The 142,210-nt window shown below is 37.4% G+C and overlaps 11 protein-coding genes, 1 long non-coding RNA gene and 1 pseudogene across 16 annotated transcripts; 3 read left to right on the forward strand and 10 right to left on the reverse strand.

Annotated features, from left to right (window-relative positions):
* Nucleotides 1-8,896: 8,896 nt before the first annotated feature.
* On the reverse strand, nt 8,897-19,279 carry LOC131768516 (glycine receptor subunit alpha-2-like). 2 transcript variants are annotated; one of them, XM_059084239.2, is made up of 10 exons: nt 19,074-19,279; nt 15,020-15,178; nt 14,581-14,693; nt 13,682-13,749; nt 12,802-13,028; nt 12,480-12,562; nt 11,840-11,983; nt 11,199-11,336; nt 10,464-10,699; nt 8,897-9,424 (listed from the first exon to the last, which is right to left on the reverse strand). In XM_059084239.2, exons 2-10 carry the CDS (start codon nt 15,151-15,153, stop codon nt 9,164-9,166), a joined length of 1,404 nt encoding a protein of 467 aa, XP_058940222.1. In that variant the 5' UTR covers nt 15,154-15,178; nt 19,074-19,279; the 3' UTR covers nt 8,897-9,163. The 2 variants fall into 2 exon arrangements, with proteins under 2 accessions (XP_058940222.1, XP_058940223.1); XM_059084240.2 differs by lacking the exon at nt 19,074-19,279 and adding an exon at nt 15,681-15,780.
* Nucleotides 19,280-25,409: 6,130 nt separating this feature from the next.
* On the forward strand, nt 25,410-41,771 carry LOC131768522 (uncharacterized). Its single transcript, XM_059084247.2, has 17 exons — nt 25,410-25,706; nt 26,223-26,339; nt 27,632-27,701; nt 28,165-28,213; nt 29,287-29,343; nt 30,072-30,174; nt 30,849-30,915; nt 31,576-31,704; nt 32,183-32,275; nt 32,650-32,772; nt 33,007-33,062; nt 33,284-33,353; nt 33,598-33,996; nt 34,552-34,629; nt 35,410-35,508; nt 35,684-35,846; nt 36,882-41,771. Exons 1-17 carry the CDS (start codon nt 25,582-25,584, stop codon nt 41,201-41,203), a joined length of 6,120 nt encoding a protein of 2,039 aa, XP_058940230.2. The 5' UTR covers nt 25,410-25,581; the 3' UTR covers nt 41,204-41,771.
* Nucleotides 41,772-42,745: 974 nt separating this feature from the next.
* On the reverse strand, nt 42,746-49,099 carry LOC131768520 (carbonic anhydrase 1-like). Its single transcript, XM_059084243.2, has 8 exons — nt 48,757-49,099; nt 47,589-47,780; nt 45,598-45,716; nt 45,085-45,180; nt 44,685-44,750; nt 44,485-44,539; nt 43,959-44,065; nt 42,746-43,451 (listed from the first exon to the last, which is right to left on the reverse strand). Exons 1-8 carry the CDS (start codon nt 48,797-48,799, stop codon nt 43,140-43,142), a joined length of 990 nt encoding a protein of 329 aa, XP_058940226.1. The 5' UTR covers nt 48,800-49,099; the 3' UTR covers nt 42,746-43,139.
* Nucleotides 49,100-50,660: 1,561 nt separating this feature from the next.
* LOC131768501 (uncharacterized) lies at nt 50,661-61,630 on the reverse strand. 2 transcript variants are annotated; one of them, XM_059084227.2, is made up of 13 exons: nt 61,518-61,630; nt 60,856-60,917; nt 60,381-60,422; nt 59,985-60,278; nt 59,343-59,534; nt 58,269-58,460; nt 57,875-57,979; nt 56,164-56,280; nt 55,293-55,445; nt 54,561-54,941; nt 54,195-54,341; nt 53,553-53,687; nt 50,661-51,113 (listed from the first exon to the last, which is right to left on the reverse strand). In XM_059084227.2, the coding sequence occupies exons 2-13, from the start codon at nt 60,914-60,916 to the stop codon at nt 50,737-50,739; spliced, it is 2,196 nt and encodes a 731-aa protein (XP_058940210.2). In that variant the 5' UTR covers nt 60,917; nt 61,518-61,630; the 3' UTR covers nt 50,661-50,736. The 2 variants fall into 2 exon arrangements, with proteins under 2 accessions (XP_058940210.2, XP_058940211.2); XM_059084228.2 differs by lacking the exons at nt 55,293-55,445; nt 56,164-56,280.
* Nucleotides 61,631-63,303: 1,673 nt separating this feature from the next.
* Nucleotides 63,304-65,690, reverse strand: LOC131768490 (uncharacterized; annotated as a pseudogene).
* Nucleotides 65,691-66,454: 764 nt separating this feature from the next.
* LOC131768491 (uncharacterized) lies at nt 66,455-73,482 on the reverse strand. The gene is made up of 9 exons (XM_059084217.2): nt 73,037-73,482; nt 72,593-72,767; nt 69,998-70,059; nt 69,528-69,569; nt 69,131-69,424; nt 68,650-68,835; nt 67,789-67,980; nt 67,591-67,670; nt 66,455-66,661 (listed from the first exon to the last, which is right to left on the reverse strand). The coding sequence occupies exons 1-9, from the start codon at nt 73,443-73,445 to the stop codon at nt 66,455-66,457; spliced, it is 1,647 nt and encodes a 548-aa protein (XP_058940200.2). The 5' UTR covers nt 73,446-73,482.
* A 2,804-nt stretch (nt 73,483-76,286) lies between these two features.
* Nucleotides 76,287-80,679, reverse strand: LOC131768502 (OCIA domain-containing protein 1). Its single transcript, XM_059084229.2, is given in 10 exon segments — nt 76,287-76,466; nt 76,833-76,992; nt 77,451-77,485; nt 77,488-77,694; nt 78,160-78,203; nt 78,599-78,722; nt 78,893-78,937; nt 79,495-79,551; nt 80,443-80,512; nt 80,587-80,679. Coding segments are annotated over 10 exon segments (846 nt in total). The 5' UTR covers nt 80,647-80,679; the 3' UTR covers nt 76,287-76,422.
* Nucleotides 80,680-80,729: 50 nt separating this feature from the next.
* Nucleotides 80,730-84,778, forward strand: LOC131768503 (uncharacterized). Its single transcript, XM_066161747.1, has 8 exons — nt 80,730-80,896; nt 81,113-81,201; nt 81,670-81,721; nt 81,835-81,901; nt 82,547-82,624; nt 83,535-83,598; nt 84,142-84,210; nt 84,668-84,778. The coding sequence occupies exons 1-8, from the start codon at nt 80,842-80,844 to the stop codon at nt 84,776-84,778; spliced, it is 585 nt and encodes a 194-aa protein (XP_066017844.1). The 5' UTR covers nt 80,730-80,841.
* A 3,761-nt stretch (nt 84,779-88,539) lies between these two features.
* On the forward strand, nt 88,540-93,909 carry LOC131768492 (neuronal acetylcholine receptor subunit alpha-5). Of its 3 annotated transcripts, XM_066161307.1 has the most exons (6): nt 88,540-88,602; nt 90,407-90,555; nt 91,131-91,175; nt 91,560-91,669; nt 91,916-92,139; nt 92,333-93,909. In XM_066161307.1, exons 2-6 carry the CDS (start codon nt 90,451-90,453, stop codon nt 93,142-93,144), a joined length of 1,296 nt encoding a protein of 431 aa, XP_066017404.1. In that variant the 5' UTR covers nt 88,540-88,602; nt 90,407-90,450; the 3' UTR covers nt 93,145-93,909. The 3 variants fall into 3 exon arrangements, with proteins under 3 accessions (XP_066017404.1, XP_058940201.2, XP_066017405.1); XM_059084218.2 differs by lacking the exon at nt 88,540-88,602 and having other exon boundaries at nt 90,216-90,555; XM_066161308.1 differs by lacking the exons at nt 88,540-88,602; nt 90,407-90,555; nt 91,131-91,175 and having other exon boundaries at nt 91,496-91,605.
* Nucleotides 93,910-94,287: 378 nt separating this feature from the next.
* On the reverse strand, nt 94,288-95,803 carry LOC131768505 (uncharacterized). Its single transcript, XR_009338987.2, has 3 exons — nt 95,488-95,803; nt 94,640-94,811; nt 94,288-94,503 (listed from the first exon to the last, which is right to left on the reverse strand). It is a non-coding gene; the product is annotated as an uncharacterized lncRNA (long non-coding RNA).
* A 16,964-nt stretch (nt 95,804-112,767) lies between these two features.
* LOC131768495 (hyaluronan and proteoglycan link protein 4) lies at nt 112,768-115,330 on the reverse strand. Its single transcript, XM_066161514.1, has 4 exons — nt 115,008-115,330; nt 114,009-114,153; nt 113,553-113,724; nt 112,768-113,192 (listed from the first exon to the last, which is right to left on the reverse strand). Exons 1-4 carry the CDS (start codon nt 115,239-115,241, stop codon nt 113,054-113,056), a joined length of 690 nt encoding a protein of 229 aa, XP_066017611.1. The 5' UTR covers nt 115,242-115,330; the 3' UTR covers nt 112,768-113,053.
* A 720-nt stretch (nt 115,331-116,050) lies between these two features.
* On the reverse strand, nt 116,051-120,741 carry LOC131768504 (stabilin-2-like). The gene is made up of 4 exons (XM_066161397.1): nt 120,382-120,741; nt 119,424-119,568; nt 118,961-119,132; nt 116,051-118,674 (listed from the first exon to the last, which is right to left on the reverse strand). Exons 1-4 carry the CDS (start codon nt 120,721-120,723, stop codon nt 118,536-118,538), a joined length of 798 nt encoding a protein of 265 aa, XP_066017494.1. The 5' UTR covers nt 120,724-120,741; the 3' UTR covers nt 116,051-118,535.
* Nucleotides 120,742-131,366: 10,625 nt separating this feature from the next.
* LOC136278200 (stabilin-2-like) lies at nt 131,367-133,897 on the reverse strand. The gene is made up of 4 exons (XM_066161650.1): nt 133,460-133,897; nt 132,495-132,639; nt 132,037-132,208; nt 131,367-131,606 (listed from the first exon to the last, which is right to left on the reverse strand). Exons 1-4 carry the CDS (start codon nt 133,799-133,801, stop codon nt 131,468-131,470), a joined length of 798 nt encoding a protein of 265 aa, XP_066017747.1. The 5' UTR covers nt 133,802-133,897; the 3' UTR covers nt 131,367-131,467.
* Nucleotides 133,898-142,210: the final 8,313 nt, after the last annotated feature.

Genomic DNA, 142,210 nt, shown 5'->3' on the forward strand with positions numbered 1-142,210 from the left:
CGTTTAAGTAGTGCTGGGGACTCTTTGAGACCAATTTTCGCATTACAAAATATTTTAATGAATTTATGATCTGTATATTCTTTGTACAATTATCTCATCCTTGCTTAATTGAATTAAGACCGCCTCGCTTCTGTTTAATAATGTATTGTTTTTGTATTAAACATAAAACGATATGACCCCACAGTCACTGATAGTGAAGAATGCAATAAAGGCTTGTTTAACTCACAAAAGAAATTTCTTTTTGGAGACATTGGCATGCCGCGAGAAAGTTATCGAACTGTTACGCTTCTTTATACAAAGTAACATCAAAATAAAACTTAAGCTGCATTTAAAATTTTCACTCTCGAGGAAATGTTGGTAAAAAGAAAAAGAGAACCAGTCACGTCAGGATATTTATTAAGTAAATAATGCACATTTCTTTTCGAGACATTGCCATTTCCCTAACTTTGACTCCATTACTCCTCTTCGACTTTGAAAGAGTACTTTTTGATGAACAAGATGCTTTAGAAGATAAATATGGAACTGAGACATATATTGTTGACGTTACTTGTCTCATCCACAAGACAATAGACAAAGGAAACTTCTGGATCATTTGTAAATCAGTGAACCGCTACGCATCCATTCAAAAAGACTGATGCACGATTTCAAAACCACAAATAACTGTTTTTTTTATTCAGGAAAAAAATCAAGTTTTGAATAAATTATCGTACCCTTTCGAAGCGTTGAACATCCCTGTGGTCATAAGAAGAATTGTACATGATTGAATGAATTCGTATAACCCGTTCAATATGTGCTCATAAGTTTTTACTAAATACTAACGAGAAGAACAATTAAGATCAGTTGTGAACAATTATTCAACCAACCAATGCTGCAAAGGGTAATGATTTTCGTCGGGGGGTGGGGACTGTAAAGTCACAAAAATCAGCATAAAGGCAAGTATATTCAAAGTATATTCATGCACATCTATGACCTTTTGGCTCCATAGAATGTTCTTGGCTAAAAAACACAGGTTTATGAACAGTTCAGCACATTCAAAAGTGCCTCTTATATTATCGTGACCTGTTTTTAACTGATCCTCTCGTTATCATGTCTTGAAAAAGTGATTAGCATATAACGAACCAGTTATACGTCACTCCAATATAAATTAATGTATGGATAAATGAAGTTCGATCAATAAATCAATAAATTTGACTTTGGAAGTAAAATTTGCCACTTGCATTTTGAGAGTTTTCCCAGTATGGTAGTAAAGATTATAACTTGGAGTATTACAGATAAGTTGGCATTACTCATAGCTGTTAATTGCAAATCTAAACAAAGAAATGTCTACTTCTTTCCGACCTTTTTATTTAGTTTTGATTTTAACATATACTAAAGACAACCAAAGAATCAAGTTGCAAGTAATTAGAAACTGCAGGACGAGAATATTTTAATCAAAATGTTGACGGTTGGTAGGTTAGTACTTTTACCACAAGTGGATCACATTCAGATGCTTATCAAATCTTTCACAATTTTTGAACTAGCAGATCTTTGGTAAGATTAGTAACATGCATCCACGGTTAAATTTTTTTTCTTCTATTTTAGTACTACTCCGAACCTTGTGGTCATTCTTTTTATATGTATATAAAAAAGTGGATTAACTTCACTGCGTATGCATCAGATAGGTTCGTCTGCTAGCCTCCTCGTAAAGACCGAAAATTCTCCAAGCAGCATTATATTTGCTTCTTGACTAGTAGCACTTGTATGGATTGTAACAGTGTCTTGATATTGCTAAGTCATCGAAAGGAAGGATTTAAATATATGCCAGTTGCCATGATTTCTGTCCGATAAACTCTGAGCTGAAGCTCGACATCAGTCCTCTGTGTCTTGCTCTGTGCACTGGATGGGAAATTTGTCTGGAACGTAAATATATGTATTGTGGCTATTTAATCGAATATTATTGGTATATCAATAATCATTCAAAATCTGAGTTTACGCCAGCATTCGTGTTCAATTAAAGAACAACGTCTTTGATTTCTCCCTTTTAGGTTAAGTTTTTTATCGCTATGTGGTTGGGAACATTAATTAATGTATCCTTACATGAGGTGTCCACTTACGGAAGATTACTTTATTGGGGATTCACTGTATCAACGAACCGCAATAGTCTTTCTCGTTGAGAAAGAGGATCACTGAAATGATAGAAAACTGAAATAACTGTAAAAAGTGTTTACCTGTTAACAATTCTGTGATGTGAAGAGGGTCACTGCATTCTGTGCAAGGCACTGGGAACTTTTCTGAAATAAGAGAGTCATTAACTAAATTCTCTTAAAACGCCATTTTAATTTCTTCAGGCATGATCTTCTTTTGTGGCATACAAGTTTAAATTTAGATTATTAGATACTTTATAAACGAGGAATGAAGGCAGTTCAAAGCTCTAAGAGTGTTAAAGACATTTCAGTTCAAACCCCTTTGTCTATAATTCACATTAATGCATTAAGGAAACCTAAAACTGTCGACATGACACTTCAGTAAAGAAACTGGTTTCAGTGAGGGCTAAGGAATGATATTTTAGAAGCTGAAGTAGATTATAAGCTTCTGAAGGATTTCTGAGACAAAATGCATTTATCTCACCGTGTACTCGCACAAACAGCGCACTTAAAATGGTTTTCTCGGGTGAAACGAAAATGCAGTGCATTAGAATGCAAGAACGAAGCTGTTATTAGATCCTGCTTAACGGCCAAGAGTAGCAAATCTTTTACCGAAAAAAGTTCCTCCGTTACAAACTCATGCATTCAAATCAAAAGGCTAAAACTGATTCTTGTTGAAGACGTTGCTATTCCTCGTACATTAGAAAGCAAGGGCATAACAACTAATCAACTGTAAACTATAAATCTGTTATAACGAAATACGTGAAAGGATAATATGTATTTAGGTTCTATGCAAGCCTTAACTAGCCAAACTGCAACTATGAATTAACAAGGAAAAACCATTTACCTGTTAGAAATTCGTTCACGTAAGTGAGGTTCATTGGCCTTGTACAAAGCTCTGGGTAATTGTCTAGAAAAGACACGAGACACCGTAAATTATACAGTTCATAAGATAGGTGCGAGTTGTTATGATTTTCGTGATGTTTTTCTTTGATAGGGCGTCGGAAAAACGAAAAATAAAAACAAAAACATAACTTCCCAGCCACTACATAAACAAAAAAAAAATAATATTCATGTGATCGCGTCAAGCATAGTAACGTATTGGACTGAGAGATACTTCTTCCTGAATCGTAACACTGAGATCGCTGTCTACTGAAGTGAATGGCACAAGTTCTTTTATTTGTTTGCAAAATATACCTGTTTTGTCATCATTTTCCTGTGGCTTTCGACGTTTGGCGGTATATGTATATTTTTGCTTGAAAAAATGACAAACGAAGCAAGACCACTGAGTTATAAACTCCAAAACTTGACAAACAAGGACCAAGAAGGAATGAAAACACATCGTCTTTGGAAGGCCTTAAGCGAGATTTTAACTGATTGTCGTTGGTGGTGTCAGTTAGAAGTTGACAGTTTTGAATCAAGAGAAGTGAAAGGGTCATTTTATAGGACTTCTCGAAAAACTTACCCGAATGTTTTTGCTGCTGGCTTCCTTTGCACGAACAAAACCAATATCGTAATGTATTTTCCCTTTCTTAGAATATGTCCTTCCAAGAATCATTTTCCGCTTACGTAATTTCAACCAGTCAAGCAGGGGGGTGGGGGGGGGAGGGGGGAGTCAGCTGGACATATTATAGCATATTACAATAAACACCTTTCCATGAGCTCCTTCGGGTACTTGTATCATTTTGAATAATGGGGAATAAGGAAAATGGTGGAGTCCGCAGCCATCTCAAGGGCAATGGAACATTCACTCATATTTGAAATATTCCACTGGGAGATTTTTGGCTGGCATTTCACATGCTGATTATTAAAATTGTTGCTGTTGTAAAAGAGGGCATTTCCCTCAATTAAAAATTTTATAATGACCTAATTTGGAGGGAAGAGGATGCATACACCCGTTTTAAGAAAAACGAAAGGTTAAGGTCGTTTTGGGAACAGTAATACAGAATATCGCTCCAAAGAGACCGTTTATAGTGCATGAGAATTACAGAATATCACAAAACAAACAAGCAAGCAAAACGAAATTTAAAAAATTGAAGAAGAGATAAATACATTCTCTGAGGAAAAAAACCGTACTTTTTAGTACGGCAAACTTAATTTATCTTCAGAGTAAATTTTTAAAAATAGAATTAATTGTAGGAAGACCAATTGTGGGTAGAAGTGTCAAAAATGTTCTGATTTAGCAATACCATGGTTTTTATCAGCTAATGAGTTGTTCAGTTCTCATCATCACTTCACTGGGAAATGTGTTAGGTTTGTTAGGCGAAGTCAGATATTGAGTTCCATCTGGGATGTGAACGACAAACAGATTTGGGCTTCGAGAAGGGATTGCTTAGAATGCACACTAAATATCGTTAATTTTAAAGTACTGTTTCTGAATCGGTGTAGAATCTTTGATTTAGAGATAGAACGATATATTCTTTCAAAACATTGTTGTCAAAGAATCAAGTGACAGACGTGGAACATGAAGTCGTTTTGTTTCATTAACAACGATCGAACGTACACTGTCTCTTTGCATGCACAGTTGTAAATTAATTCTAATAGTGTGGGCAAATTAGAGCTGCTGGGCAGAAATTTTTTATCTGATCGATTCAGTTGAGGTAAATTTATTTAGAGCCAAAGTAATATTTAATGTTTGTATGCAATCGGGCAGCAAATAGCGTAAAATCCAGGATATTCTGTTGATTGTCAAACGGAAGCTCTAAGTTTTAAACAAACAACCCAGTATAAGATTGCATCAATGGAGTGCCTTTCGCGTCTTCCCCCATTTAAGAGTTATTGTGTTCAGTAAATATTTACTCTTATTTAGACAATTTGTCGGATGCGTTTCTCCTGCGATCGCATATAGAGACAAAAAATCATTTACGATATCTATTCGGAATGGTATATTTACACGCTTTCAAGAAACAAATGTCGAATATGTTGGGATAAAAGTGAACGTCAACAGCCCGCGTAAGTTCACGAAAACCTTGACCCACTGTATTCTACTCTATCTCACAATGTGAAGCTTTCCAAACACATCATTTAATGCAATTCGTGTAATGCCGATCATATACGCTACACGAGCCATCTACGCATTGAGGAGCACAAATACTCTGTGATTCAGTAAACACCTGAAAGAACACCGACAAGGGCTAAGTAATCATCTTTACAAAGAGTTGCCATACGAAGCTAGTTTGAGTCCCTTATTTATTAGATGCGATTTTGTTTATCAGGGAGACGACACAAACCTTGAACACTCAAACAGAATCCATTCCAGCAAAACGTTTCACTCTGATAACTATTCCATTCTTTTGTTCTCCACTTTTCAATGTTATGTTTCACACCTTTTTTCTTTATCTTTATTATCGTGCTCTATTTCTTTCGCACTGAGGCAAAATTAGTTTAGTAAATATTGCTTCGTTTTGCACGAGCGAACAAAGGCCATAGACGTAATTCCGAGAAATTATGCTTCAAGTTCTGTCTTTCCAAGAATAACTTTCCACCACATCCGGTCAGGAGGGGAACTCGTTTCATTAGCTTATCCCAACAGGTGAAATACATTCCCTCTGGCCTGATACATGTAATAGTCGTGAATAATGGCAACTGGAGCACGGTTAGCCGTCTAACTGGCCGAACAGAGCCAGGCTTATGAGCTTGTAACCTATCTCCGACAGATGCGATTATTGAGTTCGTCAGCGAAGTGAGAGAACAATTCCTGTCAGCGAGATCCAAAGCAATGGTAGAGAAAAAAATCGTTTTTCCCAAGAGCTTAAAGGCGGGAAAAGAAATAACTGAACTGACTACTGTAAAAAAAGCGACTCTTACATCCACCGAAAAATTTTCTAAAATGAAAATATTTACAAACATATTTCATCGCATCTAACAGAAAATTAAGGAGTTTAAATTGTTTTTATCTGATAAATGCTAAATATGATTTGTTTACACTTTGTGATAGCATTTGCGACAAGTAAGAGTTTAATGTTCCACTGACCCTGTAAGGTGTCTTTTATAGTTCCAACGGGAGAAAATTTTAAAATTGACAACTGAAGAACTGAATTCTTACCACTTGACTCGCCTGCCAAAAACAAGACGGCAAATTTCACAAAAAGCCTCGCTTAAATCGATCTGAGAAACCATGGACCGCTTTCTTCGATCCCTTCCCCTATCTAAACACAATAATTTCGGCCCACCCACGTAAAAGCGTTTCAGTTTGTGCTATTTCATAGTGTTTAAAGCTTTGTAAACTTTCAGGATGTCGACTGTTCCATTGATAAATACGCAGTTTTCGACCCGGTCATTCACCGACCTTCGTGTTCACAAAGTTGTCAATCATGTTATTATCGTTTTTGGAACGAAAGTTGTTTTTGTCTTCCAGTCTTTGTCAAACCAAAGAGTTGGCAGAGCTATTTATTTACATGCGTTTTGACTAAAAAAATATTTTCTATTCAGGCTTGCCGAACATGAGATTATTATAACCAACTCAGTGCTACGCACCTCGATTATTTATTTATGTTCGGCGCACCGTCGTAGAATAATTGTTACGTCGTCCGCGAAATTTGATGCAGTTATCAGGTACCAAAATTTCTGCACAAATCTAAGAGTTTTTTGCCTTAGTAATAATTATTTCGAATTCTTCATGTGGCTTTAAATAGAATAGGAGGTTTTAAAAGAGGTTAGTTCCTGAAGAAACTGTGGCGCTGCGTCGGTGGGGAGTATGACAAGGTAATTTGGTTTTATCAACCGAGTTGATAATGTGAATTGGCCCTTCGTCAGAGAAAAATGACGAAGGGCCAACGCTTTCAACGTCAGCTTATTCTTTACGGTGGCCAATTTTCTTTGTCAACTCATCTGATAAAACCAAATCATCTAGCTCTGTCTTGATTTGCTTCCAAATACCAGCATCCTACTATGCCAAACGAATACTCGGAAGACTATGGTTATTTTTACTTAACCGTATAAAAACATGGTCAAATATTTCCGGAAAATTTGAGTAGCTACTTAAGACCATAAATTTAGTCGGCAATCCTGATATTGGAATAAGAGGCTGGAATATACTTCCCGCTTTAAGAAATAGCTTATTTTCAGTTCTCTCTTTTTCAATTTTTAAGGCAGAGAGCTATGGCATTAGGAAATGCATAAGCCGATTAGTCTGAGACAGGGTTTAAACCTGATTGAACAAATCGAGTTAGGATGTTGTGCCATATTTACGGAAATGACAGTAGGTGGCTCTCACCGCGGGCCCATATTTATAATGGCACTCAGAGCAAATATCAGAGTTGGTCCAGCTTTCGGTCGGGCAAGCAAGATTTTAATGAAATAAGCACTGCTAGCTTTTTAATGAATCAACCAGCAGGAAAGAGGCCCTTTTTATAATACAAGAGGGGTATTGAGATTCGGAGGATTGAAAGAAAAGTAAACAAATCATTTCATTCTTTATAATTTTGTTCCTGGCTTTATCACGATGACAAAGATGTGAAATTTCTCTCTGAACTTCAGCTCTTTTGCAACTTTTTTGCTCTAAAGAATGAATATCGAAACTGTGGTAGATCAGTTCTCTTCTTCAGAAACCCAGTTGAAATTTATGTTAATCGTAGACAAACAAAATAGTGCTGTGTAAGTCGCATGAATCCTAGTTAACCAACGATTTCTTCAAAGAAAGTAGAGAGATATTTAAAAGGAGCATTTTCAACTCTTAAGAAACGCTTTGCGTAGAAAATAAGTTACAGTGGTGACTCGATATGATAACATGTCACTAGTAAGGCCATCATTTCCGTTAGCTGTCCCAGAATGCATTAGGGTGGCCAAATTGCATGTTAGCAGACTAAACATTTCATTATAAAAAATATCGAGATTAAAACACAATGTTTCGGCGACGAAATGTCACCATTATCGTTTCCCTTCTTTATAAAATATCACTGAACTTATAATAATTTACATTTGATAATGGTGACATGTCGGCGCCGAAACGTCATACTTTAATCTCGATACTTTTTATTATGAAATGTTTTTTCTAAATATTTTGTCACCAGAACAAACTAAACGAAAGACAAAATAATAATGATCATGATAATCACTAATAACAGTAATAATAATAATGATGACAATGATATTAACAATATTAATAAAAATGATAATGATGTTAAAATAATGAATAAGAAATAAACCAAAAGTTCATTTTTGGTTTTTTAAGGTAACATATAGCATGAAGTTGCTGACATTTAAATCGAACTAAAACGTGCAAAAGCTTTGTGTTCTGATCTAAATCGTTGTTCAGAAACTGAAAATCTCCTGAAGACAAACTTATACTCTAACCAATGCATGTTAAGTACACATATTGATAGCAGAGAAGTCGTATTGACTTAAAAATTGGCTCGCCAGTCTGAAGCCATTGATTAGTTTCCAAAACTTTTTAGCAACCAAGAAACTTGCGTCCAGAAAATCTTTGCCACAGTTTAGTAGATAACTGCTAATAGATTTTTTACCAAAAATGTGGACTCAAAATAAAATCCATTTATCATTGGAGTGAGGATTACGATAAGGAACATACAACATGGGCACAATCTCTAAAAAGAACACTAAGGGAAGGCTTTATGTTAGAAAGAGCTGGAAATCAGGAGTTTGTTACATCCAAGCTGCAGCTAGAGACAGTGTGATATACTGATACAAGTCTTAGCCTCGAAACGCAGCTTCTGCGCAGCCCAGAGAAACATAAACATGTTTCTGACTTCTGCCTTACAATATTATCTTAAAGGCAAAATGAAAAGGGTTCATGACATTTTGACATTACTGGCATTGTTACTATCGTCGTTTCTTTAATTTCATTGTTTATTAACTTACAAGAACCCGGGATATCCTTTAAAAACTACCTCATCGAAACCTCATCGGAAACGATCTTCACAGTGTTAGCAATAATAATATTGAATTACATGCTAGGCTGGCCTATATTTTGTATCAGGCAAGTTGATACTTTGATTTGTTTGAGGGCTGCTAACGACAATCTTTTCAAGCCAGCGTTTCTCATAGCCATTAGCTCACCCGCTAAGGAAACCATTTTTACTTTAAGCAAACTTTATGGTTAACGCCCAATATATGATATTTAACAGCACAAAAGAGAGAGGAAACCCTACGCGAGACCAATTATCCACTTGCGACACCAACTTCTCGATCTCCTTGTCTGTGTAGGGGCGATACTGCACGAGCCGTTTCTCGGTCATTCTTCTGCCATAAAAGCTAAATTTGTTTCGTCTTCTGGTCTTCGTATGTCCATTTGCCTCCAAATTTCCGTCCATAACGTCAACAAGGTCTTTCTTTTCTGGATCCTGCAAGTTAATGAATTATGATTTTGTTCATCAGAGTCGGGCCGGTTAGGGGATACTAGGGTCAATTTCTGCTGGATATGTCCTGCTGGCCTCTACAGCCCCCACCCCATTATAGTTTATTATGCGGCCAATTATATCAGTCACTCATGGGAAAATGTAACAACTTTTAAACCCCGAATCTACCCATTCTTAAATTCCTACCTACCAGAATTTTTTTCCCCCAAATCCCGAAAACGCACGACCCCATTTTAGCAAGTCTGTTTAAATTGCTACCCCATTGTAGTCAATCTAGTAGTGAAAATACAGAGTACAGCCAAGCTGTTCTCTATCTACACACTGAAATGTGTTATTATGCGCTCTGATACACGACTGACGCCACAAAATAGGGGCGAGATTTTTCAAGCCCGGAAAGTAAAGGCCTTAACAGACAAACAATCAGACGAAAAAAGGCTAAAACCAGGAAAAGTCAAAACAAGCTAAATAAGCTAAAAAGAAGCTGTTCACGAGGAGGAAAGCGAAAAGAGCTCGTGACGTATTAAATAATATTTTAACACGAACTATAATCCAGCTGTTGTTCATAGTAGAAAACAAATCGAATACATTTTGCTGTATGTTTGTTCAGGTTACAAAAGCCGTCGCTAAGGTGCAAGAACATTACTTACGGACTCGCCTACGATCTATATTTAACTCGGTTACGGCCTACATGTGTGCCAGTCTTTTTTATTCTTACCACATTTTTTATACCCTGTGTAAACAAGCACATGAATGAAATGCAAACTATTAGTTAAGATAGTGTTGCACCTTTCGGATCATGCCAGTATCTTAGCAACATTTTTTTATATCCTGTGTGAACAAGCACACGAATGAAATGAAAACTACTAGTTAAGATAATGGTGCATCTTTCGGATCATGCCAGTATCTTAGCAACTGCGCATCAACCCCTTCCTTAACCCAACATTACCCGAGCTTGTTATAAGTTGACTGTTGTTGGGTTAGGGAAGGGGAAGCTTCACATCTTTCCAAATACGAAATAGCTCACCTTTCCATCGTCTGACTCCGTCTGAACCACTGGAATCTTCATGCCTTTCTTGATTTTTTTGTTTATCTCAAAAGACACACAGGCATATTCCACCAGGGACGCAAACACGTAGAGGAAACACAGAATCAGAAACCATTCAATGGACTTAACGTATGACACTTTAGGGAGAGAGGCACGGGCGCTGTTGGTAAGCGTTGTCATGGTGAGGACTGTTGTAATCCCAAGAGCTATGCGCGCTGAAAAGGACGAAATGAAAATAAGTAAGTACATGCAATCGATCCATGTACGTTGGCTCGCGTCTTTTGTCTCGTAAACCGCCGACAAATAACGATATTCTAAGGGAAGAGGAACGGATAAACCAATGAAAAAAATAAGTGAACCGAATTACAGAGTTGAATTTAAGTTCTGAAAGTGTATAATCTACATGTACTCGGAGAGTTTCTTTTTTTTTTATTTACGACAGCAAAATTTAAATTTCATTTCACATTAGGTCAAAACACGGCGCGCTCGGTGAAGCAAAGATGCTAAGAGTCCCAGCTACTGTTCTCCAGCACTAATATGCTTTTAACCTTTATAATTTTTTGGATGGAAGGAAGGAAGGGTGGAACCTTCGATTCGACAGCATTGTTGTTAGTATTCACTACAAAGCAAAAACAATGATAAGGGAGAATGATAGAATTATGAGGATAATGATGGGATGTAATTTTTTTAAAACTTGAGATTTTATCCACTGACCTGGAGTCGAGTTGTGACTGATCCAGAAGGCGATCCAACTGAGCATAACAATCAGATACGCTGGAATGTAGGTCTGGATCAAGAAAAAGCCGATGCTGCGCTCGAACTGGAACCACACTATAAGTCGGGAATAGGCACCTAAAGATGTAATAAAGTTTAAGTTTAATTCATGGCCAGAACTCTTCCCCTTACAGTGGGTCGGTAGTAACAAGGAAGGAAGGGAGAGGGGAGGGGGCATTTGGCGGTAACGAACCACCTGGTCAGAACCAGGAGAGGGTCATGCTCACAATTAGGATTCTTCCGAAGGAACACCTTTCAAAAGCACTCTCAAAGTTATTTCAGGCTCCAGATATCTGGTTTTCTAAAACAATACTACTTTTATTAGCCGCGTTGCTTGAATTATTTCTTAGAGCATGAATAGGAACTAAATGGGTTCCCCTCATGAATGAGTTTTGCCTCGTAGTATTACTTTTGATTGTTCTACGAATTACAAGACGATGAAATCGTTTAGGAAAAGCTACCTTACATTAAGGCCCACATGATAGTTCAGTTCCCTTACGCACGCGATCCCTAAATCTTTAAGGAAAAAAGGTGTTGCTTTTTGGAAATGATATTGGTACGTGTTTTCTCATTAATCGTACCTGAGGTGAAGTTAGCAGTGGTAGAATTAGTCCAGTAATCCGTGAGAATGAACTGGGGTATTTCTAATTCATTCTGAACAGCAACTTCTTTGTTACCTTTCTCCTTTTTCCATTGAAACAATAGTTCAGTGTTTTCGTAACTGACTATTAATTAGAACACAATACAGATTATAAATATGACGGAGTAGCTGAGGCTTTATTGTTATGTCAGTTGTAAGGGGGCATACCTAGTGTTCAAGCATATTTGCTCGACTTAGTCAACTACCGAAGATTATCTATGGCACTAGCTGGAGAAAATAAGACTAAGTTTACACAGCAAGGAGCGAGGTGACTTAGGGCGACATGGTTAGTAAGTGATGTCACAAGTTATCCAGCGAGTCAGTCACAAAATAGGTGAGAAAATCAAGTTGCCAGGATATTGAAAACGTGTATCGAAATGCTGTGATGAAAGCTCGCTCTGATATGTATGAATAGCAGTAAACTACCGTACCCTAACGAAGACTTGTGATATGGCAATCAAGATGTCGAATTTTAATTGATACGGACCTCATGTCGTAAAACAAACGATGCAGCCTGATTATATTATCATATCCACGATAAATATACAATGTTTTGTACTACAATTAATAACATTACGTACAACTTTCAAACGCCAGCCTGCAAACTTGTTTGTCCAGTGGATAGTTGTGGAGACGCATAGGGCAGGATGCTGTCATCGACAATCTTCAGCGAAGTAATAAAAATATATGTAAGCCACTGTCCAGGGGATAGTCTCTTTGGCATCAAATAAATAATACAGGAATGCTTTAAAGTTTATTTTCTATGTTCTGATTGGCATTAGTAATTTTGTTGATTTGGTGTTACGAAACTTGATATAAAAGACTCTAAAATTCTTCATGGCCAGATAACGCGATTCGCCTTTCTAAAACTAGTTACTTATGTCTATCTGCGCGAATGCATACCTCATGCTATGAAAGACCTCTCCATCTGGCCACAGTCGAACCACTTCGTTTTCCTTGGTGAGATCGTGCTTGATCCCAGATTTCTCATTAACAAAATATATGTCAGGTATCCACATGTGCTGAACCATTTTGGCATTCAAGGCCAGCCTCTTTTTGTATCCCGTATTATTGTAAGCTAGTCTTTCGTCTTTCCAGTACATTCGCAGGAAGAAGCTCGTTCGAAATTCCTTTTAAGTATAAAGAGCGATATGATAGCATAGAACACTTTTTTCATAACTTAATGAACACATACCTAAGTGAAGAGGATGGAATAATGACATAAATGCTATAAACGCGAGACAAATTAAATATGTAAGATTTGTTTCTTGTTTGAAAAAGAGTCAATTTTGTCTTCGATAACCGGCGATGAAGTTCCTAAGAAACACGATGGTTATGGAAATGAAGAAGGAACTTGATTCAGTAGAGAGGCAAAGTATGAAATTGTCAAGTTAAAGAAATAAACTCTTTCTTAAGACCTCATTCCAAAATTTTCTTGAAAGCTGACATATCATTAAGCTCAAGGTATCTGGTGTTGAATGTTTTTTGAATGTTCTGGTTAAGAACAATTAAATGCCGCTCCAAGGATGTCCGCGCGAAGAATGTTTGGCCTCCATCTTGAGAATGGGAAAAAAGAATCAACATCACCTTCCTCCCAGTCGACGGAAAACTCTTGGGTTGGCCTCTCTCAGAGGATACTGAATACTGAATCCGGGCACAAACTTTGCAATTTACACGTACCGCGTTATGCATTTAGTTTGGCTGTGACATAGTTCTCACTTATTTTTTGTGGCTCGTGACTAGAACATAGGAAAAGTTGATGTAAGCCTCACTTCTGACTCACCATGTTTGCCTCACTTATGTATCCAATGTCTAAAACAAACATATCCGTAGAGACTGTGATTGGTTCTCCTACAATTATAATAAAACTGCTTGGTAAACATTCCATAACTAGCACTAAGGGTTTGGTGGAGGAGGGAAAACTGTTTCGAATTGGTGATACATCAATGAATTATTCAGTCTGTAAGAATGATTCTGAAGATTATTTCTGAAAATTTTTTTGAATCCCTTAGTTTTCTTAGAGCTAGCAATTTTCCGCATTGCCCTAAAGATAAGACTTCTAAACAAGAGACTTACTCTCATAATTACATAACGGGCATTTTGATTGAATTTCGTAAAAACAAAATAAAAGTTATCAAAACAGCCAATCAGAACGAAAAATGTCCGTAAAAGCCTATAAGAACACGAAGTAAAAACAAGCAAAATACTCAAAGCCTTGAAAGCGCCGTCGACCAATTCGTGAATGGTGTTAGTTTTGCATCTGATTGATTGAGAGAGTGGCACGAGTTTTCGGGAAAAAAACACAGAGAAAGGCAAAGCAAAACCAAATCAATCCCAGATTACTTTCGACGCTCAATTAATGATTGCTCTTAGCTTATCGCGGCTTGTGTTTCATAAAGCGACAAGGAAAGTTTTTATTCCACACATATGGGATAATGTAAAAGGCACAAGCTAATCTCCAAGATTGCATCAAAATAACCCCGGCCAGAATTTGAACCCGAAAATTTCGATGCGGAGTTCTTCAATCATACCGTGGAAACAACACGTCAACCACTACATATGTCATGCAATTTTGTTTAATGCTCGTACCTGTGAGACGTGTGGCTAGAGAGAGCATGTGTTGCACTCGGGGCCCTTCCGTTTTACGTCGTAATGATGCGACTATAGTCAATAGGTACTTACGGCCTATTTTGGGTCTCAGTCTGTTGTCAGATTTGTTCTGAATCTGATTCAATATCCGTGCCAAGATAATTTCAGCGTCATTAGTTTCCACGCTCTTCGTCGGCTCCGGAGGACTGCAAACGAATTAGAAAAAAAAGGATTAACATCTTTTTACTTACTCGATGCTTTAGAAATGATTTGATCCAACAGTATGTGGAAAGATTTGTCAAATTTGAACCAAGTATATGGTCCATCTCTCTATAGATTTCGCTTTTGCTTAATGGTAGAACCTTTCATAGGGCTAAATGCAAAGGTCTGGGGTTCATTTATTTGAAGAATCAATTTCTTTCCGTGCTCTACACTCTCAAAAAAAAAAATGAATGAATGAAATATTAATTCCGCTTTATTTTCATACCCGTCTAAACTTATGATTATGTAATGTAGTTAAATTACTTTTCACCTTGCAATGCTGTTGGTGGATATGGTTGCGTTCGCAAACGTCCCATTTCGACGCCCATCCTCACTTGCGCTAGAGAAACCAGCAGCTGAACATGCAATGAAGATTAAAACAAGTTTCCAAAGCTTCGCACGCATTTGCCGTCACAAACTCAGGAACAACCTAAAAAAATTACAATTGCTGTCATTAATGCAAGGCAGCGCTCTTGATTGCCACGCCTAGTGATCTCTCATACGAATGAATACATCAGGCCCTGTTTAACGTTTGACGCTTACCCGCTTAATTCATCTCAAGGATCAAAACAAACGAATCAATACAATCAAAGAGGAACAAAGCTAAACGATCGAAGCGATAGAAAACGATTGTGACTGTATCAAGTTGCCCTTCACTAGTCTTCGACCGACGCAGAAACAAATCTCAACTAACGAAAAATAATTAACCAAGCCAAAATATACAATGAAATGCAAGATAAAACCTTACATATGAAACCAAGGAAACACACAATATGAGATATGACCACAATTAAGAATAGCTTTACAAGAAGGCAAAACTTCATGAAACTAAGCAAAAAAGTAAAAGCAGGAATAGAAAAAATTACCTAATATTGTACTTAAAAAGACCTAGCACAGAAAAGCAAGTTCAGATTACTTATAAAACTGTTCACCTTCAGTATAAACATAGACTGAGCGCTGGGACATCGACAACAGCAGTGATAACACAGCTGCTGGCTAGAAATGGCCGCAAGCTACCAGGCTAGGTAATGGTGCTAGCGACCTAATTGAAGCCATCCCCAACACTCCTAAAAGATCAGAATAATATACCCAGATATTTGTTTTGCCTTTCAAGACAGCCTTTGGATTGGCGTTTGAGTGGAGGGATAAGTTTTTGATATTCATAGGTAAAACTGTTGGCTCACTGACTTACAAAGCGATTACAATAGGATAAAAAATTTACAGAGGTCTAGACAGATGTGAATGAGAAATTGATCTTCGCAGTAATGAACACTACTTATTCAAAATAAGACCTGAAAAAAATTCAGGCATGTGCGTGACCTCTGCGATACCAGTATAGTGCTCTACCAACTGAGCTAACTAGCCAACTGGTAGCTAGTCATTATGTTGGTTCCAAATAAACCCGTGAAGTGATGAAAAATAACTGTGATTATATGAAAATCATACGTTTGAACTGCAGATTAGTAAATTGAACATGAAAGCAATCTTCGTAATGGTAAAAACTTCTTAAGCAGTGGTGGTAATAAGGCCTGAAAAAGATTTAGGCCTTTACGGGATTTGAACCCACGACCTCTCCGATACCGGTGCCGCGACAGATGTCATAGACAACGAATAACTGCATAAGTTTTGCTATAAGGGAATAACATAGACATATGGAACACACGTAAACATAAGCCCGGAACTAAAGTATCTGCACCTCCACCCTCATTATGGCGTGATTAAGAGCGAAACAAAACAGTTTAACATTTGTCCATCGATTCTTCATTCTTCCGCTGAACGCGCTCCCCCAGCGGTACCTGTGATCTTTTATTTTTTCAAAGTCGTGACTTGATGACGATTTTTGCTGTTCCTATTTTCTCTTTAATTCGTGGACATTATTCTTATGTTCTCACTGTTGATATTACCTTAAGCCTTCTTCTTGGCTAACTCGACGTAGAATGCCAAGTAAAATTTCAACACCCATGGTTTCATCACAGCCTCAAATGATAGAGGTTTTTACATGTCAGGTTCAGTCTTTGTATTATTACTACAAAATACATCTTTGTTTTTGAACCAGAAAAAACGAAAGAACATTCCAGGCTTACCTATAACATTTAAACGGCTTCCGACACTTCTCTCCGATGGATCATTGTTTAATGATTCTTGTAGTTCGTATATGAAATTTTTTACAAATATGAATGATTCATTTGAAATTGACGAGTTTCATCTCAAAACAAAGGAGTTTTCCGGTAATAGTTTAGTTTTCTTGAAAGTCTTAAGTAATGAAAATATTTTTCAAAAGGTAAAAAATTGAAAAGTCAGTTATATTTTAAAACTCCTATTCGATTTTATTTCATTTTAAGGTTAGGAAACTCTAGGCATAATTTGTATCTTGAAATAACATCTTATACCTTTTCGAAAGCTTTCTTAGCGTTTGGTTTTCTTTGCATGACATACTCGCATCATCTTGTCAAACGCCTGCCTTGATAATTGGATTTTCCTAACCCAGTAGTCCACAATCTATCTGTTAGGCTAACCACAGGCAATGAGTAACTTAGAAAAAGTTGCTCTCTCCAACCAATTGCAATGACCCGTTTTGTGGGAAGCCGATAATATGGAAAATGCCAAATTTGCATTATCTCGAATTTTGTGCCTTTATCATCGGGATTATTCTTTAATTTTTATCGCAAACAAGGCCGAAGACGATGCAAGGAATCGTTAAAGAAAGTAATCGCGAACACTTTTATCACAAAGATTGCCTAGTAATGGTTTGCTGGTGAAAATCACTTCTATTTCTTTCTATTTTTTTAAGAACAACGAAGTCGCCGCGATTGTCAAACTGCATTTAAAACATGATGTTCTAGGGAGATAAACAATGTCAAAAAGGGATTATGAATGACATTGTGAATTAATGGTCAAGGAGAAGCTGTTATTGATACTTACAGTTTCGATTGTAAACAGAACTCTTGGAAGGTAGACTACCAAGCAGCTATATCGTTTTTATACTGCCTGCACTTGAGAAATGTTTAAATGCTGCGCCGGGGATTTTTACAGATGCCGCCGATCCTCTAGATGAAGAAGTCGTTTTAATTGAAAACCGAAAAAAAAAGCGCTTATTTTGTCTTTTACCACTAATCCATGTTTGACAAAGGGGAGACACACCATGCTGCGATATCTCTCTGAGTGGTATTATTTCTTTGTTGATGGCAAAATTTAAAACGGGTGCATTGAGATGAACGGATTTTCTGAGCGTACTCGGAAATTTTTCCAGTAAGATAATTTTTTAAAGCTTTGAAGGATTGTCTCAGAAGAAATCGAACCTCCTACGCCTTTTAAAGTTGCACGCGGTGGCTTTTCACTGATTACACATGTTTATCTAAGAAGTAAAAGATATGGAAGTAACGAATGCGTTTTAGTCATGGACAGATTTAAGATGTGGATCGCCTTTCAGAAGTTGGAATTTGTAAAACCTGTTTTGTGTGTTCTATTGTTTTTGTGACAGGCCAGTAAGAAGGAGGAAAACGTTGATATATTGTTTTTAGTTTTAAGAGGTTCAAATTTGGTGGCACGTTTTATACCCAGCAGTAAAATATAAACACAATTTTGGCCATGATTTATTTATGACAAACTCGCGTATGAAAACTTAGCTTTGGGAATTCAAAAGGATTACATTGGACGTGCTTCTAAATATAAATACCACATTTTATGCAATCATTGAAATGGTTCAATTTTGGAGTGTTCAATTGGTTCCGTGCATATTCTACTAATTTTAAATGTTGGAAGGAACGCGATTTCGTTTTTTAATAGAGATGCATTAGACAAATTCATTAGTCACTGCAATTTAGACCAGGTAACCGGCACGCAATTTCCATTATCTTGACGCAAGGTAGTCAACCATTTCGAGGACAAAAATACGCTTTTGGCTAAGAAATTGTAAGAGTTTGTTGAATCGCATTTCAAAATTAAATCTGGATGAGGGAAACACTGAATGAAATTTAGAAACTTTGAAACAATTTTCCTGAATTTTTGTTTATGCAGTTATGCTTGCCTAAACAAAAATTTGATTCGAAGGTGATACGTCGTGCGACTTATTATTAGAATTTGATTCATTCCTTACGCAGCCCAGAGTTTTGTTGAAGAAGGCTGTAGCTCACTGATAGTAGATTATGAAGCTACAGTGGTCACCGAAGTTTTCGTACACAACAGGTTCTCGTCGTATTATGCTAGATACCATATCAGCTATGTGTCGATTGAAGATTTTGTAAGGATGAGCCCTATTATTAGAAGACCAAGCTCAGGTGTACAAACTAATACTGAAATATAACACAGACTGAATAAATACCCACCTTCGAATTAAGGTCGAAAGATACGCAATTGTTTTGATTTACTTCTGACTGCGTTACGTTTGTCTAAACATTTCTTTGAAGGCCAAGTCAACTTCAAACGCACTGTATCTCAAATAAACTTCTTAGTGTTCACGGCTTATATTGAGGAAAATATTTCGCTGAGCGGTGCTTTCACTTTCCCCAATGCAACTCAAGACTTCACAGCAACTTTTGGTGCATCTTAAGTAATTGGAAATCTATTTTTTACACTCCAACCAAAGCAACGAATCATTTTACAGAATTTGCTTGGTTTGCCACAAAGCCTATTTAATGCTTTTAACACACACGGGTGCCCAACCAGCTGATAAGCAGAGAAATTCCTCAGGGTTAACGAGTGTGCGATAGGAAAACAATTTCTCCACACAAAGAACTACTCATTTCCAATTTTTTGTTGTTGAGAATAACCAAGATCAAAAACATTTTCAGATTGAAATGGCTGTTCTCATTCATACCTTCACCCAATATCTTATTATAATAAATGAGAGACATTAGATTTTGAACAGTTTGGAAATGAAATATTTATCCAATTTCCTTTTAAACGGATCTTCTTTGATGATTTTTGATATCTCATACGATTGAATGATTTATGATAAGGTCCACGATAAAACGTGACTTTCATTTGAGGTTAGTTATGTATATGTGGATTATTATCTTGGCTAAGAGATAAAGTCCATAAGAAAAAAAAGTAGAAACCACTAATATTTCTAAACCATGCGACGAGGTGTTACTTTCGGACTTTATACACTTTAAGTTTCATTTTTCAAGGTCTGCTAGTCCTGTTGGAAGAGTAATCTTATTTTGAATTTAGAAAGACCAGAAAAAAAAAAAAAAATGAGGGGTCAAATGGTGCTGATCGGTTAAATTTATCAACAGCTCGTAGTAAATTATCTTTCAGGGTTGAAATATAATCTCTGATAGATAGGCGTATCCATTTGAAACAAACACCATATTTTATGATAGGGCTTTTCAGACTCCGAGGCAAAATGTACTTATTTATTAATCATATTTGTTTCTTCTTGTGTCTCGCACATATTTTCATGTTTTTTCCTAATTTTGCCTGAGGGAAAAATATTGCTTGTTCACTCATTTAGATCTTTTTTGTCACACATTCATGATATTGAAACTATGTTCAAGATATTGGTAAAAAAAGGATTCCAATACATTTTAGATCTGTTTTTGAATTTGTGTAATCAGTACAGGGGAGCTTTTGAGACTAAACAACCTAAATCTATTTATATGCCATTTGTTATCCAAGAAGGTTCAAGAAGTCGTTAGGGCATATATTGCTATCTATGCAGAATCATCTTATGTTGTTAGATTATAAATGTTGCATGCTCTTGAAAATTCATCTAGACACTATCCAGTTTCCGAAGTGGTGCATTAAAAAAATAACATTCAAAGTTTTGTTCTTCCATTATATGTTTCTTGTTGCTAATAGCATTTTGTTAAGAGTTAATGTCAACATACACAAGCCTCGTAAGGACGAGACATTCGGCGACTGAGATAAATAACAATTCGAATGAAGCAATTATGGTTTTCACACAATCACCCACCTACTAAAAAAAAAAAATATATATATATATATATATATATATATATATATATATATATATATAATAATAACAATAAAGCAACAAACTGAATGCCACCTATGCGAATACGATCATGCGTCTGTCTACCCAGAAAACATTTGGCCTTCAGTACATGTGAATATTGATCTCTAGACGTATGCGTATTAATCATTATAGAGTTGATTGGAGTGCTTTCCATAAACATGCATATCAGTAAAGGGAAAGCTGTGGAATATTTCCTGTGGTGTGATTTTTCAACTTAATATTGGTTATGAACCCGTCCTCAGCGTGGTGAGTCTAAGTTCACAGCGAAGACCCACAAGATATGTGTAATAACACGTATGTCTACGTCAGTGATCTGAGCCATTCAAAACGTGCAAGAGCTATTTCTCAAATAATAAAATTTCCGCACTGGTGGTGAGGCCTAAGGTTTCTGGTTACAATTGCGCTTTGCGTCATATGATCGTTCAAGGAAATTTCTGTTTGCTTCTGTGTTTCTTACAATCCATGCATGAACACTGACTGAATTATTTATGGAGGTATGAGTGCATGACTGGAAGACTCAGACAAAGCAGATGATATTTGGTTTTTGTTTTTATGTGCAGCCTGAAAGAGAAAGAACTTTCTTAGGTCAACAAACACTAGGAGTCGTCTTTCCTGTCTCTCTATAAGAGGCAATCTTTTGAACTCGTACCGAGCTAAAATGAAATTGCCAAGGCGATCTCCGCCCTAACTGTTTTCAAATTTATCGAACTGTTGTGAGGAAATAGCTTCCGTTTGTTTGTACAAATAACGAACAAGGTCTTCTGAAGACATCTCAGATTAACTACTCCCCTATTTACGAGGAATCACCTATGCGATTGCAACTGACCAAGAAAAAAAGAAAAAAAAAATCATTTTCATAAACTCTGGAAAGTGCTGATTATTCGACTTCAGTAATTATATTGCAAACGATAATAATAGTAATAATGATAATAATTAAAAGAAATAATAATTATAGTAACAGTATTGTTGTACTGATTTAATTGGAACACAGTCTACATGAGCTCTTTGCCCATTTGAAGTACAACTGTTCGCCAACCTGTTATTGATTACATAAAGATCTGTCGAAAGATATTGACTATTTTTTCGCTCACTTTGAGAAAAGGGTAAACAAGGCAAATCCTCTCTAATATTATGTTGAAGTAAGTCACCAGTAAAAGGCGATGAACATCATTGTTCTTAATAAGAAATCTTTGCGTGGCGTCCTAATTGTTATGAAATGATCTGATGTCTTTTGCATCTGATATCTTTTGCACCAAACTCAGTTAACATGGAAAGTGACCACCTTCGCAGTGGTTGCTATATTTCGTTTTGCGACAATGTGCTGATGATAAGGATACAGTTAAGTCGAAAAAGGTGTCCATGATGGGCTTTTGGTTTATACCTCATTAACACCAAAGCCAAAAAACTTTTTAATGTTGCTTTGTTAAAAATAGTCTGAAATTGTTTTCTTCATTTAAGTTGCTTATGTTTGTCGACCTCAAAGTTATTACAATCCTGTGTAAATTTAGTTGTTCAGTTTTCTATCGCGGTTTTTTATCCTGTTAAACCTGGTTTAACTAACCATGTTTTGTTGGTGTAAATGACACACAAGTTCTAGTCTGGTTCTTGTATTGTTATTACTATGATATGTGTATTTCGATCAAGTCTTCTGATGTTTCTTTCTTAAGTTAATTAAGGATATCCTTAATCTAGCTTGGCGATTATGGTGAGTTTCAATCAGTAATTTTGTAAAAATAAAATTGTGCGGTAATTTCGTGATATTGCTGCGTCGTGTGAAAACTCCTCCTGATTGCGATCGAATGATTCACTTCCGTTGCGACAGAAGTTATTGCTGTATAATTTTGTAATTCATGTTTGAATGTTAAATTACTCAATTATAAATCGAGGTTATTATGATATGGAGATCTAAACATTCTGATGAGAATCTCGCATGTTTTGACTTCTCGTACAAGTTTATAAAAGTTCTATAGGTCGAGTGACAAACTGTGTACCTTCTTCTATGTCGCAATTTGTTTAAGCCGGCCTGTGGATAATGATATTCTGAAATTTTTGATAAAAATATATATTTGTTTGTATGAAGGATTGACCAAGTGTGATATTAATCAATTCGGTGTCAGAAAGGAAAAAAAAATTGGCGAACGATGGTGAAAAAAAAAACGTGAAAGAGAATGATTAAAGATGGCCCGTAACGATCTAACGAACAAAAAATGAATTTTAGAAAAGTATTTGCAAAAAATAGCAGTCTGACTGACATGCTCTTCGACACAAACATCATTTTCCTGAAACGATGAGCTATCCTTCCTAATAATGAAGATTATGGAAAAAAATTATAAAAATTTTTTGTAATCCAATCTCGCTTAATTACATCTTTGGTTGCTTGTAGATCATTTCTCTACGTTGGAAATAGGTTCGTGGGCTCTTGTATTTTAGCCTAATAACCCACTCAAAAGTTATTTATCCAAACGCAACGGATCAGCAAAGTAAACAGTGGATAGCAAAATATAGTGTGGTAAATCTTTGCGAACACTTCTTTACCTTGTATGACAATAACAGTCAAGTTCAATTTCTCTGTTCGCGGAGAGAAATGGCGTCGCTTTCTGTCACAATCTCTCAGCCTTCGATGATTTACCGAGGCTAGACTCGTTGTGATTTATATCTTAACCTCTGAAGGAAGAGCTGAGCAGGTGTCAAACGCTGGAGCGTAACAAACAGATCGCCGCACAGCAAGAGGGTACACAAATCAAGAAAAATATGACACAATCGCGCCATTGGTCGTGGTTCATAATTGCACACACTTCAATGATTATTACTTTTGGCATATGGCGCGGGAGAATGGCGATTTTCATTACTCTTTGAGGAGTGATTTGTGGGGTAAATTTATGCAGCCGCCATTGACTAAATTTTCTCTACTTATTGTGAATCACAATAGTGTTGTTTTGTGCTTTCTTTCATCAACGCAAAAACCGGCATGATAGCTTGACCTACGGACAACATAGACATGTTATTCTTCCTTAAGAGGAAAACACATTGCCATGATGTCGCCTGACTTAGGGTATTGAGAAAATCCTTTATTAAAGTGCCCCCAGAAAAAGAAACGTGAGGTCGAACAGCCACTGTTATAATTTTATTTTCCAGATTACTAGGAAACATGCATTCTGAGCATAGTGCCAGAAGGGAAAGTTTGCTACCTAATCTTGATCGCAAAGACTGAGTCGTGAGCAAGATATATTACTTAGTGAGTTGTGTTTGCATTAAGAGGGGGCAAGAGACAACAAAATCACACAAATGATCAAGCCACATGCAGGTCAACTGTCCGGTCGAATCAAAGTCTCCCAGTGCAAATGGTAAGATTGTAAACATCTTTTTTCTTTTTCCGATAAAGGAGCTAGCTTTAAACTCAGTCAGCAAAGGTGTAATAAAATGTATTGGAAAAAACCTATAAAAAGTTATGAAATTTAAACAAAAGCAAATGACAAATAACAAAAGCTCAAAAACTAAACTAATTACACTTTTGTAAAATTCCCTGAAAAAACAAGTTTCCACGCCAACCAAAATGTCGAGGTCAAGGTCTGCCAACATGATTGATCAGATTATGTGCATAGCACGTGAATGCAAAAGACGAATACCAAGGGGGAAGGAGAAAAATAGTCAAGTTGCAAGACACAATGGCTTTAAATTAGCTGAAATTGCGAGTATCGAACCATAGAGAGATTTTAAAGCATGGTTGACGCGACTTCTAAAATCTTTTTGATGTCAACAAAGTCTTGATCTCAATTTCGTCCCCAGGAACTCATGGGAGTCTCATTTTCCCGTCAAGAGACCTTGAGAAGGAGGTTGGGTTATCTAGGAATTTAGGAACTGAACAGTGGAAAGGACCTCAAGATTCTCTTAGAACATAATCCTTTGTAGCTTTTTTCGAAAGTTGTGCAATGATTGATTACAAGCCAATTAATCAATTACATACAGGCAGCTAGAGAAAACAGCGGGGGAGATTGATGAAGATAATTATGAATGGATTGACGATTGAATAAATAACTTAACTGTATAAATCTGCGAATCACTGGAATTAATACCATGGTTTCGTGCCTGCATTATCTCTGCTTTGATCCTGGCAATTATTTTTTTTTACTATCAAAGAGGCATCTTTGTGGTTGAATTATTCCAAAGATAATTTTGAAGTGATACCGGAACGTAATAATTTTCATGGGAAGGTAGTACCTTTCATAATATAGTGGATAGCGCTAAACGCTGATTCTGATTGGCTACTCAAACTTCGCAAATACTTTGCTTTTTACTTCCCTAATGCTCGCGGGACTTGCTCCCGAAAACGTTGTAATTGTCGCATGAATCATTTCTTTGTGCTGTATTATCTCACTGTTTTGGTTAGTAAAGAAACAATTTTTCGGCGGCTCGGTAAATATCCACCACCAGCCACCCCCACTTCGGTGAATAGTTGTTAAATAAATATCGTTCTCGAAGAATCTATAATATTTCAAAATTGAAATATATTTGTAAACTGTTATAAATATCGACACGAGGTAACATTTTTGTCATTTTCACTTACAAAGGGATTTTCCCAGGCACAGGTGTTAGGACACGAAATCAGCCAATCAGAGACTTACTTGATATTGGTCAGCGGTTCCAATGTTGCGATAAACAGTCCTCCCTTCTCGTGAGAAAATCACGATCGTGTAATGAAAATTGCGCTTGTAAATCGGCGAAATGACTCTAGTTTTGCATTGAAGACTAAAAAATTCATTAATATTTCCAGATACTATAGTATTTGGTAGTTTGTTTAGCGGTCATGAAAATAGCTCGTAGGGGTCCGTGTCCTGTTTGATTGTTATTGTCCAATGGCCGTTAGTAATGAATCAGCGAACAGCGACAAGGCTTCGCCGTCGCTGCTTTTATACGGCAAACAATTGTCTCCAGAATGGAAAGCGATTTCGACAACGGGTCAAAGGATATATTTTGTCAAGTAAGTATTCACATTGACTGATTTTAGAATTCTGTAGTTGGGCAGAACTTTCTGGAAGCGAAAAAATTAACGAGCTATTTCTAAAGAATCTAATCACACGACCAGGTATAATCACATTTTCCGATTTCTTATTTCAATTATATTTACAGCAATACTTAGTTTCTATAAGAATATTATAAGGCGTAGCGAATTTTTTTTTCTCTGAGCGACAGATAGTATACATTTGATCGGTTCCGTTGGGTATTTTTAAGTTTATACGCATGTATTCTTCGCTGATAATTCGTGCTCGAGATTTACATCACTACTTCGCTCCATGTAAATAGATCACTTGTACTCTTAAGTCTTAACTTAAGCGCCTGTGTTTATTGAATAGATACGACCCTTAGATACACCGAAATACTCTTCCATATCGATGTTTGTCCGCTTATTCACATCTACTTCAACACACAGGAGTGAAATTTATTATACATGCGTTGACAACAAATGGTTAATTTTGATTTGATTCCATTTTTACAGTCAGCGCACTCGATCATCGCACTGGTTTCCACCACCAGAATTTTGGACGAGTAAACTTGGCCTTCCCTACGGTTGGGAAGCGGCTCTGGATGACCACGACAGGAAATACTATATAAAGTACGTAACCAAAACGCGAGATGGTTAACTTAAACTTTTGTATCTTTGATTTAAACCACCCCGTTCGCATCATATTTGCGGGGAAACGACAGGTGTATTTATATTTGGGTAAACATTGCGAGACAGAGTTTATTGCATTTGCCGCGTGAACGAATATATAATAGTCTTTGTTATTTTGAACCGGTCTTCGCGTAGCTTTAAATCGCATTAACTTTTGAGCGATATGCAAGTGATTTTATATTGTGTCGCGGTAATTAATCCAATGTAATCTTTAAGGAAAATGCTAACATCGAATTATCTTGCACGAACAGTGGATTGGAACTCTGAGCCAAGTTCGAATCTCCGATCGATGCGATAATACATTAGATTATGTAAACTTCAGACACAGGCGCCAGATTTCATTTAGTTCTGATAAATATTGTTTGATGAGGCTACGAATTGTAAATGTAGTTATATTGCATTACTTTAAAGCGAGACTCATTCATCCGTGGAACACTGCCTCGGTTTCTAATATTAACAGAGACAATTATTGCTTTTGCGGTAAAACCGAAGTGAATTTTACTTGTCTCCTCTCTGTTTTGTTTTTCTTTTTTTTTGAAGAGGGGGGGAGGGCTAGGGGAATGGAAGCAGTATTATGAAGTGGGCTATACTGGCCTCATGATCAATGGGGAAGGGGAGGGTAGGTAATTATCAGAAATATGATAATGGCTAAGGTGAATTAAATTGACAGCAATAGCAGGCAGCAGCTTGTACTGCTTAGTAAAAAATCCACAAAAAAAAATTTTTTTTTCAAATTTGATAGCCTCTGACTCTTTTCAGATTATGCAGCTGTAGTAATTACGATGATAGTAATGGTAGTAAAAATGACAGCAATGAAATGAAATACAAAGGAAAAAAAAAAGGAAAGAACAAATTCCATTAAAACATGTGTTTATTGTTCATGGTGGTGTAAGAAAGGAGATGAACTTTGTCCATTTGTCTCATGATAGAGTCACTTTTCGATGTTGATTGCAATGTTTCAACTTATGAGGACCTTTAAGGACTTCTGAGGACCTATGACGGAACACCATCTAACAACAGGAATAATGACGAGCTTGAAATGCAACAGTAATAGCGTACCAACGTGCTACAAATAGCAACATGTAAACAATCAACCTCATCGTTTGGTGAAGACTAGCAGTATTGCAGTCAAAATGTTGCGATTAACATCGAAGAGTGACTCTATAGTGAGAACAACAAAGAAATTTCATCTCCTAACAAAATTTAACAAGTAATTTGTGTTTTTTTATCAGTCATGTGACAAGGGCAACAACTAGAGAAGACCCAAGATCAGAGGCTGATCAGGCAACTCATGTTAAGATGGTAAATATTTCTTCATGCTTAAATTTAATCTAAACACAGTGTAAGACCACTGTGTAATTGCACATGTAAGTGGGGGTGTGTTCATTTTGTTAAATTCAAAGGAGCAAGGATGATTGTCACTAAGGCAAATAACATCAAAATGTCTCATTTTCTATAATTACAATTGAACGTGGGTTGAATTTAAGATCTCCAAATTTTTTGAGTCCAGAGTTGCTCAAGAACATTTTAAAAGCAGGGAACCACAATGATCTTAAAATTAGATTCATGAATTTTTTGTAAATGTCTGATTTTATGTGATAAAAGACAAGCCCCATGATAATTACAGAATAATTTCACTCAAAACTTGCACCTTAGGTTTAATAATATCATGATGTGTCTTCAAGGGTAAACCTGAAGGGTCTAGGATGCTTATACTATATAATATGCAAGTGCAATTAAATATGTTATTTTGTGTTTTGATCAGACACTGCCTCAAGCTAGGAGAATTGAGCTTGTGAGAGATGCTAAAATAGGTACAATAAACTAATTCATGTTGCTATAACATTATAGTGAGGGATAATTTGCTATCATGTGTGATTTAATTTGATGGGGGGGGGGGGGGGGGGCAGTCAGAGGAATGTGCAAGTATCGAGTGAATTGAGTGCTTCCTCTGGGGCTGTTTTGTTAAGTTGTTCTTTAAATCTGGTTGGTGATTTTTGACTAGTTAATCCCCTGATTCCTTTCCTGAGTTAAGGCAGGGAGAAGGGAGTGGGGGGGGGGGGGGGGGCAGGGGGGTTGGGGTTAAGTTCCTAGGGTAGAAGCTCTTCAAAAAATGTGAGGGGTGCTTGTGGCCCAGAGGTAGGAGGTGCTCATTGACGCACGAGTGTTTTTTCAAGGAGATACAGTATATTGCAGGTAATTTAGTGTTTATGCTTGAAATGTCAGCTTTTTTACCCTTTTTACGTTTTCAACCCAGTTGTTAACACTAAATTACCTGCTATACTCTGATAATTAAGTGATTCAATTTAAATCATTAGTATTTTCTAGTTTGAATACATTATGTGCATTCTGGCCAATATTTTAGAAGTTAGATTAATCTAAAATGATTGTTGTGATATCTACAAGTCTTATAGAAACAATAGAACAGTACTCCGTTGGGTTATGGCAAGGGATATTTTTGTCAATCGTCAGTAATATTAATATCAAATATTTGTATTAAGACTAAGAGAAAACAGCCCTCAACCTACCAGTTATATTTGTCATCAAGGATGATTGAATTGTAGTACGTAATACAAGCTATTCACACATTGTAGCTGTTAAAAGTTTGAGTCACAGCAAAGAAACTGTTTTGCTTAACCCTTTAACTCCCAGAAGTGATTAACAAGTAACTTCTCCCTTTGGTATCTAAACATTATCCAGCAAAAAGGTCATGAGAATATTCAAACTTATCAGATTGAAGTTGTTATCTCGATCTGACACCAAACTCTTGTAACTTATTTACAAGGAAATGTTTAGCAGATGGAGGGGAGAATTGACAATCAGATCTTGGGAGTTAAAGGGTTAATTGCATGATCGTGAAGAAAACTATGTCTCTTTCATTCTTCAGGGTTTGGTTTTGTTGCTGGGAGTGAAAAGCCGGTCGTTATACGCTCCGTTATACCAAGTAAGTCATGTTTTCCTTATCGGTATGTAGCCACTTATTTCTTACTCTCGGAGTAGTCTGGGTAGAGAGGCATTGTAAGAGTGAGGTACTTTGTTCAGGAACACACCACGGAGACCCAGTCATTTCTTGTACCGGACCACTGCGTCTCATCTTTCTGTAGATGCTTAGCCAAGCTAATGCTTTTTAAGGTTCACTTGATAGCCTAAAGACTAAGTAGCGCAGATTGGTTAGTCACTGCGCGGGTATTTCCACGGTTGCCAATCTAAAATTATCAAGATTTAACCAAAACCTCTTTAAATGAATCCAGAACTAGAATGGTGCGATAGGTTTTAGTTATTTTGCCAAATTGTTCAACAGATCAGAAAATGCGGAGACTGGTAATGAAATGCACATATGCATGTTCCATCGCGATGTGAATGGTACTTGATGGACGCTTGCTTGGAATCTCCAATTTTTAACAGAGTGTACTCATATTCTGGTCAAAATATTCTTAAGCATTCTGTTAACCCTTTGAATCGCAATTTACTTCTCCTTACAATAATCAATTGTTAAGGTCACACAAATAAAGGAAATGATTACAAACTAGAGAAGTTCTTGATTGTTGAACAAATTCTCGTTGTCAGCACCTTAGGAAGTGTGTAGAGAAAAGTATGGAGAATATGCATATTGATGTTAGGGTATGAAAGGTTAATGCTTTAATGGCTGATTTTGATTTTCCATTCTTTTAGATGGCCCATCCCACGACAAGCTTTTTGCCAATGATCAGATTCTGAAGGTGAATGAGAAAGACGTCAGATCCGCTGCTCAAGCTGATGTTATCAGTCTTATAAAGTAAGCTATGCTAGCTTGTTTATGATGAGGAAGTGTTCTCAAACTTTTGTCTCGGAGGTGAAATAAAGTAATAGGAGAAACCACAGTTAAGTGATGGCTCGGTCTATTTGTTAGCTTGTGGTTATGGATTAACATTTTCTTTTATCGGGCAAAGCTCTGCACAACAGCAACAAGTTGCCTTGGTCGCCCTAGCATATTTGGGTTTTCACTGAACAGAAGAACTACGAGTATTTCGTAAAGTAGTGCATGTACTCCCACTTGATGCGAGACATGTCTATTTTCCGCCTTTCCCCTGAATAATTCGCAGATTTACCTGACGGTGTGTCAATACTTTATCACAATCCTATTTGGAGAGAGATGCTGTGAGAGTTGTCTTACGTACGTAATAGTAGAAAATGATGAAGTCAACAGGAGCTCGCTCTATAAGGCGTTTCGGCTTTTGTACCAGCGTTTACTTAATTTTCGCCTTTAGGCTCCCGTGTGTCCCGAAAATGAACCCCTTAAATGCGTATTGCAAGCAAACAGGATAAAATTAACAATGTTGGTGTTATTCCAAATTCCCGTTTTTGCATATTTTGCATTAAAAATTATAACATCGGCTGAAGATATAGTTTTACGCTGTAAAACTGAGAGTACTTGTAAGGTTTTGGTGTTTGCATATCTTGTTTGTGCAGAAGTGCGACTGATCGCATTGAAATCGAAGTGGTGGCGAGTGAAGATGTACAGGATACCAAAAACCAGGTTTGTACGAATGAAGTAAAGAGGTAAAGGTAGAGTCTGTACTCGAGCCAAGTTACCCATCCAGCTGGACTTTATTCCGGTTTCCGTAGCATGAAGCGATAAGGTGTATTACTACTCTACCTGGGATGAGATACTATTCAATCGCAAGGTTACCCGACTTACTCCCAGGTGTATTTCATCAGGCTTCCTGGCCAATTCACCGGTACCCATTTATACAACTGGGTGGGGGGAGGCTCCGTGAGGGAAGAGTATTTTGCCTAAGAACAGAGCACATTAACGCAGCCAGGTCTGGAGCCCAGACCTTTCGATCCAGAGTCCAGCACACAAACCATTAGGCCACAGTGTTTACTCGTTATTTCCTAGTGTCTCATCGTCAAAATTGGCCATCAAACCCATGTTTGAAGCTGAAAATGTCCGTGAACTCTATAGTTTGTGATGGAAATTAATTTTTAAACCTGTCTTCTTTAACTGCGCAGTTTATTTTTGTCAAAATTGGCCATCAAACCCATGTTTGAAGCTGAAAATATCCGTGAACTCTATAGTTTGTGATGCAAATTAATTTTTAGATCTGTCTTCTTTAACTGCGCAGTTTGTTTTTTAGCTATTCAAGGTAACGCGAAAGTCTCGCGAATTAATTTATAGCCTTCCTCTATTTCTCAGCACAATCAAAAGTCCTCACTCATGAGTCGAACTACAAGAGAACGCCGTCGGTCAATTCCAGTCTCCGTACGTTTTGCGGATGAGCCCGCGTTGGTGCAGGTCATTGGTCCGATGGAGCCAATTCGAAGGGTGAGTTAAATTCATTTAGTTAAAAAAATTTATTACATTTTTAAATTTCCGTTTCAAATTTCTTTAAATTTTCTTCTAAAATTATTGGCACAGTTACAATAATTTTTTTTCCTGTTGATGCACTTTGTAGGATTTATTGATGGCCTTGTCGACAATTTAGAAGTATTTAGGATGAAAGAGAAAACAAAATCGTTAAGTAACTAGTTACCTAAATTAACATAATTATGCTTCTTTTTCGAAGAGAAAATTAAAGAAGCCGTATGTTTAATTATGTGATCTGTGGTAAAGTTTCGCAATATTGTTGGATAAGAGTTTTAGGTACTGACAATTTTCTGAGCGATTGAGCCAATTGAGCCTGTAGAAAAAGTGACAGGTCATTGTTCATAGCCTGGGTGACTTGAGTTCATCGTCTCAAGCCCCACAAGTTTCTACTCGTGGTTTCCTTATTTTAGTCTCTTTTTTTTTTTTTTTTTGATAGTCTTCAGTGCCACTCATCCCGAATGTGCTGAAAGTCTTCTTAGAAAATGGCCAGACACGTTCCTTCCGTTACGACTCCGATACAACTGTCGAGGTGGGTCTTCACAGCAACTTGAGATAAGTTTTTACAACCTTCATTGGACTTGTAGCAACTTGAGATATATATTTTTTACAATCTCCATTGGACTCGCACAGCTATCTTCAGCTCTTAATGATCTTTAAGTGGAAGTCTACGTTCTTACTTTCTACCTCTCCGGTCTTGCACGTGTAAGTCGGTAATGTCTTTTGTGGAGTTATTGTATCTATGGTATCTCCTATATTCAGATTAGAAATACTCCCTCTCGTTTATGGGTGATCTGTATAGAAAACTCTTCGTCCTCCTAGCACGAAGTGTTATATGATCTTAGTCTTAAAAGGGGAAATTTCAGGCCTCAGTGGTTTTAAAGTTGTTTGTTTGTTCTCATGCAGGAAATATTTAGCTCATTTAGCTCAAAGCTCGATATAAAGTCAATGGAACACTTCAGTTTGATTCTCAGTGGCCCCAAGAAAGGACAAGTTTCGTACATACAAAACTACGAGAAGATCTCAGAGGTAATGAAAATTTTATTGAAGTGAATATTTTGCTTATAATTTCACTGCGTCAACAAGCCACGCGGACCAACTTTTTTCCGTGAAATTCGACAACTCACATAATTTTTAATGAATTTTTTTTTATATTTGGATCAAGTGCAAATGCATGAACGCGACATATAGCGTCTCATGAAACCTAGAATTTACTTCGTGTTGTAAATTTAATTTTGTTCTCTAACTATTTTCCTTCAACAGATTTATACTAATCGCAACTGCAGCAGTGTCAACTGCATATGCAAGCTTGTCATCGCGTGAGTACAGATTTGTACGTATATTCCATTTTCACTGACAAACCCAACTTTTCATATGCGAGTAATCTATCGAACGGGACGCGTTTTGTTTGGTTTTGCTTAATTTTTTTGTTTTCATAAGGTACTTTTGTGGATATGCACTTGCATGTAAGTACGTAACCAATGTACCCAGAGGGACAGAGCAGTAAGACTTATCGTGTGTGTAATTTTTTTTTTAACAGATTTGTTGCTAAAGATAACGACGAACTACTGTCAGAAGATCCAAACACCTTCGAATACCTTTATGCCCAGGTGAGCTATTTTGAGTTCAAGGCTTTTAATGATAAAGGAAGGGCAAAGACTTAATTTAATCTCAAAAGAACCTCGGAAAGCATACGACTTTTAATCTCTACCATTTCAATTGCATACGAAGATTTAATACTTTTAGCGTTTTAAGACTACGAAGAGTGAGACTGGTCCCAAAATGTTTCCACTGGGGCCATCTTGCAGGCCTTTGGGGCCGACTATGTAATGATTACCTGTATCGTACCCCTAGGTAAGCAACAGAGTTGTAGAGGGTTTCTACGGCTTGGATCTGAAATACGACATGGCCATAAAACTGGCGGCGCTGCAAATCCAACAGAAAGCAATGGAAGCTGCCGCAGGAAGACCGATGAAAATCTCCGTTCGTCAGGTGGAAAAAGAATTCGGTGGACTTGAGAAGTTTGTCGCGTCAGATTTGTTAAACAACATGAAGGAAAAAGAATTGCGAAAAACTCTTGATCAGCAGATCAAGCAGAACGAGACCCTTGCCTCACCAGGAGAGAGATATATGAGCTCGCTGCAGTGCAAATTGCATTATCTCAACCTCGCGGTTGAAATGTTTTCCTATGGCGGAAGATACTTTGATGCTAAGCTCCTTGATAACGAGAACGATGGACCCAGTCTAAAAAAGGTTTGTTGAAAGCTGTCGTTCAATTCAGGTTAAAAGCTAGAATGGTAATATGTGATAATGCAGTAATAGTTATCCTTTACAGTATGTGTACTATTCTATCGCTCTTGTAGGTACATTAAATGCTCGTAAGAGCGATAGAAACACGGCAACTTTCTGGTGCCTATTCGTCGCATCTGTTGCACGGTTGTATTTTACATTCCACCTCGTGTTGTATGTGTTGTAATAACAATCCCCAGTCTTTCTCAGGATGATTGCGTTTTCGATTTACTCAATAAAACGACGTGAAAGAAGGTCGTAAGATCGTTTAGTGAAAACCAAGATCCTAAAAGGAGAGATTGCTGTGCATGTTTTAGGTTTTGACGTGTTCACAACTTTGCGTTGCAAAGTCAGTGCATAGACAACAAGAGCTTTAATCGATATCAATTTTTTTGTCATTGACTTTGTCGACGCAGGATTTGTAGCTGAGGTAATGCTTTTTGTCGGTTGAAAATAATGTATAAGTTTGGGAGAATTTTTAACATACTTTAATCGATGTTCTCATGCTATTAATTTAAGGCCAAGAAGCAACATATCACCGTTCTGATCAACTTGAAGTATGGAGTAAGTCAAGTCCTCAGAGGAAAAGTAAATGTGGTAGGTAAATCGCCTTTTGTTCTTCCTTTTTTTGTGTGTGTTTATCTTTGTTTTGTTTTGATTTTTTTTTCTTTTTCCGGCCCCCTTTACTATATTTACTCAAATGAACGATCTAAAGCCTGGATGAAAATCGAAATTCAAAAAACGATATCATCCAATCAGAGCCCTGACAGCCGCCAACCGAGGTATTGGAATCCAAATTTTATTAGTTGCAAATTATGCACTTGAAAATGTAATTGTTTTTGTGATAACTGTCTGATAAAAACACTCAGCGATACTGCACGCCAAAACGTCTAATAAGTTATTTATTATCCAACTGCTCTTCTTTGATTCTGCTGAGTCTTTCTGCTCATTTCTCGTGAGGCGGGAAAAGCAAAGCGGATAGAGAAGCGAAGCTCGTAGCCAACTGGTTTCACAGGCTTCTTTACGGTAAAAAATAACCAACTATCTAAATTACCGTACCGCGATATTGCAGGATATTTGTACTCTAGACACGAGTTATTTGTACTCTACTTTGCGCAGTTGGATAATAAGTAAGAGTGTTCACTGCAAACAACACGGGAATTACGCAAAAGAATTAATAAAGGACTTCCAAGAGATGCGAACAATTTAAGTTTTTTTCTGAGCTTGTTCTGCCTAAGTATGGCCAACATATGTGAATAACTCTCCTTACAATCAACTTGACGACGATCACTAACATCACAACAATAGGTTCATCCGGTTGACGAAATTTCAGGTAAATAGTCGTGTAAAAATAACAAGACTGATCTACATTTACAGTTGTGTCAGCTGGCTGAACTTCAAGAGATAACAGGATTCTCAATTCGCCGTGAAGAAGACAACAAGCGGTTATTACAGATCAAGCTACAAGAGGGAAAGGTAATACTCTTTTTATATTATGCATACATTACATTAATTTGTCCGTCTTTCGTTTTCTGCGCGTATTTGTTGTGCGCGATTGATTCTGCGAGTCTGACTTAAATCAAGGCTTGTAATATTCGTCAAATTGTCCTACTTATTAACTTATTTGAGTAATTACTTTAATCCTTTTCAGAAATTACAACTGATCTGTACCACCTTGGACTGCTTGGATATGATTGCACTAATCACTGGTTACTACAAGGTGTATGTCGACAATACGAGTAACACACCGTTACCAGTAGAGAACGAAGAGACTTGGCCTTTCAGCTTCCGAAAGAGCTCCCCTCGTAAAGATGGTAGGTCTCGGAAAACTCCAGATCTATTTTATGAAATAAAGAAAACAACAAAGAAAATTATGCTAACGAGTAGGCAATCAAATGGTTAAGGCCTGTCTGCACTAGCGGACAAAACTAGAATTGTCTCGACCAAGTCAAGAAACAAATTTTTATCAGGACAAACATTTGTCTAGTCTTTTGTATCTGCATTGAAAATTTCAAAGCAGTCAAATTCCGTGAACAGCCGAAAATAACACGTTCGAGCGCCTGATATGTTCTTAGACCAGCTGGCATAGTTCGCTAATGGATTCAAACTCCAATTTACAGGACTCGTCCCAAGTCGTTTCAAAGTTGTAATATCAATTATATCAACGAGTTTCACAACAAAAGATAATTATCAAATTCGTTGGTAGTAGCTTTTACGACAAATGATCGACAAATTATACGCGGTTTTGTTTATTTAGTTGATTACGTCCAGTTTTACCCGGGACGAATTTTGTCGGCGGTGCGACATTTTACCTTAACAATGTAATAGCTTTTGCAGCATTAGTATCAGCATAAACAGGAGTAGAATCAGTAGCAGTCGACAACGAACGATATCTATTGTCTAGTTAGACTTAATGATGAACTTTATAGACCAGCGTTAAAATTTTGTTGACCTGTGCATTTTTCTAACAAAAAGCGAGCGACTTACAAGTGTAAAGTAAGAGTAAAAAATCTGTACTCGAGCCCAGTGACTCCCCCCCCCCCATCGATGGATGTGATACTAGTGTCCAGTATCTCATCAGGCATCCTTGACAACTCGCCGGTAACCATTTTTACCCCTGAACGGAGAAAGGCACTGTGAGAGTATAGTGATTTGCACAAGAACACGACACATCGACCACACCCAGAGTCCAAAGCACTAACCACTAGGCTGCTGCGTCCAGATTTATAAGTGTGGACTGACAGATATCTCAGTTTTTCTTCCCAATTCTTGAGCTGATGTCAAGAAAGGTTCATTTTATGTCAGTGTTGCTAATGAATTTCTTTTTTTTAATTCGATTTAATCTACAGCGCCAGACTACTACTCAAGACATCGAGTTGTCCCTGACGTGTGGTCTTATCCTTCCCGCTTTCAAATCTCAAGTGCCATCAAAAAACCACAACTAGAAAATTCTAAGCCTTTTACTGAGCACAAAGACGTTTTCATTGACTTTTCAAGCGCCCCGCCTAGATATAAAGTTAATGAAACTGCCATTTCAGAAGAATCCGAACCGGAGGACATTATGGTATCGGAGAGTACAAGTCAGCAACAAAACGGTGAAATAGACATTGACCATGGACAAGAATCACCCCAGCACGATGCTTTAAAAACGGAGAGTGTAAATAGTGGTGAAGAAGATCTCGTTGATATACACGAGGATGACAGTGCAGGTCTAGTTCTGTTTGATAAAGATCACGAACTCTTGGAACCCGCTTCTTCTATTTTGAAATGTGCGCCGGATGAGGAAAGTTTTGGTGCTCTAGTAACTGATGCAGGTAGCAAAGCCTTTGAAACCGTTTCAATAGATCGCAGTGATAGTTCCGACAAATTGCATCATAGTCAGATGAATAACTCTACTCACGATGAAAGATTGTTTATAGACGTTGAAGAGGGACATGAGGAGATTTCGTCTGACACTGAGGACGACAAAGCTGATGAAAATGAGCTAGGTCCTTACCTTGAGTTTAGTGAGCGCAGTCTTTGTCACACAGACATTAACCAAAACGTTCTTTGTGATTACTCCTCTACAAAAATTCCCTCGCTAGCAAACGACAGTAACATTGCAAGGTCTGCTTTTTCAGAGCCCGACCCTTCTATTGCTACAGATCCTCTACGTGACCGAAGGCAATCACCTTCAAAGGCCTTGGACTTCGACGAAAGTAAGTTCGACAATACAGGAATTGATGTGGTAGATTTCCATGACAAAAAAACCTATCAGGAGTCTGTTGAGCAAGGAAGTGCATTATCTTTACGACGGAAGGACTTGGGTAGTGATGAAAATGAACGTGGCGACGGTTACGAGAGGGAAGTACAATCTATAGAAAGCGTTCAGAGACTTGACGAGCTAGAATTGAAGACTGGTTTAAGTTTGAATAGCTACGAATTCGCAGCTGGTAACGAAGACGATCTATTGGATAGCATAGACAGTCATCATATCAGTTTGGATTTTTCTGAGGAAAGCGAGGCAGAAACAGTTTCAACAACGTCAGATGACGGTGAATCTCTGTGGTCCTTATTTCCACAATACTTTCGGCCGAGTGGTCACTTGATGCACCCGAGTAATAATAGTGTGGATTTCTCTTTGGCTGAAGAAGATCAGTATGAAGACGGTGAAAATTCTGAAACCGAACGAGGAGTAGCACTGCTGAGCGTCAAGGTGCTAAGTGCGAGAGATGAGAGTTCTCCGAACATCGGTTCAAGGGATAATGAAACTATCTTTCTCGATAACTGCGACGAATTGTCAACAGCCACTTCTGAGAGTCTCGAAGAAACCTATGAATTAAATGCCGAAATACACTCCGAAAGCGAAGAAGTTAGTGAGGACAGCGGTTATGTCAATTCCAAAGAGAACGGTAAGAGTAGCCGGGGAGAAATTCATAACAAAGTTGAGGAAACTTCGTCTTCTTCTCCAAATGATGCATTGTTGGTTGCTGAGACGAGGTATACGTTGGATTGCGACCAATACACTGAAGAACAATTTCTTGAGAATTTCAAGTCCACCGAAATGTTAAAAGGAAGCGAAGTTCCCAGCCACTTAAGTGATGCGTTGGTTAAACATACTATTGTGGGAAATGCAGAAATTCTCTCGAACGAAAGTTTCTCACCTAAGAACTTGGACGATAGGGGAACTTTTGTAGATAGGAGCTACTCTCCTTCCGACTGGATAATTCCATCCCCACCCACTCCAACGCCTGAGCTCCAGGATACTGATATTCCCATTGTTTTACCCCCTCCTCTTTCCACAACGCCAGACGGAAGTCGACTAGATGAGGAGCTGATGTGCTTAATTGTCCCTCTCCCTCCCACTTCGGTCGATATTTTGCCGAATATTTCGGGAATCAAGATTGTGTCTCCCCCACCTTTGGACTTTAGTGACAGCGAGTTGGAGCGTTTGATGGATGATTATGATGACGTAAAATTTCTTTCTCTAACTGATGACCACAAACTCGCCAAGACCAACGGTTTGGTGTCAATTGAAAACTACGATACTAATTTCACTGAGGACAAGAAGCTTCAGGTAAAAAAGGTCGCAGCTGATCTTCCAATGACTCAGAAAGAATCACCCGCCCTTTTGAGCAGAGAGGAAAGTATTTATAGTCCGGCAGAAAACCTTTCCAAATCAAATCAATCTCGCGCCAAGAACTTTCCTTCAACTTTCACGTCTCATATATTCGAGTCACATGTTTCACCTGATCCGCCCTCTGCCTGTGTCCCGTCGACCTTCCTTGATTTGAATACCGGATTAAAATGTGATAAAGATAGTCAAAAGCAGGACGATGTTCTCAACAAGGGCATCGTGAAAGGTTCGGAAAGTCTTGACATTTCCATGAGAAATGATAAAAGCATAAAAACGGAACTTGGGGCGAGCCCCGCTTCCGATCAAAGTACTCAGAAAATTATCGAGCAATGCAGAAGATTTCCCTCAAAGCAAAAGCCTCCGGTTCCTCCTAAACCTCGAATCTTCCGGTCCTGGTCAGTTTCGGGTGAAAAAACAGTCAGTTTACCCGAAAATCCAACTGACGGGAAAGCTACGTGCAAGTTACCAACCACTGGCGCTCGGTATCCAGGAAATGGACGTTTGGGATCCATAGCCAATTTATCTCCAGTTAAGAGTTCTAACATGCCAGAGGTAACGTCTACGAAAAACACTGATCATTCTTTACGCCAAGTGCTTCCGAGTTGTAACCAAACAATCATGGTGCATTCGCAACAGAAATCTTCTCCTCTAACATCAATCGGTCAAAAAGACGATCCAACCGGGACTGAGATCAACCTCCGGCGTGAAAAGCTTATTTCGAAGAAGAGTTTGTCATTTACTTTCACATCGCCATACGTGCCTGCACCGTACTCAACGTCACGGATGCAAAATTTAACTTTGACAACGTCTCCAACGGAGAGGCTGCATGGACTGACACGTTGCAAAGACAACAACAACTTTTGTGCGGGAAATTCTTCTGGAGCATCAGAAGGAAACTGTGTAAATGCAGTACACTTTCATGGGACGATTGTGAAGCCAGCATCGCCTCTACACAAATCTTGTAGAAATTCAAGACACCCTAGCAGAAATCTATCTGGAGATGACCCAGAAAGCACATTCTTAAAGCAAAGAAACGAAAGCTCAGACCAGCACCAAGCAGACCCTGAGCATCATGAAGAAAAGTGCAACAGTACGTTCAGCCCATCTCCTCTCCCTGATAGTCCCCCACCACCATTACCGAAGTCTTCTCCCCCTGCCACAATTCCCTCGTTCGATCTCGAAGATTTTGACAATGGCGAACCCTTAATCGAGACATTTTGCGATGACGCTCTGAACTATAGCGTTGAATCAAACGCCAGTCCGGATCTTACATCTCTCAATAAAGACTTGAAATTTAAGCTCTCTTCCGACTCAGTAGAAAAATCAAGGTCAGGCTACTTTGAGCGACGAGATGGTGATAGTGCGTTATCTGCATCTTTAACTTCATCTTCACTTTGTCGAGAACGACGTTCCCTGAGTGAAGATTGGTCTGCTCACAGTAATTCTTTCTTTTTAAACGGTCGAACGAAACGACGCAGCGTTGCTTTCGAGGAGAGTTCTCAATTGGATGACGATGTGGCCAAAGATTCCTCTCACAAATTGGAAGAATTTCAAATAAAAGCTTTTCGAGCGAAGAGTTACCATGTTTGCGAGGAAGGCCTCTCGAAGGTGAACTTTTTAATGAATAGGTTGGAGTTGTGTTTGAACAAAACTGCATTGAATGCACAAACGAACGGCGAAAACAGAAACTGGCTGTTGAACTTTCAAAATAATGCGAGATTCTTAGCATGCGATGTCAAGGTTATTTCATCGAGTATCAAACGTGGAAGCCCTCAAGTAGTGTCAGCCGTTAAAACATCTTTAGATTCTCTTGAAAAGGTGGTTGAGTCATGTGAGAATACTTACTCGATGCTAAACGATACATGCGATCGGAATGGCCGCCATATCGTTGCCATGGTCAAAGAAGTGGTGGAACAATACCGTGACATTTTGTGCACTGTCAAAGCTACCTCATTTCAACAACCCGATAACCCGGATGTAGAAGTTCTGGTCATAAAGACCAATGCTCTTACAACATTGATTGATTCAGTGATTCGAGCTCTGAGAAGGCATTAGTTCCAGGTTAATCAGTTTTTTAGGGCATCAAACATAATAAGGAGAAATTCCTTCTTTTACATAATAATTTTTATGAAATGGATTCGCCGTAATTGTATGAATAGCGGTGATAAAACGATTCCAGTGTCGATGTGCATGGCGATACTCTGTTACCAGACAACGCCATCGGTTGATAAGCATGATAATGCCGTTATACCAAGAAACGTTATCTTGTTTGGGCTGGTATTAAAGAGGGTAGGGTATGACGTTTATGGCGCATGGTAAAAAGCAAAGAATTCAGTACCCGCCGTCAGCTTTCAGCCGCTTTTATACGAAAGTTAAGCTACTTGTGTTAACTGTGAACACGAGATTTTATTTTTCTATGAATTCAATGCACAGATTTTAGCTAAGTAGTATGAGGGTACATTTATGCCGTTCGCCGTTACCGCAACGCCCATGCTTAAACTCGTCAACTCATTGAGTTGCAGCGAAACCCTTTTCAACAAAGCTGTATAGACTTTAATTTGAAGTTTTTTAGTGGTCTTTTTTTATTTATTATGAATTTTTTTCGATTGAAATAGACGCCCGAAACCGGTCTGTATATAATATGCATTTAAATGAAGGAATGAAAATGTATAAAGAATGAATTGATTCGATTGAAGCACAAGCTTGTGTTAGAGAAAAAAAACGTTTCCTGTTACTTTCGTAAAATCTTTGGATCCTACCTGAGCAATTGCCCTACCCCTCACATGACACAGCATTAACTCTAACTTGTATCAGCTGATTGTTGTTGGGCTAGAGGAAGCTAGGCACGCAGTTGCTCAGTTACTGACAATGATCCAAGACTTTCTGGAATAGTAGCCTGCGCTGCTGGTGGTCTGCGGTTTTGGAGGCAGAGAGAAAATAAATTCATTTGTCTCTTTGTTTCCAAAATCGCAGACCGCCAGCAATGCAGGCCATGCTATTGTGGTAAATTTGTTTTCTTCGGTAGAAGGACCCGGATCGGAACCGATCTACGAAGTGATTTAAGACAATGATCCCTTTTTACGCGATTGTGAGGGACGGCTATTTTAAGACATTTGGAATCGAGCGACTACCGTCAATTATGCCAGTTTCGTTGTTAGACGATGCCTCTTTGATTAGACTATCCCTCTTTAATTTTCATCCAATAGTGTTTATACTCGATACTAAACGAGAGGAAACTGCCGTTTCCAGTAGAAGCTTTATCAGAATCTTTATTCAGTCCTGGATATGGATCAGGAAAAGCAATATTTTGCTTCACCCGTCTGTTGACTTCCACGAACATCATAACCAAGTAATGAAAATGATTACTCGAGTACTGGATAAGCTTAAAGGAAAGTTTCCTTTGAAAAAGAGCTCAGCTAATGAAAATGCTGAGATTATTTCATCCTGACATATTCTAACGCGACCACTTTTCAGTGGCAATCAATCGCTTCTCCGTCCTCTTCAGCCTAGATTTTTATTTCAAATCTATTCAGTTTCATAAATGCCTTAGGATACTACCCTCTGGCGAAAGCTGTTTCATCGAAAAATTCTAGCCTGAGCTCGACCATACGATGGAAAGGCAACGAAGAATATCGAACAATAGTGCTGTTGTCTTAAAAAAATTGAACCATACCAAAAGGCAAATATATGGTGGAGCTTTCCTTTTCACAAACCAGTCACTAAGCTCGTATCATCTTTATTTGCATTATTAATAGTATTCTTTAGTTCACAGAGTCGGTTGGGACGGTTACTTTCAGCTACGTTCAGTTACTTTCTTAGTTACTAATAATGACCTTGAGACTGTCTAAACAAACATTTATTGTCATATATAAATGATAGGAATCTATCTGCATTGGATCTTCTGAATATCATGTAGTTTACAAGGTTATGTTTACAGCAAGTTTTGTTTCAATAGATAAATCCAGCTTTGCATGGACCACCAATGTCTTACCTAATGCGCCTCCAGGTCGACATGGTCGCCCATCGCTTCCAACTTGTAGATGTCCTCAAAGTAGCCCTTGTCTGTCCCATCTGGCCCATTATCGTCACAGTTATGATTCGCATTCTCATCTAAAATCTCATTTTCTTTGTCATCGTCGCAGTCCTTAGCGAGAATGTCATCATTTTCTTGGTGGTCTTCGATATTGTTATTGTTATTCATGACACAGAGCCTAACGGGTCGCCCATTCAATGGACAAAGGGGTCTGCAGTGACCAGCCATAAGTTCCCCACAACTGTTGCGAACATTACGAAACGCACTTAGCTGTCAGGAGCGACAAAAAAGATTAATTTTGCCTTTCCTTTAAACGTCTCTATGCTGGGCGGTTAATTAACAAGGTATCAAAAAATTCGTCATAACTTTATTTCGGTAGCAAACCCTATTGTGATAGCGGATACATTTTAGCAAGCTCATTGCATTGCCTTTATATCTGGCTGTAGACTGTCAAGTTCTTTTGTAGATTGGGTCCGTATCTGTTTCTTTTGCTCATTAGTTTGGTTGATCAAAACGTTTTACACCGGAATGTTTTGTTTACTCTGAGTAAAACAACTGACCCAAGCCCCGCGGCTCCATTTTTGTTTGAATGCTCATGCCAAGGCATTATTACTAGACCAAAGAACTTCCTGCCAATGAAATGGCATTAGATTGGATCACTATGAAAAACATCTTTAGAATGCTTTATTGAGCATTATCACCTGCTATTTTTTCACGACGTCCGTTCAGTGTCATGATAAATGAAATAAAAGCTCAGATAGAAAGCAATAAACTGACCTGTTTCTCGGATATTTTCATGATACTTTCTGATATTATCCATGTGACATTCTCACTCATTGGAGGAGTCGTGAGCGAGCCTTGATATGTCCAGTATGATGTCATATCTATCGGGAAGATAACCAGTGTGAAATCTGGTTGTAATGATCATTTTGGTATTCTAGAAATCGCTGATTGTAAAATCGATCAAAACAATCCTATTCAGTCACAACATTATGCCATCCCATAAAGTACATTGTGGAACGGGTTTAACTGTGTTTTTCCACTTTCAGTTAGAAGTAGAGATAATCTCTTGCCATAAATAACCAGCGACCTTTCGAGTTGCCCTTTTTTAGGTTGTTTCCGGTACACCTAATGACTCCAATTAAAACTAGCAGCAAACTTTGAAAAAGTAATATATGAATCATTTTAATGTATAGTTTATAGTAAAAATGAAATCAGTGAAGGATTAAAACTCTGATTTCTCATGAAGCTGCTAAGTATGACTCAGTTGACATAAAGATTTCATTTTGAAACTTGAGCAAACCTTTTATAAAGCAAGTTGGATCGATGGTAGATTTCACCTCCAATGAAAAGCAGCCCTGTAAATACAACAATATCGATGTGTGAGTTGTTAACAGGCAGAACAATGGACGATGAAACGATTCTTTGGCGAAGAACGCCAAGATGGGAGACCGAATGGTCCTCACTACCATTCCATTAAAAATCGAATACAAATCATGTTACCTTATTTTCCTCTCTAGAGAGCAATTTTATAACTGGCAGTAAGCCCTCATTGTCATCATCTGACACCTGCCATGGAATAATACCACATAGGGTTAACTCAGATCACTTCGTGCATCCTATATTTGCGCTTATAGCAAAGGATCAAGTCGTGTTTGTGATATTGATTGATTAAGGTTTTTGATAATGACAGACAAACTGAAAGGTGGACTTACACACAAAAGAACGGTAAGGTGATAGAACACAATTAGCATTAATTAGCATACGTACGAAACGGGAGACAGAGGAACAATGTGCACCCTCAACCAGAAGCTGATTGCAAGTTGGCGCAAGGTCTTTTGTCTCAAGCAGACTTGGATCGCACCTCAAATCTAACACTCGTCTCAACAAATCATAACCTTACCTGGTACAGAAGTCCTATGATACATAAGCCATTTTCTCCTCCCATAGCTTCACCAATATTTTTGTACAGCTTTTTGTTCCAATGGATGAGCTGAACCTGTTCACAATAGAGTGCCACGAAAGAGATGTTGTTAGTCCTGCCAGGTGGTAGACAAAGAAAAAACTGCGTCTCCCGGGAATAAATGAAGCTCAGACCTTCGGATTTCCTCGCACCGATGCTCTTTCACCGAGCCACAGTTTAGAAGAAAGAAAATATGGCGACTGGTGTAATTCTTATAAGTCTGCAAAACTATGACTTATCCTACCACCAAAACAAAAAGGGTCGGAGGCAAATAGTCAAATGAGGAGACAGCGGAGTCCGGTAGATATAGATACCTCTTAAAATCAAGTGCAAGTCCACAGAGAAAAAAAAAACGGCAGACGAAATGGAAAGCGAGGTAAATTTAAAAAACCCTTTCTCAGAATAATCAACACTAAGTAGAGATGCATCCTCTTTAATAGTGAAGTGTATTACCTCCAATGGATAATTTTGATCATTGATTGCGTGTTCCGATCCGGAGTTGTTGTCATGACCCCAGCGGAAGCGTATGATAGCCAATTGGTATGTGTCTGTCAATGGGCCTCCTGTTATAACTAAAGAAAGAGGGAAAAATGCTTCAACTTCCTCAAAACGTTACAGTAGCATAGCTGCTGCAAAATTAGTCACAACACTCGTATGGTACACCTTCAAAGTCTGACTGTGGTGGGAGAAGCTTTGGTATAGCGCGCATAGTTTGTGGCTGGGTCTTTTCCACCGGAAAAAAAAATTTATCATCTCGATAAAACTTTTTAAAGCAGGCTCACTGACTCTCGAGAAACTTTTACGAGAGAAAAATGAAGCAGACGAAGTATCCTAATATATGGAATAACGCAGCGGTTTTTCAATATTCAAGTTGTGGCTTTCCATCCAACAAATTTCTTCGTCAAGATCTAACGGCTCGGTTGGCTTTGTAAAGGAAAAAAAAATTTTTGATACAAGAGGAAAAAAAGTTAAGATGTTAACTTTCCTAACATACAACATTCAAGGTTGGAATCCAGACAATGTTAACACTGCCCCTCGAACTGTACCATTTACCTTTGCTTTAAGCTGCATAATTGTTTTGACTATTATTGATATCAGGGTGTTCTAACACAGTGGCAAATATAATGTTGATAATATGTAAAGGGCGGCCATCATGTGCCATGGTGGGGTAATACTGAGGAAACTCATTTCCGATTTGATATTGAATGCTATTGGTGCGAATCACACAGGGAGACGTCTTCAATAGCTTCATATTTTTCTTAGATTGCCAGATTGAAGTAAATTTATCTCTTTTCAATAACACCCTCGTAAGTTTTTCAATTTGAACTTGTAAAGAAGTCGGCATAAAAAACATTATTTCACACTTCAATTTTCTCATTTCCGAAAGATAGCAATTTTTAGGTTTTGAAACAGAGGCAGGCGTTGATTAGAGCAAAAGCAATTTTCAGGAGGAATTAAACGAACCAGAATTGCTTTATTTTTTCACAATATTTCATGAGAGGAGTTCTCGAATTTTCTCAGTGGAAACCGAGGTTACTTACGTGGTTCCTTGCTGTTATGTTTCCAATGTCAAAGCTGTTCAAAGGAAACTAGATCCTACGCATGCGCCCGTCAGATCACAATTAATCAACTCAATTAAGAGGGAGAGAGTTATTTATATTTTAAACGAACTTGATTTTTTGATTCACCGATTTAAAACTATATTTCAGTAAATTTTCTGAACTTCTTAACTAAGAAATAAGTCTAACCACTGACGCGTAGTAATAGCAATACAATCCTGGTCGTTTATGATTCAAAGAAACTTATTCAGTCCTATATATATATATATAAAATGTACCATAAGAAAAATTAAATTAAATGATAATGCATAAATAATTTTACTTATAATCAACACCATGCATACGGAATATATATCGGATTTGTTCTAGTTCTTCATTAAATCTAATATGTATTACTTCTCGAAGAATTACAGTGTTCTACTCAAAGCACTTTCATTCCTCTCGGAAAATGAGGGGGCAAGTTTTCAAGTGAACGGCTCAATTTGACATTACTGATGTTGAAGCTGTGTGATTGCCACAATAAGTTTATTCATTACTACAGGATAGAATAGACTTGGACTGACCTCGGGAAACATAACTTCTTGCAGGTCGCGTAAAAGAAATACAAAAATTATAGTGTCAAAATGAAAATAATAACGGCTATAAATAAACACTTAGATTTAGTTCAGTTCTCGTATATACATATGTAGATATATGTTTTATGCACTCCTCTGAGAACATGCAATTACGCAAATTAGTCGCAAACGGCGAATGTAATTCAATGTTTTCAATATGCCATAACAATATTTCAATATTAATCCTGTCGGCTGGTGTTCTTCTAATTTGGAGTAAGTTTTATATTTGCATATCAGCTCAAGGCTACGATAAGATGGATTTAAAATTTACCTGAATCATTTCTTGATAATGTGATTTGCAAATGTCGTCCATCATTAGTAATGGTGCTGTTCTTCATGGGCAAGTAATTGAACTTAATCGCTTCCACGATGGTGTCTCCTTTCGCTGCTTCGGTGTCGATGTTAATCGGAGACTGCAAATTACCTTCGGCGACTTTGTAGCGATCCTGCCAAGTGTGAGGACCTGAAATAGCGCATTATTCCTTATGGATTAATATTTGATTGTTTAGGCCACAGACCGAAGTTAGGTGTCTTCCTTTACGAATTTATGTTCATACATATGCAAATTGAAAAAGAGAAAGATTTTAAAGGTGTTTTGGAAAAATATTTTCCTGCTGAGTAAAAATATAAGAGTCGCAGGAAAACATGATTTAGAAAGCGTAATGAGGGCTCTCCCGATGTGGAAGAAAACATCTGATGTCGCCATTAATAGTTTCCTCGTCAACTCTATAAATTTTCGAGAGCATGTATTTTTTTAACGACACGCGTTCAATTCGAAATAGCATTCTGTTATCGAACATAAATGCTATAGCTCTATTTTTTTTAGTATGTGATATAAACTAGCGGTGTTTCTTAGTTGAAGTGTGTTCAAACCAGCTTTGAATAGTGTTATATTGATAAAATACAGCGACACCCCTTACTGAGAGCTTCGACTGGACTTTCAACCGCATATTTAACTTCGGTGTAAAACCATAACAAAACCCAACTAAAACCTTCTTCGATTTAGCAAAGGATGTGATGAACGAAAATCGATTTCGAGATGTTCTAGCGTTTCAAAGTTACATCTTAACATCCTATTTGCCCCTTTGTTTGTTTTGAAATTAGTTTGGACGTAAAAGAATGTAAAGACTTTCTTCTTTCCAAAATTGATTCTTCAAGAAAGGAACTTCAGATGTAACTTTCAGCTTTAAATGGACGAAAATAGATTTAGCGATGACTAGGGGAGATACCCAAGAAATTCATGCTCACAACAGAAGTGATACGATTTTGATTCGGAAGGAAATATCGGTCAGTTCCCCTTGGATTAACAGTGAATTCACGAAAGCAGGTCGTGTTTAATCGCTAGCTTATGATACATGGATAAAATTCTTAACAATACATAAAAATTCAAAGAAAAATCGACGGTTACAAGCCAGGTTTAATTATTTTGAATTACTTACCGAATTCATTATCAGTGTAACTCCAAGAGGATGTATGAGACATTTTTTATCGTTATACTTTAGAATGTACCCCGTTGAAGCTTCATTTAAAAAGAAAGAGCGAACCTTTTTCTCTTACGCGATTCAAATTGCGTTTTTCCGGTCGTATGACTGCTACAACTGCTCTGCGCCGTTCTGAATTAATGATGATCTAAGTTTAGCAGTACGGTTGAAAATATTCTCGTGAGATGTGACCAATCTGTCCAATAGCCAACGCACTTTGCTTCTGAATTCTTGTAAACAATACTCAAGAGGGCATTATGAATTTAACATAGTTTGTGTCCAGTGGTTTTCCAAATGGTCAGATGAGTACCAAAGTTATTATCCTTACAAATGCAAATAGGCTTAACGAATGTAGAGAAATGTCCGTGTAGCGAGAGGAAACAAAACAATCGCGCCGACACATATTTCTATTGCTCAATCTTATCAAAATAAAAGCTTTCAGCTGACAAATGGAATACATCAAGTGGAATATTTATGAGAACAGTCCACTTGAGGCACTTCAATAGGAGCACTTCAACGGCTTTTAAAAGTGTGATTGTGAACTGCAACGCCAGACAGAATAGTAATTATCACGGTTTTATCTTCTATTTGTCGCGTATAAGTAAAAAACCGCATGCACCAGGCATCAGGAATCTAAGAGCGAGTGAATACGCTCGGCTAACAATTAATGGTTTCTCTTAAGTAGAAAAAAGAAATAAATTACAATATCTATCTTCAAATATGATTTAGGCGGCGTAGGCGAGTTAACCGATTTTGACAAAATTGCCTGAATGATAATGAACAATGTTTTTTTCGTTATTAAAATCTACCTTTGAAATTGCGATGTAAAAGTAAGCCTGGTAAAGCTTCTGTCAAAAAAACTAAAAATTCCATTGCGAATTAGATAAATTCTCTTAATTGAACCGATGGAAAAAAAGCTAAATGGAATTTAAAATTAAAATGTAGTTTTTACCATTAGACTGTTTCATGGAGTAAGTATGCTTCTATTTTACCAATTTCTGAACTGTGGATATACATCAAAAGCTAGGTACAATTGATTAAAATCACTCTGCGGTTGAATTCATAGCAGAGTTGGAAAGGGGAGGAGAATGGGCGGAGGACTTCTTGATGTAAAACGCCTCACCTAGTAAGGTGTCACTCTCAACAATACGGGGAAAAAGTAATTATTTTTGACGGGTTTTCAGCTACGCACTTTCCGCTCACTTGTGGCGCACTCTCGTTTACATTTTTGCGCATATCAATATTATAAATATTTATAAATAAATAGATTGATATTGTATAAATAAATATTATATTTGCACTCGTTCGCCAAAATAACTACTATTCTTTTATATGTTTTCTGAATAGCTAAGCTTTGGTTAGGTTCATTTTTAAAAGCTTCAATTTTTTATTCGCGTTCAAACTTCTGCTTGTTCAACATTGCTCAGCCCCCAGTATCCAACGTTTCTCATTGTTTATTTTCGACTCGTACAACATTTCATAAGTGTCTCTTCCTTTTCATATTCTACTCCCTTTGTTTTCATGGCTTTGACCGCAGGTCTGACAAAAAAGTCAGGGTACAATTATTTCTTTCAACGCATTATGCTTTTAGTTTGAGAAAACACTGACTTTTTTGTGTTAATTTGGACAAAAACGAGCGTTTCTTTGAAAACGGGTGAGACTGCAGTTTTGAGTATTTCCTGCCTTGTAAGGTGCCTTTGCTGCTGTTTTTAGTTTAATATCGTCTGCATGAACGCGATAACAAAATAAAAGAGAAGTAACCAAAAAAAGGTAAACATGCTGTCTACAAAAAGAAAGCTTTCTATACTTTAACAAGGACGAAGTTTATTGCCTCATATTTTATAACACATATGTTCAAGACAAGCCCTCCTTATATATCAGTCAGTTGCGGGCAGCACCTGGATTATTGCCTCCTTGGATTATCAATCAAAACTGCTCTTAAACGTTAACCTGAGGCCTTGGTACGTTCTTGATGTAATCTGACGGATTCCCCATATTTCCACGTGGTTTATAACGTGCAACAGAAAACCACTTATCAGCACTGGTAGCTGTTGCCATCCCCAACTCTGTGGTCTCCTTCCAGACAACTTGGGTAAAGTGCAAAATCACGCCTCCTTTGCTCTCTCCCGTGTTGTAATCAAAATTCGATTCTTCTGCGTACCAGTCAGCGACCATTTCACGGCACTGTACACAGTCTTTTGTCTTTGGTCCTTGGCACTGAGTCGGCATAGCCGATGGGTCACCCGGCTGAAAATAAGCCAGATTTTCGCCTTGACCTTTGTTGTTAATACTGTCATAGTCATGTTCCATGTAATCTGCAGATAGTTTCAAAGGCCGATCAATAACAATGCGACAATAAGTAAAATATAGAGAACTCATTTTTCTAAGTGAACACTTCTTAACCGTAGTGAAATTAGAGGCTTTAAAAAATTCATGCCAGCTCTCAGTTGGCTGTTAGCTTAGTTGGTAGAGCACTGCACCGGTATCGCAAGGGACATGGGTTAAGCCCTGTACAGAAGGAAATCTTTTTTCAGGCTTTAGTTTCACTGCTGTATAAGCAGTGCTCGTTACTGCCAAGATCACTCTTATTCATTTATCAATATACAGTTTAAATTGTATATTTACAATCATATAAGGTTTTCATACTGATAAAAATGATAAAGATCACAATAATAACAATGGTAAAAAAGAAGATGATAATAGTAATAATAAATGGAAGAATAATGATTGAAGAGGCAAGAGCCAGCCTCAAAACATGTTTACTCAGGATCCTTTTCATTAACTCTTTTAATACGCACGTGAAGAGAAACACAATTCCTAAGAAACAGAAAAACGACTTTACAAAAATAGACTAATTTATAGGACGGAAAAATAAATACGAAGATACCAAGGGACCAAAATTTACCAAATGTCGAAGAATTATACGAAACACTCATGGGAAAAAAAAGGTTAACATCGAAAGCAAAATTATACACACTGCCCAAAGGGGCGTGAAACTTGATAAATAAAAAAAGCGGCGTAATTAAAATAAAGTGTGAAACTAATGGTGCAGAAATGATACGTTGAAAAACGAAAAGAATGATGCATAATATATATATATATATTTATGTTATTTGCCGGCTGGGAGGTCCTTATGGTGAAAAATTGAGACCGAGGTCTTGAAAATACTGCCCGAGGCCGTAGGCCGAGGGCAGCGTTTTCAAGACTGAGGTCACAGTTTTTCACCATACGGACCAACCCTTAGCCGGTAAATAACATATTTATTGTTTTTAAACTTGAAGAAATTCTTTCCGAAAGAACTCGAATGATTTAGGGCTGTAAATACGGCAAGATCTTCCATAAACTGAACAATTTTTGAGCGAGTAAATGGTAGTTAGAATAGAGGTGATGCAAATTAAAGAGAGATGCCTCAGCGAAACATTTTCATTTCCGTAACGATGAAGGTGATTTAAAAGGCTTCCAAACAAACTTTGAAACATTATTTTTACAAGTATCTGTCACAATCTGACACCTGTCAATTAGAGAGCGCGTAAGAAAAAAAAGAGCAAGAAGATTTGAAAAAAAACGGAACTAGTTTGGCAAGGACTGTCACGACAATGTTTTCTTTAAAAACAGTCAATGATCTAACGGAAAGTATTATTCACTCTGATTGACGATTCATTCATGTCCGAAGATTTACCTCTGTTCATTAAGGAAACGGCGAGGAAAGTAGTTGTGAGTAAATTCAATTTTTATATTTTGAAGTTGTGAGAGTTTGCTCGTTTGTTTGCTACAATGGCGTGTGTAAATCTGGTCTTTCCTTCACAAAAACTAAATTCGAACGGCACACTCCAACGAGACACAAGGGAATTTAATGCGGCCTTTTCTCAAAAAATTCCTTCAGTTTCTCTTGTGCAATTTACGGTACAAATGTCCAAATTGAACGGAATTGGAAAGACTCACCGGGAGCGTATATTTGTCGTACAACTTAAATTAAAACTTCGCACACTCTTTCACTACGAAAAAATTGCTCGAGAAAATTCAGATATTAAACGAAGGAAAGTTCCATCGTTCAGTTTAACTGTAACCAAATACCTCACGTTTTAACTTTCTGGGTACTTTTTGTGAACGATTAAAATTAATTGCAGACGGTTTTTAGGCCGCTTGTCAACCAACGTAATGACACCGTTGTTTATACAAATTCATTCTGAAACCAATATTTTTCTGTCAACCAAAGTGATTTGAGAGAGAGAAAAGAGAGGATTCATAAGTTATTTATCGGCTTGAGGTAGTGACCGACATGTTTGTTTAAAAATACTGCCCAGCCGGAAAACGAGATATATTTATGAAAAATGACAACGAAAGTTGGGATGTACTCGGCGACTCACGAAAGCGTTACCGTGGCCCGTGGGCAGAGATAGGAAAATACTGACCGGGTAAAGAACCAATCAGATTGCAGGATTTGTTACCGTGCCCTCTGAAAAAACAATAAATATATATATATATATATATATATATATATATATATATAATAAAGCATAAAATAACTGTAAACTAACGGGGAAGAAAACACAAGACGTATTTGTAAGAAATCAAGAAAATAACACATTCGCCACAACAATTCAAATAACGATAATTATAATATTGACAATAATTATAGTGACAATTATGAAGATAATTATGATGATAATAATGTTATGATGGAGAAAACAATAGCTTTAGTGATAAAGATCATCTTTCTTGCGCAGCTAAAAGTAAAATTGAGTGATCCCTACTTTTAACAGCGAGTTCTTTGGCCCACTCCAGTGCATCTGCAGCCAACTCAGCGCTCCATTTCAGTGGAGGAACACCATGTTTTGCTCGATATTCATTGTGAGCTTTTAAACAGTCTTTTTCAAATCCAGTCATTTCTGATAAAAAAGCGAAAAAAAAAATAGAAACAAAGGAACAAAGCAATTATTACATGTAAAGCTTTATTGTAATAGGTAGGTCTGGATTCTCCTTCACACGTCCTTTTGCTCATCATGTCTGCCCCGTGGTCTTCTAATCGATAAGAAGCTCAATGAGGAGCATGATTATTGAAGAGGGTTGACATGATGAGTTATTCACTGAGCCAGTCAGACTGTTACTAAATTTTTCCCCTGGGCGGTTGGACTATTAGATGGGCAGTCAGTAGGGCGGTCACTCAGTCAGTTAGTCTTTGCGAGGACAGTCTTTGAAACTTTTCGACTGTTTTTCTGTTCGCTAGTCATTTATGTAGTCATTCAGTAGGCAAGTTATTTATTCATGTAGTCGCTTAATCAGACAGAGAGTTAAACATTATTTTGGTCTTTCTGTAAATGATCTTGCTTTTCTGCACGTCTGGTTGGCTGTTTGTTAGATTATAAAATAGTAAACATGGTTTTAAAAGTCTCAACCTGATGTTGCTCCGCCAGCTGGCTGAGAAGTAGTGCCACTGGTCGGTTTTGTTGTGGAAGATGTTGGTGACGATGATGGAGCTGGTGCTTCTGTTGGCCCCACAGCAGGTTTTGAGGTTGGTTGAGGTCCAGGCTGAGGACTAGCTCCTGAATAAAAAAAAAATATGATTTTTCAAGGGCACTTGGATAACGACCCTTGGATACCAGTTGTTGCGAGGAACGAGGCAACCGAAAGGTAAGGTAATCAAACAAAAGAAATAAACAACAAAGTGGAGGACAGAGAAAGTGTATAATCATAAAATAAATGTAAGTACGAAGACAAATACCTCTGAAACAGCCCGAAAGAGCTAGTTGCAGTCAGCTTACCTTTTGGTATTTCGCATATGAAAGGTCTGGGCATTTGAGCATTAAGATCGTTAAATAGCCCTTGACTTCCAGGTGGGTAATCTTTTGACATAACAGCAACATTTCCATCACCAGATGGCTGAGAACGCTGCCATTTTTCAATGGTCATCGGATTTCCATTGACCCATTTCCAATCTCCCTGTTTTTTCAAACCTATGTGCCATTCATTGGCTCCCTGAAGTGTAATATTTTGGATCTTGCTATTGACAAACTGCCACTCAGCCTCTGTTTCCAAGGAAACTAGGTCGCCTCCAGATGCTTTGCAGTTCTTTTGGTTCTCGTCCCAAGACTTCCCCGTTTCAGAAATCATGTAGCAGGTATTACCAAAGCAGGGTTCTTCGCCTTTGAAACACATGCAGATAGAAATTATTCGTTTTTTAATATATTCCCTGCATATAGTATTTAACGCTTTTAAACCATATTTCATCATGTAACAAGGAAAACATGATCAAGAATGCATACAGATTAACATTGTATATGGGCCTATTTAATCAATGACACAGAAACGGAATCCCTATTTTCATGACGTTTTGGCCGTGGTGTATGACATGACTAATAGCATAGACGTCAAAATTACAAGCTCGATCGTGAAACTGGCCCATAACATGTCATGTCTTTCTGTCAATGAGCTTGCTCTTCCGCCTGCTATTTGTAAGATTATAGGGAAACAAACACAATTTTAGTAGTATCAACCCTGTTTTGCTCCTTTGGCCGATATGGTGGTAGGGCCACTGGTTGGTCCTGCTGTGGAACTTGATGAGGATGTTAAAGATGGTGATGGAGATGTTGCTGCTGTTGGCCCAGTTGTTGGTTTTGAGGGTAGTTGTGATACAGGTCCAGGACCAGCTTTCGCATCAGGAAAATAGAGATAAAATAGAAACGGTAACACTACTTAAAAAAAAAAAGGCTGGACTCTGCGCCTTCTACACATAGATATAAAAAGATTCGTTTATAATACATATGTCGCTTTTCTTAGATATTTGAAAAAAGCATGCTATTTAACATCGCATTGGGCCTACTTGATCAATGACACAGACATAGAAGCCCTATTTTGAAATGGCCACTAATCAATGTTCAGTCCTACTAACAAAGAAACAACGACGTGACAGAAAACATTAAACAAACAAAGAAACAAGTTAACAAACCATGTAACGCAAATTGATGAGCAACGGTAAAAACATCAGCAGCGGCAGAAGCGATTACGACAAAGAAAGTCCTAGCTACAACAAAATAGCTTCCACTAGAAACACAGAATTTCCAAGTACCGGCGTAAACATTGCATGCTTTCCTTCAAAAAGTTTCGTTCCGTAGAGAAAAAGAAAGCTTGCATTCTCACTATAGGCATTTGAGAAGACAATATCAAAACGAAAGGGAACAAACCAAAATAAAAATTGAGACGAAACGACATTAACAAAAGAGGTTCTGATTAAAAGGAGACAACAGAAACAACAAAACAAAAACAAAAACAAAAAAAATACGAAAACTAGTAGCTCATGCAGTGTTACCAAAGTTTCATGCGTGGTTACGGGTAACTGACCCATGCAAAAACAAAAATGCATTTTACCGACAGCTTTCCCGCAGCCTTTCGAGGCAGCAAGTTTAGTTACAGCGTTTACGAGACCAATGATATTATTGAGGACATCTTTTGCTTCTGGACATGGTGGACGAACCTGTACTGATCCTGAGGAAATTAGTACAAAATTAACAAAAAAAAAAGAAAACTAAAAGAAAGAAAGAAAGACCGAGAAGAAAAAGCTAGTAGATAACGCTGGTAGATTCTGCTTTGACGATGAAAAATGAACCACGTGGTTGGGGCGATGCTCCGATGACATGTTACAAAAGAGACAACGATAATGATTTTAGTAAAGAGCATGGTGAAGACTTCAATGGCGGTGATGAAGAAGATGATAGTGTGAAAGGCGAACTCCCTTTTAACAACATACATGCATAACGATAAATTATTCCTTTTTTTCCAACTACTACCACAGCTAAGACATGCCATCCTTTTAAATCAGTCCCTGAAAAATGGGCGAAGATGACAATAATGATGATGATGATGATGATGCTTGTGGCAGCAATAACGATGATGGTAGTGTTACTGATGACGACGATGGTATGGTGGTTGTGAAAGTGTTGATGGTCACGGACTTGCTTTTTTCTCTATAATATATCACCGCGAGGAATGACCATCGTCCCACACAATGACCACTTCCCGCGGAATGACCACTTCACACGCAATGACCACTTTACACGCAATGACCACTTCACACGCAATGACCACTTCCCACGGAATGACCACTTCACATGCAATGATCACTTCCCACGTAATAATTACGTGGGAAGAAAAGGGCCAAACGATTATAGTGTCGGACTCCAGGTCGAGTGATCCGTATTTGGGATTTTGAGGCCCGGTCATTGTGCTATGCTCTGTGGAAGTATGATATGTGAGCTGATAGAGAGGCCTGAAGAAATGCATGGAAGGTGATCTGCATTGAAGTAACAATACTTTTATGCGTTTCATGCTGCAGTACTGGAAAATGTCGTTGGTATTGTGATTTATGACAGTGATGAAGAAGAGACGACTACGATTCTGGTGCTTTTAAAAAAAACAACAGTCACTCTAATACTCACTTTGTGACAAAGGCTTGTTTGTAAGTTCTTTCTTATTGAATTTTCTTCCTCGTGCGGTAATGGACAATGCATAAATAAGTGACTACTTTTTATCGCAGATGGGCGATCATTACTTAACCCTTAAATTCCTGAAAGTGACTAGCACCTCATTTCTCCTGATAATTGCTGTGGTCACACTATAGACTTTTGCCCTACAGAAACGAGACTTAATGACAGTTGACCCACGGGAAACTTAAATTTGCCGGTGTGACCGATTTTTAATTTGGGACATTACCTCGGGGAAATTTTAGCTTATGGTGCGGGGATACTGTTGTCGGCAAGGGAAATGGCTCTTCGCCCTCGTTGTAGACGCCGGTCATTGAAAGTTGTAGAAAAATAACTCTTGATTGCTGCGCTCGTTAAAAAAAATAATAATAATAATAACAAAAAATGTTTAAATGATTTGACAGGAAAAAAAAATGATATTTTACTATTGAAAATCGCTTCGATTCCCCATAGTAAAAGTCTGTAGGGAGACCAAAGCTTAAAAAGCCTTTAATTTTTCAACGAATTTACCTTTCGTTACCACTGATAGGGAATGTATGAAGTATAGAGGCTATAGATGCTGATGTTAGGGTGTAAAGGATTCATTAGATACCACCTACCCTCAGAAGACTGCGTTTGAAGTACTTTGTAATCATCCTCTTTTCGGGGAGGCGGAGGAGACTGGAATGACATTGTCCCAGAGGTAGATACATGTGTTATCAAGCCTTAAGAAAATTATTAAATAATCAAGCAAAAGAGATGATGATAAGTTATCAATTATTTTATGTGCTTTCAATGAGTCCGTTAAGCTAAGTAATTCAGCTTTCTAGGCTGTATTTAACAAATGTTCGTTCAACTTTAAATCTCCCACCCGGAAAAAAAAAGATCAAAACAAAGCAAAAACAATTCCCAATTATACTGATAATAAAAGGGAAATGCAGAATTTAATGCGGAAAGATAGGGAGGGCACATCGTTTTTACTACTGTAGAATCTTTGGCAAAAGTTTCACTTACCAGTATCAGCCCCCTTCTTTTTATTGAAACACCATAAGGACGCGTTTGGACTGTACCACTGTAAGCCAGGTTCATCCATAAACATATCATCATAGCAACATCCAGCGTTTAAGCATTTGTCAGGGGTTATAAATGGACTTTTAAAATCCCCACATTGTTCTCTCTCAAAAGACTTTTGCTGACACTGAGGATCTGGAATGACATGAGTCAAATTGCTGATATGTTTTGATGTTGTGGAAAATCATCATTTTCATCATGATCTTCATCATTTATTGTGTGATTTGTAGCATTATTAGAAGTTTTTCCAATGCCTGATGTTTTGTTTCTTTTTCGGTCGGTTTTATTCATTAGAATTTTCTTCCAATGCTTGTTGTTTCGTTTGTTTTTCGGTTGGTTTGTTTACCGTTGCTTTTGCTTTTTCCCACAGGGTGCAAGTCATTTTCTCAGCATCTTTGCTCATCACAGCTATGTAATCATATAATTTACAGTATTCCCACCAAAGTAACCGCAACATTATGAATCAAGTAGAAATTCGAATTCTTGGGATGGTATCCCCGTCATTTTCGTCGGAGATTCTAAATCCACTTTATGGAATGAAGTAGATAGAATGGCAGTTCTCATTTAAAAGTAATTTCTTTGAGGAAGATATACCGAATGTTCTGTATGTAGGCGCAAGAATTTGTATTATTATTATTATTATTTGTTGTTGTTGTTGTTGTTTCATAGTTTCTTGTTAGGTGTTTAGTTTCTCGTCTTCATAAGTGACCTTTTTCAGTTACCAGTTTTGTACTTGTTATATTTATTTGCATATCGTTTATATTCTGTTCGCGCGTAATTTTGTTATTTTCAGTTACCGTGTTCAACAATGTGTCATGTCAAGTTTGTTAAATTTTCGATGAAAGGAAGTTTGTTCTAGTAAAGTTTGAATACGAGATATATTAGCGTTTGCGGCTATACTGTACAATAAATGGTAGAGAATCCGCTCCATTCATGCATGAATTTGTACATGTATACGGGATTTTACTGTGACACTATTGATAACAGGCTGCATACATAGTCCAAATGCCATCTTACCAGGCTGTTTTGGCAGTCCAATGTTTTTAGTTGAACTGAAGTCGTTTAGCTTGAATTGTAGCCGCGGACGCAATAAATAATGAGCCACGACGTACGTTCCATCGCCTGGTTTGATTCTGATACCACAACCAAGGTGAGTCTCTCGAGCGTCAACTACGGACTTAAAGTGGCTTACAATGCCCTTCCCTAGGCCTGTGAATAAATACGTACGTGTTTATGACGACACATAAACTAAGAAATTATTGTGATAATATTCAATATGCCACTGTATTGTGAATGCGCATGTTACAAATCTCCAGTTATAGTTCTGCCTTATGCAAACAATTTTGGGAACCACTCACTATTTGTTGCTGTGGGGAGGGGATGGGGAATTTTGGGGCTCACGTGGTTTTCAGGGGAAAGGGAAGGAGGGCCAATAATACAGAATCTTAGGGAGAATTTAGGTAAATTTTCGTGGCTCGGGTCCTTCAAACCCTTCTCTGGTGAAAGGTTATGACTGATCCCTCGGTGAACGGAGGCTACCATACTTCAGAATAAATAAATCAGTTTATAGATTTTTAGACCGGCGCCATGAACCTGTCTTTATATTAATTAACCAAAGATTGTGTTTTCTTTTAGCCTTCTTAAAATCCAAATGCTAACCTGTGTTATAATCGTAACCACGTTTTAGCTCACTATACCAGCTTCTCACTGCACTGGGAATTGCTCCTAGTCTAGTCCCCATTCCTTCCCAGCCCCATCTCTTCCAGGAAATGCTTTCGACATAATTTTTTGTCGGCGTTGATCTTTGGACGGCATCATGGTTGGCATTAGAGTCTGCCCAGGATTGCGCCGATTTGGCTAAATTCGGATCGCATTTGAGTGGGGGAGAGTTGTGCAGTGAACGGTAGTAATTGTGCTGGATTAGACAAAGCCTCTGACATTGTGGACCACATTCTGTAATTTCACCAAGAAATAGATGACTAATTGGAACAGAAAAATCGCAAGGAAACCTTAAAGAAGCGACATTTTTTAATCAGGATTTAAAAAGCTGCTTACTCAATCCTGCACCACAGTTTCCAACATTTTTCCATTCTTGAGCTGGAAAAGAAGCAAGGTGTACAAGAGTGTGATGGGAAATATAGAAGCCTTCTATCGGGTGAACATTCTACTTTGGTTGAAAACCTCAGTTACAACTTTCAGGTGGTAAATAACAAAGGATAACACATGCAAGCAAAGATAGAAATGAAATGTTACCTTATTTAAATAAACAACAATAGAAGGACATAACAATAAATGTGCAGAGAAGTTTCATATTTCAAAGAGACAAGGTCGCCTATCAGAAACTTAGAGGCAGAAACGGGGAATTGAGGAAGAAGTGGTTGTTCCGTGAATGGAACAATATTGGAATTATGAGTTAACTCCTTTGGTGTAATAGTCGAACAAAAGGGATAGAGACATGAAATAAGAATAAGATCTATTTACTTTTTTTGTTTTTATGTCATATGTTATACAACAAAGTTAGAGTTTGCACCTGAAACCATCATAGCACCACACACTATCAGAAAAGCCCTTACTAAGGTTCCCGGCTCCATTCTATAATAAAACAAACAAAAATAATAACCCTATCGTAGGTCATCAATGTATTAGACCTTTAAATTTCCTTGGCTGTTTCCCAGACAAATCATAAACAGAGACCTGCAAATTTCACTCTCGGAAAGCTTTTGACTCTCGGCAGGTCTCCTATTTGTGATACTGGCTTTTAGGAATGTTTATTTTATGAGTTTCAACAGTTTAAATTTTTTTTTCCTTCTTTCAATTTAGTCAAGCCAACAATATATTCGTCTAGAGCTATATGGAACGTAATATTGAAGCACGATCGTCTCAGCACTAAAGAAAGATTCTAGTATTGTATTAGTTTTCTAAGTGTTCGCCGTTACAAAATCAACACAAGAGCTCCCTCTTAGTGGCTCAAATCAAAACCAATATTTGTCGTGGATCGTTTACTTAACATTGAAAAAGGCTGTAGATAATTTTTTATGCGTTTATAAGCACAAGGTTACAGTCTCAAAGTAACTAAGATAAATTACAAGTTCATCGTCTAAAATCACCGAAGGTCATTAAAAAAAAACACGCCACCTAAGTTAGCAATAATCACAAATGATCCGAGATAAGTATAAAGGCTTTTTTTGTCACCTGTTCACCGACTCCCCAAGGCTAATTGATAATTCGTTGTTTTGTCTTCCTCTCAGAGTGATAAAATATTGTTATTCTAGACGATTTAGGGCGATAAATTCGACACACCTTATTGATCGCTGTACGTGTACCTGCTCAGCAACCCGTACGTTTATCAATTTGGAATGATTGAAAAATACGAGCACCAGACTTCATTTTTGTCAAAGAAGGCCCTCTTGCGTTAAATAATTAGACATAGGAGCAACATTCTATCAGTATTCCTTTTTTGTTTTGTTTCCTTTTCTTTTGAATTAAACCATTCGTTCTATTTCTTATGGAGACACTTCCATTATTTGTACATTTCAGTCCCACTTTGTTTATCTGGTCGCATCCTAACCGGTGGATTGTCGTCGGAAAGGTTATTAATAATGATAATAGGACCGAGTGGAGTCCAATTCGGTCTGTAATCTTACGAGTGATCAACAAAATCGGACGACCACGAAGCGGGAGTCCGATTTGTCAACCACGAGTATGATTACAGACAGAATTAGACGACACAAAGTCCTATTGCCAATTAATCAAAATTGTTACAATTTTCAAAAACAACAAATACATTAAGGACAAATACGCGCAGTATAGACAATCTATAAGTTAAAAATTCCTCAACTTTGGAAACTCCACGACTTTTTTCAGGATAAGTGGTTGTTGCTATGGTTACTGTGATCAATTCTGTGATTGGGGGATTTGACTGAAATGACTAAGTATAATTGGCGGCTTCAACTTTCCGATTACAGGTGTACGATTATAGCCAACTGTCAACTGTCCAACACGGTTCAATGACAACTCTAGAGAATGATTAGTGAATAATGAAGCAGTTACTACACCAATCGCATTTGAGGAAATTGTAATGGTTATGATTACATCAGAAATCAAGCTTCAGTTCACATAACTGCAGTTGTAGAGCAAGAATTAACTTAAGCGAGAAGTCAGATTTAAATCGTAACCTAATAAAAAAGCAAGCGGTCAAGGAGCAATTGATTAGCTCTGCATCTGATTTTTTTGAAGAGTTTGCGCAAGTTTTCCAGTTCAATCACAGGGCGAAACGAAATAAATCGTTGCAATTCCGGATCATCATTCGAGATTTCGCAGCCGCTATTATTTTACCATTATCCGGAAGTTGATCTGGACTCGGTTAAAAAACGTTGACAGCACATGGTTTTAACTTTAAAAATGATTCAGGGTTTTTAATGTTCTATTTTGCTCTTGTTCGGTAATTAATGCTCTAAACGACACAACATATGAGCCAGAAACACCCGACCCGTTGGCTTCCTTTCTTGCTATAATTCTGTAGATGGGCACTCTACTGTTATTATTTTTCACTTTTATTGATAAAATAACGTTCTAAATTGGCTATCTGATTTACGAATCATCACACACTATAAAGTTGAACTGCTGATCAACACAGTGAGAGAAAAAGAAATACTTCCTTGGCCGTTAAGTACATTTTTGTTTCTTCTTCGTGATCAATAATTAGGGTCTTAATAATCATTCCGACTACGGGAGAGCGAGAGGGGTTGGTCAAATTGGTGTTTTACCAGCTTTAGATTATTGCTTTTTCTTGTCGAGGGGATTTTGATAAGGCCTCACGATTTCCTTTGCTACACCCTTAACACTTTTTTTTCTGAAAATGAAAGAAAGAGTGAAAGGAAATAGGAACTATTCTCGTACATATTTCATCATTATGACTCATCTGTTTTCGACTTACAAAATCATTTTTGTTGTGTTTTTATTACTAAAATTTTTCTTCTTACTGTCTCTTAAAACACCAAGTACGTCCCTCGCGATTGTAAAACTTAACTGACGGCTCACTCATAATCATATCGTCGTAGTAACATTCAAAGGGGCAATTTCCTGGATTGACGAATGGTGCCGTCAGATCCAGTCTGCACAATTCACGGTCACCGGAACGTATAGTTCAGCCGGGTTCTGTAAGATAAAATAATGATGGATAATCAACGCACAAGGACACCGTCCTTTCTAGCCTCTGTCAATTAAATACGCCTCTGAAAATATATGTCAGAGAATATGGCCTCTCCATCGGTTTTATTTAATGATGATCGTTGGTAAACAAGAGCCAACCACATGGAAAGCTTGCATGAAATGACCATCATCTTTAGAAACAAAATGAAGAAAACAAAAATACAAAGCAGTGTTAAATATCCTATACAGAGGACCTCAGCGACACTGATACAGCGAAGCGCAGAGACATTCCAATCACCTGGTGATCTCCTGGATTCTACATTATCTGGAGCTATTTTTCCTTTTGCCATGCTCGTGTGAGAGGGCGGAGCATAACCTGCAGTGACGTAAGTACCATCGTTTGGCTTGGTCTCTCCTGCCCACACCACCGCTTGAAAATGTCCAATGACGCCAGTTCCAATGACGCCAGTACCTCGGCCTGTGTGGTAATTGTAACCGTTCTTGATCTCTGAATACCAGCTTCTCACTGCATTAGGGATAGCTCCTTCCGTTCTGTCCATCCCTTCCCAACCCCATCCTTTCCAAGAAATGCTTTCAGTAAATCTGTTTGTCGATTCGGAATGGTGCATATAACCTTTAGCGGCTTGTTGATCTGTCCATTTCTGGGCAGATTTCGCCAGCTCGGGGTCACGCTCCATTGGTGGAGAGCCATGTAGGCCTCGGTAGTAATTGTGGATGTTAAGGCAAAGGAGCTGAGAATGTGGACCACAAGCTGTTAAAGGATTAATGATAATTTTTAAATATTTTAAGAATAGTAAAACTAAACAGATGAAGGACTGAAGGTTTATGGTTGGTTTATGCAATTTTTCCAAGAATCATACTTACTCAGCCCATCTCCGCAAGACAGCCCTTCGCCAGCGTCTGAGAAACAACAGAGATGTCCAATTATTTTCCATAGTAAGAAAGAGAAATAGTTAATTCAGACGTTTTTCGTTGGGAGGTCACATCACACCCTCACGACCCTATACGTGACTTGCAAGTCTTTTCTGGCGTGAATCGAAAAGGAGTAGTGCATCCCCTCAAGGGTTGTTCAAGTGTTTAAAAATATCATAGACTTACATCAAGATTATCTAAGGTTTTGGTTATGCTCTCCTAAAAGATGACAGCTCGCGGTTGCCCTTTTTTACTCCGTTCTTTTTAATAATCTCGAGGGAAAGAGGATTCCGAACAAAACAAAAATCTGAAGGCCTCGCATATTAAGATGCAAAATAACTGAAATACTTGTTGATGCTGAGGTTGGACTCCCAGTCGAAACCCCAGTTGTTGGAGTAGGGCTTTCGGTTGATGGAACTACCACTGACCTTTATAAATGCAGATGAATGAACGATCAAAGGCGAGATACTGCGACAATCCATTAGAAGAAATAAAAATTTGTTCGATGAGTTGATTTTACAATAGCTTGTAATTGTACCATTTCTGATAGAAAAAGCTAAAACTCGCGTATTTTATAACCAACGAAAAACGCTCAACCTACCTGAGAGTAATAAGGAGAGAAGCAAATTGACTCAAAAACTTTGGTTCCGTAGAGAAAAATAAAGCTTGCATTCTCACTATACGTATCTTAGAAGACAATATTAAAACGAAAGGAACAACTAAAAACAAAAACAAAAATTGGGACTATGTGACAGCAACATAAGAGGTTCTGATTAACTGGAGGGAAAAAAAACACCAAAACTGGTGGCTCATGCCGGTGTCATCAAAGTTTCCATGCGTACCTGAGTGCAACTGACGCATGCAAAACAAAACGCATTTTGCCAAAAGCTTTCTCGCAGCCTTTCAAGGCAGCAACTTTATTCACAGCGTTTACGAGACCAATGATATTATTGAGGACATCTTTTGCTTCTGGACATGATGGACGAATTTGTACTGATCCTGAGGAAATTAGTACAACATTAACAAAGAAGAACAAGAAAAAAGAAATAAAGAAAAAAAAGAAGAAAAAGCTAGTAGATAACACTGGTAGATTCTGTTTTGTTTATGAAAATGCAGCACATTGCAGTCAGTTCGTCTCCCTATCAAGTTATTAGGGACCTAAAGATCCGAGGACGGCGGATGTCTACTACGGCTGTCATGACCGAGGGGGGACTGGGAAGAGTTTGGCGTCGCAAGGCGCGAAAAATCCTTAGGAGACCAAGTCGAAGGCGCGGACGGCATTGTTTACATATTTTCGATTTCTATTATAAAGTACTTCAGTCATGGCTTCCTTTAGAGAGATTCGTAGCACTCTTCTGCAAATTTTTGGTGATGGCGATATATCAGAGGACGAGGTCCTTCTTCCTTATGACGTTAACATATCCAAAAACCCAGATTTTCCTTATGAAAGTTATGGGAAATTTGACCTTGATGATATTGATGACAGTGAGTGTTTATCCGAGTTTTGTTTTCGTAAGAGTGACTTTCCCATCCTTTCTGAGGCCCTACATCCTCCTAACTACTTTACATGTCGACAAGGAACAATATGCGATGGAATTGAAGGGTTATGCATCGCACTTCGAAGGCTTGGGTACCCATGTAGACTCAGTGATCTGATTCCACGTTTCGGCCGCCGAGTTCCAGAGCTAAATATAATTACCAGCCTTGTGATGGATACAATTTATCAGGAAAATAATCACAGAATAACTCAGTGGAATGATATACTCCTGAACCCAGGAACACAAAACGTCCAGTGTCTGTAACATTAAGTCTTTAATCAAGTTTATTTGAATAAAAAAGTCTGAACATGAAGCTGATATGACATGGAAAACCTAACAATAAAATAAAAGCAAGTGTACAAAACAAAATCAAGAAACATATGCCTGAAATTCCTGAAAACTAAATTCATCTTGCGCAGTACAAAATCAGGACATGACTTAGTTTTGTTTTTCTAGAAGTTTTATGATAATTTGAGACTGCTGCTGCTGCATTAGCGTGAACATCTTCTAAAAATTTTGCATTTGTTCTTGTTGCTGTTTGGTTTGCTGCAGCATGACCTGCATCAAATCCTGATGTTGCTTCTTGGACTGCTCCTCCTTCTTACTTTCAGCCTCTAGTCGCTGCTTTTGTAGCTGCATTTCTTCCATTTTCCATTTCTGCATGAGATCGTTCTTTTCCCGCAAATATGCCTTGAGAAATGCCTGGAAGGTGATCTGTATTGAAGAAACAATACTTTTATGCGCTTCATGCTGCAAAACTGGGATATGTCGTTGGTATTGTGATTCATAACAGTGATGAAGAAGAGACGATTACGATTATGGTACTCTAAAAAACAGTCACTCTACAAAGGATTGGTGATAAGTTATTTCTCAATGAATTTTTTTCATACGAAAATGGACAATACATAAATAAGTGAGCATTTTGTACCGTAGATGGACGATCATTGCTTAACCCTCAAACCCCTGGAGTGACTAGAACCTTATTTCTCCTAATTATTTCTATGGTCACACTATAGATTTTTGCCCTTGGGAAACGAGACTTGATGACAGTCCACACAGGAAGCTTAGATTTGCCAGTGTGACCGATTTATAACGTGAGAAATTACCTTGGGGAAATTTTAGCTTATGGTGCAGGGATACTGTTGTCGGCAGGGGATATGGCTCGTCGCCCTAGTCGTACACGCCGACCATCCAACGTTGAGAGAAAAAAAAATCAACCATGTAATATTTTGAGTTTCAAGCATGTTTATGACATGATTTACTGATGAGTTCGCGCCAAAGCGTTTTGCAGTTTCGTAGTATTTCACCAAGACACCAGCGACCTTTTCATCTTAGAAAATTGAAACCGACGATAAATTTACCACGGGTGAACTCCAGTAATTTTCCAACGGTAAACTGATTTTTCCGTGGTAAAAGTCTGTAGCGTGACCAATACCATTAATATCACCTCTGAATCAAAGGTTGAATTCATTAGAATAAAGGAAATGCTCGCCGGCTTGATAGGCTTTTAATTTTGCAACGAATTTACCCTGTCGTTACCACGGATAGGGAATGTATGAAGTATAGAGGCTATAAATGCTGATATGAGGGTGTAAGGGATTTAATTGATACCACCTTCCCTCGGAAGACTTCGTTTGAAGTACCTTGTAATCATTCTCTTTTCGGGGCGGCGGAGGAGATTGAAATGGCGTTGTCCCAGCGATAGATACATTCGTTATCAAGCCTAAAGAAAATTATCACATCATCAAGGAAAAGAAATTATTTTAAGTTATCGATTGCAGAAAGAAAGGGAAGGCAATTTTTTCTGCTCTAGAAACCGAGACATAATATTCACTACTTACCAGACCCAGCCGCCTCCTTTTTACTAAAACACCATAAAGACGCGTTTGGACTGTGCCACTGTAAGCCAGGTTCGTCCATGAACATATCATCATAGCAACATCCAGCGTTTAAGCATTTGTTAGGAGTTATAAATGGACTTTTAAAACTCCCACACTGTTCTCTCTCAGAAGACTTTTGGTGACACTGAGGATCTGAAATTACATGAGTCAAATTGCTGATATGTTTTGTTTTGATGTTGTTGAAAATCATTATTATCATCGTGGGCTTCATCGTCTATTGTGTGATTTGTAGCATTATTAGAATTTTCCCAGTGGCTACTATTTTTTATATTTTTCGGTTGGTATGAGTCATTCTAATTTTTTTTCTAATGCCTGTTGTTTTGTTTGTTTTTCGGTTGGTTTGTTTGCTGTTGCTTTTCTTTTTTTCCACAAGGTGCAAGTCATTTCCTCTATATCTTCGCCTATCACAGCTATGGAATCATATACCTTACAGTAGTCCCCCGACGTAACATTACTGAGTAATTTTCTATACAATTTCGCCTATCACAGCTTTTTAATCATAAAATTTATGGTAATCCTACCGAAGTAACCGTAACTTTTATGAATTACGTAGAAATTTGAAATTTTGAAATGCTTGGATGGTATCCCTGTCATTTCCCTCTGAGATTCTATATCCACTTTGTGGATTGAATAATTGTACTAATTTAATAATAAGTCCTTTAAGGAAGATATACCGAATGTTCTGTACACTAAGAGGTAGAGAATCCTCTTCCATTCCTGCATTAATTTGTATAAGTATACGTGATTTTATTTAAATACTTTTGATAAAAGGCTGCGTATATAGTTCAAATGCCATCTTACCTGGTTGCTTTGGCGGTCCAATGTTTTTAGTTGAACTGAAGTCGTTTAGCTTGAATTGTAGCCCCGGAGCAATTGAATAATGGGCAACGACGTACGTTCCATCACCCGGTTTGATTCTGATGCCACAACCAAGGTGAGTCTCTCGAACGTCAACTACGGACTTAAAGTGGCTTACAATGCCCTTTCCTAAGCCTGCGAATAAATACCTACGTGTTTATAATGACACATGAACAAAGAAATTACAGTGAGAGTATTCAATAGCTACTGTATATGAATGCGCATGTTACAAATCTCCGGTTATAGTTCTGTCTCATGCAAAAAATAAACATCAGTTTCAATAGTTTTTTGGTGAACGGAGGCTACCATACTTTAGAATGAATAAATTAGTTCATAGATTTTCATGGCCGGTGTTAGGAACCCGTCTTCATATCAATTGACCAAAGACTGTGTTTTTTTAGCCTTTTAGAAAACAAATGCTAACCTGTGTTGTAATCGTAACCACGTTTTAACTCACTATACCAGCTTCTCACTGCACTGGGAATTGCTCCTAGTCTAGTCCCCATTCCTTCCCAGCCCCACCTCTTCCAGGAAATGCTTTCGACGTAATCTTTTGTCGGCGTTGATCTTTGGACGGCCTCATGGTTGGCATTAGAGTCTGCCCAGGATTGTGCCGATTTGGCTAAATTCGGATCGCATTTAAGTGGAGGAGAGTTGTGCAGTGAACGGTAGTAATTGTGCTGGATTAGACAAAGCCTCTGACATTGTGGACTACATTCTGCAATTTCGTCGAGGAATAGATGATTATTTAGAACAGAAAAATCGCAAGGAAACCTCAAAGAAGCGACATTTTTTTATCAGGATTTGAAAAAGCTGCTTACTCAATCCTGCACCGCAGTTTCCAACATTTTTCCATTCTTGAGCTGGAAAAGAAGCAAGGTGTACAAAAATGTGATGGGAAATATCGAAGCCCTCTATTGGGTGAACATGCTACTTTGTTTGAAAACCTCAGTTACCATTTCTAGATGGTAACTAACAGAGGATAAGACATGCATGTAAAGCTAGAAATGAAATGTTACCTTATTTTAATAAACAACAATAGAAGGACATAATCATGAATGTGAAAAGAAGTTCCTATTTTCCTAGTTTCAAAGAGATGGGGTCACCTATCAGAAACTAAGAAGAGTAAATAGGGACTTGGTCGGTGAGTGGAACCATAACGGAATTAAAAGTTAGCTCCTATGGTAAAATAGTCGAACAAAAGGGATAGAGACATGAAATAAGAATAAGATCTTTTTACTTTTTTTTGCTTTTTATGTCATATGTTATACAACAAAGTTAGAGTTTATACCTGAAACGATCATGGCACCATACACTATTAGAAAAGCTTTTGCTAAGGATCCCGGCTCCATTCTGTAATAAAATGAACAAGAAAAAAAAAGGAACCCTATTGTTAGTCGTCAATAAATAAGACCTTTTAATTTGCTCGGCAGTTTTCCCATACAAGTCTTAAAAAGAGACCTGCAAATTTCACCCTTGGAGAGTTTTTGACACTCGGCAGGTAGACCTCCTATTTGTGAGTCTGGCTCTGACGAATATTTATTTTGTGAGTTTTAATTTTTTTTAAAATTTTATTTCTTCTTTTTTCAGATTAGTCAAGCCAATAACATATCCGTCCAAAGCTATGGAAGCTATGGAATGTATTCTCAAAGCATGCTCCTCTCAGTACTAAAGAAAGATTTAAGTATTATATCAGTCTTTAATTGTTTGCCGTTACAAAATCAACACAAGAGCTGCCTCTTAGTGGCGCAAATCAAAACATGTGATTGCGTGGATTGTTTACATAACATTGAAAAAGGCTACTTAGGTGGATAATTTTTATGCGTTTACCAGTACATAAGTTTTCAAGTTCCCATCTCATCAAGTTACGTGGTAAAGTAACTGAGATAAAATACAAGTTCATCGTCAAAGATCGTTAAAAGAACCTGCTACCTAACTTAGCGATAATCATAAATGATCTGAGAGAAGTATAAGTATATATTTTGTTACCTGTTCACTAGCTCCCTGGCTGGGAGGCTAATTCGTTGTTTTTGTCTCCCTTTTAGAGTGATAAGATATTGTTATTCTAGACGGCCTAGGGCGATAAATCCGACACATTTTATTGATTGCTGTACGCGTACCTGCTCAGCGACACACCTTATTGATCGCTCTACGCGTACCTGCTCAGCGACCCGCACGTCTATCATTTTTTAATCGAAAAATGCGCGCACCAGACTCCATTTTCGTCAAAGAAGGCTGCATTGCGCCTTTAAATACATACATATCAGACATAGAAGCAAAATTCCATCGGATATTTTTTCTCCTTTTCTTCATTCATTCTATCATTCTTGTGTAGGTGCTTCCATTATTTTTTACATTTCAGTTCCGCTTTGTTTATACGGTCGCCACCTAGGTGGTGGATTTTCATCGGAAAGGTGATCAGACCAGAAATCAAGCTTCGATTAACATAATTGCAGTTGTGAGCAAGAATTAAGTTAAGTTTGATCCTGAATTGGACACTCGTTGATGCAATCAAAATTAGCGTGAACCCTTGACTCATTATTGAGTAATTATGGCTGGAGTAATTTTAAGGCGATAGTAGGGAACTTTAAGCAGTGGAGGGTTTCATTGACTTTGCTTAACAACGCTCTGAGATTGCCTTCGAAAACTCGCTGCACCCAAAATAATTCATGCAAAATTGTCGTATCAAATGAGAAACAACAGAAAACAAAAGATATCACCTCCTTATTGCAGTTATCAGTCCGTGCTAGAATGAATGAAACGTAAAGAGAGACAAAGATATCCCGTTAAAAATAGAAAGAAAAGATGGAAATGAGGCATTGCTGGGAGAACTGCGCCCGAGCACCCATAGACCGCCTTAGGGAAAAGAGAAACAATAACAAATAAGAAGTCAGATTGAAAACATAACCTATAAAAAAGCAGGCGGTCAATGCAAGTAACAGTTGGTTTCGCTTTACATCTGATTTTTTAATGAGTTAGCACAAGTTTCTCGCTCAATCACAGAGTGAAACGAAATAAATCGCACGTAACTCCGGGTTATCATTCGAGATTTCGCAGTCATCATCGTTTTACCATTATTCTGAAGTTGATCTGAAGCCTAGTTGAAAAAATGTTGACAGCACATGGCTTTTAATATTCAAAATGATTAAGGGTTTTTCATGTTTTATTTTGCTCTTATTCGGTAATTAATGCTCTGAACTGTATAACATACAAGCCAGAAACACCGATCTCGTTAGCTTCCTTTGTTGCTGTAATTCTGTAGAGGGGCACTCTACTGGTGTTATTTTTCACTTTTATTGATAAAATAAGGTTCTTAATTGGCTCACTGATTTACGAATCATCATGCGCTTAAAATTTTTAGTTGAAATGCTAATCATGCTGTGTGAGTAAAAGAGATCCTTCCTTGACTGTTGAGTCCATTTTTGAGTCTTCTCTGTGATCAATAATTGTGTTCTTAGAATCATTCTGAGTACGGAAGGGGCAAAGGGGTCGGTCAAACTGGTGTTTTACTAGCTTTAGAAATCAAACTAGGTCGTTTTATTATCATAACCTATTGTTTTTTCGGATCAATACCAGTATCTGGGCAACTGCCCACCTACCCCTCCCCTAACTCAATAACAAGTTAGGGTTAATGTTGGGTCAGGGGAGGGGTAGGTAGGCAGTTGCCCAGATACTGATATTGATCCGCTTTCTTGTTGTCGAGGAGATTTTGATAAAACTTCACGACTTCCTTTGCTACACCCTTGACACTTTTTCCGAAAAATGAAAGAAAGAGTGAAAGGAAAGAGAAACTATTCTCGTACATATTTCATCATTACGACTCGTCTGTTTTCGACTTAGGAAATCATTTTTGTTGTGTTTTTATTGTTAAAATTGACCTTTTTACTGTCTCTTAAAACACCAAGTACGTCCCTTACGACTGTAAAACTCTATCGACCGCTCACTCATAAACATGTCGTCGTAGCAACATTCTAGGGGGCAATTTCCTGGATTGACGAATGGTGCCGTCAGATCCGGCCTGCACAATTCACGGTCACCGGAACGTATATTGCAGCCGGGTTCTGTAAGATAAAACGATGATAGATAATCACCACACGGGGATACACCGGTTTTTTCTTGCTGCAGTCTGAAAAATTTACGTCAGAGAATATGGCCTCTCGGTTTTATTCAATGATGATCGTAAACTAGATAAATATGGACAGCTTGCATGTGATCATCATCTTTAGAAACAAAAGAAAGATAACAACAACATAAAACAGTGTTAAGTATCCTATACAGAGAGCTTTAGTGACACTTCCGATAAAGCAAAGCGCAGAGACATTCCAATCACCTGGTGATCTCCTAGGTTTTACATTATCTGGAGCAATTTTTTCTTTTTCCATGCTCGTGTGAGATGGCGGAGCATAATGTGCAGTGACGTAAGTACCATCGTCTCGCTTGATGTTAAGTCCACAACCCAACTTGGTCTCTCCTGCCCACACTACCGCTTGAAAGTGTCCAATGACGCCCGTACCTCGGCCTGTTTGGTAATTGTAACCGTTCTTGATCTCTGAATACCAGCTTCTCACTGCACCAGCGATGGCTCCTTCCATTTTGTCCATCCCTTCCCAACCCCATCCTTTCCAAGAAATGCTTTCAGTAAATTTATCTGTCCATTTGGAATGGTGCATATAACCTTTAGCGGCTTGCTGGTCTGTCCATTCCTGGGCAGATATCGCCAGCTCGTGGTCACACTCCATTGGTGGAGAGCCATGCAGGTCCCGATAATAATTGTGCATGTTAAGGCAAAGGAGTTGACAATATGGATCACATGCTGTTAAAGGATTAATGGTAAGTTTTAAATATTCCAAGAATAGTAAAACTAAACAGATAAAGGACTGAAGGTTATGTAATTTTTTCTAGGAATCATACTCACTCAGCCCATCTCCGCAATACGGCCCTTCATCAGCGTCTTAGAAACAACAAAGATATCCAATTATTTCCCATATTAAGAAAGAGGAATAATTAATTAAGACGGTTTTGGTTGGAGGGGAACATCTTACATTATCACGACCTCAAGGGGAAAAAAATAACGGAAGTTGTACAAAAGCTTCTCTGCATCACTAAGACTGGACAGCCTGAATGATGGTGTATGTTCCAGTTTCCTGGCATGAATCGAAAAGAACTAGCGCTCCCCTTCTAGGGTTGTACAGGTGTGCAAGAACATCAATGATTATTTAAAGTTTTGGTCATCCTCCTAAGGCGGTTGCCCTTTTTTTACCCCCTGACTTTTGATAATCGCGAGGGGGAGAGGATTCCGAACATTACAAAAATCTAAAGGCCTCGCATATTAAGATGTAAAACATCTGAAATACCTGTTAATACTGATGTTGGACTCCCAGTCGAAGCCCTAGTTGTTGGAGTAGGGCTTGCGGTTGACAAAACTAGCACTGGCTTTGGAGATGCAGATGAATGAACGATCAAACGGAGGATTCCTGTGACAATTCATCAGAAGAAGTAAAAAGGTATTCGATGAGTTGATTTCACAATAACTTGCGATTGTATCATTGGTTTTAGAAACAGCTTAAACACGCATGTTTTACACGAACGAACAATGCCCCACCTACCTAAGAGTAAAAAAGGGGAGAATAATATTTATTAGGCCAGGAGCCAACATCTTCTCTCAGGCTCTTCACTGATGTCCTTCCAAGCTGTCTTGTATTAAAGTGATTTTTCCGGTAAACAGTGCTCCTGAAACATTAAGATCCTAATGAAACGAATGCAGATAACAGAAAAGAAACCATAAAAGGAAAAAAAAATGATTTATGCATTTACATAGGGGCGTAAAAGGACAAGGATAATTATAAGATAATATGAAAATGATAATAGAGATAAATCCTTTGTTACTTGCCAAAAAGTCAAATTGGTTACCTCGTATAAGAAAAGTAGAGTTCCTCAAGTTATAACTTAGTCAACAAAGGTGCATGAGAGGCAAATTTCTAGGTCTGTTTCCCCAAAACAAGTTCCCATTATTTGTATTGTAACTATCCTGTTTAGAATGGTCAATGGAACTGCAAAAACGAAGATAAAGAAAACGTGTTATGAAATTATAATATTAACTTTCAAGTACCTTTTCATAACATGTTGCTGTCACGAGTACTGGTAGTCAACCGGGAAAACAACGACTATTAAAAGCTTTAGCAGGTTTCCATTTGACGAGGAATTTTTCTCCCTCCTCAATAGAATCGTGATTTTCCACCATTAAGCTATTACTGTGAAAAAAAAGTAAATAAACAAAAACAAAGAACAAAAAACAAAACAAAACAAAACAAAACAAAACAAAACAAACCATTATAAACAAAGGCAAAACCGGTCCCTAGTGGCTATAGAGGTTAGTCACCTGTACAAAGCATTTGACAAGGATTGGCAGGACTGTGTTATTCAAACCAACAAACACGCAAAAACTGAAATTCCACATTCCAATTCGATCTGCAAAAAGTGAACCGCATGAGCCACCTCGTGGAATGGTCACTGCCAAGTTACTATTATTACTATTACTATTATTATTAAAATTATAAACATTAAAATTTCCTCACTTGTGATTGGTTTGAAAAACGCCGATTTTCCACTAATTCACTTGCAAGTTGTCATAGAAAAATTTGTCATCAGAAAGTTTAATTTACCAATCACATTCAAAATTGTAGTTCACGTGACAATTAGGATTACAATTTACGCCTCCTTTGTCAGTCTTTTCATGCAAATGTTCCCTCTCTTTCGTAACCTGGCTATTCTTCTTTTCTCAGAGAATGTAACTTTATGATTTATTGGTAATAAGACTTCGTGTCGTCCAATTCGGTTTGTAATCATAGTCGTGATAAATAATCGGACTCCTGCTGCGCGGTCGTCCGATTTTGTCATCACAGTCTTATTAGCATTACTTAATATTTATCATGATATTATCACTTTTGCATTAATATGTGTTTGATAAGATATCTAGAGACAAACCGAATTGGACTCCACTCAGTCTTATTACCATTACTTAATATTTATCATGATATTGTTATCACTTTTGCATTAACATGTGTTGGATAAGATATCTAGAGACTGACTGCCCGCCGAAATCTTGAAATTGCTAGTGCAGGAGCCTTAGTAAATTAAAATACTCTTCCCGTGAAGGTTAATGATATAAGTGAAATAAGCATTCAAAGCCTACTGAATGAGAACCACTTACACAGGTTCTCTAAACTATTGGGAGAGTCGACTAAGTGCTGAACGAAATCTCGTACCGCAACTTTATACACTTAAAGAGGAACCCTACAGTGCTCTTTTCTAAACTTGCATTTTGAATTATTGCCATCAGCAAGTGTTACTACTTGCTTGAAATACTTAAACCTGAGATATTTCCCGGCTGAAATCATGTCTCAGGGAAATAAGTATCATGACTACCTTTGCAATTGCAACCTTGCCCCACGCTTATGTCAAATACCCGCAACACTTCCAAACCAAAATATATAAAATAAAAAAAAAACAAAAACAAAACAAAATAAAACAACAAGTCGATTGTGTGAGGAATATTAATTGCTTCAGGAAAAATAGCACAATTGGACCAAGATACAATATTCTTTATTAACAATCACTTAGCATACATGTTAGTTACGAGGAAGTCTCTTTTAAAATATTTCAACAAACGGAAATGGAGGAAAAGTGACGCGAAAAAGGATTCTTTCCTCCAGCGATTCATTCGATTAGATCACCATATTTGTTCTTCCTGAGTGTTGGCCCTGTAGAACAGAAAAGAACACCAAGAAAACGTAAGAATTGAATAACTTTTTTTCCAATCTCACTAATCTCACTAAGCCGTTATATGTGCCCCGTCAAGGGGATTATTTAAGAGTATTATTTGACTTAATATTATTTAACTCCCATGACTGACCAAGACCGAATTTCTCCGTACAATATCAAAGCAATATCAAACAGGCAAGTCATGAGTATAAAGGAAAAAATATAAACAAGGGAATTATTATTTAATTCAATACCAAATTCTCTGAACTAACATCATAAGAAATGTAAAATCGACAGTAAGGAGAATTACCAATGAGATCTTAGAGGTGGAGGATTTAAAATGTCTGGTACAAGACACAATATACCTTGTCTAAATGAAGGCCTCTCCCGCTGATTACTCGTCCTCTGGCCAGCTTCCTGGCTGCTGCGGTCATTGTCGCTGCCTTCTTGGTCAAACCATGGCGTGAAGACATCACTTGAACTTGCCTTGCTATCTGGCTCAGTTTCTCGTGGTTTCTGTCTGATCTGCGTTGTAAATGTAAGTAAAACGAGCTAATCAGAACTTTCAAAATGTGCTCTACAATTAACATTTGCTAGCAATCTTTCATTTAAAAGAGGGACCTCAATTTTATTTTATCCTTTCCTTTTCCTTTTATTAATTGAAGGGGGGGGGGGTGCTTGGCAGTTGAGACTGACACGGTTAGAAAAATATCGACGAAGCACAGCTTTTATAGCCGGTGTTTTGTTGGTACTTTGTGACACTTTGTGGCGGCAAAGACGTCAAATGGAGAAGCAGAGCTCCGAGTTGAGAGTTCCTTTCAGTCTTCCATCCAAAAATAGATCACTTAAAGATGCCAGTTATATCATATTTGAGACGATCAAATTGGTCCCTCAACTTTCTATGTACCCCTAGCCATTGCTCTAGGCATGCAAAAAAAAAGAGTCTAAGAGAACCTTTTGAGAAGCCTATCAACTTTTCCCACCTGCTCCTTCCTAGTCTGACTCGATGAAGAAAGGCTGGAGGATTCCATCTTTCACGGTGTTTCTTTCTCAAATCTTCATAAGTTGCATATTTCTTCTCCTTTGCTTCATCGACATCAAAATAGAGCTTTGGTGCTTTATGATCATCTTCACTTGATTGATTGTTAGGGGTAGCAGTGCTACTGGAAAGGGGAAGTTGCATGTCCATGATGGATTCTTCTTCTGAAGGACTTGCCCACTGGTTCCCTTGAAGAAAAATAAAATAGAGGATTGTGACTTTTCCCTTTTTCTTGTTTTTTTGCACCAATTTTGTATAAGGTGGTACACAAACAAATCAACCAATGGATACTTAAGATGACACAAACATATGGACAGGTGGGCGGACAGGTGGGCAGACAGATGGACTGAAGTATGATAAAAAAAACGATAATGATGATGACTGCACAATGATAATGCTGATGAAGATGATGATGATGGTGATGTGGATTATAGCACAAATACAGGGAAAAGTTACTTTAGTACATAAATACTGTACTTTAAACAACATGTATTGAAACAAATTGGATTTTTCACAGTCAGGATTTCTCATTTTTTTAAGTGTCAACCATCATTTAATGTTGCGCCAAAGGCTTGATCTGCTGACAAGGCTTTATGTTAGGACTCCTCATAACTCTCTATTTATCTGAACTGACACATGACATATAAACAAACCTTGTAAATTCAGATTGTCTTGATAAAAGTTAGTCTGCCCAGCACTTGGAAAAGCAAATTAAAGTTATTGACCATCATTAACAGAAACATTAGTATACAAATACCAGTGAAAGAAACACCTAAATCAATCGTGTCAGAAGGAACAATGGAAAAACATGATATACACATCTTTATCATCGTTATAATTCTAAGGAAAAGATATTGATGACGATAATAATAATATCAATAATAATAATGACAATAATAATAACAATTGTTATAATAGTAATAATAATTCTTAACAATAATATTAATAATAATAGTTAATAATAACAATTAATAATGATAATAATCACACATAGAACCATGCCATGTAAATATCATGCACCTGTAAGTAAACCATCTAATGAGCCTTCAGGGGGTGAAAACCAAAAGTCATGCAATGTTTAATTACTGGTACCTTTTTGGCAGGTTCTTGATTACTGCCTCCTTCAGCTTGGAATTATCTGGTAATGCCAATATCTTTGCAATGCATGTTTTACCATAGGACTGCACACCAGCATAAAAAGTTGTAGCAAACACTCCTTTTAAGAAGGAAAAATTATTGTTTCAGTCATTCCTCATCAGATCACATTTTGACATACATCTACATGTACTTGCAATACTCAAATTTAGCAATTATGGAAGCTGAAAACTGTTTAAAAATAATCCTATTGTAAATGAAGCTTTTCTAATGCTTTACATTGTATCTTACCAGTGTACACCAACCCTTTGAAATTTTTCAGCTTGGTTACATAACCTTTGGAAGGAACAAAGCAGACAGTTGACAATTTGCTTAACATTTAAGGATTTTCTATATCACCTAGGTGATTAGATGAGGCTTTGTAAACACTAGAAAATTCCTCTATTGCTAATCACAGGAATTAAATAGTCACCTTTGGCTAAATTTCCAACCAGGTGCACTTGGTTAATGGTAAGTGCTCTTTCACATGACAGAGAGAAAAAAAAGGTACTCTCTAATAAAACCAATTAGTATTTACTAGAACAGTAGGATAGCAGTGAAAGTGTGCTCTTGTTGTCTACTCGACTCTGAATATCCTTTGGTATTCACCTCTGAACAAATCACTCAGGATTTCTGCCTGAGAGATTGTAATCATTCCAGGAACAACTGAGTTAAAATCATAATTTTATCTCACTGTTTTTGCAAATATAATTTAAAACAATTACTTACCTCAGTGTGGGTGGCTAGAAGTTGGTGTTTGGCTCACCACTTTGCGGCTTACTACATGCACATATCCACCAATAGCCACCTCTACTTTGGTGAATAGTTTTTACATGGTGTGTTCATAGACCTACCTGTTCTTATTAGCAATTCCCTTAGACCAAAAGTTGATACAATACCGAGAGGAATACCTATAAATAAGAAAAATAAATATATACCCCAAAGCACAAATTATTCAAGATGCAATGATTTGTTTTGTAATTTTACGAGATTAAAACTTCAATTTTGCACTTTTGAGTAAAACATCCACAAGTAGAGCAATTAAACCCTTTAACACCTAAGAGTGACAAGTATATAATTTCTCTCCACAATATCACCTCTTAATCACACATTAACCTTTTAACTCCCATGAGTGACCAAGACAGAATTTCTCCTTACAGTATCAATACAATATCAACCAGGTAAGTGATGAGACCAACGAAAAATATCAATTTGGGGATAATTGGTTGATCCGATACTAAATTCTCTGAACTAACATTATAAGAATTGTGTGGTTGACAGTAAGGAGGATTACAAATTTGATCTGGGATTTAAAGGGTTAAGGTCATGATATTAAAGAAAATGATCACCAACTAAAGAAGCTCTTGATTGCTGACCAAACTCTCTTTTTCAACACCTGGGAAATGTATGGGGAGCCGTAAGGAGAATATGCATACTGATCTTAAGTTGAAAAGGGTTAACCTGTCCTTTGATTCAGCAAAATGGCTTTTATCAATGGTACAACAACATCAAGATAAACAAAAGCACATTGCAGGACTATGCTACGACAGTAACAACTACGATTTTTTGTCACCTTGTCTAACAGCAATTCAGTCATTCTTTCACCTACTTATTGGTTTGGAAAAAGTTCTAATTTTGTTGGACTGACAAGTTTTTCTTGCATGGTGGACCACCATCAACAACTAGCTCCAGTGGACACGAACCTCAATTAATAAACTAGAATCCTTTATAACTAAATTATACCGCGATGTCTTGATGAGAATCGTTGGTTCTATTTAAGCTTATTTCGACATATTGGCTACCTCTAAACCAAATACTGTTTCTTGCACAATCTCTGAGAACTGCTCTGTCTTCATCCGTAATCTCTGTTGCCTAATGAAATCAACCGTAAGTTAAAACACCGCAAATATAGTAAAACAAATAAATACAATCCACTTTAAGTTTACCTCAAACGGTACTTGTTGATCTCTACCCGTTCGTACTTCTCCGTCTGAAGAACCAGCCATTTTGTACCAGTCTTACAATTTACCTTAAATGAAGCCAGTCTCATTCCTATGGTAAACCGCTGAACAAACCATCTTGACACGAACTTTACAAATATACAACAACAGTCAACAAAAGGTCGGCAGAACTGAAGGGTCGCAGGCGAGTGAACACATTTACTACAATTTTCTTCTCGTGAACCTACTCTTTGTCGCAATATGAGGATGAGTAGCGAGAAGAGAACCATTTGGATAATTGTCAAAGATGGAGAAGGTATACCAGATTCGTTTTCACGCAATAAGTTTGATATCATGATACCCGATATTTCGCTTCCGTACTGCATCACTTTCATGTAATTTCTCAGTTATAAGTACTAGTTATTCTACATAATACAAATGATTTGATAGATGCTCAAGGTTAAATGGTGTAGTTTGAAGCGTTAAAAGGTCACCGAAGGCTACTGTGTATTGTCTTCTGATCTTCCAACAGTCATGTCTGATCTAAAGCGATTCCAGTTCAACTGTGTCGATGGAGTAGAGGAGGAGGACAAGGTCTATGAAAAAACCAAGTTCTTAGAGGTGAATGAACAAGGCTTACAACGGGTTCTGCCTGTGTACTATTTATTAGATGGAAATAAACAAAATTTGCTTTTATCACACCATACAGTTTATTTTAGTGTATGTTCTGATTCACTATTGTCCAGGGTTAGATTGATATCCCTTTGATTTCAGCTCTTTATTGACACTGCCATAACCCAAAACAACGGGATACGATAAACATCAAGGACATGATTTCACCATAACACAAACTCGCCCAAAACTTGAATTGACCATTATACAAATGTAAATAACTGTGAAACAGTCATATAAAAGTATTGACTATTTGAAATTTTTGTTCCCATGATATTTCTAAAGTCCTTCCCTATCCACAAACACCAAACGAACAAATTTGAAGATTAAATATCTATGCATAATTATTTATTATTAATTTCTATTTTAATATTTATTTATTTTACTGATCATGTTATTTCCTTTGGATGCTTCAAGGATCTTGCAGAGCAACTTGGTTTGTCAGGATTTGAAAAGACCAGTGTCTTAAAGGGTTGTACATCCAAGTTCTCTTCTATGTCCTTGTACATTAACAGAACTCCTTTATTGATTTATTATTTATTAATATTATTATTGTTGTTGTTGACATCATTATTTTCTCTTAGCTAAGGAATGGCAGAGGTTCTCTTATACCACTAAGTAGAAGAACTCCTGAAAATACAGTAACAAGGTACTTTTTTTTCTGTGCTATTTACATGTATTAATTTTATTAAGATGGTGTGCACTTATTAGTTTTACCTTACCCAGTAAAACAAGGACTGGTTTTTACTCAGAAAAAGGATGAAAAAATTATAAACTATATGTATGTTGTGCTTTAATCATAAGCGAGATTGTGTGATTCCAGTATGTTGTCAGCTGGTATATACAGACAGACAGTATGGTTGCAGGTACACCATATCATTGTTGAAAACTGAAATCATATTCTTGCATTTATTTCTTACAGCCCTACATTCTTGAAGTTGTAGAAGACATTCAACAGGTGAGGAAACTATGACCTATTGTAATAAGTACAATTAACTCTGATTATCAGATAATTCAGCTGTTGGTATTTTGAGGTGGAGCTGCTGCCAAAGTCTTTGTATGAAATAAATAATGATCAAACTTTGGTGATAAGACAATTGACCTTATGTGTAATCCAGACCTCAAACACTCTGCCTGGAAGAAGTCTTAGCATAAACAATAAAGTACATGTATCTATCATTTCAATTACTGTTTTTATCTACATGATTGTATATCAACCTAAGTATTGGTTCACCTTTATATCAATTACACAACAATGACTGATGTGTTCCTTTAACTTAATTTGCTCCCGCAGTAAAACCAGTCCGAGAAGAATTGATGTGCCCAGTTACAATGAAACATACCAGAGAAAGTTAACGACATTTACCAAGCGGTGCGTTCAATTTACACTATCTTCTGTGGTTGGTAGACATGTATCTGTTTATATAATGTATGCAAAGCTAATTCTCCTGCCACAAGGGTAATCGTAATGAAAGAGTCTCTGAAAAACCCTGTAACTATTGTCAGCCAACTGTCGGCTGGCAGATGGTCAACATTCAGAAATATTTCATTGGTCTGTTGGCATGTCATTGGTAACAATAATAATTATCATTGTATTACCATATTTACTGTCCAACCATTAGCAGACCTAGACGCTACATTGGAGATATGGCCAGTGTTAGTCAAGGGTCACTGAAATTTCTCCAAAACAAAATTAAAAAAAACAAATATAAACAAACAAACACCTGTCCTATTGTAGTTTTTGTTTGTAGTGTTGCTTTTTCTTCATCTTATTTTATTAATTTTTATTTATGCTCTTTTTTTTTTTTTTGACCAATAAATTGCTTCACTCAAGCTTTAGTGCCAACCTACATCCTAGATGTAAACATTATTTACTTTTACTCAGCTAGATTAGCTTTTCAGTTATTCTGAGTAAATGTTACCGTTTTTTGTATCAATATATATGTGTGAAAATTAAGTTTAACTTCTCAATTTGGTAATAAAAGCCTGTTGTTTGTTGTTTTGTTTGTTTGTTGTAGTCCCAGCAGTGCACAGGAAAAATGTCACATGTGAACTTTTTTATGAACCAGCTCTTTAGAAAGTTGTCTGTATCTCAGTGGTAGTGCTATCCAGCATGTATGAAATATTCACACTTAAGGGGACAAACATGTATGAAATCACTACATCAAGCACAATGGTACAGCAGTTAACACTTAAATGAAGCTGAAATTATACTTTCGCTTCGCATTCAGGGCGTTGTGTTCATGCCTTAAGTGAATGTATAATGTACATCTTAATTTGCAGATTAGCAGGCTGGAGGAAACTCTTCCTCAACTGTCACTCTTGCGAGATGCTAAACTTAGCGCGGTGAGTAGACTGGAGACAACAGTTACCAAATTTATCCAAGTAGGTTGAACTGAACTAGTTTTCAAAACTTTCAGAAACCTGAAAGAAAGACAAACTTATCATTAAGTAGCTGGCACATAATCAGGTGATGACAGTGATGTTCCTAACTGACCTGTCCGGCTTTCTGTGTGCAATTCCATTGAAAACCATAGCGAAAGCTGACGAGTGTTGGGCTGGGTGGGTTGATATGAGCCAGTCCGGAAAAGCCGTCCGACCCTGCGCTCACATTACTTTCGGTGCCAAAACGTAAAGGAAACAGAAATGGGCAAAAAAGGTCACATCTTTCATTGGTCACACGATAACATGCTTAGTGCCTGAGTTTGGTCATGATGCATAAACCTCCTTGGCACGGACCATATTTCATGACCTCGACCTAATATTTTCCCAACGGGAATTTTAGAGTATTCTTGTCCTATCGTTTGTCTGTTGAATATTCTCAAGGTCGTTGTATACTTTTGTGCTGAAGTATTAGTATCGAATTTGCTTTCTGCTTTACGTGTACAGGAAGTGAAAACTTTGGGAACAGGATTAATGTTTTTGAATTCAAACTCCAGGTGCGGTTTGAAAACATCTGTAATTGTGTTGATGCAGATCTTACTTGGGTTGAGGGCCCGTCTTTTTTGCCTCTCTGGGGCTGGTGCCTGTTTTTTTTGTGCATGAGATATGCGGCCTCCCAGCCTGTGAAGTCCTCTGTAATGGTCGTCTTTTATTACGTTTTCATTTCACTGTTTTAATCGAAAATTGTGTATTTTCTAGAGCTTTTCGAGATTTGTATTGAAGTACTAGCGGCTTATGTTGGGGGGGCTTTTAATTAAGCGCAATTCCAGACCGAACGAAAATCAGTCGGAACGTTCGCGTTAATTTTCAGGACTACTTTGGCCTAAAAAAGTTTCCAAGACTTTCCCCAGAGGCCATGTTTTTTTCCTATACCACAGCCCCTCATCTCCCTCATGAGGCCCATCCTGGTACCACAGTCCTATGTATTGGTAAGCTTGTTTTGATGATACTTACTTTTTTCCTCTCGCTATAGGAAGCTGATTCTCGGCAATGGAAAGGGATGTTTACACTAAACATCCTTTTTGTGGTGACCAGCAAACTCCACACAAGGTCCACTGGACGTTGTATGATTGAGGGCGACTAAAGTTAAAGAAGTTGTACAAAACTTCTATAAATGTGTATTGGCCTAAATGGCGGGCAAAAATCATTTTGTTTTTATTGCCCCTTGTTGAAGTGGGGCCACTGTACTAAGGTCAAATTTAATCAGTGTGTGGAAAAGACACATTACAGTGGTTAGTCATTTTTTTAATTATTATTTTCCCTGGCTTTGAAATGTGGGAGGGAAAGCGACCGCGCAGTTTAGATCGCTAGCTGTCCTCAATGTTGGAACTCCGAAAAATTTCAAAAGTTATATAGCCAAGTATAGTTTAAATGAAATGAAAGTTATACAAATTGCTTATGGTTTTATGCAACAGGAATAAGTAGATGTTTACACCGTTGAAATCTGGAATTGCAATTTCCCTTCAGGTCCAGATTGCATTCTATATCCTTTCACAAGTCATTATTCGTGGTTTCGGGGAATGAAAGCAGCAACAACATGCATGGCCATGAAGTTGCATAGTTGCTTTTAAGAGATACGTGAACATGATATCTGTAAGGAACTGTACGGATTTGCAATTAAAAATTACGGTAATATTCTTTTCTCAATTAACGTCCCACAATTTGACTGCTCTGTAAAGACTTTGCATTTTTGCAAGAAAAAAGTTTCGACTGACAGGGTTGGTAAAAAAAATGCTAATAAAAAACGGCCTTTTTTTTTGTCCTTTTTTTCCTAAAATTCAACAAACCCTGTATATCACAGAAAGTTCTTTTAACGAGAGTTTTATTTACAAGCGACATACGGGCCCGTTCAAAACATAGCCATGTTTTAATCAAACAAACAGACAAAGGAAATAAACAAACACAACGAAAACAAGTGAGGGAAAAAGGCAAAACTATTGTAATCGAGGATTAGCCAGCTTCTTTCACGCGTGAATGGTTTAGCTTAATACAGCTGTATTTTGAACGAGCAAGTTCCGTTTCCTCTTGGCACTAAAATGGTTCCTCTTTTCCTCTTTTAATTTTCCCTCGCCACAGTAAACAGAAGATCACGTTACGTCATTTTCTTTTGGTTATTAGGTTTTTTAAAAAGGGTATTAATGATTGGACGAGAGTGACGTGCTTTTCGTGGGCACTCTCAAGCGTACATTAAAATTCTACAACTTCGGCAATTCTGCTATGCGTAACGTTTTCCCCAAGACTGGGCGAATTTTTAAATGCCGAAACCGGCGTACGCCCGAAACTTTCGTTTCACCCGAAGCGTCAAGGTCCTCCAAGCGATGTTCGCGAAAGAGCTAGGAGGATGATTCGATGAGAATTAACGAATTTCATTTGGAACGGCTCCGCCTTCTTTTTTTTTTTCGCCCCCGCAAAGGCCGCATATTTGACTCAAATAAAGTGGGAACTTTCATTCCAAATTAACCGTTCCCTAAAGTTTTGCAAATTCCCGAACATATTTTCCAGGGAACTGTACGTGGAAACAGTTGACAGAGCGTGTTCTCTGGATGATTTGTTCTCGAAGTAGGAGGTTAGCTCAAGCAAGATCTCTTGCGAGATCATCTTTTGAGCCCGTTAGTTATGGGAAAAACCACGGCGGCTATGCAAAATCTTGGTCCCTCTTTAAAACGAAGAACCCTTGAAAATTCCCATGGTCACAGCACGGTGTAAGTGGAAAAGACAGTAAACTCCAATGACTAAAATTGCATTACAAAAAAGTAACTTAATCAAGAAATGTATACTCAACAGGGGACGACTTTTACAAACCCTTATCCCTTTTTTTTCGGCTGAAATAAAGGACTTAGATTGGAAACTGACAGAAGTCATTAATTTTCTACTAACCTTCAAAAACAACAATCAGTGTATTGTAAGGGGCCAGAGAAAGGGAAATTAATGATTTTATACCTTGGAAATGTTGTTCTCGAGGCAGGTGGGCAGCTTCATTGAATTTTAATTATCTTGGGGTATATTTCTAGATAGTGATTAAAGTTTATGTGTTTCTTGATTGCTTTGTGGTGGCTTATGACGAAAAGTTCAATTGGTTGTCGCAAGCGAGTTCTAGTTTGAGAAATAATCAAACCAAAGAGGAAAAAGAAAAGAAACGACGTCGGAAAGCCCGGGGTTAGGGCTTATAAGGGGCGCTCTGAACAGACGAAAAGCTATGGGAAAAAGCAAATGTACTGATAAAAGGTAAATGTAGTTTATGTTATTTTCATATGTTCGCTTTTTCGGGTGGATTTACTTCCGTGCATCCATGCATCTTTGCCCTTCCACAGACAATCATCTCTCTTTTGCCAAGCCATGGGAAACAAATAAAATGAAAGGGTTAGAAGAATCTACCCCCAAAGTGACTTTATTTTTTATTTACAACAGACCAAACTTTTATGCCAAGAACAGTGACAGATTGAGACAAATGACAATGTGACCCTTTTTGGAGAGGGAAAATACTTCTTTTTCTCTTACTTGTTCTCTTTAACGTTAGATTACTCGTGTCGTTAAGCAAAGATAACTATATACTATCCAATTAAAGTACCAAGAAAGGTGTTTCTTAGACACAAAAGACCTAAACTATTTTCCTTGACATATTATTAAATACTTTTTTAGCATTCGAAAAAAGCAAATCTGAGGCGTGATCTTTTTCAATTGAAGGGGAAAAAAAAAAAAACGCGGTTGAAAGGAAAAATTTCTAGTAGGCAAAGTAATCGACATTTTTCGATTCCGATAATATTAAGGGGAAAAAAAAATCGTAGTGGCAGAGGCAAAGTTTACTGGAGTTTCCTAAGCATTTGCACTTCGAGCACGATTACTCTTTTTAATTTATGTAATCTATTACTTTTTAACTTCATCCAACAGTTGTATTTTCAGTATCTACACGAGACCTAGGAACATGCAAATCTAAGTGAACCGAAATAAAATAAAGCAACAAAGAAGAAATTGAACTACAAAGAGTATGTTTTCATTTTCTAAGTGATTGAGGAATTTATTAGCATGCAAGTTGTTTTTTTTTTTTTGAAATTGATTTATTACTGCTATTTATTTTCTCTCGTGCTATGATTTAATCCAACAAACGGACTAAAATGTCGGCAAATTATTCACTATCCCAACAATAAAATAGGATAAAATAATTTTCCAATATCCGGTACGTTCTAAGACTTAATTTTATGCGGTATTCCTAGAAATTCCTCAAGCCACGAGGCTAAATGCTGAATATGATCGTTCAAACATAATTAAAAGTAATGGTAATGGGACTTAGTGGCGCCCAATTCGGTCTGTAATCATACGAGTGATAACAAAATCGGACGACCGCGAAGCGCAAGCCCGATTTGTCTGTCTCGAGTACGATTAAAGACCGTATTGGATGAAGCGAAGTCTTATTACTAATTAATCTCAAAATTACAATTTCTGAGTCATGAAGAATAGCCAAGTTATGAAAGAAAGGGGAAATTTGCATTAGAGACTGACAAAGGAGGCGTCGATTAGGATTGGTTGATTTAAACTACAACTTTGAGTGTGATTGGTTGATTAAACTACAACTTTGAAAGTGATTCGCTTATTGCACTGTCCGATAACAAACTGTTACAACTTGACAAGTGAGAAAATAGAAAATAGGAGTTTTTTAAACCAATCACAATCGTGGCAATTGTAATTTTCATAATTAAATTGACGATGAGTTCGCTTCGTTTAATAATCTGAGGTTTATTATGAGGGTCTGTAGTAAACATTGCTGGATGCTGTTTTTTGTTCTTTTTTTACGTTCATGTTTAACCGTCATTTAGCATAGCTCATGTGTTGCGATTTCTTTGTAGATGAATTTTACGTTTCCTCTTCTTGGAGTTATAGCATTTGGTGTTGTGACTTTGCTTGCCTCAGAAGGTTTGTAACCAATAACAGGTTTGCGGGCCTAAGCGGGCCAAAGGAGTACAGATAAATAATGACTCTTAAGCCATACTAGGGAAAATCAATCAGGATAACATATTAAGTATTTATCATATCAACTAAGGTATTATACAAGGATTTCCAGCCCTGAGAAAAGTCGTAACAACACACGTCAAAAAATGTTGTATTTTTTCATGTGTGTTTGATATCGCCAATCAGCTGCTGACACGTCACTTCACCATTCTCCATCCAAGGTCATTTGTAGTAATTTTTTTTTTCGGTTTATGACTGCTAAAACACTGAAAAATCCGTATTGCTTAGAGACAGTGACGTTCAGACTTCCCTGGAAGAGGAGGTAAACCCTTATACTGAAAGATAAACCGAAAGTTATGTATTCAATAATAATAATAATAATAATGATAATAATAATATAATAACTTTATTTCCCGTACAAAATGGATCAGCTAGTACCGTAATAAAAACTGGTATTGACCCATGTGTAGCTATAATAAAATACTCTATAACTTCTATCTCTATTAATAAAATATCGACTACTGGAAAAAAATCAACTATAAAACTAAGTTAGCGAGCAACGAGCAACAATGGCTTTAGTAATGGCATTTCTCGCGGCTACGAACGAAAATCGACAACTGGAAGATTTGTTACAGGCCGATTTTGGCCGTGTACCTGAGAGACTTCTTCTGTCAGTAAGGATCTAGTCAAAACCGAGAATTTCGTTTAGTGAAAATTACGCCCATTGTTTGTTTGTTTGTTTGTTTTTTTTTTGTAATGTTTCAACGCATTTTTTTCATGTTGAGCCTTAGCGCCAACACATTGTGCGATTTTTATTCGGTGTTGTTAATCCTTTTATTTTCATTCATTAATAAATAAGATAAGATTTTTTTTGCCATTAAAAGTCTATTGTGTATATATGATAAACAAAATAATAGACGGTTACTTGCAAATACGAAATTTCTCTTCTCGTGTTCAACTTGCCATCTCTCTCGTTCGCTGCGCTCACTGGTGCGCTATCGAGTTAATCACTCGAAGAAAAATTCCACATCTACGCGCGCCCATGTATTATTCTCTTTGTAATAAATGAAGAAACAACAATTAAACAGGAATAAATTGAAAGATAATTTCCGAGCTTCAGATGAAATCTTCCTTTACTTCATGCAGTTTCCTAATCGGTCAGATGTAGGCAATGTATGCATACTATTTAAAACGAGGGTAAGTGCACATCTATCGTTATGAAAAAGGATTTGTTTATTTTAATACAAAAACATGTTTGGGGCGAGTTTACATGCACAATGAAAGTTTTTCTCTCAACCTCCGAAATGGTCTTTTCCATATGTACATGAATGTGATAATTAGACACTTACTAATAAGTTTCCAAGGAGGATAGTTATATAAGACGTGTTTGAGAGAGTAAACCCTACCTAATTTCTACGCAGTGTCTATGGTGTAGATCTCTATGTACGCACGTCCCAGCATTCATAAAACGATATGTGCAGTTGACTCGAGGAGCTAGAATAGTTCTCGGCTGCGCCTCAAGCAGCTCTTACGCTTCCCGCGAGGATCCATAACTCTCTATTATCTATTGCTCACAATTATTGGTAATTGATAATGAAGAGAATAACTCTTAATAAATAAATGTAACAACTCGAATTTGTTTTTACCCACGTTTGTTTTACCAATGCTAATTTTTTTAGCGATCTCAGCCGGTGCTCATGCATTGGACAGTTTATGCGGATCAATGTCAAGTATCTTTTAAGTACTTTTTATGTTATCATTATTTCAGGGATCATTCTTAGCGTAAACAAATCAGAAGAATACAAACTTCGCATGGACATTTTAAAGTATAAGGAACCCATGGTCCGTCCTGTTGAAAACTACTCTGAAGCCGTCAATGTTTCTTTCTATATGGACGTTTTAAACTTGACAGACCTGGTATGCCATCGCAGATTTATCATTGTTTTGTATGCCAACATAAATCTATCATTGTTTTAACACATATACTGCAAATGATTCCAAACCGAAAAAAGAAACAAACAAACAAAGAAATTAAAACACCGTCAGCCTGCGAGAATAATCTTGCATGTCTCAACGCAATCAATCACAACATTATGTTTAAACCGATTTGCCCGCCCACACATTATCCGGCAGTCACTAACCCATTTTTGTTTGCCAGTCCCTCAAGGTCAAACTTTTAAAACTCATCACATGTTCGTCGGTGTTGTTAACGTTGTTGACTTTTTGTTAGTTTGTTTGTTTGTTTTTTAGGTTATCACAGCCTATCAAGACTTCACCTCACCCTATTAAAGGGTAGAAAAGACATACCCGCCTAGAGGTGTAGATACTGTTACACTGCACTGCTCATTTTTGAATGCCAGTATCTTAGTCTCTCCTTATCATTACTTTAGTGACAATCAACACCGTTTAAAACAAGAAAAAACAGTTTAATTTAAATCATTCGTTTCGTTCCATGGGATTTCGCAGAGTTATTTTGTGTTTGCCTATTACAGGATAATAAGCGCCAGATGCTTGCAACAAATGTCTGGATTTTACAGGTTTGTGTTTACTACATTGCGCTTTACGCAGTCGCTCTTTAGTGCACTTGTATACTTGTGCTTTGCCAAGAATGTCTTTTATTCACTCTTTTATCCAGCTGCTCATTGTTTACGCATTCATTCATGGATTTATTTTTTTGTTTCTTTTAATCATCTATTCATAAATTTCTTACCTTATTCATTAACTTGATCATGACAACAAACGAAAATTTGAACGACTAAACGGAATGCTTACAAATAAATAAACTTATGAGGTAGTAACTATGACAACCACCAGTGCAAAAGTAGAGAGACCTGGGACATCGTTACTTTATTGGATGGTTACCACTTCTCGCTTTCTTTGAACTCATTTCTCTCAGTTGTGGTATCATTAAAATTTTGCAGAGGTGGCAGAATCCGTTCCTCGAATGGAAGAAAGAAGATTATGGAGGTATTGATCAGATCCTCGTGAGCCCAACGGAAATATGGGTGCCAGACATTGTCCTTTACAACAAGTAAACTACTTTTGGGTTTTAAATTGTTTATGAGTGTCATTTTCGATCCCATGCTTGCACACTTATGACTTTTGAGTACATCCATCAATCAATAAATCGATCAATGCAGGCACACAGCCAGAAATTTGTCCGTTATAAAGTGCATCAATCAATCAGTTAATAATCGGCAGCCGTCAGTCATTAATTGAAAATAAATGAATTGAGCAGAGAGTTATTTATAATATTTCTTGTTTTCTTGCCCTGTAGTGGCGATAAACAGGTTCGGAAAGCTGGTCACACTGAACTGTTCAAGAACTGGGTCGCAGTTAATAGCACTGGAGGGTGTAGTTGGGGATCCATGGCAAATCTTGAGAGTAGTTGCAGCGTGGAGGTCAGCTCGTTTCCTTTCGATGAGCAGGAGTGTTCTCTTACTTTTGCTTCAGCGAGTTATGGAAGTAATATGCTGGAAATTCATTCCATACGCCCTTTAGGTAGCAGTCTGGCATTTGTTTATTGTTTGTTTACTTGTAAACGAGTTTCTGGTTATGCTTTCCTTTATACATTTATTGTGAGAAATTCATCCTTTAGCGCGAATGTCTTGAGAGTTGAATTGAAAGTGATAAGTGCCCTTTTATTCCCTTTTTGTTTTGTTTTGTTTTTTAATCTTTCGACTTTTTTTTCTAGGAAAACAAGATAAGAGCGAACATCTCGATGAGGATGGGGAATGGGAGTTTAAACGCATGTACGTGCATATTTCGAGGAAGATATCTCAACGACATGAAGATGCAAGGCTGGAATACCCTCGTATCACATACACACTAAAGATCAAACGGAGGCCCCTTTATTATATCATGCTGATGATTATACCTTGCGTCCTTTGTACCCTGTTGGTTCTGGCCAGTTTCGCTATTCCTCCAGAAAATGGTGAACGGATTGGTTTTTGCTCCACCGTCATGCTTTCAATCAGTGTTTATCTCCTTATCATGGCTGATATGCTCCCAGAAAAGTCGGATACGTTGCCAGTTCTTGGTGTCTACTACACCATCACTATGTTTGAGATAGCCCTGGCATTGATTGGTACGATTATTGTTTTGAGGATCTACCATTCAGCAAGTGAACCACCCAACTGTTTTAAAACTCTGCATAAGAAGCGCAAAGCCAAGAAATTAAAGAAAATAAGAGTTGGAGGAAAGTGGATGATGACAAAACTCCTCAGAGGCAATGCCGTAACAAACAATAGCAATCCAGTTGGAGGTGATGCAGAACCGAATATTACTCAGGTCCCAGTTGATACGGAGCCACAGGAGACAGAGGTAAAGGGCGACGGAAATGGCATTGAGCTCACAGAAGATGACAATCAAAAAATCTGGCGTTCAATTGCTGTTACTTGTGATCGCATTTTTTTCTGGCTCTTTTCGATCATTTTCATCGGGTCCACTGCATATGTGATAGCGAATCGTGGTAACTTTGCGGTTTTGTTTGATAAGAACATCTAATCTTTTTTTTTTTTTTTTTTTTTTTTTACGTGGACGGGACTTCTTCCAACTGTTGTGCTTTATTTATATGGCTACATAAGCGACCTTATGTTTTTTAGTAATTTTGCTAGAGTATACATACACTTGGATACCTAGCGACAACAGGGATTATAATGAACTTATTACCAATCTAGTCTGGGCATTCTGCGCCTTTTTGACGACAACTGGAATGAAATAAGGATTGCTGAGTTCTCAGGTTCTCTATGTTGAAGCGTAATTAGTTACAGCAGTAGCCTCGGGCTGTAGTCGCATTGTAGCTGCTGATCAATATTTATCATGTTATGCTTAAGCTTCAAAATTTAAAGTTTTCTAAAAGCATTAGCACTAGTTACTTTTATAGAAACAAATAAGGGTGAAAACTGCTCCAAATAGTTCATGTCAGTTACCATGTGTCGCTGGCAATGTATGTAAGCAAAACCTGAGATATCGTTAACATGTCTATTGATGTGAGAGCGGATGCAGACTGTTGAAGTTATAGGAGTAATCCCTGGGCAATAATTTAAAACACGATCACAGAAGCATTAAACGGAAATGTCTACTTGCGTTAAAATAAAAAAGAAAAATAAGAAAAAAAAATCATTTTTTAGAAGTCTTGGATTTATTTAAAGGAGGAATATGATCTCAAAATCTGAATTACTATCTGTGTTGTGTTAGCTTTATGCTCGGTTTTGTCGCTTAAAAATTGTAGTTCTCGGAAAGTTATTTATTAAATTGGCTGTTCCACAACCTCTCTATTTGAAAAGAAGGTTTTCCCACAGAGGTGCCATGTTGCCGGTTGATCCGATCAACAGCTCCCTTAAGCGAATTTGAAAATGAACTACGTCCTTATTGCTTTTGAATGAGACTAGGCATCCTAGAAAGGCAGTTCAAATGTTATGATTGGTTTTTATTCCTATGATACTGTATTAATTATCCGTTAGTTCAGCTAGGCACAATGAGATAGTTTATACTCTTACATTGTGTTGATTTTTCCGTGTATAAATCAAGTCATCTATGTTTATGTCATTTTTATCTCATATTGGCAGTTAATTGGCGGTAAATTTTACAAATTCCCCGAACCCTTTTTACCCCCCAAAACCACGTGCTCCTCCCGACATCCTTCCCTCCCTCCTCTCCCAGGTGACAAATAAAGACTGGATCCCAACTCCTTTCTCTCATTCATGGTCTTCGTTGAGTTGTCATTTAAGATAACACCACGCGTTGCTCTTGTCGCCTTTGTTTTGTTTTTTGGACGATCCAATAATGCCTATCTTATTCCCACAACCATTCTTTTTTGTTTGCATTGGAAATCGAATGGTTGCATCAATGAGCCATCCACGTCTGGAAAGCAAAAGGAGAAAAAATGTTGGCAAACGCAACTTATAAATGGCAACGAGATTCTGTAAGCTAGTATTATTTACATGTAGACACGTAATAGCCATGACAAATGCATACAAACAAGTGAGCAGCAACCTACGCGCATCTTTCAAGACCAGCCTGCCAAGCTTTGTGCAGCTGACTGTATGTGGCCAACATAGCTCCGTGTAAAGCACAAAGACGCTTTGCGTCGTAAAAGGTCAGTTTGTATCTTCCAGCGTAGGTTTGAAATACTCGCTCTGTAGGAAGCGTCTTTCCCATGATGTTCGTATCTAAATAAAAAAAATTACCCATAGCATCGAATATTTAAGCGTGAGAAATCATTGTTACAATTTCGCCTCTGTTTTTATAGTTTTTTTTCTCCTTTTTTTTTTTCAAAGAATTTCGGAATTTATGAATGAATGGGAAAGAGGGGATAACGATCAAATAGAAAAGTTCTCGTATGTACTTGTATGAGTTCTCAGTATATTACCAAAGATAGTAGGCAAAAGACAAAAAGCCCTTATATTAAACTTTAAGGAATATGTCTCATTATATCATTACCTTTGCGTGATGTTGGGATGGCAATAGCGTTTTAAACCTATTACGTTTACCTATTAAAAGAACGCACGCACTGTTCGCAAAGAGTAGGGCACGTAGTGCCCGGTGTTGTGGTCTATCTCGATTTGTGCCGTCGTAGGTCTGGGTGGGTGAGGTGTGATCACAATGGACTGAAGCGGCTGCCAGAGGCGCCTTTAATATGCTGACGTTCGATCTCACCTCTCTGGTTCCTCCGCAATTCAGCCCTTGGCTGCAAGTGAGGAAATTGGCACCATTCATCTATCTATCTATCCATCTATCGTATAATTAGTAAGGTGATAATTCGTTAATTAGATATACAGTATCCCGTAAGCTTTCTTCCTCGTTAAGCCAAAAAAATTAAGGCAAAGCAACTTTCACTAGACTTACCAACGTTACACTTATCGTCAATAAATGGCAGCGCTATAACTTCTGGGAGACACTGACAGGAAAATTCATCCAATCGTGAACCAAGAGTGCAAGTCCCTCCATTACTACATGGGCTGTTGTTACATGTAGATAGGCTTGAAATAAACTAAATTCTAATCAGATTAGAGAGGAGTAACTTCAAAACCAAAAGATATACTTGGTACTAATTTGGATGCAAAGACCCGATAAGTTCTGGAATAAGCTCTGTGATCATGCAGTTTTGAGCAGCTGCAAGTTGGTCTAGGCTTATTTTCCCATCCATAATGCAAAGGATTGGGGAAAGCGGTATAATCTTCCGATCGTCTCATCTAGCAGACTTTAGCTGGGATTAGAAGGCTGAATTTTATATGTTTCTTGCTTTCAAAAGGCGAAATACGCATGCAGAGGTGAGGTAATGGTAATACAGGGTAGTTGCTTTAGAATAAGTTATGGGCCTTGAACAAAAGGTTTCACAATAAGTTGCATAACAACTGTTGTTCTGGAAGGTTCAGCTATCAATGAGGTATGTCCTCCTTTTAAGATCTGTTTCGAGTTAAGTTTACGAGTCAGTTTCCAGAGGAGGGATAAACTAAGACATTTTTTAGAGTTCCTCCATGGCCTAGAATGGTGGGATTTACTCTCCGAAGTTTTAGCCTAGTACAGTCACTATATTGTAATTTTTCAGGAGTTATGCTGATTTATGTCGATTCCCTGGATTGTTAATCTCATTTTCAGTGTTTTCATAGTAAGCTATAGAGGCAGATGTCAAAAACTTACCTCAGCAGACGTGCCGAAATAATCAAAGCTAGGATCTCCTTGCGTTCTTTGTGGATCCGAACACCTTTCCGAGTCACTCAACTCATAACTATAAAACCCATCGTGAGAAGTTTTAGCAATATTAAACGAGAGACAAGCGGATGGACCATGCTCCAGGCAATGGAAGACACACTCGAAAATGTCCTTGACTTTTCTTGTTGATGTTAAATCTCCAACCAAGACCATATCCGCCATTTTGTAAAATTGCCTATCGTGCTTGATTAGGTGCTGAGCGAAACCAAGTGGTTTTATCATTATGACAAGAAAGATCAGCAAAATGGTGAAGCTTTTTGTGAAATACATAATTATCGAAGGTGGAAGGTTGACCGTAAAAAAAAAAAACTGTGGACACAGCGAAACGTGGTAATTGATTGAGCAGTTTGACGTTACCTATTTAAAGAGACGTTGCTTTAACGCAGCATGCTGCCAGAGTCAATTATACCACCAGGATGATTGTGTAAGAAGAAATAAAATTTTTCCATCATCAAAACTGCCTGTATGTCTTTGAGTAAGAGAAGATAAGATCGTTCTCTTTTCTTTCCTTTTGGTCTAACGAAACACCAATAAACAAACACTAAACTACTTCTGAGACCCTTCGGGTCGAATCTAAACCTAAAATTATCTCGAAATCCTTCGGAACGGCTAAGTAGCTCGAGAGCCAAGAAACACTCTGCTACAGAATTATATAACACTTTACGATAACTACTAATTGCGGACGAAGATATTTCGGCAAAGAATGTCACTAGGTCGCGTACGTTACGCGACAACATCAAAAGTTATTACATAAGTGTCTTCGCTGGTTTTTTTTTTACAATTTCTTTAACACCTTTCGCACAGTCCTATTTTGTAATCAGTCTTTTCAACACTTTTTTTTTTTTGCTTTTTTCGACAACACCTATCGTTTTTAGGTTCACGTTCACCTTGAACGCTTTAGGGCATTTGTTCAAAGTTGTCTAGGACACTGCACCTCGGCTTTTGAAGAGAGAAATCATAAAAGCTCTCCACAATAACTAAATATAATGCCTGCCTACAATGGAAAATGAAAGTGTCACACTGTGTTTTAAAGTGACATAATTGATTTTCGGATTAAACCCAAGAGCAATGATGCACGCTAAGAATCAATTTTTTTTTTAAATTAAGCATTACGAATTTTAAGCAGTTTGTTTTCCAGGACTATGAAACCTTTGAGTGCTTGATATTTACTCCTATGTTAAAAACAGAAGTAGTAAAATCTGTTCTTTGCGAAAAAAGTCGGGCCGAAAAGAAAATTTGATTAAACAAACTTAATAGAAATTGGCTATCAGCAGGACTCTTATAGTCCGCGATTTTGTTCAGTGGTAATAACAACTTATTACTGATTTGTTTTAGATCCCACAATTGCTACACACGAGAAAATCTATTTACGAACTTACACTGATGGTTTTTGGTAATTTTGGGCACGTTTGTAGTGAAACTTTTGCCCAATTGAAAGGGCTGTTGGTGTTGGAAATCTTGAGGATAAGGAAAAGTGTTTTTCAATTAAGCGGAGAAATGATTCAGCGAACTGGGCAACAGAATACATTTTGCGCGCATGAAAGCGATCTTCGCACGAACAAACACTGTTTAAGCATTAGAGAAAATAAGGCCTGAAAAAAAATTAGTCTTCTACGGCCCATAACCTTTGCGATACCGGTGTTGGTTCGTAATAGATCCGTGAAGGGATGAATCAATGACTGCGAATATACGAAAATCATATATGTGAACTGCGGTTATTAAGAAATGAATATGAAAGTGATCTTCTTAGTAAGGAATACTAATTAAGCAGTAAGCTTGTTACCTCAATTGGTTGAGCATGCATGTAAACAGAGTTTTCTTATTAATGAAACTATGACACAATTCTAGTTTTGCGATTCCGTAGAGAAGCTTATTCTTACAGTTTTGGATTCAAATTTACTGAAAACTCTGTCTTAGACAACACCATGTTGAGCCATGTTCGACAAACTTTCTCAACAAGCCGCTTACTTAAGAAATGCAACTCTGACTCCTCTTTAGTCTCTCTGAGTTCTGCTTGAGAAGGTAAAAACCACAAAATAAGAATTCTATACGCAAATAATGTTTCATTCTATTTTTTTTTTGTTCTCTGTCAACCAGACCAGCAGCTGTTTGTGAGCCGCGCGTCATGGTTTAGAGTGTGCCGATGTGCAGATGTTGTCTTGGTTACCCATCTCTCCTAAAATCGTTCTTTTCGCGACACTTTTATTTAAAACACCAAGCGTTGTAGGTGTGGGTTTTGGATATTGGTGAAGAAGAGCCGATGACGCCAACTTTATTTCCACAACCTTCCCTTTTCGTCTGCATTGGGAAGCGCGCGGTGGCATCAATTAACCATCCATACCTGAATTTCAAGAAAATTACCAAAAATAAGTTAGTACCTAATGAAATATTTCAAAACGTGAAGAAGCTCTAAATAACGTAGCATAACGAATTAACAAATCAAAAACCGTGTAACAAAAGTGTCCTCTGATCAGAGGTGCATTAACAAGTCAATACAATGTCTTAGAATAAAGAAGATTTAGTCTTATTGGGGTCCCATTCACTGAGAACAGAGCATACGTTTTATAAGCACCTTATCAATTTTCTGCGTGCTCTACTTTCGGCTATCAAAATAAACTGTTAGTATGATACCTATAGATGAAGATTTTGCTACAGAAGTTTTGCTCACAACTTGAGACAATTCCCATCAGCATTTCCTTGAGGGATGGAGAAGAACGAGCCGGTACAAAGACGAAGTGAAAGGGGAAGAAAAAAAGTAAACATTTACTTACGCGCATGTTTCAGCACCAGCGTTCCAGGCCTTGTGTAGTTGGCTGTATGTGGCCAATTGTGCTCCTTGAAGTGCACATAAACGTTTGGCATTTTCATAGTTTAGCTTATATCTGCCTGTTTTAGTATGAAACACTCCTTCCACAGATTTGTAGCGAACCATCTTCTTCGTGTCTTTGAATGTGATATAGAAAACAGAAGAAAATAATAATAATGCGGTGTTTTCGGTATATGTCTCATAGTTATGGGATTTTACAAGGGAAAGCGTTCAAAAAATTATTACGTAGCGTAATGCAACGAGCAAACAATGGAAAAAAGGTCATATTCGAAAATCAAAGGGGTTTTCGACGATATTAAGTTATAGAATCCCCATAGGAACCAAACTTGGTAATCCCAGCAAATAAGTCTTGATTTCGGTGGTTTCTTTTTGTTCTAATCCACAACTTCAAACCTCTTACCAATATTACAGTTGTTGTCAATAAACGGAAGCACGGTCACTTGTGGAAGGCACTGGCAGGAAAATTCACCAGACCGCTTGCCTTGGGTGCACGTCCCTCCATTACTACACGGATTACTAGAACATGGGGATATCCTGAAAAGAGACTAATATATCTTCTATTATAACAAAAGTACCTTAGAACTCTCCGTGTTTTTGAACATAATAGAGAAGTCATAAAAAAAAAGATATCGCATCGCGCTTTTGTTTTCATGGCAAAAAATCCTGTCTACTCAACAGACCGAAGCGTGAGAAATCGATTGGAAATGAAACTCAAATCTCTTATTATGGACCCTGATTAAGTTCCTTGTTTGTGAAGTTCATTTTCTTTCCTCGGTTCGTCTTGTGACTATAATTATAAATATAATTTTTTAATTCCGAATTCGCACTGTTTCATTTTCAAATGTTTACATGGAAGACGACGCTTTGTCTAGCGCTCGCGTGGTACAAAGGCTCTGGAGGTTCATGCAATTTGAGGTTTGCTCAGTACAGGTGTTACTATACTTCGAAAACATATTATTGAAACACAACATTTACATTATTTTATCTTTATCAGATGACTCCATAAAAGTAAAAAAGTGATCGTCAACTGTTGGATCGTGGTTGTAGTTATAACAGACCATTCCACCTAGAACTACAAAACGTATCACATACTTCATTTGTTGTACCATAATAATCTTGGCCGAGCCTTTCTTCTGTTTTTCTTCTTTTAGTTCGTCTAACGCCCGTGTGATGCAAAAGCTTTAGGGGTCCACTCAATTTGAGGTTTGTTATTGAAATACAAAATTACCCCTTTTTTAACTTTATCAGATGCTTGCATTAAAGAAAAAAGAAGTCGTAAACTTGTTGATCACGGTAATGTTGTAACAGACTAATTAACCTAGGACTACAAACAAGTAAGACCTATTACATACTTCAGTAGTTGTGCCATAATAATCATAGCCAAGCATTTCTTCTATTCTTTGCGGCTCAAGAGATCTCTCTGAACTGCTTAATTCGCAGGTATGATAGCCGTTGTCACTATTCCGAGCCATATTGAACGACAAGCAAGCGAATGGTTCGTGCTCCAGACAGAGGAAGGAACAGTCAAAATAGTCCTTTACGTGTCTTGTCGATGTTGTGTTTCCCACCAGATAACTGTCCGCCAGTTTGTAAAAGTGTGTGCCTTGCCTTACTGAATGCTGACCAAGACTCAGGAATGGGAATATCCCGAGAAGAAAATTGGGCAAAACGGCGATGTGATACCAAAAATGCATCTGGACTTTGAGAAGTTCTTTTTAGCTAAATACGATAATACCCGTCTTAAGCGAGCCGAATTTCCTCGTTGTAATGAGACTTTCCACCTTTGTGTCGATGCATGACATCACTAGATAAAGTTTCTGAAGCAATAGGAATTAGATTGCCTCCAGCAGTCAGTCTTTGGTAAATATGCAAAATTAAAGAGTTGAATAGGTAGACACTTCGAACAGAATTGTAAAATTTATAGTTCTATTGGCCACGTAAGAATAACATCTTATTTTTGTGTCCTGAGTCATGTACTGTGTAGTGTTACAGCAGAACAATTTTTCGTTTCTTAAACATTTTTATTTAGTCAAATATAGTTATCGAATGCACCTGTCTTTCGCTCACAAAGCACTTGTTTTCTATTCTTCTCGTGCGTCAATAAAATTGGAAAGAAAAATAATTGAAAACCAACTGTGCTACCCACGCATGCAACCTTTTAAGAGGGGCGCACAACAAAAAGGAAGAAATATAATAGATGCAGTAAGAAAGAAGCTCAATGTATTGCATTGTATAACTTTATTAAAATCCAAATCCTACTTACATACTACATTGCTAAAAAGAAATTATTTTAAGTCTGATGTCGGATTCCTACTTGCGAAAAGCTATTACCTAAATATTTATTTTAGGTTCGCACTTGAAAATGTGTTCTCTATTAATATAAGCTTTTCGCCCGTGATTTCAAAAGGATTAATTTATCCCCAAAGTTCCCGAAATAAAATCTTAGGATATTCATCTCGAAACTTTGTCACTCTTAACTCTTTTATGACTCGCTTCACAGTCAATTTTACCGCATCTATTTCCCTTCGATAGCATTTTAGCCTAAATAGGTGACTCTGCGGGGACAGGGTAAGTATTGTACATTGATCGACCGTACCACTCGCAGTAGGGAGAAAATTGACCTCGTACCTAAGTCTTTTCTGCAGCCGTGTCCAGTCTGATTGTCAAGAGCATAACCAGAGAGAAGCGACCTTGGAAATGCAGCTAGAAAACGCTCGTCGGTTTCCAGCGAAATGCGCGGGGAGTTTTGGTATCGAGACGTCCCAGGGCGAAGTGATCTTAAATCGTGAAGTATAGCTAAGAAAAATGCCGATCGGGAGGATTTTCGGGGCGCAAATCACCTCCACTTAGACAACGGTCGAAATCGGATTGTGCAGCCTTGACTTCGTCTTTTGACAGGAATAACAATGATGGAAAAGCGAGCTTAAAACGGCAGAAATCGCCAGAAACTATAAAGGACACAAAGGATGTGAGCAAGTGTTATTGATTTTTCGAGTAAAATGTCCATATTTTGAAATATTGATCGTTTTAAATCAACCCTATTTGGTGTTCCATACTATTCCTTAAATCTTGTTCAAATGATCAAAGGTATATATATTCCGAAAGTGTTCTGGAACCTTCCAGAAGCCTAGAAGTGACTTGATGAAATGTTCTAGAAAGTTCTATGGTATGCACTTCGGCATGAGTGAGCAGTCCGGTGATTTCTAGAAGCTAATATTTACAAAAACAGTTACTCATAACAACACTTTCTCTTTACTGTTGGTCGATTATTTGTCTTTTTCTCGATTAGTCAGCTCTGGAAAATGAAAAGTGCATTTTTAATGAACCCTAAAATAGTATTCATAAGCAGTATTGTAAGTTACCATAGAATTGTATATTTTTACAGCAGGTGAAAAAAGCAAAAATGTTGTTCTAAAAGTGAAATAAAATAAATTAATTTTACCAGTTCATGACAGAAAGTAAAGATATGATTATAGGTGATGAGTTTCAAACTAAGAAGAAACAGAAAGAACGTCTGTAAAAATGTGAGCTACAAACTAGTATCTAGAGAGTACAGGTCCGAATCCCATAGACGCCTGACTTTTTCCAGGCCTCTTTCTTTTTTTCCTTCATCTGTCAGTCATCGTCATGACAGTTTTCTTAGAGCCTATAGATGAGAATCCGTAACGACTAGCTACAATTGCAAATATAACACTGGCCTCCTTTTTCAGGTTAAGCTCGGGTTAAAAATCAATAACTATCGTTGTTTTCATTCCCTTTTTCAAGATATTGCGACAGAGTGGAAATGCCTTTTTGCAAACTGTTGCACATAGAGAATGAAAATTGAACATAAAATTTCGATACTGAGATGTCTCTTCGCTACATTGTTATTTTAGACCAGCCACATCATTTGAGATGTCCCTTTTTCTGATTATTACTGATGATGAGTGACGTAGGCATAGTGAAGTGGGTTAATGAGGCGCGATATTTCAGAAAAAAAATTATCAAGTGCAATAATTATGATAAAATATAATCACGATTTTTGACTACTATGTATTTTTTTCTTCCGACCATCTGTACATAACTTATTACAAAGAACGACAAGTGTTTCTACAAAGTCCGACGGATATCAAATACCTGGATATCAAATATATTACAAAAATATCGTATTAATAATAAAAAATTAATAATAATTATAGTAACGATAAAAATACTATTAATAATGTTAGCAATAATAATAATGATAGTAATAATAAAACATGGGACTGAAAAAAGGAAGAGCGTCATTTACACGCCCATGAGGAAGAGCTCCAAAACTGGGTAACCATTTACTTTTCTAGGATATTTATATAAATTTAGCAAATTATTGTCAATTTCGGTAGTTTCTGTTTCCTCTGATTAATAATTCTTTTTCCTACAAACAATTTCAAACCTCTTACCAATATAATAATTGCCGTCAATAAACGGAAGCACGGTCACATCTGGAAGGCACTGGTAGGAAAATTCACCATCCATTTCATTCATTTTTCTTTTTTTAAGTTTTCTTTCTTTAGTTCGTCTAAGGCTCGTATGATGCAAAAGCTCTAAGGGGTCCGGTCAATTTGAGGTTTGCTCTGTACAGGAGTTACTGTACTTCGAAAACATATTATTGAATTACAAAATTACACCTTTTAAACTTTATCAGATGCTCGTATTAAAGAAAAAAGCAGTCGTAAACTTGTTGATCACGGTTAATAATGGTAACTGAACTGAATGGAGTGCAATTTGCACTGAAATCATAGCGTGATTTCAAAATCGAATGATCGGGGTTCAATTATCACCTTATTTCATCCATTTTGAAATCACTCCCAAATACAGGACTTGGTCAGTTCAAATATTTTACTGATGCAGTACTGAGCCGGTCGGAAACTAAGTTCATCCATTTTTTGGGGGGAAATGTAAGAATTTTGGAAAGAAAAGTTGCAAAATTAGCCATATGATACTCTTCGTCTTTCATTTTTCTGCAATTTGATCGGTTACTTTAAACAAGCCTTGAAATCTGATTGGTTGTTTTGTTTTGAGTATAGCCTCCTCATTGGCTGGGAAAAAGACGCGATTTAAAGCAAAAAATGGTGCGATTCGTGAATAAATCACATCAATTAGAGCCAATCAGATTACAGGGACCACCAGTGATTTCAAAATGGGTGTAATAAATGTTGCTACAGAATTTTTAACCTGGAACTACAAATAATCAAGATGTATCACATACTTCAGTAGTTGTGCCATAATAATCATAGCTGAGCCTTTCTCCCATTCTTTGCGGCTCAAGATATCTCTCTGAACTGCTTAATTGACAGGTGTGATAGCCATTGTCGCTATTCCGAGCCATATGGAACGACAAGCAAGCGAATAGTTCGTGCTCCAGACAGAGGAAAAAAAATCAAAATAGTCCTTTATGTGTCTTATCGATGCTGTGTTTCCCACCAGATAACTGTCCGCCAGTTTGTAAAATTGCCTGCCTTGCCTAACTGAATGCTGAGCAAATCGTTTTATTTAGTCAAGCATAGATATCGAATGCATCTATCTTTGGCTTACAGAGAACTTGTTTTTCAACGGGCAAAAAAACATTACCTAATTTTGTGCTTCGTAATTAAATTGAATGGAAAAATTATTGAAAACCAGTTGTGCACCTCGAACAGAAATGTAAAGTGTTTAGTTTTAATTTTTTGCCCATCGTAAGAATAATATCTCATTTTTACTTAAAAGAAAAATAATTGAAAACCAGCTGCGCACCTCGAACAGAAATGTAAAATGTGTAGTTTTATTGCCCATCGTAAGAATAACATCTCATTCTTATGTTCCTTGTAATCTACTGTGTATTGCTGCAAATAAGTTTGCGAAAGAGAAGAGGTTTTCGTTTCTTAACAGTTTTTATTTAGTGAAGCAAAGATATCGATTGCACCTGTCTTTCGCCCACAAAGAACTTGTTTTCCAAAAAGCATCTTTATGAGATTAGTTATGAGAGGCATGAACTAATTTCGTGCTTTGTAACTAGGTTGGAAAGAAAAATAATTGAAAACCAGCTGCACACCTCGAATAGAAATATAAAACGTATGGTTTTATTGCCCATCGTAAGAATATCATCTCACATTACGTTCCTAGTTATCAGCGTACTGTGTATTGCTGCAAGTACGTTTACGAAACAGAACAAGTTTTCGTTTCATAAATAGTTTTATTTAGCCAAGCATAGATATATAATGCACCTAAACAGGCCTATCTTTCACTCACGGACAACTTGTTTTCAAAAAACGTCGCACAGTTATAGGAGGCATCAGCTATTTTCATGCTTTATAATTAAGTTGGAAAGAAAAATAATTGAAAACCAACTGTGCTACACCCGCACGCAGCCCTCCAAAAGGGGCGCACAGCACGAAAGTTAGAAACAGAATTGATGTATTAAGAAAGAAATTCAACGTCTTCATTAATAGATGTACAAACTTTTTCATTCGAATCGATGTGCTACTCAGTTCTGAGTATGATTACGGAATTGTTGCTCACCAATCGCAGTTAGGAACGAACAAAGTGCTAATTGAACAAAACAAACAATAGAAACAAAACAATGTGTGCGATTTCAAGGAAATTTTTGAATTAACATGATAAATTTTCCTTGTAATTGCATACACTGTTTTCAATTTTTTCTATTGATCGTTTTGCCAAATTAGCATTTTGTTATGCACTTTAAAACTTTGTACTTTGTATAAATCAGAACTGAAGACAACAGAAAAACTGTAGAAACGCGTTTTTAATAAATGTCATATATTTTCTTAAATTCGTGACATATCTGCTGCTATCCACTCAAGATGGGAGTTCTTCCAACTGTGGTGCTTTCTTTATGTGGCTACATGAGCGACCTTATGTTTTTTATTAATTTTGCTGGATTATACATACACTTGGATACCTAGCTACAACAGAGATTATAATGAATTTATTACCAATCCCTTCTGGGCGTTCTACGCCTTTTTGAGGACAACTGGAATGAATTAAGGATTGAAAGAAAATAAGGCCTGAAAAAAAAAATTAGGCCTCTACGGCCTATGGTCTTTGTGATACCGGTGTTGGATCTTAATGAATCCGTGAAGGGATAAATCCAAGACTGCGAATATATGAAAATCATATATGTGAACTGCGGTTGTTAAGAAATGAATGTGAATGTAATCTGCTTAGTAATGAATACTAATTAAGCAGTAAGCTTGTTACCTCAATCGGTAGAGCATGCATGCTATGATGCTATGACACAAATCGAGTCTTGCGATTCCATAAAGAGGCCTATCCTCACAATTTTGGATTCAAATTTGATGAAAACTCTATCTTACACGACGCCATGTTGAGTCTTGTTCGAGAAACTTTCTCAACAAGCCGCTTACTTGGGAAGTGCAACTCTGACTCTTTAGTCTCTTTGAGTGCTTCTTAAGAAGGTAGAAACCATAAAACAAGAATTCTTTACGCAACTAATGTTTCTCTCTTTTTTTTTTCTTTCGGTTTTCCGTCAACCAGATTAGCAGCAGTGTGTGAGCTGCGCGTCATGGTTTAGCGTTTGGCGATGTTGCCTTGGTTACCTAATTATTCTAAAATTGTTCTTTTCGCGACACTCTTATTTGAAACACCAAGCGTTATAAGTGTGGCTTTTGGATATTGGTAAAGAAGAGCCAATGATGCCAACCCTATTTCCACAAGGTGCCCTTTTCGTCTGCATTGGGAAGCGCGCGGTGACATCAATTAACCATCCAAACCTGAATTTCAAACAAATTAATTATCAAATCAAAAACCATCTAACAAAAGAGTCCTCTGCAGAGAGGTGCATTAACAAGTCATTACAGTGTCTTTGCATAAGGAAGACTTAGTCTTATTGGGTTCCCATTCCCAGAGGATAGAGCATACGTTTTATAAGCACCTTATCAATTTTCTGCATGCTCTACTTTCGGCTACCAATATAAACTGTTAGTATGATACCTAAAGATAAAGATTTTGCTACAGAAGTTTTGCTCACAACTTGAGACAATTCCCATCGGCATTTCCTTAAGGGATGGAGAAGAACGGGCCGTTACAAAGACGAAGTGAAAGGGGATGAAAAAAAGTAAACATTTACTTACTCGCATGTTTCAGCACCAGCTTTCCAGGCCTTGTGTAGTTGGCTGTATGTGGCCAATTGTGCTCCTTGAAGTGCACATAAACGTTTGGCATTTTCATAGTTTAGCTTATACCTGCCTGTTTTAGTATGAAACACTCCTTCCACAGATTTGTAACGAACCATCTTCTTCGTATCTTTGAATACGATATAGAAAACAGAAGAAAATAAACATCATGCGGCGTTTTCGGTATATGTCTCATAGTTATGGGATTTTACGAGGCAAAGCGTTCAAAAAATTATTACGTAGCGTAATGCAACGAGCAAACAATGGAAAAAGGTGATATTCGAAAATCAAAGGGGGCTTTCGACGATATTAAGTTATAGAATCCCCATAGGAACCAAACTTGGTAATCCCAGCAAATAAGTCTCAATTTCGGTGATTTCTTTTTGTTCTAATCCACAACTTCAAACCTCTTACCAATATTACAATTGTTGTCAATAAACGGAAGCACGGTAACTTCTGGAAGGCACTGGCAGGAAAATTCACCAGACCGCTTGCCTTGGGTGCACGTCCCTCCATTAATACACGGATTACTAGAACATGGAGATATCCTGAAAAGAGACTAATATATTTCCTATTATTACAAAAGTACCCTAGAACTCTCCGTGTTTTTGAACATAATAGAGAAGTCATTGAAAAAAAGGAAGATTTCGCATCGCGCTTTTGTTTTCATGGAAAAAAATCCTGTCTACTCAACAGACCGAAGCGTGAGAAATCGTTTGTAAATGAAACTCAAATCTCTTATTATAGACCCTGATTAAGTTCCTTGTTTGTGAAGTTCGTTTTCTTTCCTCAGTTCGTCTTGTGACTATAATTATAAATATAATTTTTTAAGTCCGAATTCGTACTTTTTCATTTTCAAATGTTTACATGGAAGACGACGCTTTGTTTAGCGCTCGCGTGACACAAAGGCTCTGGAGGTTCATGCAATTTGAGGTTTGCTCAGTACAGATGTTACTGTACTTCGAAAACATATTATTGAAACACAATATTTACATTATTTTATCTTTATCAGATGACTCCATAAAAGTAAAAAAGTGATCGTCAACTGTTTGATCGTGGTTATAGTTATAACAGACCATTTCACCTAGAACTACAAACAATTAAAACGTATCACATACTTCGGTAGTTCTACCATAATAATCATAGCCGAGCCTTTCTTCTGTTTTTCTTTTTTAGTTTGTCTAACGCCCGTGTGATGCAAAAGCTTTGGGGGTCTGCTCAATTTGAGGTTTGTTATTGAAATACAAAATTACCCCTTTTTAACTTTATCAGATGCTTGCATTAAAGAAAGAAGAAGTCGTAAACTTGTTGATCACGGTAATGTTGTAACAGACTAATTAACCTAGGACTACAAACAAGTAAGACGTATCACATACTTCAGTAGTTGTGCTATAATAATCATAGCCGAGCCTTTCTTCTATTCTTTGCGGCTCAAGAGATCTCTCTGAACTGCTTAATTCGCAGGTATGATAGCCGTTGTCACTATTCCGAGCTATATTGAACGACAAGCAAGCGAATGGTTCGTGCTCCAGACAGAGGAAGGAACAGTCAAAATAGTCCTTTACGTGTCTTGTCGATGTTGTGTTTCCCACCAGATAACTGTCCGCCAGTTTGTAAAATTGTCTGCCTTGCCTAACTGAATGCTGACCAAGACTCAGGAATGGGAATATTCCGAGAAGAAAACTGTGCAAAACAGCGATGTGATACCAAAAATGCATTTGGACTTTGAGAAGTTTTTTCTAGCTAAATACGATAATACCCGTCTTACGAGAGCCGAATTTCCTCGTTGTAATCAGACTTTCCACCTTTGTGTCGATGCATGACATCACTAGATAAAGTTTCTGAAGCAGTAGGAGTTAGATTGCCTCCAGCAGTCAGTCTTTGGTAAATATGCAAAATTAAAGAGCCGACCATCTGTACATAACTTATTACAAAGAACGACAAATGTTTCTACAAAGTCCGACGGGACTTATTACACAAAGCGCTACGGCGGGTAAGCGTTCTCTTATGATTAAGGAGGATGGGGATTATTTTTTTAGTTTTAACTCGTACCCGCCTGTTTTAATATGGAACACGCCCTCCACAGATTTGAGGCGTACCATCTTCTTCGTATCTTTGAATATGATTAAGAAAACAGAAGAAACGAAAAATGCTGCACTGTTTTCTTGACATCTTTCAAAAACCAATCGGTTGAGCCGGAGAGAAATGAAAAGCTTAAGATTTTGCATTTTTCTCGTAGTTATGGGATTTTACGCGGCAACGCATTTTAAAAATCAATACCTAGTGTAAGGCAACGGGTCATCGGAGAAAAAAAAGGTTATATTCGAAAAACAATGGGGCTTTTCTAAGATATTTACGTATGGGATTCTCTTGGGAACCAAACTTGGCAATTTACACCTCGTCGGAAAAAAAGGCCGCTAATAAGTGATCACATAAAAGGACCTCTTGTTGCAGCGTTTAGACCACCCCTGATGAAGGCACTAGACAGGAGTGTCGAAACGTTGGGTCTATGAATTGTAAATTCTTCGGTTACATTCATTAAATCTGCAAACCAGAGTAGCATCAAACTATGTCTGATTGTCCACCTGGTTGCCGTGTGAACTTTAATATTTTAAACTTGGCAATCTTAGCAAATTATTGTCAATTTCGGTAGTTTCTTTTTTCTCTAATTAATAATTCTTTTTCCTACATACAATTTCAAATCTCTTATCAATATTACAATTGCCGTCAATAAACGGAAGCACGGTCATTTCTGGAGGGCACTGGCAGGAAAATTCACCATTCATTTCATTCATTTTTCTTTTTTAAGTTTTCTTTCTTCAGTTCGTCTAAGGCTCGTATGATGCAAAAGCTCTGAGGGGTCCGGTCAATTTGAGGTTTGCTCTGTACAGGAGTTACTGTACTTCGAAAACATATTATTGAAATACAAATTACACCTTTTAAACTTTATCAGATGCTCGCATTAAAGAAAAAAGCAGTCGTAAACTTGTTGGTCACGGTTAATAATGGTAATTAAACTGAATGGAGTGCAATTTGGGCTGAAATCATGGCGTGATTTAAAAATCGAATGAGCGCATAGCGCGAGTTTGATTTGAAATCACAAGTAAAGGCTCTGGGTGTTCGTTCAATTTGAGGTTTGCCCAGTACAGGTGTTACTGTACCTCGAAAACATATTATTGAAACGCAATATTTACATTATTTTATATCTATCAGATGACTCCATAAAAGTGAAAAATAGTCGTCAACTGTTTGATCGCGGTTATAGTTATAACAGACCATTCCACCTAGAACTACAATCAAGTAAGACGTATCACATACTTCAGTAGTTGTGCCATAATAATCAAAGCCGAGCCTTTCCATTCTTTGCGGTTCAACATATCTCTCTGAACTGCTTAATCCGCAGGTGTGATAGCTGTTGTCGCTATTCCGAGCCATATTGAATGACAAGCAAGCGAATGGTTCGTACCTCAGACAAAGGAAGGAACAGTCAAACTGGTCCAATAGGTGTCTTGTCGATGTTGTGTTTACCACCAGGTAAGTGTCCGCCAGTTTGTAAAATTGCCTTCTCGCGTAATTAAATGTTGAGCAAGACTCAGGAATAGAAATATTCCTTGAAGAAAATTGGGCAAAACGGCGAAGTGATATCCAAAATGCATCTGGACTTTGAGAATTTTTTGTAGCTAGATACGATAATACCCATTTTAAACGAGCCGCATTTCCTCGTTGTAATTACACTTTCCACCTTTGTGTCAATGAATGACATCACTAGATGAATGTTTCTGAAGCAATGGGAGTTAAATTACCTCCGGCGGGCAGAGTTTGATATATATGCAAAATGAAAGAGTTGAATAGGTAGGCACTTCAAACAGAAATGTTAAATGTGAAGTTCTATAGCCCATCGTAAAAATATCATCTCATTTTAGTGTCCTTAGTTATGTACTGTTTATTGTTGCAAATAGGCTTACGAAACAGAACAAGTTTTCGTTTCTTAAATAGTTTTATTTATTGAAACATAGATATCGAATGCACCTGTCTTTCGCTCCCAAAGAACTTGTTTTTCATATAACATCATACAGTTATGAGACGCATCTTTCAGCTATTTTTGTGCGTCAATTAAGTTGAATGGAAAGATAATTGAAAACCAACTGTGCCAACCGTGCATGCAACCTTTTAAGAGGGGCGCACGACATAAAAGGAAGAAACATAATATATGCAGTAAGGAGTCGGATTCGGACTTGCGAAAAGCTATGATACCTGAACATTTATCTTTGGTTAGGTGTCTCTGTGAGGATGGCGTAAGTATTGTACATCGATCGACCGTATAACTCGCGGCAGGGAGAAAATTGACCTCGTACCCAAGTCTCTTCCGCGGCCGTGTCTAGTCTGATTGTCAAGAACATAGCCAATGAGAAGCGAACATGGAATGCAGGTGGAAAACGCTCGTTCCAGCGATATGCGCGGGGAGTTTTGGTATTGAGACATGTCCCAGGGTGGAATGATCTTAAATCGTTAAGTATCGCTGAGAAAAATGCCGATCGGGAGAATTTTCGGGACTTAAACCACCTCCGCGTGGACAACGGTCGAAATTTGAGTGTGCAGCCTTGACTTGGTCTTTTGACAGGAATAACAGGGATGGAAAAGCGAGCTTAAAACGGCAGAAATTGCCAGAAACTATAACGGACACAAAGGATGTGAGCAAGTGTTATTGATTTTTCGAGTAAAATGTCCATATTTTGAAATATTGATCGTTTTAAATCGACCTTATTTGGCTCCCCATACTATTCCTTATAACGTGTTCAAATTATCAAAGGTTCCTCTCGTAAATTAACAACGAGTTACACAACGCGTGACGCTTTCATGAATTTATCGTTTGCCTTTTCTCGAGACGTGGGCTTGGGCCGTCGGTGTTTAAATTAGCAATCTTCCACTATAGCTCTCTCTCACGGTATAGCTTTCTAAACAGTCGGTCACTCCCGACGACAACTACTACTACTACTACATAAGTGAGTCTTTATATATGCATACATAAGTTAAAGAATTAAAGAGGATGCATCGATTCTCTGTGACTCTGAGTTTCGCGCCTAAGCGCTCGTCAGACAGAACTTTGTCTGACTAACTTTGTCTGACGAGCGCTCAGGCGCGAAACTCAGAGTAACAGAGAATCGATGCGTCCTCTTTAATTCTTTAACTTATGTATACTTAGCTCTGCTACGACAGCATTAGGCACTTCATGCCAAGGTAGACTCTACTCCCACATTCATATATATATATATATATCAGAGTCACAGAAAAGTTATGTCTCATTGATTTATCTTACTTTCAGATGTATATATATATATATATATATATATATATATATATAAATGTGGGGGTAGAGTCTACCTTGGCATAAAGTGCTCAATGCTGTAGTGGCAGAGCTGAGTATGTATAGTTGAAAGAATCAAAGAGGACGCATCGATTCTATGTTACTCTGAGTTTCGCGCCTAAGCGCTCGTCAGACAGAACTTTCTGACTAAGCGCTCGTCAGACAGTGCTGCTCAAGAAGATACAAACCAAGGAAATAAGAATTCTTTACGCAAATAATGTTTCGCTCTATTTTTTTTTTTTAAGTTTTCCGTCAACCAGACAAGCAGCTGTTTGTTAGCCGCGCGTCATGGTTTAGCGTGTGGCGATGTTGCCTTGGTTACCTATCTCTCCTAAAATTGTTCTTTTCGCGACACTCTTATTTGAAACACCAAGCGTTATAAGTGTGGCTTTTGGATTTTGGTAAAGAAGAGCCAATGATGCCAACCCTATTTCCACAAGGTACCCTTTTCGTCTGCATTGGGAAGCGAGCGGTGACATCAATTAACCATCCAAACCTGAATTTCAAACAAATTAATTATCAAATAAAAAACCATCTAACAAAAGTGTCCTCTGCAGAGAGGTGCATTAACAAGTCATTACAGTGTCTTTGAATAAGGAAGACTTAGTCTTATTGGGTTCCCATTCCCAGAGGACAGAGCATAAGTTTTATAAGCACCTTATCAATTTTCTGCATGCTCTACTTTCGGCTACCAAAATAAACTGTTAGTATAATACCTATAGATAAAGATTTTGCTACAGAAGTTTTGCTCACAACTTGAGAAAATTCCCATCGGCATTTCCTTAAGGGATGGAGAAGAATGGGCCGTTACAAAGACGAAGTAAAGGGGGAAGAAAAAAAGTAAACATTTACTTACTCGCATGTTTCAGCACCAGCTTTCCAGGCCTTGTGTAGTTGGCTGTATGTGGCCAATTGTGCTCCTTGAAGTGCACATAAACGTTTGGCATTTTCATAGTTTAGTTTATACCTGCCTGTTTTAGTATGAAACACTCCTTCCACAGATTTGTAACGAACCATCTTCTTCGTATCTTTGAATACGATATAGAAAACAGAAGAAAATAAAAATCATGCGGCGTTTTCGGTATATGTCTCATAGTTATGGGATTTTACGAGGCAAAGCGTTCAAAAAATTATTACGTAGCGTAATGCAACGAGCAAACAATGGAAAAAGGTGATATTCGAAAATCAAAGGGGGTTTTCGACGATATGAAGTTATAGAATCCCCATAGGAACCAAACTTGGTAATCCCAGCAAATAAGTCTCAATTTCGGTGGTTTCTTTTTGTTCTAATCCACAACTTCAAACCTCTTACCAATATTACAATTGTTGTCAGTAAACGGAAGCACGGTAACTTCTGGAAGGCACTGGCAGGAAAATTCACCAGACCGCTTGCCTTGGGTGCACGTCCCTCCATTAATACACGGATTACTAGAACATGGAGATATCCTGAAAAGAGACTAATATATTTCCTATTATTACAAAAGTACCCTAGAACTCTCCGTGTTTTTGAACATAATAGAGAAGTCATAGAAAAAAAGGAAGATTTCGCATCGCGCTTTTGAGCTCATGGCGAAAAATCCTGTCTACTCAACAGACCGAAGCGTGAGAAATCGATTGGAAATGAAACTCAAATCTTTCATTATAGACCCTTATTAAGTTCCTTGTTTGTGAAGTTAATTTTTTTTCCTCAGTTCGTCTTGTAACTATAATTATAAATATAATTTTTTTAGTCCGAATCCGCACTTTTTTATTTTCAAATGTTTACATGGAAGACGACGCTTTGTGCAGCGCTCGCGTGATACATAGGCTCTGGAGGTTCATGCAATTTGAGGTTTGCTCAGTGCAGGTGTTACTGTACTTCGAAAACATACAACTGAAATACAATATTTAAATTATTTTACATTTATCAGATGACTCCATAAAAGTAAAAAAGTGATCGTCAACTGTTTGATCGTGGTTATAGTTATAACAGACCATTCCACCTAGAACTACAAACGATTAAAACGTATCACATACTTCAGTAGTTGTATCATAATAATCATAGCCGAGCCTTTCTTCTGTTTTTCTTTTTTTAGTTCGTCTAACGCCCGTGTGATGCAAAAGCTCTGGGGGTCCGTTCATTTTTGAGGTTTGCTCAGTACAGGTGTTACTGTACTGCGAAAACATATTATTGAAATACAAAATTACCCCTTTTTTACTTTATCAGATGCTTGCATTAAAGAAAAAAGCAGTTGTAAACCTGTTGATCACAGTTAATGTTGTGACAGACTAATAAACCCAGGACTACAAACAAGTAAGACGTATCAAATACTTCAGTAGTTGTGCCATAATAATCATAGCCGAGCCTTTCTTCTATTCTTTGCGGCTCAAGGTATCTCTCAGAACTGCTTAATTCGCAGGTATGATAGCCGTTTTCGCTATTCCGAGCTATATCGAACGACAAGCAAGCGAATGGTTCGTGCTCCAGACAGAGGAAGGAACAGTCAAAATAGTCTTTTACGTGTCTTGTCGATGTTGCGTTTCCCACCAGATAACTGTCCACCATTTTGTAAAATTGTCTGCCTTGCCTAACTGAATGTTGAGCAAGACTCAGGAAAGGGAATATCCCGAGAAGAAAATTGGGCAAAACGGCGATGTGATATCCAAAGTGCATCTAGATATCCAAAGTGCAGCTAGATACAATCTTATACGAACCGAATTTCCTTTTTGTAATTAGACTTTCCACCTTTGTGTCGATGAATGACATCACTAGATTAATGTTTCTGAAGCAATGGGAGTTAGATTACCTCCAGCAGGCAGTCTTTGGTAAATGTGCAAAATTAAAGAGTTGAATAGATAGACACTTCGAACAGAATTGTAAAATTTGTAGTTCTATCGCCCATGTAAGAATAACATCTTATTTTTATGTCCTTAGTCATGTACTGTGTAGCGTTACAACAGAACGAGTTTTCGTTTCTTAAATAGTTTTATTTATTCAAACGTAAATATCGAATGCACCTGTTTTTCGCTCACAAAGAACTTGTTTTCCATAAAGCATCGAACAGTTATGAGAGGCATCAGCTACTTTCGTGCAACAATTAAATTGGAAAGAAAAATACTTGAAAACCAACTGTGCTACCCACGCATGCAACCTTTTAAGAGGGGCGCACAACAAAAAGGAAGAAATATAATAGATGCAGTAAGAAAGAAGCACAATGTATTACATTGTATAACTTTATTAAAATCCAAATCCTACTTACATACTGCATTGCTAAATAAGAAATTATTTTTTTAAGTTTGACGTCGGATTCCGACTTGCCAAAAGCTATGATACCTAAATATTTATCTTAGGTTCTCACTTAAAAATGTGTTCTCTATTAATATAAACTTTTCGCCGATGATTTTAAAAGCAGTAATCCATCCCCAAAGTTCCCAAAATGAAATCTTAGCATATTCATCTTGAAAATTTGCCACTCTTGATTCTTTTATGATTCGCTTCATAGTCAATTTCACCGCATCCCTTCCCCTTTGATAGCATTTTAGCGCAAATAGGTGTCTCTGTGGGGATAGGGTAAGTATTGTACATTGATCGAACGTACCACTCGCGGTAGGGAGAAAATTGATCTCGTGCCCAAGTTTTTTCTGCGGCCATGTCCAGGCTGGTTGTCAAGGGTATAGCCAGAGAAAAGTGAACTTGGAAATGCAGGTAGAAAACGCTCGTTCCAGCGAAATGCGCGGGGAGTTTGGTATTGAGACATGTCCCAGGGTGAAATGATCTTAAATCGTGAAGTATGGTTAAGAAAAATGCCGATCAGTCAGTCATATCGTCATGACAGTTTTCTTAGAGCCACAGGTGGGATTCCGTAACAACTAACTACAATTGCAAATATAACATTGGCCTCCTTTTTTCAGGCTAAACTCGTGTTAAAAATCAATGAATATCGTTGCTTCTATTCCCCCTTTCAAGATATTGCGACAGAATGGAAATGTCTTCTTGCAAACAGTAGCACATAGAGAATGAAATTTAAACACGAAATGTCGATACTGAGATGTTTTTTTGTCACATTGTTATCTTAGACAGGCCACGTCGTTTGAGATGTCGCTTTTTCTGATTATTATTGATAATTCTCTACTATGTTCCAGCACATTCGAAGTCTAAAGAAAATGGATAACGTGGGCATAGTGACGTGGGTTAATGAGGCACAATATTTCAGAAAAACAATTATCCATTGCAATAATTATGATGAAATATAATCCCGATTTTTGGCCACTATATATTTTTTCTACCGACCATCTGTACCTAAGTTATTTCAAAGTGCAACACGTGTTCTACAAAGTCCGACGGGACTTGTTAAAAGCGAAGATCATCAAAAAGCGCTACAAAAGGTAAGCGTTCCCTTATGATTAACGAGGGAGGTTATTATTTTTTTAGTTTTAATCAACTTCCCGCCTTCAGGCTCGCGTATTTAAACGTTATATATTGAAATGCACTAATTGCAAGCAGCATTTCATTATGTTTGCTATATTTTTCAAGTTCATCCTTCAGCTTCGAACAGGAGAACTCATAGGAAGAAAATACTTAATAAAAATGTAGGTACAGCCAGGTTATTTTCTATGTACACTAAGGTAAATGAATTGGTTCTAAATGAAACTAAAGAGGAAACTATATTGAAAACAGCACAAAAATTTATGAAAAAAAACTACAACAAAAATCTAAAGTAACACTATGAAAATGAGTAGTTTCTCTCCATAGACAGTTTTAACATACTGAATTGTTCTTCTTGAATTTGACCCACAAACTAGTATCTGAAGAACAGAGGCTCGAATCCCACAGAGGCCTGAATTTTTCAGGTCTCTTTCTTTTTTTTCCTTCATCTGTCAGTCATATCGTCATGACAGTTTTCTTAGAGCCCATAGCTGGGATTCCGTAACAACTAGCTAAAATTGCGAATGTAACATTGACCCCCTTTTTCTGGTTAAACTCGTGTTAAAAATCAATAACTACTGTTGGTTTCATTCCCCTATCAAGATATTGCGACAGAATGGAAACGCCCTCTTGCAAGCAGTTGCACATAGAGAAGGAAATTTGAACATGAACTTTTGATACTGAGATGTTTCTTTGGCACACTGGTATTTTAGACCAGCCAATCATTTGAGATGTCACTTTTTCTGATTATTATTGATGATTTTCAACTATGTTCCAGCACATTCGAAGTCTAAACAAAATGGGTAACGTAAGCATAGTGAAGTGGGTTAATGAGGCGAGATATTTCAGAAAAAAAAATTATCAAGTGCAATAATTATGATGAAATATAATCACGGTTTTTGACCACAATATATTTTTTCGTCCGACCATCTGTACTTAAGTTATTACAAAGTGTGACAAGTGTTTCTACAAAGTCCGACGCACTTATTAAAAGGGAAGATCATCACAAAGCGCTACAGAAGGTAAGCGTTCTCTTATGACTAACGAGAGAGGTGATACTTCAAGTTTTTTTTGTTTTAATCGACTTCCCGCCTTCAGGCTCGCGTGTTTAAACGTTATATATTGAAATGCGCTAGTTGCAAGCATCATTTTATTATGTTTGCTATATTTTTCAAGTTCACTCTTCAGCTTCGAACAGCAGAATTCATCGGAAGAAAATACTTAAAAAAAATGTAGGTATAGCCAAGTTTTTTTCTATGTACGCCAAGGGAAATGTATTGGTTCTAAATTAAACTAAAGAGGAAACTATATTAAAAATAGCAAAGAAAATTTACGACAAAAAGCTAAAAAAAAACGCAGAGTAACACTATGAAAATGAGAAGTTTCTCTCCATAGACAGTTTTAACATACTGAATTGTTCTTCGCGCGATTCATTTACTTGAAACACCAAGCGTTGTAAGTCTGGCTTTTGGGTTTTGGTGATGAATGCCCAAACAGGCCGATCTTATTTCCACACGGTATCTTCTTTGTCTGCATTGCGAGGAGAACGGTGGCATCGATCAACCATCCATACCTGGATATCAAATATATCACAAAAATATCGTAATACTAATAATAATAATAATTATTATTATTATTATTATAATAATGATAAAAATACTATTAATAATAATGATAATAATGACAGTAATAATAAACATAGGAATGAAAAAGGCAGAGTGTAGTTTACACTCCTATAAGCAAGAGCTCCAAAACTAGGTAATTTACATGATGGCAATGTGGATTTTTAAGCATTGGAGACGAACGGGCCGTTACAAAGATGAAGTGAAAGGGGAAGAAACAAGTAAACTTTTACTTACGCGCACATTTCAGCTCCTGCTTGCCAGGCCTTGAGTAGTTGGCTGTATGTGGCCAATTTTGCTCCGTGAAGTGCACATAAACGTTTGGCGTTTTCATAGTTTAGCCTATACCTGCCTGTTTTTGTATGAAACACTCCTTCCACAGATTTGTAGCGAACCATCTTCTTCGTGTCTTTGAATATGATATAGAAAAAAGCAGAAAATAAAAATAACAATAATGCGGCGTTTCGGTATATGTCTCATACTTATGGGATTTTACAAGGGAAAGCGTTCAAAAAATTATTACGTAGCGTAATGTAACAGGCAAACAATGGAAAAAAAGGTCATATTCGAAAATCAAAGGGGGTTTTCGACGATATTAAGTTATAGAATCCCCATAGGAACCAAACTTGGTAATCCCAGCAAATAAGTCTCAATTTCGGTGGTTTTTTTTTGTTCTAATCCACAACTTCAAACCTCTTACCAATATTACAATTGTTGTCAATAAACGGAAGCACGGTAACTTCTGGAAGGCACTGGCAGGAAAATTCACCAGACCGCTTGCCTTGAGAGCACGTCCCTCCATTACTACACGGATTACTAGAACATGGAGATATCCTGAAAAGAGACTAATATATTTCCTATTATTACAAAAGTACCCTAGAACTCTCCGTTTTTTTGAACATAATAGAGGAGTCATAGAAAAAAAGGAACATTTTGCATCGCACTTTTGTTTTCATGGCAAAAAATCCTGTCTACTCAACTGACCGAAGCGTGAGAAATCGATTGGAAATGAAACTCAAATCTTTCATTATAGACCCTGATTAAGTTCCTTGTTTGTTAAGTTCATTTTCTTTTCTCAGTTCGTCTTGTGACTTTAATTATAAATATAATTTTTTAAGTCCGAATTCGTACTTTTTCATTTTCAAATGTTTACACGGAAGACGACGCTTTGTCTAGCGCTCGCGTGATACAAAGGCTCTGGAGGTTCATGCAATTTGAGGTTTGCTTAGTACAGGTGTTACTGTACTTCGAAAACATATTGAAACACAATATTTACATATTTATCTTTATCAGATGACTCCATAAAAGTAAAAAAGTGATCGTCAACTGTTTGATCGTGGTTATAGTTATAACAGACCATTCCACCTAGAACTACAAACAATTAAAACGTATCACATACTTCAGTAGTTGTATCATAATAATCATAGCCGAGCCTTTCTTCTGTTTTTCTTTTTTTAGTTCGTCTAACGCCCGTGTGATGCAAAAGCTTTGGGGGTCTGCTCAATTTGAGGTTTGTTATTGAAATACAAAATTACCCCTTTTTAACTTTATCAGATGCTTGCATTAAAGAAAGAAGCAGTCGTAAACTTGTTGATCACGGTAATGTTGTAACAGACTTATTAACCTAGGACTACAAACAAGTAAGACGTATCACATACTTCAGTAGTTGTGCCATAATAATCATAGCCGAGCCTTTCTTCTATTCTTTGCGGCTCAAGAGATCTCTCTGAACTGCTTAATTCGCAGGTATGATAGCCGTTGTCGCTATTCCGAGCCATATTGAACGACAAGCAAGGGAATGGTTCGTGCTCCAGACAGAGGAAGGAACAGTCAAAATAGTCCTCTACGTGTCTTGTCGATGTTGTGTTTCCCACCAGATAACTGTCCACCAGTTTGTAAAATTGTCTGCCTTGCCTAATTGAATGCTGACCAAGACTCAGGAAAGGGAATATCCCGAGAAGAAAATTGGGCAAAACGGCGATGTGATATCCAAAGTGCATCTGGACGTTGGGAAGTTTTTCTAGCTAGATACAATAATACCCGTCTTAAACGAGCCGAATTTCCTTGTTGTAATTAGACTTTCCACCTTTGTGTCAATGAATGACATCACTAGATTAATGTTTCTGAAGCAATGGGAGTTAGATTACCTCCAGTAGGCAGTCTTTCGTAAATATGCAAAATTAAAGAGTTGAATAGGTAGACACTTCGAACAGAATTGTAAAATTTATAGTTCTATTGGCCATGTAAGAATAACATCTCATTTTTATGTCCTGAGTCATGTACTGTGTAGTGTTACAAAAGAACAATTTTTCGTTTCTTAAACATTTTTATTCAGTCAAATATAGTTATCGAATGCACCTGTCTTTCGCTCACAAAGAACTTGTTTTTCATAAAGCATCGTACAGTTATGAGAGGCAGCAGCTATTCTCGTGCGTCAATAAAATTGGAAAGAAAAATAATTGAAAACCAACTGTGCTACCCACGCATGCAACCTTTTAAGGGGGGCACACAACAAAAAGGAAGAAATATAATAGATGCAGTAAGAAAGAAGCACAATGTATTGCATTGTATAACTTTATAAAAATCCAAATCCTACTTACATACTACATTGCTAAAAAGAAATTATTTTAAGTCTGACGTGGGATTCCGACTTGCGAAAAGCAATTACCTTAATATTTGTTTTAGGTTCGCACTTGAAAATGTGTTCTCTATTAATATAAGCTTTTCGCATGTGATTTCAAAAGGATTAATCCATCCCCAAAGTTCCCAAAATAAAATCTTAGGATATTCATCTTGAAACTTTGTCACTCTTAACTCTTTTATGACTCGCTTCACAGTCAATTTTACCGCATCTCTTTCCCTTCGATAGCATTTTAGCGTAAATAGGTGGCTCTGTGGGGACAGGGTAAGTATTGTACATTGATCGACCGTACCACTCGTGGTAGGGAGAAAATTGACCTCGTACCTAAGTCTCTTCTGCAGCCATGTCCAGTCTGATTGTCAAGAGCATAGCCAGAGAGAAGCGACCTTGGAAATGCAGCTAGAAAACGCTCTCCGGTTTCCAGCCAAATGCGCGGGGAGTTTTGGTATCGAGACGTCCCAGGGCGAAGTGATCTTAAATCGTGAAGTATAGCTAAGAAAAATGCCGATCGGGAGGATTTTCGGGGCGCAAACCACCTCCACTTAGACAACGGTCGAAATCGGATTGTGCAGCCTTGACTTCGTCTTTTGACAGGAATAACGCCTGACTTTTTCCAGGCCTCTTTCCTTTTTCCTTCATCTGTCAGTCATCGTCATGACAGTTATCTTAGAGCCCATAGATGAGATTCCGTAACTATTAGCTACAATTGCAAATATAACACTGGCCTCATTTTTCAGGTTAAGCTCAGTTTAAAAATCAATAACTATCGTTGCTTTCATTCCCTTTTTCAAGATATTGCGACAGAGTGGAAATGCCTTTTTGCAAACTGTTGCACATAGAGAATGAAAATTGAACATGAAATTTCGATACTGGGATGTTTCCTTGCTACATTGTTATTTTAGACCAGCCACATCTTTTGAGATGTCCCTTTTTCGGATTGTTATTGATAATTCTCTACTATGTTCCAGCACATTCGAAGTCTAAACTAAATGGGTAACGATCAGCACCAGCTTTCCAGGCCTTGTGTAGTTGGCTGTATGTGGCCAATTGCGCTCCTTGAAGTGCACATAAACGTTTAGCGATGTCATAGTCTAACTCATACCTGCCTGTTTTAATATGGAACACGCCTTCCACAGATTTGAGGCGTACCATCTTCTTCGTATCTTTGAATATGATATAGAAAACAGAAGAAACAAAAAATGATGCGCTGTTTTCTTGAAATCTTTTAAAAACCTATCGGTTGAGCCGGAGAGGAATGAAAAGCTTAAAATTTTGCATTTTTCTCTTGGTTATGGGATTTTACAAGGCAATGCGTTTAAAAAATTAATACGTAGCGTAATACAACGAGTCAACGAAGAAAAAAAAGGTTATATTCGAAAACTAATGGGGCTTTTCTAAGATATTTACGTATGGGATTCTCTTGGGAACCAAAGTTGGCAATCTTAGCAAATTAATGTCAATTTCAGTGGTTTCTTTTTTCTCTAATTAAAAAATCTTTTCCCTACGAACAATTTCAAACCCCTTACCAATATTACAATTATCGTCAATAAACGGAAGCACGGTCACTTCTGGAAGGTACTGGCAGGAAAATTCACCAGACCGCTTGCCTTGAGTGTACGTCCCTCCATTACTAAACGGATTACTAGAACATGGAGATATCCTGAAAAGAGACTGATATATTGAAGGAAGGTCGAACTTGTTATTTGTCATACTTACTTATAGGCAATACCCCAATTATAATTCCAGTATTACGTCATTCTTAGTATAATTATGTCAAACCATCGAATGTGGTGTATTTATCATATTTTAAGATAGAGTCCAATTTGAAAGCCTAGAAATGCAAGAAAACAAACTTTGTGGAATTTGAATCATGCAGACACCCTGTTACACTCGCCGGTAAGATCATAATATAATCCAGAACCGAAATCGATTAGAAATGAAACTAAAATCTCTTGATTAAGTTCCATGTTTGTGAAGTTTATTTTCTCCTTTGACTTTTTTTCTCTTTTTTTAAAGTTTTCTTTCTTTAGTTCCTCTAAGGCTCGTGTGATGCAAAAGCTCTGGGGGTCTACTCAATTTGAGGTTTGCTCAGTACAGGCGTTACTGTACCTCGAAAAAATATTATCTAAATACAGAATTACCCTTTTTTAGTTTTATCAGGTGCTTGCTTCAAAGAAAAAGCAGTCGTAAACTTGTTGATCACTGTATGTATCACATACTTCTGTAGTTGTGCCATAATAATCCTAGCCGAGCCTTTCTTCCATTCTTTCCGGCTCAAGGTATCTCTCTGAACTGCTTAATTCGCAGGTGTGATAGCCGTTGTCACTACCTCGAGTCATAGTGAACGACAAGCAAGCGAATGGTTCGTACTCTAGACAGAGGAAGGAACAGTCAAAAATAGTCCTTTACGTGTCTTGTCGATGTTGCGTTTCCCACCAGATAGCTGTCCGGCAGTTTGTAAATTGCCTAACTTGTCTAATTGAATGCTGAGCAAGACTTAGCAATGGGAATATTCCGAGAAGAAAACTAGGTTAAACGGCGATGTGATCTCCAAATTGCATCCGGACTTCGAGAAGTTTTTGTAGCTTAAGACAGGAATACCCGTTTTAAACGAGCCTAATTTCCTCGGTGTAATCATTACACAATCCTCTTTTGTATAAATGAAAGACAATAATAGTTTAGTTTTTCCAAAGCAGTGGGAGTTAGATTACCTCCAGCGGTCAGTCTTTAGTAGATATGCAAAAGTATTGAGTTGAATAGGTAGGCACCTCGAACAGAAATGTAAAATGTGTTGTTTTATTGCCCACCGTAAGAATAACATCTTATTTTTATGTCCCTAGTTATCTACTGTGTATTGTTGCAATTACGTTTACGAAACAGAACAAATTTTCGCTTCTTAAATCGTTTTATTTAGTCAAGCAGAGATATCGAATGCGCCTGTCTTTCGCTCACAGAGAACTTTTTCAACGAACAAAAGAACATCAGCTAATTTTGTGCTTCGTAATTAAGTTGAATGAAAAAATTGTTGAAAACCAGCTGCGCACCTCGAGCAGAAATGTAAAATGTGTAGTTTTATTGCCCATCGTAAGAATAACATCTCATTTTTATGTCCCTAGTTATCTACTGTGTATTGTTGCAAGTAAGTTCACGAAACAGAGCAAGTTTTCATTTCTTAAATAGTTTTCTTTAGCCAAGCATAGATATCTAATACACCTAAACAGGCCTCTCTTTCAATCACAGAGAACATGTTTTCAAAAAAACCTCGCACAGTTATAGGAGGCATCAGCTAATTTTTTGCTTTGTAATTAAGTTGGAAAGAAAAATAATTGAAAACCAACTGTGTTACACCCGCACGCAGTCTTCCAAAAGGGGCGCACAGCACGAAAAGTAGAAACAGAATTGATGAATTGAGAAAGAAATTCAATGTCTTCATCACTAGATGTACATACTTTTTCATTTGAATCGATGTGCTACTCAGTTCTTTTGTAAGCTTATATTAACAGCTACAAATACTTCGTGGAGTTTGGGTAAAGTCTCTCTCTCTTTCGCTGCTTATGTTTTGATGTATTTCCCTTATTTCTTATTGGTTCGGTGATATTATTCCCATGATTGAATAATCATACTACTACTTTATTAAAATCCACATCCTACCTACATACTACATTGCCAAAAAAAGGTCTTTTTGAAATTGCATAATTATACAAAAAGGTTATATCACCTTTGTTTTATCTCCAGTACATTCGGAAAATATCTAATAGAATACAGTGAAATGCTGGGTATGACAAAAAAAACAAAACAAAACAAAAAACAAAAAAACAAAGCAAAACAAAAAAACAAACAAACAAACAAACAAACAAAAAACCGAATGTCTCCACCCAATAAGAAAGAAAAGAAAATTGAAAGCTTTCTAAAAGCATTAGCACCAGTAACTTTTATAGAAACAAATAAGGCTGAAAACTGCTCCAAACAGTTCATGTCAGTTACCATGTGTCGGTGGCAATGTATGTAAGCAAAACCTGAGATATCGTTACCATGTCTATTGAGGTAAGAGCGGATGCAAACTGTTGAAGTTATAAGAGTAAGCCCTGGATGATAATTTTAAACACGATCGCAAAAGCATTAAGCGTTAATGTCAACTCGCGGTAAAAGAAATAGGGAAAAAAATAATTTCAAAAGTCATAGATTTATTTAAAGGAGGAATATGTTCCCAAAGTTGATATGACAGAAATCTGAATTACTATCTGTGTTGTGTTAGCTTTATGCTCGGTTTTATCGCTCAAAAATTTTAGTTCTCGAAAAGGCATTCATTAAAGTGGCTGTTCCACAACCTAGGGCCAGGTTTTCCCATAGAGGTGCCATCTTGCCAGTTGATCTGATCAACAGTTCCCTTAAGCGAATTTGAAAATGAATTACGTCCTTATTGCTTTTGAATGAGACAAGGCATCCTAGAAAGGCAGTTCAAATGATATGATTGGTTTTTATTCTTATAATACTGTATTAATTATTGGTTAGTTTAGCTAGGCACCATGAGATAGTTTAAACCCTTACATTGTGTTGATTTTTCCTTGTATAAATCAAGTCATCTATCTATTAAGGGTGCTCATTTTCATTTAATCTTTATGTCATTTTTATCTAATATTGGCAGTTAATTGGTGGTAAATTTTACACATTCCCCCAACCCTTTTTACCCTCAAAAACCACGTGCTCTCCCCGACATCCTTCCCTCCCTCTTCTCTCAGGTGATAAATAAAGACTGGATCCCAAATCCTTTCTCTCATTCAAGGTCTTCGTTGAGTTGTTATTTAAGATAACACCGGGCGTTGCTCTTATCGCCTTTATTTTGTTTTTTGGACGATCCAATAATGCCTATCTTATTTCCACAACCATTCTTTTTTGTTTGCATTGGCAATTGAACGGTTGCATCGATGAGCCATCCACATCTGGAAAGTAAAAAGAGAAAAAATGTTGGCAAACGCAACTTATAGCGGAGCTCGCGTAGCCCCATAAGTATACAAAATAGTGGTAACCTATCAAGCCGAAAAAAATTGGATTTACGACCGTACGACCGAACGTACAAGGTTTTTTTTTAGTATGCGCGGCCAACTGTACCACGGGCGCTATCTTATAATCAGTCCTCTACACAAAAACGGCGAAGTTGCGAATGAAAATCCATTAACATTACCACGCACTTTATCCATAGTAGGGGCTTTAGTTTTGTTAAAGAGACGTGCGAGAAAATAAAATTCGAGCTCCGCTTTTAGGCTTGCCTAAATCTATATATTAAATTTGAAAGAAAGAAGCAACTACGAAAATACACCAAGATTGTTTGCCGTTGATTTGTGTGCCTAGATGGGGGCAAAGGCCGTGTAGAGTTTTGCAGCTTTCTAAACTTGCAGCACATGGCAGTCTGTAGTCTTTTCCTAAATCAGGCAGACACTGAAAGCCGCAAAACCCTAGAAAAAAATTTATCTTTGACATCGGCACTCTTGATGCCAGAAGTATCAATGAACTCTTTTCATTCACTACCACAAACTTATTCAAGTTTTTCACGTCACCATGTTCCCAGCGACAGCGTAACTCCATTTTTTTCTGCATCAGATAAACAAACACAAACTACGACCTATATTTCCTCTATTTGCTCTAAAGCAGGCCTAGAAAAGTCAGCTTGAGAAGTTCTTAAGATCTCTTAATGGTAACCAATTTTCACATTATCAAATCAATATCAGTTTATAAATGGCGACGAGATTCTGTAAGCTAGTGTTATTTACATGTAGACTCGTAATAGCCATGATAAATGCATACAAACAAGTAAGCAGCAACCTACGAGCATCTTTCAAGACCAGCCTGCCAAGCTTTGTTCAGCTGACTTTATGTGGCCAACATCGCTCCGTTTAAAGCACAAAGACGCTTTGCGTCGTAAAAGGTCAGTCTGTATCTTCCAGCGTATGTTTGAAATACTCGCTCTGTAGGAAGCGTCTTTCCCATGATGTGCGTATCTAAATAAACGAAATTACCCATTAGCATCGAATATTTAATTGTGAAAGTTAAAAACCGTGAAAACAGCACTACATCATTGTTACAATTTCGCGTCTGTTTTTATAGTTTTTTTTCTTCTTTTGTTTCAAATAATTTCGGAATTTATGAATGAACGGGAAAGAGGGGCTAACGATCAAATAGAAAAGTTCTTGTATGTACATGTATGAGTTCTCAGTATATTACCAATGATAGTAAGCAAAAGACAAAAAGCCCTTATATTAAACTTCAAGGAATGTGTCTCAATATATCATTACCTTTGCGTGATGTTTGGATGGCAATAGCGTTTTAAACCTATAACGTATAATTAGTAAGGTGATAATTCGTTAATTAGATATACAGTATCCCGTAAGCTTTCTTCCTCGTTAAGACAAAGAAATTTAGGCAAAGAAACTTTCACTAGACTTACCAACGTTACATTTATTTGCAATAAATGGCAGCACTTTAACTTCTGGGAGACACTGACAGGAAAATTTATCCAATCGTGAACCAAGAGTGCAAGTCCCTCCATTACTACATGGGCTGTTATTACATGTAGATAGGCTTGAAATAAACTTAATTCTAATCAGATTAGAGAAGGGTACCTTCAAAACCAAAGGATGCATTTGGTACTAATTTGGATGCAAAGACCTGATAAGTTCTGGAATGAGCTCTGTGATCATGCAGTTTTGAGCAGCTGCAAGTTGGTCTAGGCTTATTTTCCCATCCATAATGCAAAGGATTGGGGAAAGCGGTATAATCTTCCGATGGTCTCATCTAGCAGACTTTAGGTGGGGTTAGAAGGTTGAATTTTATATTTCTTACTTTCAAAAGGCGAAATACGCATGCAGAGGTGAGGTAATGGTAATACAATATAGTTTCTCTCGAATAAGTAATGGGCCTTGAACAAAAGGTTTCAAAATAAGTTGTATAACAACTGTTGTTCTGAAAGGTTCAGCTATCAATAAGGTATGTCCTCCTTCTACGATCTGTTTAGAGTTAAGATTCGAGTCAGTTTCCGGAGGAGGGATAAACTAAGACATTTTTTGGAGTTCCTCCATGGCCTAGAATAGTGGGATTTACCCTCCGAAGTTTTAGCCTAGTGCAGTCACTATATTGTAATTGTTCAGGAGTTATGCTGATTTATGTCGATTCCCTGGATTGTTAATCTCATTTTCAGTGTTTTAGCTGATTCATTCAGCTCCAAACTTTTCATAGTGAGCTATAGAGGCAGATGTCAAAAACTTACCTCAGCAGATGTGCCGTAATAAACAAAGCCAGGACTTCCTTGCATTCATTGTGGATCCAGACACCTTTCCGAGTCACTCAACTCACAGTACTATAGAACCCATCGTGAGAAGTTTTAGCAATGTTAAACGAAAGACAAGCGGATGGACCATGCTCCAGGCAATGGAAGACACACTCGAAAATGTCCTTGACTTTTCTTGTTGATGTTAAATCTCCAACCAAGACCATATCCGCCATTTTGTAAAATTGCCTATCGTGCTTGATCAGGTGCTGAGCGAAACCAAGTGGTTTTTATCATTGTGACGAGAAAGATTAGCAAAATGGTGATGCTTTTTGTGAAATACATCATTATCGAAGGTGGAAGGTTGACCGTAAAAAAAAAACAAAAAAAAACTGTGGACACAGCGAAACGTGGTAATTGATTGAGCAGTTTGACGTTACCTATTTAAAGAGACGTTGCTTTAACGCAGCATGCTGCCAGAGTCAATTATACCACCAGGATGATTGTGTAAGAAGAAAGAAAATTTTTCCATCATCAAAACTGTCTGTATGTCCTTGAGCAAGAGAAGATAAGATCTTCCTCTTTTCTTTACTTTTGGTTTGACGATCTCGAAATCCTTCGGAACGGCCACGTAGCTCGAGAGCCAAGAAACACTCTGCTACAGAATTATATAACACTTTACGACGATAACTACTAATTGCAGACGAAGATATTTCGGCAAAGAATGTCACGCGACAACATCAAAAGTTGTTACATAAGTGTCTTCGTTGGTTTTTTTTTTAACAATTTCTTGAACACCTTTCGCACAGTCCTATTTTGTAATCAGTCTTTTCAACACTTTTTTTTTTACTTTTTTCTACAACACCTATCGTTTTTAGGTTCACGATAGCCATTGCACACTTACCTTGAACGAGATAGGGCATTTGTTCAAAGTGGCCTTGGACGCTGCACCTCGGCTTTTGAAGTGAGAAATCATAAAAGCTTTCTGAATAACTAAATATAATGCCTGTCTACAATGGAAAATGAAAGTGCCACACTGTGTTTTAAAGTGACATAATTATTTTTCGGATTAAACTCAAGAGCAACGATGCACGCTTAGAATCAATTCTTTTTTTTTTTAAATTTAGCATTACGAATTTTAATCAATTTGTTTTCCAGGACTATGAAACCTTTGGTGTTTGATATTTACTCCTATGTTAAAAACAGAAGTAGTCAAATCTGTTCTTTGCAAAAAAAGTCGGGCCGAAAAGAAAAGTTGATTAAACAAACTTAATAGAAATTGGCTATCAGCAGGACTCTTATAGCCCGTGGTTTTGTTCAATGGTAATAACAACTTATTACTGATTTGTTCGAGATCCCACAATTGGCTACACACGAGAAAATCTATAAGATTTTCCTTCTTCTTCCCCCCCCCCCCTCCCCCTCCATAAAAGATTTAAGATAAAAGTAAAAGGTAATAAGGCTAACAAATATTTGAAAATACAAAAATTAGCAACTAATATCGAATGCGAAATGAACTGACACAGTTTGGGTGAAGGTTATCATCCGTCTTAGTGTTAACTGCGGACAACAGACTCAATCCAGTGGTGCCTTTCATATTCATCTAGAATTGAAGGAGGAGAATATATAGACCGAAATCTTGTGCCGTTGAATTTCAGTGCTACTTCAATAACGCGCAAAGTATCTTGAAGTGTCCTTACGTAAAACTAGACCACAACATTGGTTTAGAGCGTGCAATGAAGCCCGATTCTGGAAGAGAATTCGGAATCACATGAGTTGAGCGTCATCACAGATATAAAGGGTTTTATTATTTGGAACAACCCAAAAGAGTTCCCTCGGCCATGATGATTAGCAATGTTTTATGAATAAAGGACCTGAAGGATCGGATGTAGGTGGTGGCGGTGGCCTTATGGATTATGTTATTTGTTAGGCATTCACCATCAAAAAGGCAAAGTTCCTTTCTCTCTCTAATCAATTGCAACTTTTTGTGTGATCATGAACCTCATTTACAAACTTGCAGTGATGGTTGTTGGTAATTTTGTGCACGTTTGTAGTGAAACTTTTGCCCAATTGAAAGGGCTGTTGGTGTTGTAAATCTTGAGGATAAGGAAAAGTGTTTTTCAATCAAGCGGAGAAATGACTCAGCGAATTGGGCAACAGAATACATTTTTCGCGCATGAAAGCGATATTCGCAGTAACAAATACTGTTTAAGCATTAGAGAAAATAAGGCCTGAAAAAAAATTAGTCTTCTACGGCCCATAACCTTTGCGATACCGGTGTTGGTTCGTAATAGATCCGTGAAGGGATGAATCAATGGCTGCGAATATATGAAAATCATATATGTGAACTGCGGTTGTTAAGAAATGAATATGAAAGTGATCTTCTTAGGAATGAATACTAATTAAGCAATAAGCTTGTTACTTCAATTGGTAGAGCATACATGCAAATACAGTTTTCTTATGAATGAAACTATGACACAAATCTAGTTTTGCGATACCGTAGAGAAGCTTATTCTTACAGTTATGGATTCAAATTTACTGAAAACTCTGTCTTAAACAACACCATGTTGAGCCATGTTCGACAAACTTTCTCAACCAGCCGCTTACTTAAGAAATGCAGTTCTGACTCCTCTTTAGTCTCTCTGAGTTCTGCTTGGAAGGTAAAAACCACAAAATAAGAATTCTTCAAGCAAATAATGTTTCATTCTATTTTTTTTTTCGGTTCTCTGTCAACCAGACCAGCAGCTGTTTGTGAGCCGCGCGTCATGGTTTAGAGTGTGCCGATGTGCCGATGTTGCCTTGGTTACCTATCTCTCCTAAAATCGTTCTTTTCGCGACACTTTTATTTAAAACACCAAGCGTTGTAGGTGCTGGTTTTGGATATTGGTGAAGAAGAGCCGATGACGCCAACTTTATTTCCACAACCTCCCTTTTTCGTCTGCATTGGGTAGCGCGCAGTGGCATCAATTAACCATCCATACCTGAATTTCAAGAAAATTACCAAAAATAAATCAGTATCTAGTGAAATATTTCAAAACGTGAAGAAGCTCTAAATAACGTAGCATAACGAATTATCAAATCAAAAACCGTTTAAAAAAAGTGTCCTCTGATCAGAGGTGCATTAACAAGTCAATACAATGTCTTAGCATAGGGAAGATTTAGTCTTATTGGGGTCCCATTCACTGAAAACAGAGCATACGTTTTATAAGCACCTTATCAATTTTCTACGTGCTCTACTTTCGGCTACCAAAATAAACTGTTAGTATGATACCTATAGATGAAGATTTTGCTACAGAAGTTTTGCTCACAACTTGAGACAATTCCCATCGGCATTTCCTTGAGGGATGGAGAAGAACGAGCCGTTACAAAGACGAAGTGAAAGGGGAAGAAAAAAAGTAAACATTTACTTACGCGCATGTTTCAGCACCAGCGTTCCAGGCCTTGTGTAGTTGGCTGTATGTGGCCAATTGTGCTCCTTGAAGTGCACATAAACGTTTGGCATTTTCATAGTTTAGCTTATACCTGCCTGTTTTAGTATGAAACACTCCTTCCACAGATTTGTAGCGAACCATCTTCTTCGTGTCTTTGAATATGATATAGAAAACAGAAGAAAATAATAATAATGCGGTGTTTTCGGTATATGTCTCATAGTTATGGGATTTTACAAGGGAAAGCGTTCAAAAAGTTATTACGTAGCGTAATGCAACAGGCAAACGATGGAAAAAAAGGTCATATTCGAAAATCAAAGGGGGCTTTCGACGATATGAAGTTATAGAATCCCCATAGGAACCAAACTTGGTAATCCCAGCAAATAAGTCTCAATTTCGGTGGTTTCTTTTTGTTTTAATCCACAACTTCAAACCTCTTACCAATATTACAATTGTTGTCAATAAACGGAAGCACTGTCACTTCTGGAAGGCACTGGCAGGAAAATTCACCAGACCGCTTGCCTTGAGAGCACGTCCCTCCATTACTACACGGATTACTAGAACATGGAGATATCCTGAAAAGAGACTAATATATTTCCTATTATTACAAAAGTACCCTAGAACTCTCCGTGTTTTTGAACATAATAGAGAAGTCATAGAAAAAAAGGAACATTTTGCATCGCACTTTTGTTTTCATGGCAAAAAATCCTGTCTACTCAACAGACCGAAGCGTGAGAAATCGATTGGAAATGAAATTCAAATCTCTTATTATAGACCCTGATTAAGTTCCTTGTTTGTGAAGTTCATTTTCTTTCCTCAGTTCGTCTTGTGACTATAATTATAAATATAATTTTTTTAAGTCCGAATTCGTACTTTTTCATTTTCAAATGTTTACATGGAAGACGACGCTTTGTCTAGCGCTCGCGTGATACAAAGGCTCTGGAGGTTCATGCAATTTGAGGTTTGCTTAGTACAGGTGTTACTGTACTTCGAAAACATATTATTGAAACACAATATTTACATTATTTTATCTTTATCAGATGACTCCATAAAAGTAAAAAAGTGATCGTCAACTGTTTGATCGTGGTTATAGTTATAACAGACCATTCCACCTAGAACTACAAACAATTAAAACGTATCACATACTTCATTTGTTGTACCATAATAATCTTGGCCGAGCCTTTCTTCTGTTTTTCTTCTTTTAGTTCGTCTAACGCCCGTGTGATGCAAAAGCTTTAGGGGTCCACTCAATTTGAGGTTTGTTATTGAAATACAAAATTACCCCTTTTTTAACTTTATCAGATGCTTGCATTAAAGAAAAAAGAAGTCGTAAACTTGTTGATCACGGTAATGTTGTGACAGACTAATAAACCCAGGACTACAAACAAGTAAGACCTATTACATACTTCAGTAGTTGTGCCATAATAATCATAGCCGAGCCTTTCTTCTATTCTTTGCGGCTCAAGAGATCTCTCTGAACTGCTTAATTCGCAGGTATGATAGCCGTTGTCACTATTCCGAGCCATATTGAACGACAAGCAAGCGAATGGTTCGTGCTCCAGACAGAGGAAGGAACAGTCAAAATAATCCTTTACGTGTCTTGTCGATGTTGTGTTTCCCACCAGATAACTGTCCGCCAGTTTGTAAAATTGTCTGCCTTGCCTAACTGAATGCTGACCAAGACTCAGGAATGGGAATATTCCGAGAAGAAAATTGGGCAAAACGGCGATGTGATACCAAAAATGCATCTGGACTTTGAGAAGTTTTTTCTAGCTAAATACGATAATACCCGTCTTAAGAGGGCCGAATTTCCTCGTTGTAATCAGACTTTCCACCTTTATGTCGATGCATGACATCACTAGATAAAGTTTCTGAAGCAGTAGGAGTTAGATTGCCTCCAGCAGTCAGTCTTTGATAAATATGCAAAATTAAAGAGTTGAATAGGTAGACACTTCGAACAGAATTGTAAAATTTATAGATCTATTGGCCATGTAAGAATAACATCTCATTTTTATGTCCTGAGTCATGTACTATGTAGTGTTACAACAGAACAATTTTTCGTGTCTTAAACATTTTTATTTAGTCAAATATAGTTATCGAATGCACCTGTCTTTCGCTCACAAAGCACTTGTTTTCCATAAAGCATCGTACAGTTATGAGAGGCATCAGCTATTCTCGTGCGTCAATAAAATTGGAAAGAAAAATAATTGAAAACCAACTGTGCTACCCACGCATGCAACCTTTTAAGAGGGGCGCACAACAAAAAGGATGAAATATAATAGATGCAGTAAGAAAGAAGCTCAATGTATTACATTGTATAACTTTATTAAAATCCAAATCCTACTTACATACTACATTGCTAAAAAGAAATTATTTTAAATATTTATTTTAAATATTTATTTTAGGTTCGCACTTGAAAATGTGTTCTCTATTAATATAAGCTTTTCGCACGTGATTAATCGATCGATTAGTTGGGCACGGTGGTAGCCCGCTTGAACGACAGAAACACTACAAACGACAGGCAGCACTACAAACGGCCGAGAAGGAGAACACTGACCGCATTCCATTTACTCTTACATTTCACCCTCACAACCACGCAGTTAAATCTATCATTCTTAAAAATTTTAAATTACTCCAAAACGATTCAGAGACTGGCACTATCTTTTCGCAACCCCCACTTATTTCATTCAAACGCGACAAAAACATAGGCAACTTTTTAGTCAGGAGTTCATTTCAAACCTGTGACCAATCTGGAACTTTTAAATGCGCTCGCTCACGATGCAAAACTTGTCCTTTCATTCATAACGTAGAGAAAATATCGGGACCCAAAAGATCCATTAAGATCATTGATCACTTTACGTGCACCTCCGCCAATGTTATTTACTGCATAACTTGCACTTATTGCAATAAGTTATACATCGGCGAAACAGGAAGACGACTGGGTGACCGATTCCGAGAACACCTTCGCGATGTGGAAAGAAATGACAAGGACGCATCCAAACCAGTCGCTAGACACTTTAATCTTCCTTATCATTCTAAACAGCATATGGCAGTTTGCGGCCTTTCCTTACATCTAGGCAGTTCGGAAAGCCGTAAAACACTAGAACAAAAATTTATATTCCAAATCGGCACCCTTAATCCCCACGGAATCAACGAGCGCTTTTCATTCAACTAATTTATTCCCGTTTTCTCGTCACCACATTCCCACCAATGGCGTAGCTCCACTTCCTACATATAAATCCACACACAACCCACAATTCCTCTAATCGCTCTGACGAAGGGCTAACGCTCGAAACGTCAGCTTTTTTACCCTTTACGGTGGCTAATTTACGTTTTCAACCCAGTTGTTAACACTAAATTACCTGCTTAAAAATCAATAACTATCGTTGTTTTCATTCCCTTTTTCAAGATATTGCGACAGAGTGGAAATGCCTTTTTGCAAACTGTTGCACATAGAGAATGAAAATTGAACATGAAATTTCGATACTGAGATGTCTCTTCCCTACATTGTTATTTTAGACCAGCCACATCATTTGAGATGTCCCTTGATGATGAGTGACGTAGGCATAGTGAAGTGGGTTAATGAGGCGGGATATTTCAGAAAAAAATTATCAAGTGCAATAATTACGATAAAATATAATCACGATTTTTGACCACTATGTATTTTTTTCTTCCGACCATCTGTACATAACTTATTACAAAGAACGACAAGTGTTTCTACAAAGTCCGACGGGACTTATTACACAAAGCGCTACGGAGGGTAAGCGTTCTCTTATGATTAAGGAGGATGGTGATTATTTTTCTAGTTTTAATCAGCTTCCCGCCTTCAGGCTCGAGTATTTAAACGTTATATATTGAAATGCACTAATTGCAAGCAAGTTCATCCTTCAGCTTCGAACAGCAGAATTAATGGGAAGCATAAAATACTAAAAAAAAAATGTAGGTGTTGGCAGGTTTTTTTCTATGCACGCTAAGGTAAATGAATTGGTTCTAAATGAAACTAAAGAGGAAACTATATTAAAAATAGCACAAAAATTTATGAAAAAAAGGTAAAAAAAAAAAACCCTTAAGTAACATAGTGAAAATGAGTAGTTTCTCTCCATAGACAGCTCTACCATACTAAATTGTTCTTCGCGCTACGTATTTACTTGAAACACCAAGCGTTGAAAATCTGGTTTTTATAATTAGATCTTGGTGATAAATACTCAACAAGGCCGACCTCATTTTCACAACGGTGGCATCGATCAACCATCCATACCTTGATATCAAATATATCACAAAAATATCGTATTGATAATTAAGAAATAATAATAATTATAGTAACGATCAAAATACTATTAATAATATTAGCAATGATAATAATGATACTAACAATAAAACATAGGACTAAAAAAAGGAAGAGCGTCATTTACACGCCCATGAGGAAGAGCTCCAAAACTAGGTAATGTAAATGACGGCAATGTGGATTTTTAAGCATCGAGGACGAACGGGCCGTTACAAAGATGAAGTGAAAGGGGGAGAAAAAAGTAGACATTTACTTACTCGCAGTGATCAGCACCAGCTTTCCAGGCCTCGTGTAGTTGGCTGTATGTGGCCAATTGCGCTGCTTGAAGTGCACATAAACGTTTAGCGTTGTCATAGTCTAACTCATACCTGCCTGTTTTAATATGGAACACGCTTTCCACAGATTTGAGGCGTACCATCTTCTTCGTATCTTTGAATATGATATAGAAAACAGAAGAAACAAAAAATGATGCGCTGTTTTCTTGAAATCTTTTAAAAACCTATCGGTTGAGCCGGAGAGGAATGAAAAGCTTAAAATTTTGCATTTTTCTCGTGGTTATGGGATTTTACAAGGCAACGCGTTTAAAAAATTAATACGTAGCGTAATACAACGAGTCGACGAAGAAAAAAAGGTTATATTCGAAAACCAATGGGGCTTTTCTAAGTAATTTACGTATGGGATTCTCTTGGGAACCAAAGTTGGCAATCTTAGCAAATTAATGTCAATTTCGGTGGTTTCTTTTTTCTCTAATTAAAAAATCTTTTCCCTACGAACAATTTGAAACCCCTTACCAATATTACAATTGTCGTCAATAAACGGAAGCACGGTCACTTCTGGAAGGTACTGGCAGAAAAATTCACCAGACCGCTTGCCTTGAGTGTACGTCCCTCCATTACTAAACGGATTACTAGAACATGGAGATATCATGAAAAGAGACTAACATATTTTCTATTATTACAAAAGTAGCCAAGAACTCTCGGTGCTTTTTAACATAACGGAGAAGTCATAGAAAAACGGAGGATTTTGCATCCCGTTCACTCAACAGATTGAAGCGTGAGCTCACCCGCCTTTTTTTTCTCCTTATTTGGTAAGATCAGTGTTTGAATTTATCCTTCCTCGGTGAATTGATATCAATCAACACGTACTTAAGAATGAAGGAAGGTCGAACTTGTTATTTGTCATACTTACTTATAGGCAATACCCCAATTATAATTCCAGTATTACGTCATTCTTAGTATAATTATGTCAAACCATCGAAGGTGGTGTATTTATTATATTTTAAGACATAGTCCAATTTGAAAGCCTAGAAATGCAAGAAACTTTGTGGAATTTGAATCATGCAGACACCCTGTTACACTCGCCGGTAAGATCATAATATAATCCAGAACCGAAATCGATTAAAAATGAAACTAAAATCTCTTGATTAAGTTCCCTGTTTGTGAAGTTTATTTTCTCCTTTGACTTTTTTTCTCTTTTTTTTAAGTTTTCTTTCTTTAGTTCCTCTAAGGCTCGTGTGATGCAAAAGCTCTGGGGGTCCGCTCAATTTGAGGTTTGCTCAGTACAGGCGTTACTGTACCTCGAAAACATATCATTGAAATACAGAATTACCCTTTTTTAGTTTTATCAGGTGCTTGTTTCAAAGAAAAAGCAGTCGTAAACTTGTTGATCACTGTATGTATCACATACTTCAGTAGTTGTGCCATAATAATCCTAGCCGAGCCTTTCTTCCATTCTTTCCGGCACAAGGTATCTCTCTGAACTGCTTAATTCGCAGGTGTGATAGCCGTTGTCACTACCCCGAGTCATAGTGAACGACAAGCAAGCGAATGGTTCGTACTCTAGACAGAGGAAGGAACAGTCAAAAATAGTCCTTTACGTGTCTTGTCGATGTTGCGTTTCCCACCAGATAGCTGCCCGGCAGTTTGTAAATTGCCTGCTTTGTCTAATTGAATGCTGAGCAAGACTTAGCAATGGGAATATTCCGAGAAGAAAACTAGGTTAAACGGCGATGTTATTGCATCGAGAAGCTTTTGTAGCTTAAGACAGGAATACCCGTTTTAAATGAGCCTAATTTCCTCGATGTAATCATTACACAATCCTCTTTTGTATAAATGAAAGACAATAATAGTTTAGTGTTTCCAAAGCAGTGGGAGTTAGATTACCTCCAGCGGTCAGTCTTTAATAAATATGCAAAAGTATTGAGTTGAATAGGTAGGCACCTCGAACAGAAATGTAAAATGTGTAGTTTTATTGCCCATCGTAAGAATAACATCTCATTTTTACGTCCCTAGTTATCTACTGTGTATTTTTGCAATTACGTTTACGAAACAGAACAAATTTTCGCTTCTTAAATCGTTTTATTTAGTCAAGCAGAGATGTCGAATGCACCTGTCTTCGCTCACAGAGAACTTTTTCAACGAACAAAAGAACATCAGCTAATTTTGTGCTTCGTAATTAAGTTGAATGAAAAAATTGTTGAAAACCAGCTGCGCACCTCGAGCAGAAATGTAAAATGTGTAGTTTTATTGCCCATCGTAAGAATAACATCTCATTCTTATGTCCCTAGTTATCTACTGTGTATTGTTGCAAGTAAGTTCACGAAACAGAGCAAATTTTCGTTTCTTAAATAGTTCTATTTAGCCAAGCATAGATATCTAATACACCTAAACAGGCTTGTCTTTCAATCACAGAGAACTTGTTTTCAAAAAAACCTCGCACAGTTATAGGAGGCATCAGCTAATTTTTTGCTTTGTAATTAAGTTGGAAAGAAAAATAATTGAAAACCAACTGTGTTACACCCGCATGCAGCCTTCTAAAAGGGGCGCACAGCACGAAAAGTAGAAACAGAATTGATGAATTGAGAAAGAAATTCAATGTCTTCATCACTAGATGTACATACTTTTTCATTCGAATCGATGTGCTACTCTGTTCTTTTGTAAGCTTATATTAACAGCTACAAATACTTCGTGGAGTTTGGGTAAAGTCTCTCTCTCTTTCGCTCCTTATGTTTTGATGTATTTCCCTTATTTCTTATTTGTTCGGTGATATTATTCCCATGATTGAATAATCATACTACTACTTTATTAAAATCCATATCCTACCTACATACTACATTGCCAAAAAAAGGTCTTTTTGAAATTGCATAATTATACAAAAAGGTTATATCACCTTTGTTTTATCTCCAGTACATTCGGAAAATATCTAATAGAATACAATGAAATGCTGGGTATGACAAAAAAACAAAACAAAACAAAACAAAACAAAACAAAAAAAACAAAACAAAACAAAACAAAACAAAAAAACAAACAAACAAACAAAAACCGAATGTCTCCACACAATAAGAAAGAAAAGAAAATTGAAAGCTTTCTAAAAGCATTAGCACCAGTTACTTTTATAGAAACAAATAAGGCTGAAAACTGCTCCAAACAGTTCATGTCAGTTACCATGTGTCGGTGGCAATGTATGTAAGCAAAACCTGAGATATCGTTAACATGTATATTGAGGTAAGAGCGGATGCACACTGTTGAAGTTATAGGAGTAAGCCCTGGATGATAATTTTAAACACGATCGCAAAAGCATTAAGCGTTAATGTCAACTCACGAACTCACGGTAAAAGAAATAGGGAAAAAATAATTTCAAAAGTCTTAGATTTATTTAAAGGAGGAATATGTTCCCAAAGTTGATATGACAGAAATCTGAATTACTATCTGTGTTGTGTTAGCTTTATGCTCGGTTTTGTCGCTCAAAAATTTTAGTTCCCTCGAAAAGTGGCTGTTCCACAACCTAGGGCCAATTATTTGAAGAGGTTTTCCCATAGAGGTGCCATCTTGCCAGTTGATCTGATCAACAGTTCCCTTAAGCGAATTTGAAAATGAACTACGTCCTGATTGCTTTTGAATGAGACAAGGCATCCTAGAAAGGCAGTTCAAATGATATGATTAGTTTTTATTCTTATAATACTGTATTAATTATTGGTTAGTTTAGCTAGGCACCATGAGATAGTTTAAACCCTTACATTGTGTTGATTTTTTCGTGTATAAATCAAGTCATCTATCTATTAAGGGTGCTCATTTTCATTTAATCTTTATGTCATTTTTATCTAATATTGGCAGTTAATTGGTGGTAAATTTTACACATTCCCCCAACCCTTTTTACCCTCAAAAACCACGTGCTCCCCCCGACATCCTTCCCTCCCTCTTCTCTCAGTTGATTAATAAAGACTGGATCCCAAATCCTTTCTCTCATTCAAGGTCTTCGTTGAGTTGTTATTTAAGATAACACCGGGCGTTGCTCTTGTCGCCTTTGTTTTGTTTTTTGGACGATCCAATAATGCCTATCTTATTTCCACAACCATTCTTTTTTGTTTGCATTGGCAATTGAACGGTTATATCGATGAGCCATCCACATCTGAAAAGTAAAAAGAGAAAAAATGTTGGCAAACGCAACTTATAGTGGAGCTCGCGTAGCTTCATAAGTATACAAAATAGTGGTAACCTATCAAGCCGAAAAAAATTGGATTTACGACCGTACGACCGAACGTACAAGGTGTTACTTTTAGTATGCGCAGCCAACTGTACCACGGACGCTATCTTATAATCAGTCCTCTACACAAAAACGGAGAAGTTGCGAATGAAAATCCATTAACATTACCACGCACTTTATCCATAGTAGGGGCTTTAGTTTTGTTAAAGAGACGTGCGAGAAAATAAAATTCGAGCTCCGCTTTTAGGCTTGCCTAAATCTATATATTAAATTTGAAAGAAAGAAGCAACTACGAAAATACACCAAGATTGTTTGCCGTTGATTTGTGTGTCTGGATGGGGGCAAAGGCCGCGTAGAGTTTTGCAGCTTTCTGAACTTGCAGCACATGGCAGTCTGTAGTCTTTTCCTAAATCAGGCAGTCACGGAAAGCCGCAAAACCCTAGAAAAAAATGTATCTTTCAAATCGGCACTCTTGATGCCAGAAGTATCAATGAACTCTTTTCATTCATTACCACAAATTTATTCAAGTTTTTCACGTCACCGTGTTCCCAGCGACAGCGTAGCTCCATTTTTTTCTGCATCAGATAAACAAACACAAACTACGACCTATATTTCCCCTATTTGCTCTAAAGCAGGCCTAGAAAAGTCAGCTTGAGAAGTTCTTAAGATCTCTTAATGGTAACCAATTTTCACATTATCAAATCAATATCAGTTTATAAATGGCGACGAGATTCTGTAAGCTAGTGTTATTTACATGTAGACTCGTAATAGCCATGATAAATGCATACAAACAAGTAAGCAGCAACCTACGAGCATCTTTCAAGACCAGCCTGCCAAGCTTTGTTCAGCTGACTTCATGTGGTCAACATCGCTCCGTGTAAAGTACAAAGAGGCTGTGCTTCGTAAAAGGTCAGTCTCTATCTTCCAGCGTAGGTTTGAAATACTCGCTCTGTAGGAAGCGTCTTTCCCATGATGTGCGTATCTAAATAAACGAAATTACCCATAGCATCGAATATTTAATTGTGAAAGTTAAAAACCGTGAAAACAACACTAAATCATTGTTACAATTTCGCGTCTGTTTTTTTAGTTTTTTTTCTTGTTTTGTTTCAAAGAATTTCGGAATTTATGAATGAATGGGAAAGAGGGGCTAACGATCAAATAGAAAAGTTCTCGTATGTAGATGTATGAGTTCTCAGTATATTACCAATGATAGTAGGCAAAAGACAAAAAGCCCTTATATTAAACTTCAAGGAATGTGTCTCATTATATCATTACCTTTCCGTGATGTTGGTATGGCAATAGCGTTTTAAACCTTAACGTATAATTAGTAAGGTGATAATTCGTTAATTAGATGTCCAGTATCCCGTAAGCTTTCTTCCTCGTTAAGCCA

Source organism: Pocillopora verrucosa, chromosome 14 (genome assembly GCF_036669915.1).
Source record: "Pocillopora verrucosa isolate sample1 chromosome 14, ASM3666991v2, whole genome shotgun sequence".
In the NCBI taxonomy this organism is placed as follows: domain Eukaryota; kingdom Metazoa; phylum Cnidaria; class Anthozoa; order Scleractinia; family Pocilloporidae; genus Pocillopora; species Pocillopora verrucosa.

Excerpts from the sequence above, each read along its gene's own strand:
- LOC136278200 (XM_066161650.1), bottom strand. The coding sequence starts at position 133,801 with ATGCATTTTTGGTATCACATCGCCGTTTTGCCCAATTTTCTTCTCGGA. Across the intron at positions 132,640-133,459 it reads ATTATGGCACAACTACTGAA|TCTCTTTTCAGGATATCTCC; the intron begins GTATGTAATAGG and ends GAAATATATTAG. Across the intron at positions 132,209-132,494 it reads TGACAACAATTGTAATATTG|ACACGAAGAAGATGGTTCGC; the intron begins GTAAGAGGTTTG and ends TCATATTCAAAG.
- LOC131768504 (XM_066161397.1), bottom strand. The coding sequence starts at position 120,723 with ATGCACTTTGGATATCACATCGCCGTTTTGCCCAATTTTCTTCTCGGG. Across the intron at positions 119,133-119,423 it reads TGACAACAATTGTAATATTG|ACACGAAGAAGATGGTTCGC; the intron begins GTAAGAGGTTTG and ends TCATATTCAAAG. Across the intron at positions 118,675-118,960 it reads GCAGGAGCTGAAATGTGCGC|GTATGGATGGTTGATCGATG; the intron begins GTAAGTAAAAGT and ends TTTGATATCCAG.
- LOC131768516 (XM_059084239.2), bottom strand. The coding sequence starts at position 15,153 with ATGCGTGCGAAGCTTTGGAAACTTGTTTTAATCTTCATTGCATGTTCA. Across the intron at positions 11,337-11,839 it reads CACTGCTAACTTCACCTCAG|GTGCCTATTCCCGACTTATA; the intron begins GTACGATTAATG and ends TTACATCTTTAG. Across the intron at positions 9,425-10,463 it reads CGGAGTCAGACGATGGAAAG|GATCCAGAAAAGAAAGACCT; the intron begins GTGAGCTATTTC and ends ATTAACTTGCAG.
- LOC131768491 (XM_059084217.2), bottom strand. The coding sequence starts at position 73,445 with ATGGAGTGTGACCACGAGCTGGCGATATCTGCCCAGGAATGGACAGAC. Across the intron at positions 72,768-73,036 it reads AAAACCTAGGAGATCACCAG|AACCCGGCTGCAATATACGT; the intron begins GTGATTGGAATG and ends TTTATCTTACAG. Across the intron at positions 66,662-67,590 it reads GAAAAGAGAATGATTACAAG|ATCACCTTCCAGGCATTTCT; the intron begins GTACTTCAAACG and ends TCTTCAATACAG.
- LOC131768501 (XM_059084227.2), bottom strand. The coding sequence starts at position 60,916 with ATGGAGCCGGGAACCTTAGTAAGGGCTTTTCTGATAGTGTGTGGTGCT. Across the intron at positions 58,461-59,342 it reads TGGACTGCCAAAACAGCCTG|ATCCTCAGTGTCAGCAAAAG; the intron begins GTAAGATGGCAT and ends ATGTCATTCCAG. Across the intron at positions 53,688-54,194 it reads AGCTGGCGGAGCAACATCAG|AAATGACTGGATTTGAAAAA; the intron begins GTTGAGACTTTT and ends CTTTTTTATCAG.
- LOC131768522 (XM_059084247.2), top strand. The coding sequence starts at position 25,582 with ATGGCCGTTAGTAATGAATCAGCGAACAGCGACAAGGCTTCGCCGTCG. Across the intron at positions 30,916-31,575 it reads TACAGGATACCAAAAACCAG|CACAATCAAAAGTCCTCACT; the intron begins GTTTGTACGAAT and ends TCTATTTCTCAG. Across the intron at positions 34,630-35,409 it reads TCAGAGGAAAAGTAAATGTG|TTGTGTCAGCTGGCTGAACT; the intron begins GTAGGTAAATCG and ends CTACATTTACAG.
- LOC131768503 (XM_066161747.1), top strand. The coding sequence starts at position 80,842 with ATGAGGATGAGTAGCGAGAAGAGAACCATTTGGATAATTGTCAAAGAT. Across the intron at positions 81,202-81,669 it reads AAAAAACCAAGTTCTTAGAG|GATCTTGCAGAGCAACTTGG; the intron begins GTGAATGAACAA and ends GGATGCTTCAAG. Across the intron at positions 83,599-84,141 it reads GAGATGCTAAACTTAGCGCG|GAAGTGAAAACTTTGGGAAC; the intron begins GTGAGTAGACTG and ends TTACGTGTACAG.
- LOC131768520 (XM_059084243.2), bottom strand. The coding sequence starts at position 48,799 with ATGTCTCATACATCCTCTTGGAGTTACACTGATAATGAATTCG. Across the intron at positions 45,717-47,588 it reads ATTATCAAGAAATGATTCAG|TTATAACAGGAGGCCCATTG; the intron begins GTAAATTTTAAA and ends CTCTTTCTTTAG. Across the intron at positions 44,751-45,084 it reads TCATAGGACTTCTGTACCAG|GTGTCAGATGATGACAATGA; the intron begins GTAAGGTTATGA and ends ATTCCATGGCAG.
- LOC131768495 (XM_066161514.1), bottom strand. The coding sequence starts at position 115,241 with ATGGTGGACAGTTATCTGGTGGGAAACGCAACATCGACAAGACACGTA. Across the intron at positions 114,154-115,007 it reads ATTATGGCACAACTACTGAA|TCTCTTTTCAGGATATCTCC; the intron begins GTATTTGATACG and ends GAAATATATTAG. Across the intron at positions 113,725-114,008 it reads TGACAACAATTGTAATATTG|ATACGAAGAAGATGGTTCGT; the intron begins GTAAGAGGTTTG and ends TCGTATTCAAAG.
- LOC131768492 (XM_059084218.2), top strand. The coding sequence starts at position 90,352 with ATGCGGATCAATGTCAAGTATCTTTTAAGTACTTTTTATGTTATCATT. Across the intron at positions 90,556-91,130 it reads TTTTAAACTTGACAGACCTG|GATAATAAGCGCCAGATGCT; the intron begins GTATGCCATCGC and ends TGCCTATTACAG. Across the intron at positions 91,670-91,915 it reads GACATTGTCCTTTACAACAA|TGGCGATAAACAGGTTCGGA; the intron begins GTAAACTACTTT and ends CTTGCCCTGTAG.